This window comes from Pinus tabuliformis, chromosome 4_1 (genome assembly GCF_031772625.1).
Source record: "Pinus tabuliformis cultivar Carrire ecotype Pingquan chromosome 4_1, CPIR1, whole genome shotgun sequence".
NCBI classification, from domain to species: domain Eukaryota; kingdom Viridiplantae; phylum Streptophyta; class Pinopsida; order Pinales; family Pinaceae; genus Pinus; species Pinus tabuliformis.
This window is the reverse complement of record NC_142303.1, coordinates 832,415,670-832,559,848: the sequence shown is the minus strand read 5'-3', so window position 1 is coordinate 832,559,848 and position 144,179 is coordinate 832,415,670. Positions and strand designations below refer to the sequence as shown.

Genomic DNA, 144,179 nt, shown 5'->3' with positions numbered 1-144,179 from the left:
CTCATGTCTGGTTTAATTATCTATGACTTCTAGAGTTTGAGGATGTTGCAGCTGGGGTATTTTCATTTACCTCTTAAGTGCAGCAATATCATCATTTTTCTTCTTAATAAGCTGCTCTGTAGCTTTTATAGCCATGTGATCGTGTCCCAATTCAATCACTAAGTCCTCTAAGGACTTCATCCTTGTGTCCTTGGCCTGTTAGGAGGCCTTCTCTAACTAGGATTGTGCTGAGATGTTGTTCAGAGAGTTCTGTAGCTGATGAGTAGCTATGGCTTTACCTATCATGGTGGAGTATATCATCTTTCTAGCCTGTTTGTGTAGTTCAATTTGGTCTATGGGATGAATATCCCTTTCCAACACTTCAAAATCCACCTTCTTAAAATTTGATGTTGTCTTGGGCTGCTGAGCTGTGGGTTTAACAAAAGTCATTTGCAGCTTTCCCTATTTAATGTCAAAGGCTGAAATTAGCCTTGTTTGATTGGTGGGAGTCAACTTCAAGTACTGAGCATATTTTTGGGCCTTAAGCCTCTCATTTATAGCTTTGATCTTTGTATCTTTCCTTGATATTTTTTCAGCAGGCATTCTAAAGGAAGACACTTCAACACTATGCTGCCTTTCCAACATCTGAGTTTGTAATGTAGAAGGCTCTTGCATGCCTCTAGATGGAGTGGTAGGCCTACTTCTTTCTGCTTCTATATTTGTGACCTTAGCTGAGTCTTCAGTATATTCCTGCTTAGAGGCTAGATTTAGCCTTTGCCTCTTGTTTGATTCCTGTTGCAAATCGGAGGTGGCCATTCCTAAAGTGGAAGCCCCTTCTCTGTTTCTTTTTGGGATCTTCTCCTCATTCTGAGGAGTCTGCATAACTGGAGGGGTACTCATGGTTCTTTCTAGTTCTTCTGGTACCTGCAGAAAAGAGTTGTCATCAAGCTGCTTTTCTAAATCAATTAGAGCATTCTCTACGTCCACTCTGGTGATGTCTTGATCTACTAGGGTACCTTCTACCCATTCTATTTGATTTTCATATGCTTCTATTTCAGGTATGGGATGGTGAATGAAAGGTCCTAGCTTGACCTTTTGTCTCTTCTTTGTGATGAATTCGAAAGGATCATATCTCCAAACAAAACTTCTTTGGAACATCATATTCTATAATATCAAATCTGCCTCTTTGCCAGCCTCTCTAGAGTTGCATATGAAGGGGCCTAGTTGGTCTTTTATCTTGAAATAAGCCTTCTTCTTGGCGTTGATGAAGTTGAGTTCATCTGCATTGATGATTTTTCTATAATATTCTATGGTAAACAAATTCATAGGGAGGTATCTTGGCAACTTATATGGTGCAAACATGCAACCATATATCCTGATTTTTGTATGGTTCTAGTAAAGGTACCAGTCACCCACTTTGGTCTGTTTAGACAATTGAAGGGATCTCTTTATTTCTGGATTGATTCTAGGAGGAGGGCTTCCAGTCAACATTGCCATGACTGGATGTACAAATAAATCAATGAAATCAGAGTAAGAGTATGGAAATTGGTCTTGGTGGATCAGTGGGGTCCAAAACGTCACTGATCTGGGCTAACCTTTGGTGTCCAGCTTCTGAAGGGTGAATGGGAACTTATCAGGTTGATAATACAAGAACATATGATATAAGATTCAGGAATACTTGAAAACTCTTTCATTTCTCATTCTAAGGAATTTTTCATGCATCTTATCAACTATAAATTGGGCATAGTCATAAATGAAAATAGGAGGATGTCATGGAGTATAGATGGACATGAAGGCTAGGATTAACTCATCAATGTATTCACTAGTGGTGTATCCCAAAACATAGGATATCATGGCCACAATATTCTAGCCCCATGGAGAGAAAATGACTGATACACATTGAGGGGAGTCCTTAGGGATGTGTTTCTCTTCTCTGATGAAGGTTTGGAGTAGTTGGGCCAATTTTACAGAGCTAAGTTTTGGATACAGGTCCAACAAGTCTCCAATTGAGAGGGGAGTTAGGTTTGGCCCTGGTTGGAGCTGCACCATTTCATTTATGGACTCAGGAGTGATGGTGAAAAGTATGGTTCGGTTTGGGGACATGACTTCTCTCTACTGGGGATGTAATTGGCATGACAATAGTGGACAATCTCTAGGAAAATGTGGACTTGGGGGAACTGGTATTTAGGTAAATTTGACTCCCAAAAGCCAATCTCATCAGAATGGTTTAGGAACCTATCCCTACTTTGGCAATGTACTTTGAGCAGGGGTTCTAGGGTAGTGGTATCTTTTATTTGGAAATCTTTATCCGCTAAAGGAAGGTGGTCCAGGTCTAAATGAGGTGTAGTGATGGGCCTTACATCCATTGCAATTGGGGCAGCCATACTCAGTTCTTGTGGATTTGAGTGTGTGTGGGGGGGGGGGGGGGGGGGTGATTCAGAGTTTTTAGGGCAGTGGAGGTTTTTGCAGTTGTTTATGCCTCACAGTGTTAAAATTTAAGTAAATTTGATCTTTTTTTACTTAACTAACAGTGTCAAGAGGGTGAATTGACTTGGAATTTGACAATGGAGTTGGAATTCCATGGTTAAATACCTGGAATTTGGGCAAAATTGATTGTAAATGGGTGGTTGATGGTGGCTGCAGCAGTTCGTACAATACTGGTACAGACTAATGAACGAGCTGGACTATTTGCAGTGTCTTTGGAGCAATGGTGAATGTTTGTGAGAAATTTGGCTGTTTGCAAGGGTCGCAACAACTTTCTAAGTTCTCAAAGGAAAATGCGCAAAAAGAGTGAAAAGAGGGGTAATTAGGCTTTTACAACAAAAACGGTTAATTTTTTGGTGGGTTCACTAATTGATGAACAGTGACAGTTTTCAGTTGAAAGGGGGAAGTGGTTTGGGAGGCCCATTGCATCGCTTTTGTGGTGCGAGCGGTATTCGAGAGGGGTCGCTGGATCCCATTCATTATTTGACACGTAGCATCGGGGGCCAAGAGTAAAACCACCTTATCGAGTGGGTAAATGGTCGACATCGGGTCAGCCCGATATGGATGTGACTCATTGGATGAGGGGGAGGGAGATCGTACGGTGATCGGGAGGTGAAGTTGCACTGCAATTTATACAAAAAGTTTTTTGGGGGACCCATGGGTCTAATCACTGGCGGTATATGATAAACTTAATACTTAATGTTGTCGAGGGCGCTTTAATGTGGGATTAAGGACTGTGCATAGGGTTTTTAATATATTTGTGGGATACGGGGTAGTAATATAGTTTATAAACAAACTAAGGGATGGGGTTAATTTATATAAAGGACTTAAATATATATGGGACAATGGTTTTTTTGGAAATTTAAATAATAAAGTTAAAAAGTTAATATGTGGTGAAATGAGCGGAAGGGGTATTGCACTTAGGTATATGAAATGTGGTATGCTTTCCATATACTTAGTATTTAGGATACATATGTTTGGTGGGTTTTTGCATAAAACATGTTTATAAAGGGGTTTTCCTGGGCAAAAGCACTTAACCTTAGGAAAAGGAGTTTTGTGAGGGGGATGGATGAATTATAAGGGAATTTAACACCCTTCCCTTTTAAGTCATCAAGCCGAGGGTCCAGTCCCACCAGAAGTCAAAGAAATGCTCTAAGCCTTTTTGACTAAAAGAACTAGAGGTATTAATATTTTTGTTATGAAAGGGAAATTAGTGAGTGTTATAGGGGTTAAAATGAATGAGGGGATGTTAAATAAATCACATTGTGAACCATTGCCTTTGCTTTGTTCTCTACTTATGAGTTTTTGAAAATTTCTTTTAAGATGATGACATAAATGCATTTGTATAATTACATGACATTTCTGGAACCTTTCTACTATTTACCCACTTACTCATCCTACAATTTTTTCTTCACTTTATTTGGGTGCATTTAGGCTAGAAAACCCTTATCAATGTTTTTCTTTTCTTTACAAAATAAATTATCTAATTCTAACCTGATATCATCCAAGGGCTTAGATTAAGTTGATGAGCTCCTCTTATTCACTCTACCCATTTAATGATCTGCCAAGATTATACTGTTTGGTCAGATTTATTCACTACCTATGAACATAAAATTAAAAACATGAAATAGCCAAGTTTAAACAATTTGACTCTCATGGATTGTGGCATAAGTAACAAGCTGCACACAATCATTTATTATGCATAAAAAGTAAATAGTAGTGGCATTTTGACTTGCACACTTTCATGGTCTCTTTTTGTCTTTTGGGGTTCATATATTTTCATTTTTTTCTTTTGACCTTTTCATTCTTTTTGTCCTTTGATTATTCTTTTGGGACATACCCTCTTTACATTTTTTAATGTTTTTAATATGGAAAACATTTGTAGAAAGGAAAGGTATGTACAATATTACAAGGCTTAACCTTAGTCATTCAAAATTATGACTCATATTGGTATAGGAACCTAACAGAAGGGATGAGAGGATAGTATGCATCTTAACTCATTCCTCATCCATTTTCAAGCTCATAGGAGTTGATAAGTGAGGGAACCTTCTAGATGACTCCAAAAGATAAGAATATTCCCCAAATCCTATGTGAATTTTTCTCAATCTCGCCGAGCTTAGGTGAAAGGAAGCCTAAGTGCTCTGCAGAGCACCCTAGCATGGACTTAACTACTCTATAGTGCACCCTTACATGGGCCTACCTATGCTGGTCCCTCTAGAGGCTATTTCGGGATGTCTTCAAGTCCTGAAACTATTTGTGAAGGAGGCATTCAAAGCGGTGACTTGTTTAGGGCATGTAGCAACTGAAATTAGGGTTTGATGAGCCCTAAAACACTGATCTTAATGATGGTATTCATGTGCCCAAATGTATCTGTAACACAGAGGAATATATTCAACCCCACCATAGATACACCTGTGTCATAGGTCACTTTAGCTTCTGCTCAAGGGGCCAAACCTTTTGTTCATCGAGTGGCTGACCATAATATTCCATCTCATCATTGTACCACTACACCCATCTCTCTAGGTGAGGGTGTTGACTTGTTTGGATCTTTACGTAGTCCTTTACTAAGTTCTTTATGGATAACACTAATATTTCTATGATGAGCCCTAATGTTTCCACACCAATAATGACTAATAGCTTTACACCTACCACGGGTCCTGTTGACCCAACATGCACTGAGAACCTGTTCTCATTCTCGTAGAATATTCAAGGATTTTCTTTCCCTCCATTTAGTACATCCACCATGGGTACCTCCAAATCAGTGAGCACACAATCTTCATTCATATTTAGCTAAGGTTTTAGCTAAGCCATGCATAGCATGTAGATAAATAACTTGGATTCTCCACAGTGATGTTTGAACATTGTCAATGTTATGAATCCAAAAGAGGATCCATCTCTAGGACAATGGTTGAAGGGAAGAGGAGTAAAAGAGGATGAATATGTATATGTAAATTTAAATGAATAGATATGAGTAAAAGGAAGGTCGACAAGTCAATAGATAAAAACTAAACCTAATTTTTTTAATATTACAGGATAATAATATATTAATATTAATATCAAAAAACTAAAAAGTACATTATTAATAATAATATTAAATAATATTCCTAGTATGAATACGAATAATATTATAATTTGTATTATTATTATTATTATTATTATGTATTATTATTATGCAAAATATGATTTTGTAATATTATTATAATTATCATATATTATATGAAAATTATCACTAATAATAGTAATATTAATGTACCTATTATTATTAGTAATAATCATGTTATTATGATATTGCGATCTGTGATTGGGTTTTCTCCCTCATTTACAACTTCCTTTATAATATTCCTATTTCAGGTATAAACATAAATGGTGCTAGAAGCCGATAGAGCTTGAAGCACTCATTTGACTCTTGAAGTGAGGTGAACGCCCAATCAACTTTTGGAAGCAAAAGTATAAGAAAGATGAATGAACCATCAATAACTCATAAAACCTGTAACATAAATTTGATCTTCTTCTCCGCATACACAGACTCATTTTTTCTTGAATTATGAGCTCAAAAGTCATCACATCTAGGGAAAATTTTAAGAACCCCCCCAAATTTATATGTATAATAAATGGGCGAATATCCATGGTATATAGGAAAAATGGAAGGCGATTTTATCAATAATATAATATGTATATATAATTTTTTGGCGAATCTCTCACCAGGCATGGCGAATATTTTAATCAATTATAAAATCTTGTAAGATCTTTGTGAGTCTTTCACTAAATAATAAAACTTTGTAAGGTCCTAGTGAATCTTAGCATTGTGAACTCTTAGAGAATTTTTTGAAAAAGTATAAAACCATATATGACAAGAGCCACATGGTGGCAATATCACTGTTTTTTTCACATTTCCACGAAATGGAACTTGTTTATAAAATTATAAAAAAGAAAACCAAGTCCCTTATAATATGCAGGTAAGCTTATAACAGAGTCTGATACATCTACAATGCTTGTCTTCATTCAAGTGTCATAGCTGCTATACTTAACACTGTGAATCAAAACTCTCTTAGAACTCAACTCTGTAGTGTAATTAAAACCTTTGGAAATTGAATCTGACAACTCTATAAAAAGGATTAGTGAAATAGAAGCTTTTGTGAATGAGCCCACTAATTATCACTACTAAACAACCAATCCAGACTATGAAGTCTTCCATCTTGATCACAATCGTGCTCATGATCAAGGGAGTGCGACCACCTAGCCTGACATAATGGCCATCATAGCTTCCAATAATCAACAACCACCTTGCAAGGACATCCTAGCTCATCTCTCATGAATTTTATTCATCAATCTTAACTAATATAAATCTTATAAAGATAATATTAGAATCCTCTCCTGATTCACTGTTAATACAAGGGTAAAGGAAATTTTCTAGCTCAAGGCACTAGCCAATACCAACTTTGGTATTTGTGACCCCTTTGTGGGGATGCACCTACCCTGCCCCATTAGGTTTCTGCCTTGTAACATAGTTCAAGGATCACAAGACTTTCCAATCTTCCTACTCCATTAGACACACTTTATATGCTATACATAGTGAATGGAAAAGAAGCATTATAGAACACACAATTTCACAGAAGGAAGAAAAATCTTGGCTAGTTCAATATCAAAATCTTAACCACTAATTAATAAAGAATAACAAGTAGTGTAATGAATTGTTCCAAGTTATTTATTTATAAGCTTTAAAGAATGTAGTGGAATGGAAAATATTACTTAGGAAACCCTTCAATATTTTCTACTAATATGTCTGTGCATGTACATATGAAATTAAGAGCATTGTTGAATACAAAGTTTCCTTTTCTCTTGCCTCCATTTTGACAAATCAGTGTGAAATCAGTGTCACTTTGAATCTCCTTTCCTGTGTGCATGTTTTGACAAATCAATGTGAAATCAAAGTCACTTTGAATTTCCTTTCCTGCGAGGGATTACATCCACAGTTGATTAGTAAAATATAATCTACTATATATTATGTTCAAGAAACTGACTGCAATCTACAGTGGAAACGAGACCTCAGTTCTTATTTTGAATTTGAATATCTCAGGACAACATAAGAGATAAAAATGCACATGGCCTTAGTAGCTAGAAAACAATCACTCCATCATTACAAGACCACCTAGATTTCGGCACTTAATCTAAATAATGACACAAGTTGTAGTGCTTATTTGCATTAACACCATGGAAAAGCAACAACAATGTTTCAAAGTACACTTACTAGAAAAGTTGTAACGTTCTGAGAATATTTAATGATAGCATCTGAACCTCATAGATATGGTGGGGAAACTAGGGAACCCAAATATTGGAAGATATCTCATACCAAATCTGAGAAAAAAATAAAACAGGAAAAAATCAAAATCTATAAATGAAGCAATGAATTGTTTACAAATCAAATACAATTCCTTTAACTAACAGTTAAATTGTGGTGATATATTTAAATATTTAGTAAGAGGGTAGCTTCAAACCATGGAATATTACCTTTGTCATTACTTTCATCCCTCAGTGACCGAGATTACAAATCAATACTTATGGAAAGATTGTAAGAAATTCTGTGAAATAGTAATGCGTAACCTCTATTTTCAAGCAACAAAATCAAGACATTGTTACATCAAGAGCCATAATTGATACATAATCAATGAATCAAGTCCTTGTATGGCACAAGCTTGTTTCACAACCTCTATTTTCTCAATAACAAAATCAAGACATTGTATGTGGTTATTGCCAAAAGGAAACTGTGTTCTAATTTGGAATAGGATCTTATCAAAAGGCATGGATTTATTCAAAGCTACAAAGCCTAATGGGTTACTAAAAAATAAGTTGGAATATGGGATCATGATACTTAAATTGAAAAAATGTGCTTTCCTTTTAGAAACATTACAGTTATACAATGTTTTTTGAAAGCATTAGAATTTGAAATTAGGCCTTTCTATCAAGACAAATTTTCATTAACAGAATGTACTTTCCTACCTGAAATGTTGTAGATATCCAAGAAAAACTTGAAAAGCATAAGAGAACTTAGCATAATGTACTTTCTTTCCTTCCTTAACATTCTTAAAGAGTTAATGTTCCCCAAGTCATCAGGTAAATTTTGAAGGAAATGACAGTTAGTAATAGTCCAATTCACAACTGAAGATGTGTCACAAATACGAGGGGGCATCTCCTCCAAATCACAAAAGTGCTCCAAGTTAAAATCTAGCATTATTGGAAGCTTAATGCTCGACTGGTTGTTATTGAACCCAGACATTTTTCCATTCTTCACTAAAAGCTTAAAGATAGCTTCTCTAAGTTCTACATGACTTTACTATGCTCTTGAAGTGGGGGCACATGCAGGCTCTCCAAGTGAATAGTCTTAAACTAAGTGAAGATAAGGCTGATAGATCATTCAGTGTGGATCTCTTTAACCCATAATTGAATGCTATGTCTCTCTTGAACCCATAATTGAATACTATTAGGACTTTCAAAATTTTCATGGAACTCAAAAATGTTGGAAGAAAGTATTTGCTTCCAAAAAGAGTAAAACTAAAGCCTCTGCTTGAGGACAATTGATGTCACACCACTAACACTTCTCCATGGAATCTATATAGGTAAACCACAAATGCAGAATTCCATTAGAATATTGTGTTTATTGAATACACAAATGAAATCATTGCATTTCTTTAAAATATCGTTTGAAATCAAAATTAATGAAATTACATATCGATAACCTAGTGGGTGTAGGATAAAATTCACCCGTGTCATTCACAGAAAGCAGGAGAAAAAACCTAATACTATATATAAAACCAAGAAAAATTCAAATTCGTCAAATTCAAATTCATCACTTCTAAGGACCTCGTAACCACCTTGCCAATACAAAAGTATCTTCCTGTTTGCAGTTAGAAAAATTACCGAAATTACAATCTATTTACTCCAGCATATGTTGGAAAGTTATAGAAGGATGACTAGTGCAATCAATCCATTCCTTTTAGCCTTGGATTTGTTTCAGTTTAAAACAGAAGTATACAAATATACTTGTCCAATGTCTATGCTTTAACCATTCACCCTAAGATGTTTTTACAATATAATTTCCTAAGTCTATTTAATATCTTCATTATCATAAAAACCAACCTATATCCATCTTAACTCAACATCTACCACTCTTAGGGGGATTAAATCTATTTATCCCTCTGAGCACTTGGTAGACCCAGAATTAAGATGGATCTCAGATGATAGAATTTCCCCTTTAAATAGTCTATGCTCACATGAATACCATGGTATTACCATGGGCCATCATTACTATTAGTAATTTATAAAAATTAATAAAATTAATAGTTGAATTTTATTTTATTTTTTATTTTAACCAAGCTAAAATGTTTAACATACATTAAATTACAACATCCATTTTTACTCTTGATCCACAAAGCCCCGAGAGGGATCAAATATTTTTTCACTCTATGCTAGTTTGCATATATACCTCTCGGGGGTTAGTAGATCTAGAGTAAAGATGGATCTATGTTGGTTTAATTCCCCCATTTAAATAGGCCACATTCCAGGTGAATACCATGTGCCATTTTGGTGAATACCATGGGTCAATACCATGTGCCATTTTTATTTTTATTAATACTAATATTAGGGTTAATAATGCTTTTTTGCATGGTATTAATAACAATCTAGTCCATGGTATTTGTCCCATAGTATTTTGCCCATAGGTTTCACCTAAATATAACGCATTTTTTGAGTGTTCGTAAATATAAGGTGACTTATGGAGTAAATATAAAAAAATGTTTTATTTGTTTACCATACCTCTCGTTTATTTATATTTTTATTAATTTACCATACCTCTTTTACAAATATGGTATTTGGCCCATAGGATTCACTTAAATAAAACCTCTTTCTTGAGCCTTCATAAATAGATGAGGATTATGGACTAAATATAAAAAGAGGTTTTATTTATTTACCATATGTCTAGTTTATTTATATTTTTATTTATTTACCATACCTTTTGAGTAAGTATAAAAAGTTATTTTATTTATTTACCATACCTCTACTTTACTTATATTTTTGTTTGTTTACACCCTTGCATGTATATAAGGTGACTTATGGAGTAAATATAAAAAATGTTTTATTTATTTACCATACCTCTTTTATAAATATGGTATTTGGCCCATAGGATTCACTTAAATAAAACCTATTCTTGAAAATGGGCGAATGGATTCACTTAAATAAAACCTATTCTTGAAAAATGGTTGAATGGAAGGTTGTAACTCCTAGTTTCAAGGGCTAAATTTACCTTTTTTACCTTCTCCCTTAAAATAAGGTGGGCTATTTGAGGTGATTTGTAAAAATGTGCTATGATACAAAATATTCACCCACTAAAAATTTAAAACCCCTTAATTTCGCCAAAGGGCGAACATTCGCCCCTAAAATGTTCTATGATCACATCCTCTAGTGGTTCATACTCAAACCCTCATTGAAGCATTGTCAAAAAATTCTCCTAGTCATGTGGTTGCGCCCAAAACCCTCAAATTTCCAATGTACTCTAGACTAGTGGGTAGATCACCCATGCCATCGCACGTGATCAGGAAATAGTACCCACATAATACACATGGTGGCATATACAAATAGGCCACAACCCATCTATTGGATCTAAAACACCAGATAGATACACCTAAAATTACCTTTTGGTAAGTCTGTCAAGGAGTGTCAAAGCCTTTATTTATGAATGGCTAGGAAATCAATTGCAAGTGTCCTAGGACTACCACCATTTCCACTTGATTCCCCACTCAACATCTAGTGACTCTCCTAAATCCCACTCTTATTTAGAAGACTCTCCTCCTCAAAATTCTACACATCACTAGTGAAATCTTATCAACCTAAACATGGCCAATAGAACATGGCTAACACTAGATGTTGTTTCAGTTCTCAAAGATTTCCGTACTTTACCTAAGCACTAGAATAAATTTCTCTTGAAGTTTGATCCCAATAAAAATGATGCACCTAATGATCATATAATGAAATTGATGTTGATTGTGTGACTCATGAAAATAGAACATCGAGTTGTTGTTTGTCAGTGATTCCCATATACATTTGAGGGAAATATTCCTCATGGTACCCCTACTTATCTCTTAGGTTGATTGCAAATTCGGGTACTTTTGAAAACATGTTCCTTGAAAAATTTGGGGAGGAAGGAACTCCTAAAGTCTCCTTTAGGAGTTTTGTTAGATAAAAATGAACCCTAAGTAAAAAGGAATATTTTATTCAAAGATTTATGCTTCATATAAATAATATTCCTCAAGCTTCTTGGCCTATGGATGAGGTGGAAATTGAATTTTACACCTCTGGCTTCCCATTGTCCATGGCCATGTTTTGTGAAACATGTCGAGAAAGTCACCTTACAAGGAAAATTTCAAGAGGCCATTAAAGTAGAGAAATATGTGTGAAGTGTTGATTGGAAAATGAGTGTATACAAGGACATACCATCAATTTTTCTAAGAAGAAAGGAAGTCAATCAAGAAATAACACCAATTTGAAGGAATCATCTTTTCACAATCTATCAGACATGTCCAAACTTATAAAAAATTAACCAATGAGGTCATTAATCTAGAAATGGCACAAGGAGAAGGTCAATATAGGTACAATAATAAATCCTCTTTTGAGAAATATAACCAATAAACAAGTAAAACTAGTGCTTCTCATAATATACTTGACACTTTGAAATCCCTTTAGATTAGATTGAGCTCCGGAAAGAAAAGTGATGAAGGGGATGAATCAGGGGAAGAGGAAAAAGAGGAGGACCATCAAGGATAGTAGCACCATCCAACAATAAATGGATTGTGGGACATTAGGTTTGCTTCAAGCAAAATAACTAAAGAGGATCACGCATGTAATACTTGAATTAAGGGCATGATCCCAGTAGATAAATATCCATTTTCTAGTGCTGCAACTCCAAATTTTTCATGTTCCCTCTCGAAGAAAAATACAACTATCCCTTTAAGTACTCCATCATCTAGAAATAATTTTATTTATGACCTTAAAAAGTCTAAAGCTAATATATCTTTGTATGATTTACATGCTTTAAACCAACCTAAATTATTAAAAGTGTTTGAAAACACTCTTAAGAGCTTTGAACCAAATGATTTGTATAATAGAGTCTCCCAGGGTGCCAATCCTCTTGTTCATGAGTTAATCATTGATGATGTTGCTATAATTGGACAAAGGTTAGCTAGTAAAACATTCTCTTAACCTTTGAAATTTTCATTAAAAGTGTGCAAAACTGTATGCTTGATTAAGTAGCTTCTACTAATGTTATGCCCTTGGAAATTTCAAAAAAGATCAATGTTTAGCCTTGAAAGTGTGATACTAAGATTGTTTAGTTAGACATATATATTGTTATAGCTCTAGGAAGCCTCTCAAATGTTCTCGTTAGGCTAGCCTCTATTCTTGAGGTCTTCCAAACCATTGATATATTCATTGTGGATATCTCCAATTGTTTTGCTAAAATTAAATGGATATTTTTCTACTGCTTGGTCTCATATATGGTTGCCTTCTAAATGGAAATAGAAAAAAATATAGGTAAAATATGTTGTGTCCAATTTGGAAGCCTCCTACGAGCCTACACTATTTAATGATACCATACTTGGAAAATTTTTGTGGACATTTTTTCCAAAGAATTTTACGCTGATTTATCCCCGTATGCAGATTCAACAAGGCAGTACAAAATAACCAATTATACTTGGATACTAGGCTCATACTATCTGCCACTCGATTCAAATGTTTTTGATATAAAATCATATGTTTATTTCTATTCCTTATTTTTTCATGACTCTAAAATCTAAGGAGGTTGCAGGTGCTAGTTGCATTCTTAAATATAACAAAGGTAATAAGACTCTTATAACTTGTATATTGGAGCATTAGTGCATGAACACAATTGATGAATATGAGACCTGTTAGGTGTGGAGCCTGATTATCTTCCTAATTTTTAAAGGTTTTTTGGTTTAGTCACATTGGATCCTTGTTCCTCATGGGCCAGAAATGCATCCGTTTAATTGCCATCAGGGGGGTCCAGGGGGGGTGACGATGATTTTATGAGCCTCCCCCCAGCACGGGTTTGAGGGAAGCACCCCTGAAGCTAAAAATAGATGAAAATTTTACTTGTAAAATACTGTAATTTCGTAGTCAATCCCAGTCGTTCATTAGATGGATGATCTAACGGTAGAAGTTATGTTAATTTAGGGATTTTTTCCCTAGAAGGAAACCCTCACTTTATATGATGGAATTGTATTGCAACTATGTATTATTATTCTGAGTGACAGAGAGAGAGGAGGTTGTGTGAGAGCGAAGAGGAAATTACAGTGGATCTGTTGTAGGTTGTATCTCTTCATTTTGTTGGATAATATAAAAGTAAGGACTAGTTGTTTCTCGTGGACGTAACCCAAATTGAGTGAACCACATATATCTGTGTTTCTCTTGTTTTATGCATTTTAGTATTTGTGTTTCCGTAATATTTTGTGTATTTCATTTCTTTGTTAATTAATTTCTAACAATGGGTATAATATTCGAAGGGATATTTGGTTAAACTCGCAAGAATGAAGGGCTCCTAATTCGAGTGGGAGCAATGAAAGGAGGTGGTAGGTTTAGGGTCGCAAAATTTAATGACCAAAATTACTAGCTATGGAAGATGTATATGGAATATTATATGTATTAGAAATATCTGTACCTACCATTAAGCAAAAAAATAAATAAGTCGATGAGTATGATAGATGCATAATGTGAGATTCTCGATAGAAAGGCCTTAGGAGCAATACGACTGTGTTTGGCAACATCAGTGGCATTTAACATTTTGAAGGAAACAACAACATAAGGTTTACTAATGACATTGGAAAAATTATATGAAAACCCTCGGCCTCAAATAAGGTATTTCTTATGAAGCGTCTATTTAATATGAAGATGTCTGAAGGTGGATTTGTTACTGATCATTTAAATGAATTTAACACGGTTACCAATCAATTAAGTTCTGTAGTGGTAAATTTTGATGATGAAGTTAGGCCTCTGTTGTTTCTATTCTTATTACTATACATTTGGAATGGCTTAGTTATGGCTATCAGTAACTCTGTCTCAAGATCTTGTACTTTAAAGTTTGATGATGTTGTTGGTGCTATCCTTAGCGACGAAATGCAATAAAAGCTCAGGTGAGACATTAGGTAATTCTTTGACTGTAGAGACTATGGGAGAAAAAATGGAAATTGGGAGGAACATAGTAAATCAAAATAATTCAAAGAAAGGCAGATCTAAATCTAGATTAGGGATAATGTGCTGGAAATGCGAGAAGAAAGGACACCTGAAGAAAGACTGCAAATCTCAAAAAGGGCAAGAAGGATATGGACACCAAGAGAATAATCATGAAGCGAATGTGGCATGTGATGTGTTGCAAGATGCTTTCATTATTTCATTAGAGAATATCATTGATGCCTGGGTGGTAGATTTAGGGGCCTCATTCCATGCCACACATGATAGGAAACATTTTCATGACTACGTTCAAGGAGATTTTGGACACGTTCATTTGGGTGATAATAAACCCTATAAAATTGTTGGAATGGGTAAGGTTTTTATAAAGTAACAAAATGGAACCAATGGCTATTAAAGGTGGTAAGGCATGCTCCATATCTAAAGAAAAATCTAATTTCAACAAGGCGGTTAGGTGGTGAATGTTGTGTAACTACATTCACAGAAAACACCTGGAAGGTCACTAAAGGAGCCCTAGTAATAACAAAAGGAGAAAAGGTTGGTATGTTTTATTTATGAAATGGTATTTCTAATTTTGTTAATTCTTTAACCTCCACAAGAGTAGATATGGATTTGTGGCATCATAGGCTTAGTCACATGATTGAGAAAGGAATGCAAATTCTTCATTCAAGAAATTTGTTTCCAAGTTTGAAACATGTTGATTTTGATTTCTGTGAGAATTGCGTTTACCAAAAACATAAGAGAGTCAGATTTATTAGAGTTGGGAAGGAAAATAAGAATGAAAATTAGATCTTTTGCATACAGATGTATGGGGACCAACTCAGGTATCATCTTTTGAATTTATTGTATTTAGAATAAATATGATGTAATTGATACTTTAAAGAAATGAAAAGATTTGGTTGAGAATGAGATAGGAAATAATTTGAAGTGTCTCAAATCAAACAATGGAGGTGAATACTACAATAAAGAGTTTGATAACTACTATTTACAACATGGAATTCATAGAGTGAAGATAGTCCCAGGAATGCCACAAGAAAATGGTGTATTAGAAAGGATGAACAAGACCATCATGCAGTGTGCAAGGTGCATTAGATTGCATGCATGATTTCCCTTACAATTTTATGCATATGTTGTAGATACTGTTGTTTATCTAATAAACAGAGGGACTTTAATTTCCTTGCATGGTGGTATTCCAGAGGAGGCATGGAAAGGTAAAAATGCAAACTACTCATTTTTAAAGACTTTTAGTTGTGAAGCCTTTGTCCACATTAATAAAGAAAATAAAACAAAGCTTGAGGAAAAATCAAAGAAATGTACCTTTATTGGATATGATGTTGATGATTTTGGTTATCGCTTATATGATTATGAAATCACAAAATAATTAGGAGTAGAGATGTCATATTCAATGAAAATGTCTTGTATAAGGATCAAATGCAGGAAAAGAAACAGGAAAAGAAAAACAAAGAATATGCAGTGCTTGATGAGATCACAGAAAAAGTAAAGGTGCTTGAAAATCATAATGATCAACAACCACAACAACAAAAAGAACCTAAAACACCTGAAAGTGGTGTTATAAGGTCTACCAAGATAAGTAGAACCCTTGAACAATAATATCTTTCATTATATTATGTATTATTGACTGATTTTAGTGAACTAAAAATATACGAAGAAGAAATGTAGATAGAAACCAAGAATAATTGGGAGCAATCCATGGAAGAAGAGATGGACTCCTTTGATCTAAATGGAAATTGGCATCCCCCCATGGTATTCATTGGCGCATGGTATTTATCCAGTCATGGAATATACCCATGGTATTGTAAGTGGAATCCACCTATGATATTCATCCACCCAAGGTATTTATCCACCCATGGTATTCATCAACCCATGGTATTTATCCACTAATGCTCAGAATGGAAATTGGCATGCCCCCATGGTATTCATTGGCCCATGGTATTTATCCACTCATGGAATATACCCATGGTATTGTAAGTGGTATCCACCTATGGTATTCATCCACCCAAGGTATTTATCCACCCATGGTATTCATTCACACATGGTATTTACCCATGGTATTGTAAGTGAGATCCACCCATGGTATTCAATCACCCATGGTATCTACCCACCCATGGAATTTCTTGTGGCATTATAACTAAAAAAAAGACTATAAGTAACAAGTCACATTTTGTAAAAGGATATATTTTCCACCACAATGTAGATTTTACAGTGATTCTCTATTTTAGTAAAATAATTCTTGGTGGTTTTTGCTAATGTGTGTTCTCCAATTTTCTTCTAGTATTTTTTTTCTTTAGATATTGGGGGTCTTTCCCCACAAGATCCATTTCAATTTTTTAGATCTTGGGGGGCCTACCCCCAAGATCCAGATCAGTGGTATCATATTCAAATTATGGCTCCATGGGAATGCGGTTTTTATGCATATTTCAATTTCAAATTTTTGCAAGAATATTCAACAAAATTCATTCACATGATATGACCTCCACAAAGCACTTTCTCGAGCAAAGCGGGAAGATTTTTTTCTTCATTTTTTTGGGTAGCGAGTTTACAAATTAGATATCAAAATTTTGGTACAAAATTTGCAAAAAAAAAATAACATATTTGGATTCCTTGCGAAAAAATACCCAAATTCAAAAAAAATTGGTTGAATTGGAGTCTAGATGAGGGATATATCGTTGTTTTAAAATCAATTGTGTTGCAGAAATTTTTCTGATGACAATTCATGGACAATGACTCTCCTCTTCACTTTCACACAATAGATCATGGAGTTAGAACAAGACATATTCCTTGCCATATTTCACCAGCAAGTGCAAAAGGAATGCGAGAAAGCATGGCATGATCAGCATATTAAGCTGCGCATGTTCAAGGTAGATGATTTGGTGCCATTATATGATAGAAAATTCATGAAGTTTCTAGGAAAGTTTCAAATGCACTAGTTGGGGCTGTATGTTATTAAGGATATCACAGATGGTGGTGCAGTTAAGCTTGCAAAGATGAATGGAGAACCATTCCCTAGAAAAGTGAACGTAAGTAGGCCGAAGCTGTACACAGGGAATCCTTCCCCTACCCAATGACTATATGGACTTAGGATAGTCTTAGTAATCAAAGCGGTTGCAAGGGATTGCAAGACTATAAACTACAATGCCCGACTAGGTGAAGAACGGGGTAGAAAGGCTACGTGATAGATGATAGGGGTACGACAAGTGAAGCTACGTTGGATGAGTTGTGCCATGCAGGATGGTGTCGTGCAGATGGGTACAAAAGTAGCCGTTGAGGTTACTATTCATGATTTGATGGCCAAAAATTAGTTAAGAGGAGCGGGTAGGTACTATTTATGGAAAAAATATTTGGAGATATGCCACCAAAGATGCATTTATTATCAGAATTTGGGGGGAACAATCAAATTTGAATTAAAAAATTCCTATATATTACACGTGTTGGTCCAACGAAGAACACTTTGCCTTTTGAGTGTTGGTTGGGCACTTTGTTATTCGACACTTAAGAATTGTAAGGTTTGGGAGGACTTGATTGTCAGTCCAGTATTTGCAATGTTGCCTAAAATTGATCAAAGACTTGTTCTCCAACAAATGGCTGCTACAAACCCCACCAAAGTCGTAAGTTCAGAAGTTGTTGCGTCTGACGTGTGAGGCCCTGAGAGTTCAAGTATGGAAGCTAAAACCCTTGTGCCTACCATGTCGAGGTCATCACGGCAAAAGAAATCTGCCACAAAAGAGAGGCAACCAGCCACAAAGGAGAAGCAGAAGAAGCTGATGTCGGTGAGAATGTCACCAAGAAAGAATCTGGAGGTGTGAAAAAAGGAGAAAAAAGACAAACAACTAGAGAAAGTGGTTGATTTGGAGGGGAGGAATACAAGTGCATAGAGGAATTGGATGCTGAAGAGGTAGAGCCTATCTCACAAATCCCCGAGTATATCCCTCCACAGAAGGGAAAGACCAAGGTTACTAAATAACCCGATTCTGGGAAATTCTCAGTTTCAACTCCCCTATTACCTGAACAAGTGGAATTTAAAGGCACACCATTAACATGAATTCTGGTGCTAAGAATGGAGGATTAGGACCTCGCAGAACATGAGAGGTTCCTACAATTGGCGACCAGCAAGTATATGACCAAAATATACTATGAGGAGGCTTGGGTTACGCGATTAGAGCCCATGAAGTGAGTTAGAGTTGTTGAGTAGCCTGGGCTGCTCAACATGCTCTGTGTGCTGCATTATCATCGATCAACTATCAACATAGTGTGTGTTCGCCAACTCCTTGCGTTGGTGCATGATGGGTGTCTATGGCTTGGGTAGCCCATCCCAATTATCGACATGTTAATCCATCGGATAAAAAAGCTACCTTACATAGGAGTTGACCCTGCCAAGGAGTTTGAAGGGAAAAGTGGGCAAAAAGAATTAGCATATAAGATGAAGACTGAGTATGGGCTTGTTAAGAAGTCACATGGATACTCTATCTGCTCTATTAAGGACCAGGAAATGCAGTTCACTGCCTAGATTCTTGTAGGAAAAATCTTGAGGAAGTTTTGTGTGGATGAGGTTCCAGCGCCGGTAGTGTCACTAGTAGCTAAGTGCATGAAAGGGGTGCAATAAAATTGGGCAAAATATCTATGTAAAGAGTTCCTCGCGAACTGTCGGGAAGCTCAGGAGGAGAGCAAGCCATTCCATTACGCATGGCTTTTATTATCTATTGTTTTAGTAGCTTGGAGGTTACCGGAGGACAACTAGTTCCCCCAACACAAGCAAGTTTTACCCAAGGTAGTATGGTCCACCTTGCTGTGGTCTACAAAGGATTCGAAAAGAATCAAGTAGTCGAAAATTTTATGGATCCTGGTGGAGATGGACCTTCGAAAGGTTATCAATTAGAGGCCAAGGTTGTCCCCAACCTTGTTCAAGCAATTAACTACCTACATGGAGTTTAAGGCTGATTTCCATAATGTGTCAATTAGAGTGCGGAAGGACCTAAAGCACACATGGCACAAGTTGCCCTATTTGGTATCCGAGACATATGTGTAGGATATCATGGGGTACTGGCTAGAAAAGTGGCATGAACCCATGGGGTTGATGTGGGAACAAGAAAAGGTGCAGAGAGCTTTGCTACGCAGAAGTGTAAGGAAGCTGCTCAAAAGGTTGAGCAAGCTCTCGTTGGGTAGAAAAAGAAGGAAGTTGTTGCAAAGGAAGTTGCAAAGAAAGAAAGAGTAGAGAAAGAGTGTGCTACCAAATAACAATCTGAGAAAGAACAACATGATACAGAAGAAGGCGGAAAATCAGCTTCGCAACACACTAACGAGCAAGAGGTATTAGAACCAAAAGGAGGTGATGCTAAGGAGAAAAGCACTCCTTTCACCTTGAAGAAGTGCAAATAGGAGCATATGGGTGGACAACGGAAAAAGCATAAGTCCGATAAGTAGATGCACCTTGACCCAATGGTGTTGACAGAAGGTGATCTCGATGAGATCGGTGATAAGGTAAGAGACACAACGACCGAGGTGTTGCAGCAGTTTGAGCAACAGTACATGCAGACGCTAGGAAGCATCCAAAAGTATCTGCATGAGCTGTATATCTAGGCTAATAGGATTCAGGCAGGCGTCAGGCAAGTGAGTAGGATGCAAGCGATCCCGTCACATGGAAGTGGAACAATGGCAGAGCTGGAATAGACTCTGGACCTCATAATCATACCCTTGCCAAAGGTGTCCATTCTTGTAGAGTCAGATGAGGATCATGCTGTGATCAACACAGTGAAAGAAATGGGACTGAATTTGGTCATCCTGCTACTCCAGACCCTGCATGTGCTACATTAGGGGGTTTCAGATGAGTTTAGGATCAAAGAGAAATGCACCCTCACTGTCATAAGTGAGTTTAAGGTCAACAATGAATAGTTGTTCATGGAGAAAACACATGCACTAAAGGAAAACAAGGAGTTGCAACCATGATGTCAAAGCCTTGAGACAATGATAGAATAAGCCTACAAAATAGTACCCGAACTGAACATTCCAGAGGATGCCACAGCATGCACAAAAGTAAGGAAATTGGCTGCTACAGTACGTGCATCAAAGGAGGAAGTTGGCAAGGTGACTTTTAACTTCCAAATGAAGATATTAGAGTTGAAATTGAAGTTGCATCCGACAACTCCACTAGAGGTTCGAGAGAAACACGGAGAAGCAATCAAGGATGGTATGAACACATTAGATATTGTAGTCACAGATGGTGTAATGTTGTTCAACACAACTATGGAATTATGGACAAATCTGTAGGAGGATCTGAACCTACAGAAGTTAAACACTAATGTCCGAGAGACATAGTGGGAGCATGATGAGGTTTGAGGGACTGTGCGCACTTTGGTGCCAATGCAATGCCTCGTGAAGCTACAGGAGGGAAAGCAACTTCAAGCACATTTGGAAGAATTGGAGAGGAAGGAAGCCTTGCTCAAGGCTAGATTACAACTGTGGCTAGAGGAAGCTTGTCAGCTTACTCTATCACTTCAGGAAAAGCTAAAGGTGCTACAACATACACAGAGGACAATGTGCCTAGAAGTGGAGGGCCCAACAACAGAGAAATTGGTTGAAGAAGTGCAGCAGGTTGCGACACAGAGCGCTGTTGAAGTTGCAGTGTTATAGGTTGAGCTTAGTGGTCTGCGCAGCAAGATCGAGGTGCCAGCTGAGTGACTTGAGGATGAGTCACGATCTTTGTGTTGGGGGCCTATTGGGATAGGGTCCCTAGGGTCTGTTTTGGGGTTAGTTAACCCAAGTTTTGTATAAATTTTTGTAAAAGATGTAAATTCTTCGCGAAATGTGGATGTAGAGCATGCAGGTAGATAGGAGTCAAAGGGGTCTTAGCCCCTTGTTTGGATAAGTAAATAGGTCGGTTTTGAGACTTACCCATGGTCCGTAGATCATGGTATTGTATTGAGAATGCTATAAATATTTGAGTCATAGTGAGTCTATAGGGAGGAACTAAGTAGGCTAAGGACAGATAGAGACTATTTTGGGTGAGTTCTAAGGTAGGAAGGCTATTCTTCTTGTACTTAAGAAAGAAGGGGAAGGATCTTGCAATTGAGTGTATAGGAGGCCTTGCAAAGTCCACATCTGGGTGCGCGGACCCTTGCAGCTAAGTGCCCAGGGTAGAAGAGTCTGTAATTTGAACATTGAAGATCAATAAAGATTGATTTTGAAGAATTAATGTGCATTTTTGTTGATTCTGTTTATGTTATATTCTATCGCTTAATGATAATTTTTCAAGAAATAATGTATGAATATTCCACAAAACTACTAAATCTATCTTATTTCTGCATGCTTTAAGTAATTATCTATTTTCGCGAAGTTAAGTGTTGATTCTGCTATGTTTTTTAATGAATTGGATAGATCTGTGTGAAATCAAATCTAAGATTATTTATTGTTGCACGAAAGTAGGTAATTTTCCTGTTTAAGGTCCGCAAAGACTAATGGCAGACCTTCGCAAAGGTCTTGAAGCCAATTTGAGTGAGTTATAGTAAAGAGCCCTATAAGGATATTGGTCTACGCAAAGGTAGATCTGAGCTATAGGAGCCTAAGAACCACTATGACATGTCCCTGAATGTACAAACCTAGTTCTAGCATCCCCCAATACTTCTTCGGTTGAGACTGCAGCCTGTGCTATGTAGGTTGTTACTGAAAGGGCCAGCAGTTAGGGTTTTGTTGGTTGGCACAAACAACTCTGAACCTGGGTCAGGCTTGTTGGAAATAATACTGAGAGGGGGGGGGGGGTGAATCAGTATTATTAAGTCAAATGTTTCTTTTTCAAAAATCAAATGATATACACTACTTCAGTTAATTGAACCCGCATATATACGCAACTATGCAGAAGAAAACCCGTGTATATAATGCAAACTTTTTAATTTACTTTATCTTTCTGATGTTTATTGTTAATATGTGATTCATAAGCATATAAACAGTAACCAGAACCAGTAAAATAGAGCAAAAAGACAATCGCACACAAGAACACAAGATATAAGGTGGAAACCCAATGTGGGTGAAAACCACCTGCTGCAATTCGTCTCTATCTTTTCTTTAATTAGAAACTTCTTTTTACAATTGTACTGGTGCAGTCCTTTACCAGTACGCAGGCTGCAACCCGTAGAGAGCTACAACCCTCTCTCGTTTTCCAGCTTCTCCTGGAAGGGAGCTCCAACCCCCTTAGTTCTTGTACTAGCTTGAGATACTAGTACGCAGGCTTCTACCTGCAGAAGGCTGCAACCTTCTCTTTGCTTTCAGAGACCTCGTTTCATTAATTTTCAGAATGGATCCATAGATAGCATAAATCAAACATCAAGAATTTCTACATCAACCAAACTTCTTTTCACCAATCAAAACTGAATCAAATAAACACTTCTCTGACCGTTGTACCCAGAACACAGTAACTGTAATCAAACACCAATTCTGAACCCAGAACACTGCAGCAATAAAACAGAAGTAGCTATAACATAAATCAAGATATGTACGCTACTTCACTATTCAGTAACCTGCGTGTATACGCTTCTGTACCACAACCAACCTACGTATACGCTTCTTTCATTCATAGAAAAGGTGTGTATACGCACCTGCACTTCACTGAACCTGCGTACAGATCTATAAAGGATAATTTATTCTTTTAAAACATTCAGTCATCAGTTAACCCAGATTATCAAATTTATAGATCAAGAGAGCGCCACATATAACATATCAAAATCATACAGAGATACCAATGTTCAAGCCTTGAGATTTTGATCCATCAATAGTCCTTATCCTTCTTGCGCTCAGGTTCCTCCTTCATTCAAATCTAGATCTGCACCATAACCCAATCACCAGTATTCCAGATCTAGAACAATATCAGATATTCAATAAATCAAATGGTGTCTTGCCACATGATCTCCTTCCTCTTTTATAGTTTTATGCCTTCCACAATACCACGGTCCAAAACCATAATAAATAATACCAAGGGCCCAATACCTGGGGTTAACACTTCTGACGAGATACCATGGTCTAAAACCATAGGTTCAAATTCCAAGGACTAATGACCACGGACCAAAAAATAAGTTTCCCACCATGTACGTGCTTTTATGTGCGTGAAAGTGCGTGTATACGCATACGCGACTTTTGAACGTCTAACCCGCGTGTATACACGTCTTCGGCAAGGTAAACCTGCGTATACAAGATTTCCTTCATCCTGAGAGCCTGAACTGAGATCTATCACCAAAGTGAGTTGCCATCAAGGACAACACCTGTACCATAGCGCCACACCTGTGCCATAATGCCAACAATCTCTCCCTTTGGACTTGATGGCAACCCAAGATCCTCATTCTCCCCCTTTGTCATCAAGGGCAAAGGGTTGTGCTCCCCCTGAGTACATGCTGATATCTCTGCTCTATTGTGCTGAACATGCTCCCCCTGACTGCAAAAGATGTTCTGTAAAAAGAATCATGACTTACATACCATAAATGACCTTCCTATCACCAAAGGACTCGATAAATACATCCATCACCCAACCAAGTGGGGATCATAAGAAATTTACATATGATAACCAATTACATTGCATCAATCATCCCAGGCATAGTGGGGAAACCAAAATAGGCCGTTACATGACCTTGATAAAGAGAAGATATACATGACATAGAGATGAAATATCAAGACTATGCAAATCATGAATAACTACTATCAGCAGCATCTGACAATAGCAACAACCATGTTCTCCTTCTGTTCTCCTTTCTGCAGCTGATCCACCTGAACCAAACAGCTTGAGTATTTGAACCAAGAGCTTCTAAGGTAATGCCGACAATGCATTATTAGAAGATTATCTTCTCCCCCTGAACCTGTGCCAGATCAACTCTGACAGACCCATATTAGACTCTCTGCAACCAGAGTCTGTCCCTGCTGATTTCCTTCATAAACTTCATATACGCGACTACACCTGCATAAATCGGCGTATGTACACGGATACCCCTCATCCAACTAGTGTACACCAATTTTTCTTTGAAACATACAAGCTTCAACAATAGGATGAAGCATCAACTACTCCTAGCTTCTGTCTGAGGTATTCAAAAGTTTCCCTAGGCAGTGGTTTGGTGAGTATATCAACAACTTTTTCCTTAGAAGGAACATACTCCAACTTGACTTTTTGCTCAAGCACTTGTTCCCGAAGAAAGTGATATTTGATAGGTATGTGCTTGGTCTATGAATGCATGACAGGATTCTTTGAAATTCTTATTGCACTCGTATTATCACATAAGATAGAGACATGTGGAGTACAAGTGATTTGAAAATCCTGCAAGGTTTGCATCATCCAAAGAAGTTGAGTGCAACAAGATGCAGCAGCCACATATTCCGTTTCAGCTGTAGATAAAGCAATCGAACTTTGTTTCTTGCTGAACTAAGATACTAATATGGAACCCATAAAGAATGCACCACCACTTGTGCTCCTCCTGTCATCCACGCTTCCCGCCCAATCTGCATCTGTGTAAGCATGAAGTGTGAGATCTATATCTCTAGGATACCATAAGCCATAGTTTTGAGTTCCTTGAAGGTACTTGAAGATTCTCTTGACTGCCTAAAGATGAGTTTCCTTTGGATTTGCCTCAAATCTTCCAACTATTCCCACTGCATGCATGATGTCTCGTCGGATACCTGTCAAATAAAGTAGACTTCCAATCATAGATCTATAGGTTGGTTGATGTATTGCTGTTGATTCATCATTTGCACTGAGACTGCATCCTGTAACGATAGGGGTACATACTGGTTTCGAATCTTCCATGCCGTACTTCTTCAGAATCTGCTTGAGATACTTGGTTTGAGACAAGAAAATACCGCCCTCATTTTGTTGGATTTGCAATCCAAGAAAGTATGTCAGTTCTCCAAGCAAAGACATTTCAAATTCTTTTTGCATCGCCAAGGCAAAGCTTTGGCTCATAGCTTCTTCATTGTTGCCAAAGATAATATCATCTACATACACAACAAGTATTAGCAATTTGTCATTTTCAATTTTTATATAAAGATTGCTATCTGCTGATCCTTTTGAAAAACCTTGTTGATGAAGGTATTTGTCCAAGTGGTAGTACCAAGCCCTTGGAGCCTGTTTAAGACCATAGAGAGCCTTTTTCAGTCTGCATACAAGATCTCGATCATTCCCAAGAATGAAACCATCTGGTTGTTCAATGTATACTTCTTCTTCCAAATCTCCATTCAGAAAGGCTAATTTTACATCCATTTGAAATACTTTGAACTTCTGAAAGCTTGAGAGAGCAAGGAACATTTGGATGGCCTCAAGTCTTGCAACAGGAGAAAAAGTTTCTTCAAAGTCTATTCCCTCTTGTTGAGCATACCCTTTACAAACAAGTCTGGCCTTGTTTCTAATTACTTCCCCATTTTCATTCAACTTATTTTTGAACACCCATTTTGTCCCTATGACATTCTTATCTTTTGGTCTAGGGACCAACTCCCAAGTGTTATTCTTTTCGATCTGCTCAAGTTATTCATCCATTGCCTTGACCCAACATTCATCTTTGCATGCCTCTCTTACATTTTGTGGCTCAGTGGAGGAGAGTAATGCCAAATAGTTTGAGGCTTCTGCAATTGTTCTTCTTGTTTGTATGCCAGCCTATTTTTGCCCCAAGATTTGAGATTCTAGATGATTCTTCTGAACATACCTGGATGGAGTCTTTTATTCTATCCTTATCTACTCCTCTGGTGCCTCTTGAGGTTCTTCTTCATCATCAGTCTGATTTGGAGAGTAGTCTTCATCCTCTTCGATATCTTCATGATTTACTTGCCTAGGAATGTATCCTTTATCATCAACCACTACATCAATGTTGTCAACAATTCTTCCAAGTCTTTTATTGTAACACTTATATGCTTTGCTATGGGGAGAATAACCAAGGAGAATGCCTTCATCTGCTCTAGGTTCAAGTTTGCCAAGCTGCTCATCAGTATTCTTAATATAGCATTTTCTCCCAAAAATTTCGAAATGCTTTACCGAAGGAGTCTCACCATACCAGAGCTCATGAGGAGTTTGAGTGTTGTTCACTCGGACATTTGTTTTGTTGAGAATAAAAACCACAACATATGAAGCTTCACCCCAGAAGGTTGCGGGAGTTCCAGATTCATCAAGCATAGCACGAGCCATTTGTTGGACGGTTCTGTTCATCCTTTCCGCCACTCCATTTTGTTGAGGAGTCCTAGCTGTAGAGAATTCCCTTCTTATTCCATGTTCTTCACAGAAATCAAAAAATTCATTTGAGGTAAATTCCCCACCTCTGTCAGACTTGAGGCACTTAATTTTGTAATCTGATTCATTTTCAGCCAAGGCTTTGAAGAATTTGAATTTTTCGAATGCTTCGTCTTTGTGCTTCATAAGTTCTAACCAAACAAACCTGGAGAAGTCGTCAATGAATAATATAAGGTATTCTTCTCCTCGAGGTGACCTTGTCCTAAATGGACCACATACATCTGTATGGACTAGCTCAAGAGGCCTGCTAGCTGATCCTTCCTTCTCAGGAAAGTTAGTTCTGGTTTGCTTACCAAACTGACATGATTTGCATATGGTGTTGTCTGGAATTTTGATATCTGGAAGACCACGAACTGCCTGGTATTTGCATGCTTTCCTTATTTGTGAAAATCTTAGATGCCCCAACCTCCGGTGCCATAACCAGTGTTCATCATCCTTGCTCAAATAGCATTGTTGTTGTCCTTCTTCAAATATGTATAGATTATTAGGAGTTCTTCTGCCTTTGATCACTGTTTTTCCCTTATCAAGATCACTAACACTACATCCATTTGATCGAAATATTACCTCGATTCCTTGATCACACATCTGACTAACACTCAGTAGATTATGCTTCAAGCCATCAACATACAAAACATTTCCAGCCTTGACCTTTTCTTTCAACTGAGCAGTGCCTTTTCCTTTTATGGTTGCAGGGGTATCGTTTCCAAAAGAAACCTTCTTTCCATTTTCTAATGCAGTATATGATTCAAGTTTTTCTTTATCACCTGTCATATGCTTCGAACATCCACTGTCGATATACCATAGATTTTCCTGTCCTTCTGTGTAAAAGGCTATCCTGCATCTTTCTGGTTGTGGTTCCTTCATTCTCCATGTTCTGGCACTTGAGGTTTGTTACTTTTGAGTTGTCTTCCAAAACCTTCTCCTACATTCAGAATCTTCATGACCAAAGTTATTACAAATAGAACATTCAACTTCATTTTCAAGGGCTGAAAAGTTGTTATAATTCCTTTTCGTGATCCCAGTCATATTCCTTAGTTTTTGAGCTTCTCTAGTCATGATTGTCTTATAGGCAACACATTGGGCTGCTTTGTGACCAAAGTTATGGGAAGAGAAGCATTGGCCATTGAAGAAACTCCTGCGATTATCAAATCTATCATCCAACCGATTGTAGTTTCTACTGACATCCATTCTTGAGGCAAATTGGGAAGATTTTACCTGTGGCTGATTGTAGCTTCTATTTGTCCTTAAGGTAGCTTGCCCCCGATTTTCTTGATAGTCTTTGTTCATTCTTGAGGTAAATTGTCCCTGATATACCTGATGATTTCTATTAGGCCTTTGCTCGCTCATCCTTGCTGCATCAAGATAACTTTTGGAGGTGGACGCTTGAGATGTTTCTTCATTATATCCCAGACCTGTCTTGATTAGTGGAGAACGCTACAAATTGATAATCTCATCCAGAGTTTCAGATCCTTTAACAAATTTAAGATTAATAGCTTTTGTTTTCTCAATCTCCTTTCTAAGACCAACAATTTCACATTCCAATTTTTCAAGATGTTTTTCCCTTTCAGCCAGTTGACATTGCAGAGAATCAATAATCACATTTTTCTCTTCTAAGCAAATTTTGAGATTAGATATCTCTTTATAAAAACCTTCTACATCTATAGCATCCATGTAGTCATCATCTTCAAAAGCGATTAAAAGTTTATACTCATTACCTCGTTCATCTTCGTCACTATTTGAAAGTCCATCACTATCTTCATGAGTGTAATAGCTTTTCTTATTTGCATTCTGTTTCTTGTTCCATCTAACAGGTTCCTTCCCTTTATCAATCTTATCCTTGTGAGGACATTTGGCAACATAGTGACCGACTCTTCCACAAGCAAACCATTTGAAAGGTAACTTACCTTAGAACCGTCCAGTACCCCGTTGAAGATTTCTGACAAAATTTGATTCTTCTTCTTCTTCTGACACGTGTCCTGACTCGTAGTACTCACCTTTGCCTAAAGCCTTGAAGGCAACTTCTCTCCTGTCTGATGGACCTCCTTTCCTCATTTCATAAGCAGATATAATTTCGTGCAGCTGTGACATTTTAAGGCTTTGTAGATTCTCTTTTTCTTCTATTGCAGAAACTTTAGATTCAAACCTAGGGGACAAAGATCTTAGAACTTTTTCAACCACAATAGCCTCTTTTATTCCTTCAACCAAATTTTTTCATACAATTAACAATCTCATCTACACGAAGAAAATAGTTAGCCACACTTTCATCATTATACATCCTGAGATTTTCATACTGAATCCTGAGGGTTTGAAGTTTTGCTCATTTTACCTGATCATCTCCTTCATAGCTTAGAATAATCTTGTCCCAGATCTCTTTTGTAGATTTAAACTGCATTACCTTGACAAATTGTGATTGAGATAGGCATCCTAATAGAGTATTGACCGCCTTTGCATTTGTTTCATATTTCTTCTTCTCAGCCAGATCTGTAGGAGTTGTGAATGGAAAAGTATACCCTGTATCTATGATATCCCAGGCTTCTGTACCAAGAGATTGAAGATAGGCAGTAACTCTTACCTTCCAATAAACGAAGTTTGTCCCATCAAAAATTGGTGGCCTGATTGATGCTTCCCTCTCGTAGTTGCTCATGATGAGCAATCTTCCTTCAGGCGATCAAGCTTCTCCTGAAGGACCTGCTCTGATACCAATTGTTGGAAATAATACTGAGATGGGGGGGGGGGGGGTGAATCAATATTATTAAGTCAAATGTTCCTTTTTCAAAAATCAAATGATATACGCTACTTCAGTTAATTGAACCCGCGTATATACGCAACTATGCAGAAGAAAACCCGCGTATATAATGCAAACTTTTTAATTTACTTTATCTTTCTGATGTTTATTGTTAATCTGTGATTCATAAGCAAATAACCAGTAACTAGAACCAATAAAACAGAGCAAAAAGACAATCGCACGCAAGAACACAAGATATAAGGTGGAAACCCAATGTGGGTGAAAACCACCTGCTGTAATTCGTCTCTATCTTTTCTTTAATTAGAAACTTCTTTTTACAATTGTACTGGTGCAGTCCTTTACCAGTACGCAGGCTGCAACCTGCAGAGAGCTACAACCCTCTCTCGCTTTCCAGCTTCTCCTGGAAGGGAGCTCCAACCCCCTTAGTTCTTGTACTGGCTTAAGATACTAGTACGCAGGCTTCTACCTACAGAAGGCTGCAACCTTCTCTTTGCTTTCAGGGACCTCATTTCATTAATTTTCAGACTGGATCCACAGATAGCATCAATCAAACACCAAGAATTTCTGCATCAACCAAACTTCTTTTCACCAATCAAAATTGAATCAAATAAACACTTCTCTGATCATTGTACCCAGAACACAGTAACTATAATCAAACACCAATTCTGAACCCAGAACACTGCAACAATAAAACAGAAGCAGCTAGAACATAAATCAAGATATGTACGCTACTTCACTATTCAGCAACCTGCGTGTATATGCTTTTGTACCACAACCAACCTGCGTATACGCTTCTTTCATTCACAGAAAAGGTGTGTATACGCACCTGCACTTCACTGAACCTACGTACAGATCTATAAAGAATAATTTATTATTTTAAAACATTCAGTCATCAGTTAACCTAGATTATCAGATTTATAGATCAAGAGAGCGCCACATATAACAGATCAAAATCATACAGAGATACCAATGTTCAAGCCTTGAAATTTTGATCCATCAATAATCCTTATCCTTCTTGCACTCAGGTTCCTCCTTCATTCAGATCTAGATCTGCACCATAACCCAATCACCAATATTCCAGATCTAGAACAATATCAGATATTCAATAAATCAGATGGTGTCTTGCCACATGATCTCCTTCCTCTTTTATAGTTTTAGGCCTTCCACAATACCACGGTCCAAAACCATAATAAACAATACCAAGGGCCCAATACCTAGGGTCAACACTTCTGAAGAGATACCATGGTCCAAAACCATAGGTTCAAATTCCAAGGACTAACGACCACGGACCAAAAGATAATTTTCCCACCATGTACGCGCTTTTATGTGCGTGAAAGTGCGTGTATACGCATACGCGACTTTTGAACGTCTAACCCGCGTGTATACACGTCTTGGGCAAGGTAAACCTGCGTATACAAGATTTCCTTCATCCTGAGAGCCTGAACTGAGATCTGTCACCAAATTGAGTTGCCATCAAGGACAACACCTATACCATAGCGCCACACCTGTGCCATAATGCCAACAAGGCTCCCTCAAGACAACATGTACAAGTTGAAGAGATCTATTATTTGGATTAGATATCAGTTGTGGAGGTAACTATGTTGGTCGAGGAGGGTTGAATGATTGTTGCATCTGATGTGAATATGGATTAGTGTTTTGATGTAGGGACAAGGGTTGTGGTTGTTGTAATGGGGGTGGTAATGGTAATGCAGATTTTTGGGGGTAAGGTGGGTTATGCCCTTTCTAGAATTGAGGCATATTAGATGCATAAGGCATGTAGGGTGGATATTGTGATTCATACTAAGGGTACGAAGGTGCCTAAGTTTAGGGCTAAAAGGTATTTTAATAAGTATTCCCCTCCACCCATGGTTCCATGGTGAAATTTGAGGTGGTTGTGTGGGCCATAGAGACTAAGATGGCTAAGAGTTCCATGGTTAATATTGAGGAGAACCCTTCATGTTAGGATCTTGATAAGTATTATTATTTGGAATCATCCATGATGGTTTCCTAGATGATTCCTGAAGCTCACTTTTTTAAGGACCCCCTTATAAATAGCTTCCAATCCCATAAGGGAATGGAATTGGTCAGTGGGGTGCTTGTGGTTGCAGATTCCACAAAAATCTACCACATAAAATAACCAAAGCATCCTTCTCTTCCTCTTGTTTTTTTCTTAATTTTCAGAATGGTCCATCTGATAACTAATGATATTTAGGATGCTTGTTTTAAAATTTTCCAAGAGGTTCCCTATTTTAGTTCGAGTGACACCACCTTTCACTAGTTTAGAATTCCTAGACATGTAATCCCTTGGATTGTCCCGAATCCTCTTTCCTACCTTAGCTTGATTTCCAAAGTAAGTTCTACATAGTTCAACTATTTCAGCAAAAGGATTCCTTTAGATATCACTGGAACTCAAGAGATTTATTGTTTCAATTCACTCTTCCCTTAATATTTTTAGAAAAGAGGTCCTAAGGGTTTTGTCATCCAGATTACCTATTCGAGATTTATAATAGTTATAAATAAACCTTTCAAGATATTCTTACAAACTCTCATATTCCATCTACTGCATTATAAAAATATCATTAACATCTCTTCTTTTACAGTAATCATGATATTTCTTAAGAAAAACATACTTCATATCATCTCATGAGTAAATAGTATGCTCTCCCAAACTCATGAACCATCTTAGGAATGAATCTTTTAAGGTAGAAGGAAATAGTTTAAGTTTATGTGCATCATCATAATAATTATAACTTCTCCAAAGAATATCAAATTCAAATAGAAAATAATCATGGTCTTCAGAGGATGTATCGGGGAAAATTGGAAGAGATGCCAAGGGTGTATTTTTCATAGTAATGTTTCTCATGATATTTAGAATTGGAAATATGTTCAGGTAGTCTCTGAATCCTCCTCATTCTCCTTAGGTCCCGCTCTTGGCCCATCTCTCATATAATTTTTTCCACCGAATAAAGGATAGAATCTATCATTATCCCCAACGTTGGCCCCACCATTATTTCTGTCATTGTTTCAGTCATCATTTTTGTTCTCCTCACCTCCTCCTCTGTTAGCCATCTTTGTTACAAGTTCAGAAGTAAACCTAGGTATAGTATTTCAGCTAGAAGAAGATTCAACTGGATTGGGCCTAAAGTACGTTGGTCCCAAATCCCTTTGAGATATTCCTACGGCTGACTTTACCTATGAGAATAGCACAAGTTCCATGCATACAACATCTGCTAAGATAGTTTGTTCTTGCTATGATATCTCTTGAAGTTATACTGCCTCCTCTTGATGTAATATTTCTGTTTCAGAGGCCACATTTGTAGTAGAGATTCTCCCTCCTCTCTGATAACTGCGTAACAATTAGTAGGGTTAGTTGGGGGTGTTTTTGTAGGATCAAATAATTCTGAAAGTTATTTCGTACTTTGAATAAATCTCCCCTTAATATCTCTAGGTCTATGTCTACTTTTGTGGATAAGAAAGAGAAAAAACACTACAAAAATTTACTAAAGACAACTGGACTTTGGAGCAAACCCACCATAATGGATGCATGACTCTTCACTCACATCTTCCCTTTCACTATCTATCCTCTGATTTCCTTGCAAAACCCTTATCACACACATAAATCTTAGAAAGATACTACCTAGACCGTTTGCAACTCCCCAACAACAATGCTAAAAATGTTATGGTTTTTATCTGTCGTTGGATTCCCCAAATTTAAAATTGTCAATTGGTGTTCGTAAGCTTTAAGTTACAAGGTATTACAGTTGAGATATAGATTTATCCTATGCTAACTTAGTACGAATTTAAGTGCAGATTGTCTAAAATCTATTCCTAATTTAAAACAGTGTCACCAAAATTTGCTCACGTGAAGAAACATATTACACTTTTGTATTTCATACAATCCAAATTGCTAATTTATCCTCAATTATTGTGCAGCTAGCTAAATATTATTCCAGAAATAAAATTAACAATCATCACAAACCATGTTCTCAATCCAATTTAACAATTCGTTCTATTCATAAATCACTATACGAAACTAACCCCAGGGTGCTAGAAATTGAAAGTAAACTCAACAATGTTCTAAAAAATCATTCACACTACTTCCTATTTAACAAATCCATTCAAAATAACTAAGAAATTGAGAAAATAACACATGGCTTTCTAATTCGAAATTAACTTAGTAATTAAATAACACATAGTTTTCTAATTATCTAAGCAAGTAAGAAAATGACTCACAGGTTCTAAATCGATAAATCTAACTCAAAATTAACTATGAAATCAAATGGATGACACACTACTTCATCAAATAATTAACACATTGTAAATGTTGTGTTCTTCTCCAAATGTTTAACACACATTGTTCCTGGTAAAATTAATGGCACATTGTTCCTAATCAATCCTCACAAGAATTCAAACATTACTGAACACCAACTACAAGGGTTTCTTGCCAAAAATATACAGATCCACATATGATCAAGTTATTTCATTCAAAACAGAGGATTCAACTTAAAACTGTAAGAACTCGTTCCTTAGAAATTCGTCCTAAACTGAAGCCTACTTCTTCAAACTTACAGAATCTTGATATCAACCAAAGAAATCAATAGATGCAGAAAATACCTATGAAGATGATTTACAGACTCACAAAAAATCAATAAACATCTAACCAACTGTCATAACTTTTAGATCTACAAGAGCTTTCAAATGAAATTCAAATACAATTCTAAGTAAAAAAAATTCTGGAAATTACCAATGAAAGGAAATAAATGTTTAAGTACAATTATGCTAAATGAATTCAAAACACACCTTCTACTTAACCAAAATTGTTACAAAACTTGGCCAACGTCTATGGTGGGTCCTTACCACGACCTCAAACAAGTTTAACTTAACTTAATAACTTACAGATCAAGAAGACATAAATCCACGAATATATATAGAATCTGAAATGATTATATTAAAACCTTCAATAGAACATGAATCCAAGAGTTTCAAACTTAAAACAAAATAGAGTCAAATGGTGTTTAGTCACAATCTCCTCATCACTAGTTCATTTTGCACATGTAACCTCTCATACAAACACTTGGCCTTTTTAAAGAATTCAGGCTTGAAAAATGGTTACAACAAAATGACCGAGAAAATTAAATACATATGTGAATTGGACTAATTTGAGCTAAGCTAAATCACTAGGATCACTTCATCCACATCGTATTTGAATTGTTCCATTTGTGGCACTATCTTTGGACTAAGAAAACTAACACCATGCTAACGAACAATAGAAGATATATTCGAGATGTTGACAGTTGATTGATTGACTGGTATCAAACCCGGAGTAAAGTAACGAATAAAGTACCTATCTAAGTACAAAATCGTTGCTTGATGCATTCATTTAATTAGGTGTTGCATCTCTGATGACCTGTCCATGTACTCAAGTTCCATCCCTATATTTAAGAATCCCATTTATAAATCAATGAATTAATAAGTCAAGAAATATAAATTCATTTAACACCTACTTAAATTAATCAAATATATGTGAAAACGACCTTTATTAGTGATTCTTACCTCCACTATACAATAAGATAGTTTAGCTAATGCGGAGAGGTTTTAAGGTGTCAAAAAGGGTGAAGTAGGATAGGTTATGGTACAAATAGTAAGATAGGATGCAAAAAATGGGTAACAATAGTAGGGCCCAATAGAGAACATGAAGAGGAAGAACAACAAGAACAAGAGGAAGAGGAAAAACCTCAACATCCAAAGTCTTTGCTCAAGGTATGTTCAGAAGGTTCATCCAAAAAATAAAATCCTTGGTGATAAGGAGTCTGAGCTTCAGACTAGAAGGAAATTGATAAGCACACTAGGGCATGCCAACAATTTCTTATTTTCCAAAATAGAACCCAATAAATTTATAAAATATTATGAAGATAAGCATTGATTTAATGCTATGAAGGAAGAGATAGAATAGATTAAGAAAAGTCATACATGGGAATGCTTTCCTAGACCTAAAGATAAGAATCTAATTGGTACTAAATGGGTCTTCATCAACAAACTAAATGAGGATGTATAGGTAGTGAGGAATAAAGATAGATTAGTTTGCAAAGGATATGAACAGGTGGAATGTGCTCAATTTGAAGAAACCTTGCTTCTGTAGACAACCATTAGAATGTTTTTGGCATTTTCTTGTTTCATAAAGTTCAAAGTATGTCAAAGGGATGATAAATCAACCTTTGTGAATGGTGATATAGAGGAATAAGTATATGTTGAACTACCGAAAGGATTTCAATTTTCTGGAAATGAGAATTATGTGTGAATATTGAAGAGAGAATTGTATGGTCTAAAACAAGCTCCTAGGGCTTGGTACTCACGACTTGAAAAGTATCTATAACAACAAGGATTCAAAAGAGGAACAATAAAAAACAATCCTTATATCAAAACAAATGATGAAATTTGTTGATTATTGTGGTAGATGGTATTATTTTTGGAAGTGATACTGATCTAATGAGTCAAAAGTTTGAAAAAAAAATGAAAAAGGAGTTTGAGATGTACATGATGGGAGAGCTATCATTCTTCCTAGGATTGCAAGTGACACAATCAGGTAAAGGTATATTCACTTCCTATGCAAAGTATCTAAATTAAATGTTAAATAAATTTGGTAAGGAAAATTGTGTACCTATTAGCACTCCTATGGCCATAGGATGCAAGTTGAGCAAAGATGATAAATCCAATAATGCAAATAAAACTATGTAGATGTTAATGGTTGGAATCTTAATCTATTTTACAACATCAAGACCAGATATTATCTAAGCAGTAGGATTCATTGCAAGATTCCAATCTGTACCAAAGGAGACACATGTGCAAGAAGTTCCGAGAATATTCAAATATTTAAAGAGCATTATATACTTTGGCCTATGATACTCAAGAAGAACATGCTTTAACAACATATACAAATGTAGATTGGACAAGAAGTGTAGATGACAAGAAACGTACAAGTGGAGGAGCATTCCTTATCGGAAATTATCTAGTGCCATTGTTGAGCAAGAAACACACCTCAATCTCCCTATCTAAATGTGAAGAGGAGTACATTGTAGTAGCAATATGTTGTATTTAAGTTCTATGGATGAAGTATACTCTGAAGGATATCATGATAAAATATGAGTAGCTGATACCAATCATTTATGATAATAGAATTGAAATCAACATTTCAAAGAACCTTGTGATGCATTCAAATAAAAAATGAATTCTCATAAAGTATCACTTTCTAAGACAAAATGTGTATGAACAATGTGTTAAACTAGAATAAATTTCTACCAAGGAATAGGTCTGTTATCACAAAACCAGACCTTGATAGGCTGCTGATCAGGAAGACCTTGAGTAACTATTTCAAACCAACTTTTGGCTGAGGCTTAGCCTCCCCAACCTGAGAGGGCTCTCTCACTAGGTTAAAGATTTTAGTTAAAGATTAGATGGCTAACTCTATGAAACAAGTACAAAAGTATGAATGGTTGAAAACAAGCAATAAACATCCATTGGGCTTATGGAGTCAGAAAATGTTTCAATATGAGAACAATATTAGCTTAACATGGAATTTAGGGCATCAAGAGTTCAATATATCAGTAACACATAAGAACATGTAGGAAACACAGTCTACAAATGCATGAAGGAAGTTAGAGCATTGCCAATGAGTTCTAAGTAACATACATTCATACCATTGCAAATGAGGAAATGAGGACAACCATAAGACAATCAAGCATTGAACTCTCTTTTGAATCCTGAGTAGTAAAGCCAAACTCTGTATTACATAAAAACATAGTCTTCCACAATGACACAATATGAGTGTTTTTTCTCAAAAATTTCCAACCTTTGGTGCATTACATCTCTTGCCATATATAGAGTTTCATTACAAGCTTGGATTCCTTCCTCCATCAAGAGGGAAATTCGAACTTCTCTAGACTTGACACCTACTGATCTTTAAACAAACTACTAATTACAACTGACTGTAAACTAACAGTCCTAGAGACCTAATTTGACTAGGAGTGTAACTCCTTATTTATGCTAGCAACAACCTTAACTATGAAAATAAAGTCGTTCTTTGACATCTGTCCCTCTTCATCTTTGGCTTAAGTGATGACTTTAAACTTCATGCTGGCCTTTGATTTCTTGTTCTTTTACTGTCCCTGGATACTAGGAAAGTTGCCCCTGTATTTTCTGTTTTGGTCTCCAAAGTGGTTCCTCGAATTCTGCTAACCATATTATCCACTTTAATAACATGTGATGCCTTGAATTTATCCAAAGGTCTTGCACATATACTCGTGCTAAGACAAACCCCTTAGATGTTGCCTGAAGCATGACAATCTGTTTGAGCTACGAAATGACTGTTGTTTTTGTAGCGCAGAGTTTGGAGTTATTATATGCTTCTCATCCTTTGAATTTTCCTTTTCTTTATATTCAAAACTTTTGAGGTGACCCTTTTGTGTCTTCTGCAGTAGCATTCTTTCATAATGGTTCCCCTTTTCATTTCAAAATTGATTCAAAAATCAAGAACACAGTTTTTTGTCATTTTTTGGGATTTTTTGATGGCTTCTCCACATGCTAATGAGCCAAACAAACTGACATTGTTTATCGAAAAGGATCTTCAATCTTAAAAAAGTAAATTTCACATCAAATTTGTCTCAAAATTTCTTCACTTACTGTCAGGTTCATTTATGTTGGGGCTGTTCTTCCGATTCGTTCAGTTGAATCTTCAAATCTTCAATCTGTCTTTTCATCATTCAGATTCTAGTTCTTAATTTTTCATTAACCCTTCTAACATATCTTGATTCTTTTATTGCAAGGATGGTCCAAGTGAAATATTGAGCATGACTTCCCACTAGTTCATATCTTGAAACTTTACCATCTTCCCAACTGGCTTTTACTCTTTTGAAATTTTCTTTTTCAACTACATGTTTCCTTGCCCTTTCCTTGAGTTGGGCAATCTCAAGATTGGCAGACACCAATTTATTTTTGACCTCCTCAAAGCTACATTCTTCCTCATGAGTGATAATTGTCTTGCCTCTGTCATCTTTGTGCACTAGTGATGATTGTACTAATGGAACCACAGGATTTTCAAGGAATTCTGCTACCTCCCCTATCTCACTCGTTTCTAGCTCTACCTCTTGTAACCTTCTTAAATGTCTAGTCACAAGTCTTCTTGGCTTGAACAAAAACTCTGAGACCTGGTCATCAAATTGAAGTTTTTTATAAGATTTAACTCTTTTTGTTTTGTTCTTACCTGCTTCAAGTAGATCTTCTTGGACCAGAGGAGTCTCTTCTATGTCGATAGCCTGGAGGAGATCATTCAAATTTCCCTTTGAAGCTGGGCTTTCATCAACAATCATAGTCTTCCCCTTTTCCTTGGCTAATTGACTTCTTGTTACTCTTCTTTGGACAATTTTATCAACAGACTGCTCTTGTACCACCTCATTGATCTGAACCTTCTTCCTCTGTGACTGTTGAGGAGTGTCTTGAACTACTAGTGGTGTCATAGGCTCCTTCACCTACTTTCTAGCTTTCAATTTCACAAATCTACTTGATCTTGTTTCCTCCTGATGACTTACTGCTGGTGAAGAAATCTCCTTAGCCTTAGGACTAAGTCCTATTTCAGTTTTAAAGCCTGTCATAAACAAGAAAGCAGACCATTCTCTTCCAATCTTCTGAAGCTCATGTAAAATAATCAACTTGATCAACCCATGATGGAACAGGGAGGTCTCACAAGCTTCTTTCTTCAATTGAACCTTATCAAACATTTTGCCTAAGCTACGAAACAGATAAAAAGGTAAATCAAGAGATATTTTTCCAGTGAAATGTAAGAGTAAATCAAGAGATATTTTTCCAGTGAAATGTAAGAGTAAATCAAGAGATATGTTTTAGACTCCTTAAACAAAAACAATCTAAATGACTTGACCAAGACTGACTTACAACTTTGAAACCATACAAGTTGTCCAATTTTTTTTTATTTTTTTTTATTTATATTTTTTAATAGTGATAACAAGGTCATATATATCTTTACTAAACATCTTCCTAGAGAATCATTTGAATATCTAAGACAAAATCTAGGAGTGATATCTCTCCCATCCCATTAGTAACATGTACGTATATGAGACTGCAACCTTGAGATGCATTAAGAAGATGGAAAATTTTGAGTGTGAGTTGTAAGAGAAGGATGATGAAATGAAAGTTTGTTGGATATGAAGTAGTAGCTGAAACTATAGTAAAAGGTGAAATTCAATTGGATAGAAAAGGAAAATGGGGAGAGTTTCAAATTAGAAGTATCACTTTAGGGGGAGTATCCATTTGATGTAAAATAATCCTTATGTTTTAGATAAAAGGAAGCATAAGCCCAGGGAAAGCAGCTCCAACAAGAAGAGAAAAGGAGTTCAAGCACAAGGGAAGTAGTCTCAAGAGTAGTTGTAATTATTGAGAGAAGTTGTAGATAAAGGAAGAGTTGAAGTCACTAAGAGAAGTTGCAAATAGAGGAAGACTTATAGAGATTAAGAAAAGTTATAGAGAGAAGAAGAATCATAAATAAGTAGAGACATAGGTTTGGGAGGAGGATCAATTTTTCATTCATCTCAAAAGAGAGAATTTGAAAGCACAAGGAGAATTGTAGATAGGGGACTTCTACAATATTATTATGGAATTGGTTAACGGTTTCCATCAATGACATTGGGGGAGATTTTTGGAAATATTTTTTTCATTGATTTCAAATATAGGGAGAGACTACTTATGCCCAAGATAAATATTGGAAAATGAATATTGTTGGAAGTATTGTTTTTGGACTTTTGATGCCCCATTTCGATACCCTACCTTTGAAGGAATTTTTACTGCAATTATGTATATTAAATGAGAGAATATGATATATGGTTGGAAATCTTATTCCAATACCTTTCCAATGGTTTATGTCACTCCCTTTAATTCCATAAGAATGAGGAGATATGAAATAATTCATTGGGATGACCCAACCAAAGTACAACCAGGCTGACCCAACTAGTCTTACAAGTCAACCCCATAAGTGTATATACAACAACTATAAATAAATGGAATAGGCATAATTTGAAAAATTCAAGCAAGAATACATATAAGCTCGAAAGAGGATATGAGAAATAACTTTCAAGTTATTCTCGGAGTATAAATGTGGAAGTAAAGATGTGATTTATTGGGTGTGAGCCATTTGATATTTTTTGTTATTACTTATGTTCTATGATGTTTCAAAATGTGAAACTTGGACTATACAAATATACTATCTTAATGCACCTATGGTTAAAATTTCAGAACTATATTCATTATAATTTTGGAGATATGGCCTAAGGAGGTTAGGCTTCTTGAATGCTCTTGAAATCTTCTTCAAACATGTCAACTTGGTATCATCCCTATAAATTTTGTTCTAAGATGATTTGGAATATGAAATTTGGTGGATAGATACAAAATATCATCATGTACTTATGGTTCAAACTTTAGAACTTGGTGCACTATAAGTTTGGAGATATGAGATAAGGAAGTTAGGTTTCCTGAATGCTCAAGAAATATTCTTCAAACAAGTTAGCTAGGAAATTTCGTTATATATTTTGTTCTAGGATGTTTCATGATGGGTTATTTAATTGCATATTAAATTAATTACATTAAAATGTCAATCCAGGTTCATAGACTTATGAAGTACACTATACTATATGTGTGTAGAAATTATTGTGTAGATTTGAAACTGCTAATGAAATTTACTATATCACAAGACTCAAAACTACTCTACTGATCTACAGAAGTTAATTCACCATCTAGAACAAAAATCATAGAAATAAAAAGGAAACATCACTCATGCTCAAATATTTATCTAGGGGAAAGAAACTACTCAAAACCCCTTCCTATCTGAATTACATTCATTAAAGAATAGAGATGAAATACATATGCTTGTTCAAGCCTGAGCAAAACCTTCAAGTGTATAGTCTATCCCTCTACGTGACTCATTGACTCTAGCCAACACTTAGCCAATTTTGAAGCCCTCCAAGCTCCTATTTCCTTGTGTTGTTCCTTGAGGAATTAGGCCCCTATTAATTAGGAAATTTCCTCATCTGGATTGTGCAATTCCTTTAGGTCCTTCCTTTGATTGCATGCACCACCTGTGCACATTGGAATCATCTACAACAGACGTACACTACCTTGGAATGTCCATCTCAACTCGATAACTCGAATTCTCTACATGCATGAGCTAATTTAATTCAATTGATAAGTGATATGGATGATGACTGAGTATGGTTGAAGTCACACTTCCACAACTTGACCTTCCACTAGTTCCTCTAATAGTTAGAACGTGTCTAAGTGACCATAAATCAATTTAACTGGATTAAATTGCTACAAATGAAATTAACTCAACCGAGGCTCCTAAAATTTAGGAATATTGCACACAACTAAACTTCATGCCCCTAACTTGAATTAAGTCAGCTAGACTCCTATTGTTTAGGAATCAACTCAAGTAAACTCAACTTCAACTCATTAACTCGAATTCAGTGTTCTTAATCGAGTGACAAGAGCCATGTCACCTCAGTTAACTCTTACAAATTGTGTGTTGATGTGGAATTTAAAGTTTCTTCAATTTGATTAAGGAAAAATAAAAATTGAGACTTTCTTGCTGCATTTTCAACAATGTGTTAGGAAATCAACGTTCAAGTTCTTAAAGAAAAATAATTATAATCTATGAAGAACTAGAGTCTTAGTCTAGAAAGAAATTAAATTTGAGAGTCTAAGGATGCAATGGTATTTTATTCATGAGATGAAATATAGATAGTGCACACACAATTGTTTCCAAAGAAAGTGTGAAAATGACTATTTTGTGAAAGCATGAAAGAAAAGACAACTATATAAATTCTAACCTTCTGAAATTAAAGATAGTTACTCTATGAAAGCAATGAATTCTTAATCTAGATTATTATACTAATTAATGTAATGAAATAAACCATAACAATCTATATTCTATATTCATGGAGAAATAAATTTATTTTAAGTTAGCATTCAAATTTTGATCTAAAAAAGTAAGATAATTTTATTCCATGGAAAGAAATGATAACTATATATGAAAGTAATACATTTATCTATGAAATCAATCCAATTATCTAAAAAAAATATTTTTGAATCTGTGAAACAATCATAAAAAGAGAAACCATGAAACTTGAATATAAAATCCTTAAAAGCAAGTGTTTCAGGTTTACAATTCATTCATAAATTAAAACTATGATATTCGTATGAATTCTATTTAAATATTCTTATGAATGTTTTGTAAATATGCCTATGAATGTTGTGTAAATGTTCTTATGAATGCGAGTCTTAAAATTAATGCGAGAATATAAATTGAATATATGAAAGACTAATAGATGTTTTTGGATTTTTGAGTTTAATTCAAGCACTTGAAAAACTTGTAAAATAAAATAACACAGTAAACAAAAGCAAGCGAAGTACATAAGAAAATAGAGTATGAGAAAGAAAGAGTAAATACAAGGTAAAGTTAAGAGATTGTACTACAATGTTGTATGCCACAGTGGGGCTCCAATTCGTGCACAACATTAAAGAAAACACTCAGGAAACTTTAGAGTCATAGATGAAACCTTCTCAACAAAGTGTAATGATAATAAGAGAATATTTAAATTAAAAAATTGTGTGCATCATAATATTGTTTGGCATTTACAAAAGTACAAAAGATGCATCTCACCTCTCAGTTAGTCATGTTTATAATGTTTTAAAGAATAACTATCTGAGAGAATCATTGCTATACATATGAACAAATAAACGATGACTAAGTTTCCTATTTCATTTGAATATCTAATTCCTACAATTCACTTCTTTGATATTTAACTTTGAGGATGATTATTCATGCTCACCAAATAGTAATTCTGATACATTCTTCCCCTATTCCATTTGCCACACAATGGTTCAATGAGTGTTTGACCAAGCTCTTATGGTCAATTGGTGAGATTTTCCTTGCACCAAATAGATGGAACACCATGTTGGAGCTATTGCACCAAATAGATGGAACACCATGTTGGAGCTATTTGGCACATACATATGTGCTTGACTTGACCTCTTCACTTAAAAAACAATTTTAACCTTAGATGTAGCTATATAATGTCATAAGAGCTACAAAATATGTTAGTTTCCATAATCTTTGCAAATTCACTCAATTTTATAAAGTAAAACATATAGAACTAGAAAGATATTGGACTTTTACCTCTTTATGTCTTTTGTATCTTAGATGACTTATTATTCATGGAAAGGTAGTATGATGGTGCAAAAATGAGTGGGTTATGAGGGTTTATATGAAAGATAGGTGGAAAAATAAAGTAGCAAGCTACAAAAAAGATACTATTTCTTCATTCAAACATTCCCCAACATTTCCCAACGGTTAGGGTGTTGCATGTCTACATGAATGTTGGTTTTTTTTTTTTGATAATAAAATAACTTAGAGGATAGTTTCAAAGACTTGATCAAAATATCCAAGTTTATTTTGACTCCTTTCTTCTTCATGGAAACAAACCTTCTGGGATTCCTCATTAAAAATTAACCCCTTGGTTTTCTGGTGAAATACCTTGTTGATTTTCTTAAGCTTTGAGTTTTTCCCTTTTCACATGCTTTGCTAGGCCTTCTGATTCAACTATTTCCTCCTTTAATTCACTGATAATATCTTGCTCCATAGTGAAAGGGAACATCATCATTATGTGTAGCACTATGAATAGTATGTATTGGACTATAACTATTGAAACTATGCTAAAAAATTAGGAGAAGGTTCCTTTACTTTTTCTTTGTGTGCCTCTTTATCCAAAGTATTGAAATAATCATAAGCTTGTTGTTGAATCTTATCAATCTATGATATTCTTTGTTCAAATTATGATAGTGATCATTCTGATTCCTTGATCTCAACAATCTTCAAATTCTTAGATGAAACAAATTTATTCCCTTTTTCATGCTTCTGGTGATTCTCCTACATTTATTTTTTTCTTCTAGTTGCTTTTTCTCTTGAGAAGTATTCCTTTTAATTCTCTTTTTCTTAGGTTAAGTTATAATAATAAGACTCTACTTCTTGTCCTTTATATTCTTCCTAAATTATTTTGTCACTTTTCTTTTTGGTACAACTTTCTTCTGGCATTCATTTTCCTTTTCATTTTTCTTCCTCTTATATTTTCTTTTTGAGGGCTATCCTTTGTCACCTGGTGATGAACATAGGGATTCTTCATTTTCATATATTTGTGGATTCTCTGGTGCTAAAAAATCCTCTGTATCTAGTGTCTTCTTCTTCTTGTACTAGAATTTCTTCTTCTTTTGTATTCTATTCATGAGGTTTAGGGTTTGATTAAAATCAAACTATTTTCCCTTTTCTTTTTGGACCAATACCTTCCTCCTCTGAGAACTTAATGAAATTATTTATGAATAAGAAAATTGTCAAATTATCATTTCTTTATATCAATTATGCTTCAACAAGAATTTTGATTAGCCCAAACTAGCAGATGGATCTATCAATATTTCTAGAATTCCTCTGGATATTGAAGGTCGTATTTATAAGACTATAGAGTAAACAATAATGCAAATTGACATCCTTTCCTTTCAGAAAATGCATCAAAAGTCGAATGTGATAGAATAGAACGATGCCATACCTTCCTTCGTAGGTGATAAAATTTTGAAGAATGAACAACAAATTCCTCCATTTCCTTCTAAATGCTGATAAAAAGTTACCTTTATTCCATGCTATATTTTCCATGTCAGGATTTTTTAGTAGATATCTCTATGATTCATCTCTGAGATTTTGGCATTTGAACCAGCTTTCTTTAGTTCTTGTAAGTCTTGTTTCTTCAGTAAAAAATAACTTGGTTATTTTCAACTTGATATCTCCTATCTCAAATTCCATTTTGTCAAATGCTCTTATTAATTCCTTGATAACCTCAACATCATGCTCTTCAAAATTTTCAAATAAATTTAACCATCCTACCTTTTACTGCTTCCTGCATCAAGGATAGGCTGCAATTTTTTTTTCCTTTAGGCTCATGGCAGATGACAATATCCATTGCAAATTTTTGAAGTTTCAGATCTCAAAATGCACCTCAAGGAAATTGATATCGGGAAGTTTATGACTAGTAGTGGAATATTAAAAATGGATTTGGGGGGAATTCTTGAAAAGGGTGGATAATAATAGGATTGTATGGTGGCGACGGATAAAAATAGGATTTTCTGTGCGATAATTACATCATAAGGTGTTCCCCTCTGAAATCAACTCCCCTCCTTGCCTACGAGTCATCTTTGTGCACCATACGATTAGATGTTAGAAAATTGGAAAAATTTCAACCGTTAGATCAAAATAGTTACAAATTAGTTACAAGTTAGTTGGGGGGTGGTATGCATTGGTTATTACCTGTAATGGTCTGCGACTAACACTTTATGACTACCATTCTTTGAAAGAGAAGCTTCCGGGTGTAACAGTTCATGACTAATGCTTTGCAACTACCATTCTTTGAAAGAGAAGCTTCCGGATGTTACACTGCAGGCGTTGTGGTTACATTTTTCCTAGTTCTCCTTATTTGTGTTGGTGTTCATTGAAAGGAAAAGTATGATATTAGCTCTTTCTGTTGCAAACATCAAATGGGGAGATGTTCCAGGGTACCACGAAGAGTTAGACTTTGAATTCCTGGGCAATACTGTTAAGTTTCTTTTTATATTTTTTGTAGTCCTCTGGTCTGTTGGGGTAACAAATTTTGATTGAATTTGATTCTGAAATTTTTGTATTTTGCAGGCTCTGGATTGCTGTCACAAGACATGTATATGTATGGCTTGTTCATTGCTTCTATGAAGCTTCTGGATGATTACACTGTGATGACGTTGGAAATCTTGGGAAATGGGCTTAAAGATATTCAACTACCAAGGAGCCACTACGTAATGTGGAAGGGTTCTCCTTCCCTTGCACATGCATTACAATAAAGTAGTATGCATTGAGGAAACATAGAGGAGACAAAAGAAGATTAGCCATATAATATATGGCTTCCACTATATCTATGAAGAAAATAATGGTCAGAAGAACACAAAACAGGGTCCTTTTGTTAAACAAACCACCTCTGCGTTGCAGATCAAATAACTGGCTTCAACTCAATATTGCTTACGCTTATTTTATCAAAAGATCCTCTTCACTTGTTTGTCCACTCGTTGGGTTGTCGTTCTTCAAGCTTGATTCTTGCCATGTAGCGAAAGCCCAGAGCTTTATATCTAGAATGCTTCAATGCAGCTGGTCTAATTCCATAATTTCAATTGTTTTTCCATTATATTAATAATATTATCCGAGATTATTTCCATGTTTGTTATTATTAACCCTAACAAAAACAATTTCCATGTTTGCTATTATTAAATAGCCGAATATATCTAAAACTGGATGAAGATTTAGTTATGAATCTAAATATTGAGCCCTTTTCATCAAATGACTCGGTGAAAACGGGAATCATCCTAACATATTTTCAATTTGCAGATGTGTTTTGTTTGACAGTCTCGATATATTTTTAATTTAATGTGTTATGTGTATGTTTTTTTTTTTTTCTATGTAAAGACTACTGCTATATTAAAGAAAAGAAAATATTTACAAAGGTTTACATCCCGCGAGTAGACCGAAGCCATTCCTCAAGCTGAAGAAGCTTTGACCAAATCAAAAAACACAGTCCATTATAGATCCTGGACGTCATATAGTCTGGACTCAGGCTGACAAAAACTTCATATCTACTGGCAGGACAGAGCCAGTCTACATCATGAACCATTAACCAAAAATGACAAACTGCTGAGTCCTGAGACTTGCAGCAGTGGCCTAACCGATCCCTAGGACTGAGTTGGACGCAAAAAGGGACCCAAAGACACAAGACGATTTTCATAACCATGACAGAAAGAAAAAACACAAAACAGAGCACCCGAGACTAGACTGGTTGGTCGAAGGAGGCCTCCTGCTTTCCTTTGTCTGGGCTTGGCGAGTCGAGCCAAATCACCATCTCATCCTCGTTCTGAATCGGCTCTCCTTGTTCTGGCGGATCACGTGCACTGAAGACCTCCACCTCCATGTTTGTAGTGGGTGGCGGCGCGGGACCTCTTACACCGAGGCAGCGTAACCAGAGTTGCCCTGTATCGGAGCATAGGAGCTGAAGGCTGCCATCTCCACGTTGGGGTTAAGCGGCATCAGGACTTCTTGTAAAACTTGCTGGGCCGGATCAAGTTGAAATGGAGCAACCGCGTGTCACCGAGTTCGATAGACAACACCTTCCATATCACCCAGGAGGATATCGCTGCCTTGGACAATTTCAGCTGCAGGGGAGCTGGAATTTGACCGGCCAGGCTCTTCTTCAGAGATGAAGACGGTGAAAGTGACTACCACTTCAGGTCTAACAAGGCGGCTTGGAAATCTGAATCTGAAAGTCTGGTAGGTGCCCTGAGGCAGGAGACATTCCTGCTCCGAACTGGAAGATGAAGGTGGCTCTACAGCAATTGGCTCAATTGGGTATAGATCTTCCAGAACCACGCGGGTACCGGACCTTCCACCACGCCTAGGAACCCCTCTACTGCGCGGCATGGCGTGTAACATTAATGCTACCAAACACTCAGTAAACTCTTGAAAATTTGCAGACAGTGAGCCTTCTCTCCGTGCTCTTAAAGCAGCCAAGGGTTGGTTCTGCAACATAACTAGCATTTCAAAGACAATATAACACATAACCTGCAATCTCAACACGGGGGAACGGCCTTGGGCCTTCCTCCCCTTTCGCATCAAAGCCTGAGCAGCCATGCTCGGCTTCAATGCAGCGTCCCTCCTCCTTTGTCGCAGCCCAAGAACAATAACTTGATGCATTAACTGTCTAATCGTTGTGCAGGCCTCCTTGTACATACGTCGGCGCTTCATCCTGCCTCCAGGTGTCATGGCGCATGCCATGTTTAAGGGCTAGTAAAGACACCCGCATCCGGGTAATGTGTATGTGTATGTTGTATATTATTTTTTTTCATATAGTTTTCTTAGCAATGATTAGTTTTATTTAACAACTTTAATGCATTTTTAACCATTACCATGTATGTGCAAATAGCACCATGTCTACCAATTGTAGTGAAATTTTGGAGCGTAAATTAGACAATTTTTTTTTAATGAAATTCATAGTGATATATATAAACTTATGCATTATGATTTATATGGCTAAAACATAATATTGATATATGTTATATTTTTAATTTATAAATTAATAATTTGTAAATATGTGAGATATATTTTTTAAGTTAAATAAAAAGAATTTGATTTTTTTAGTTAATTATTAATTAACAATTTATATTTTCAAAAACTATTTAACTTTATTTTAAATATAAAATGTATGATAATGTGAAATTTTTATATTTTTGTAGCATAAAAATTATATAGAAATTTAATTTCTATTGAATATTATATTATATAATTTGCAACAGTTTTAATGGTTAGCTTAATTGTCTCCTTTGTTAAAGGATATATTTAAATAGTTGTAATTTTCATTATTGAATTTTATTTAGTCGGTAACTATGAATTAAAGTATTAAAATATGAATTTTGTCTCTATACAATATATCTATTTGTATTTCATTTAAATTTAAATCAATATTAAATTTAAGTTTATTTATACTTACAATTACATTAATAATATTAGCTAAAAAAAAAACAGACTTTTACAGAAAAAGAAAGAACTATTATTATGACTCTAGCAGTAAATGAAAGAATATGCAACAGTGTCTGCATAGCTAAGAAAACGAGACCATTACAGAAAATGAAAGACCATTTGTTTTAGAACCTCAATTGAATGTAAAATGCAGAGGTAACAATAGTTTAATGAATTTCTTTTACATTGTAAGGTTCCTGAGTTATAAACAATAGAGAGTTTAGTATTGTAGTAAACAGAGAAACAAGAAAGAGATGACGGGAAAGAATGAACTACCGTAGCTATAGAAAGCCCATTCTTTAAAGACAATGTCTATCTCAAAACTGTAGGGTGTCCACAAACTGGGTACAAGCAAGAACTAGATGTCACATATGTAGCTACATTGTAAGAGTATTACAAGATTATACTGTTGTAGAGTAATGCAAATTTGGAAAAATAATTACCTTAGAGGATTAAGGGTAACCCATAATTTGTAACTTAAAATCTTATGACCAACAAACTTTGAACAAAGATGCTTTTCCTAGAAGGAATTTTCTAGGAAATGATGGAAATCCATCAAGTGGAGGGGGCTGTTCCCACCGATAGTTAACCTGAGAAAAGCTCTGAGATAAAAAAAAAAAAAGAAACAAAGAGACACCGGAACCCAAACCGTAGGTCGAGTCGACCTGTGCGAAAGGAAATCATATTAATGAAGGAATTCGAAACCCTGAATAAATCCCCATAAACCCTACACAGGCAAGAAATCTTCAACGCTGGAAGATTCAAGTAACCCTCGAAGGAGGGAATAACTAAAACAATTCCAGAACAACAGCGGCAAGAAAAAAAGGAGATAGCTCGCATCTAAGATAGCAAAGGCCGACAACAATAGCAGTTTGGTAACATAAACATTCTACGTAAACAATAATTTCAAATGGAAATTCAGATGGAGATACCCTGGTAATATGTTCCAATGCCCTTGAACAAAATAACAATGGTAAATATAGTGAATAAATGCACAAAGCAGAGCACAAGAATAACATTAATATAATTCAGAAGGAGCACAAAAAAAACCATAAATACATATGAATAATTTCATGAACATACTCATAAAACCCTGAAAGCTTAGATTAGGAACCATGTGATTATATTACAGAAGGTGACCATTAAAACCTTGATATCCAGCAAAAGCCCATAACCAATACAACATCCAGAGCATATAAATTATTAACCAATGGAACAATAAGCTTAGTCTCATTGATAAGAGAAGCAAAACATAATATTTATCTTGAGGAGGTTCTCAGCAAATACAAGATAATGTGAAAGAAAACAAGACTAAAACAAGGGGTCTCGACATGGGAGAACCCTTCAAAGAACTAGGCTAACTCGGACTTACAACTGAAGCCAAAAATCAAACCCTTGGATAACTTGGACTTTACAACTGAAGCCAAAAATCAAACCCTCATTTTGACAGAGGGCAAGATGAAAATTTCTCAGCGCTTGGCTATCAACTATACAACTTTCTATTGAACTTAATTACAAAGGATTCGAGAAGTATAGACAACAAATCCGTGGAGAGGACGAACATCTCAGCCAAGTAACCAGAGGAACGATGGTAAACTCTTACCTAGAACTTCTTGAGCATTGGAACCTAGTAGGGTGACCACTTTACTGCTTGACGGGTAGCTCCTGGATCCTCTGAGATAGAATCTACAGGCAGAGGTTTCACAAATTGCATTAGTATCTGAATTGAATTAATCAGGAAAACATAAATCACTGAAACCATAAACCGCAGAGAAGAGATAATACAGAAGCAAATAAACAATGATTTCTTACCTTGGAACCGCCATTCAGAGTTGAAACCATTTGCTGCGCCAAAAAATCTCCCAAGATGGTCACGGTCGAGATGAAAGAAGGAACCAGTTTGTGGAGACAGAGAGGAAAGTAGAGCTAGCGCTCTGGACCAAAAGAGGAAAATGCAGCCTAGTTCCTGAGAGCTAGCTTGAATAAACCCGGAATCAATCATAGTTGTAGGATACAATGACTTGGATCCCCACCATCGATGCAGTGAAGTGATCGAGGAAGGGAACTACAGTGGGATGGGCCTGCTCGTGCCACGTACCAAGCAGAGCAGGAAATTAATACAAATAAGCAATAAAAACAACAGGAAGGATAAGGTAATCAGGTGAACGCAGAATTGAAATGACAGTTGTATTTCTTTAGAACGCCACTAATTAACAACAGATGAAGTATAGGGAATCCCTATGTGAAGATATTTATTGTGAACATAAAATTTGGTAACAACACCATAAATGTCGTTTCAGAAAATTAAACATAAACTCCAGAACCTTAAGCTTTGGATGATAATTTAGAATTTAGGTCCACGAAGTGAACATATAATTTTTTTGAAAAAATTCTATGTTTCACTCAATATCGAATCCAATTATTATGAAAATGGGTCAATAATCCTTCATTAATGCTTGTAATTTTTTCTTAGAAAGTAATGTTTGATAAAGCTAAAGGGAAAATTTCTCTTAGTTTTAAGAGTGTATCATCAAGCCATTTATCTTAAGTTTCCCAAAGCTAATATCTTCAGTATATCAATAAAGTTACATGTTGATTCTAGGTTTATGATTAAGCATGTGAGCTTATGATGTATATATATAACAGAGAGCAAGATAATTATTAGGTTAATTAAGTTAAAATAAAAATACTTATTAGGTCAATTAAATTAAAAGAGACCAAATTAGGTGCTTTAAACACTATTGTCTTTTTTTCTTTTCTGTTATTTAAACTTTATTATGTTGTATCTTATTGGTGATTGTTGAACAATATTGAGGTATGAACCTCATTATGATTTCACTGCAAATATAAAAAATCACAGTTCCTTAATATTCTCCTTTAATATTGACATAGCACCATTTTCCATTGTGAGTTTGGGAGGGGATGTTCACCTTGAATTTTTATACTTGTAAGCATGAAAATCCTTTAGTGAAGAGAAATGTACGATTTGCATTAATTATTTTCAAATAACTTCAATGTCTATAAAGTAAGAAAACCATAGCCAATCTTCTCTTGTTTCTCCTAAGTGGTTGAGAATTTGAACTTTAGAGAAAATATTATGGTTGATTTACCAACACTAACTTCCTATATTTCATGACTCCCTTATATATCTACCAACTCAAGTGTCATAATCATTGTCCATAGACATATGTAGATGTACTTTATCTTTTTATTTTAGTAAAATTTTAAATTAATTTACATTATTTTACTATGAAGAATGAAAGTGGTGTTGTTTAGTGTTTATGGGAATTAAAATTTTATTTTTTAATAATAATAATAATAATACTAATAATAATTATATAATAACATATTATTTTTATATTTAAATGTAATGAAAAAAAAAACTAAATTGTTATGATTTTTGTAATCGATCAGAGTTTAAAAGTAATTAAAGAAAATATGTAAATTTATAATTGTATAATGTATATTTTAAGTAATTAAAAAGTTTAAAGAGTTAATTAAGTAATGAAAATATTGAAATTTATAAGTGAATGATGTATGTTAGCTTATATTGTAATGTTTTTAACTACTTGTTAGGTGATTTTACCACAATTATTTAGCTTAAAAATATCTAATTCGAATGCGGAGTTCATTATTATAGTAACAAGTGCTCATTTCTTGGTCATAATGTTTGAGTTTGCACTAATATATTGAACTGTGATTTGAACTTTTAAAGGCTTGCTAGGGTAGATGAGGAGACCCAGCTTTCATTTTTGTAGAGTTGGATAAAAAGCCACCTTGAAGATGGAAGTAGGACATTGAAAAAACCAATTCCATTTGTAGATTTTGGGAAATCTTACAAAGACCCATGATTTCACATGAGAGAGACAATTTACTTGATGTGGTTTATAAACATATATATGCATCTCCTAAATGGGGAGGAGCAGGTGGAGGGGCCATGTTTTGGCAGATGATGGCAGAATGAATGAGTTCATATGGAGATGGTATGAGATTGTTTTGAAGGAATGAGTTCATTTGGAGATGGGTATGAGATTGTTTTGTCTGAGAATCCATCCACAACATCTCTGGTTTCTGGTCAGTCTCATAAGTTGGTCATTTATTTATGAGGATGTATGAGTATAAGAATAGGAGGTACATCCATGCACATCGCCCATGAAATCTATCAGAGGTTGATATTGATGGCCAAATTGTGTAAATATTTGTTTGAATGGCATTTTGTTTACTAATTTTTATATTCAACGATTTTCTATATGTCACGATTCTTCTATAATTTATGCCTTACGACATTTCCTTTGCAACATTTGGTGCAAATGCTAGTTATATAACCACCTGATAAAATCTTATCGATTTTATAAAGGATTTCGATTGATTCTTTCGAGTTTATGTTTTTGAGTGGGATGGAAACATTAGGATCCAACAAGTAGCGTGATGGGGGTGTCAACATATTATGTCATGATTAATTTAATATGAGGCTTATTTAGAGTATTCATATTTATTGAGATTTATTGAAAATAATAGGTGAGTACCTATATCCTAGATCTATAGTTTTAACTTTAACAAAATTGGCTAACATGCATTACTTATGTTACCTGTCAATTTTCCCCAGAACTTCTCCCTTCTTGAATTCTTTATTGCTTATTTGAATGAAGACAAGGTCATGCCTGCTTAATGAAACTAATCAACTACTGAATATTTTTGTGGCTACAGAATGTTATCAGTAAGGAAATATTGAAAGAACTACTCCAAGTATTCTAAAAAAATTTGATGATGTTGTTGTTGGAAATGAATTTATTAAAAGAGAAACAAAGTCTTCAAGCTAATTAGTTTGAATAAAAATATTTAAAATATAAGGAAAGGGGAGAAATCCGAGTTTCCAAGAATCTTAGTTTTCAATTAGTATTTCTTGTATAGTTATGCCAACAATGTTGGTTTTTATAACTATATATTTATTATTATTTTTTTTATTTAGTAGAAAAGAAATTAAATGGAATTGGATGGTGAAGGTGAATGGTCTCCTTTTTCCATCAACCTCAACTCAATATTTTTTTGTAATTTTTGAACAAATTCCTTTCTTGTTAAGGGGTTTTCATAGAGTTTTAATATCTGTTCATTAATAAGAAACATGATTATTTCCTTATCAATAGTCTTGATCCTTACTACTTGATTGTAAAAAATAAATTCTATATCATAATGGCCTAACCAATATGTTTGGAATTTCCTTTGAAAATATTTAAATTTTAAATCAAATTGAAGGGATCAATTACGTAGTTTGAACTTTCTGACCATGATAAAATTTTCATGCCATCTTGTCCTTTTCTATTGGATTATGTTTGTCCTTTATATGTCATCCTATCTTATTTCATCTAGCTCATTGAGTTGTGTCAATATTTTCTTTTGGGCTCAAGATAGATCTAGCCCTAATTATTTTGTTGTCTTGTATGCCTCCACCTAGAACTCAATAGAAACTAGATCTAGATTTCCATAGAGAAGTTCATAAGGATTATGTCTAGTGGTATTTCTCCATATGGTTTGATATGCCCAAAGTGCTTATGGAAGTATTTCTATCCAATATTTTCAATTTAGATGCATGATCCTAGTTAGTATGGATTCAAGAACTTTATCTGTAAATTCCACATTTCCATTGGCTTGTGGATGATATGGAGTGGATTTGTGATGTCTGATTTTGTATTACTCCATGATATTTTGAACAAGTTTGGATGTGAATTGTGCACTCTGATCTATTAAAATTTCTCTTGGGACACTAAAACAAGTCAAAATATCCTAAATCATAAATGTAACAACATTTTTAGTAGTAAAATTTAATGGCTTAGCCTCTAACCATTTAGTAACATAATTAATTTAAATAAGAATGTACCTCTTTTTCTTGGATGGAGGATGAATTCGACCAACAAAATATATAGCCCATTTCTCAAAAGGCTCTATTAGTAGTTTTGATTGCACAAACATTTCATCATATTGAACAACATTCCCCATCCTTTGACATCTATCACATTTCTTGAAATATTCTTTGGCATCATTAAAAATAAAAGGTCAAAAGTATCCCAAAAGAAGGACTTTGTATGTAGTTTGTCTATCAGTTCATCAAGACATTCTTTAAGTATCTCAGGTACCTCATCTTCTCAAACACATATTCTGATGATTAATCTACTCCTATTCAATATAATTCTCCTTCTATCCAAGAGTAAGCTTAATTAAATATGATAACTCTTTGTCTTTCTTAGATTGATAGTAGAGGAAGAAATTTTTCTATAGCTAAATAATTAGTGATATCTACAAACCAAGGTGATTTAGTAGATATTGCAAAAATATGTTCATCGGGGAAATAATCTCCTGCAAGGGTTGTAGTATTATCATCTTTCATCCTAGAAAGGAAATTAAAAACTATGTTTCACTTTGTTGTCTTATCCAAAATGGTAATATTAAATTTCCGTAATAATAAAATCCATTGATTGATTATACCATTAGGTATTGATTTATTCATAAGATATATAACAATAGAATTATCAATGTAAAATAAAAGTCTCATATCTAGTAATATAGTGTCTAAACTTATTGATAACATGAATAACCTACTAAGAATTCCTTTCCAATAACTATGTAATTCAACTTTGCAAGAGTTGAATTTTTTCTTGTGTAATAAATTGCATAAGGAGTTAGATTTTTCTATCCAAGTACAACCCCTAAAGCTATGTCTGAAGCATCTATGGAAATATGAAATGGGAGGGACCAATTTGGCCCTCTTATGATGGTTATTTAGAAATTCTTTGTTTTAATAAATAAAAAGCTTCATGACATGTAGAATCCCAATGAAATTAACAATCTTTGACAAGTAGTTTAAAAATTGGCCAGGCAAGTTTTGTGATGTTTTCTATAAATATTTTATAAGAACCTACAAATTGGAGAAAAATTCTTACTTCATTTGACATTTATGTACCAAAATTTTGGAGATGACTTCAACTTTTTCAGATTCCACCTTGATTCCAAGACTTGAAATATGATGTCCCAAAAAAATACCTTCATTAAACATCATGAAGCATTTTTCATTACTCAATGAAAAGTTAGTTTCTTGATATCTACTAAGGTCATTTTCTAATATTTCTAAATCAAGCTCTCTACATACCCTAAGAACACATGAATGTCTTCTTATCATGATATTTTAGTGCTTTCTGTATTTGGTTATAACCAATGAAGCCATTAAGAAAATAGATTTTCTTCTTGCTAGTGTATCTAAAACTTGATCAATGGAAGGTAATGGAAAATGATCTTTCAAATTTTCTTTATTCAATTCCCTATAATCTATATAAAATCTATACTTTCCATTTTTATTTGGGACAATAAACAATGGGGAAACCTACTAGCTATCTAAACTTGGATAGCTAAAGTTTACATTGACCAATTTTTGTAAGTCTTCTTTAACAATCTCCCTCAAATTAGGATTCACCCTTCTTTCGGATTGTCTTATAGATTTGAAATTATCTTATATATAGATATATGATGCATGTAAGTATATGGATTGATTCCTTTCATGTATTTGTATTCCCATGCAAATTCAGATGAATGTTTTTGCAACATCTTAATTAATTGTTATTTTTGAAATTCTTCCAAGTAATTATTGATATTTAATGTTTTTCCTGGAATAATTTCTACAATAGTGTGAAATGTCTCCATTAAAATTAGTGATAGCTTAAATTATTGTGATGAAAAATATTCAATACTATAAATTTCTTGAAATTTTTGTTCTAACTGTTGGCATTATGATGCATGTGTTGTACTTGATGGCAACCCACTCATAGAAGAACATCTCACTTAGTTATAACTAGATGAATCTTCAGAAGAGATATCAAATGTGACTGAATGCATGGGATGCAGGATAGCTCAAAGGAATCAGATGAGAGTTCTAAATGTGACAAGTTAGCTTTTCCATCAAGTCCAAAGGGGGAGATTGTTGGCATTATGAGAGAAGTGTTGTCCTTGATGGCAAATCACACAAATGACAGATCATAGTGCAGCAGGTCAGCAGCAAGGATTTGATGATCAGATTACAAGAATGAAGAGAAAATATATACGCAGGTTCATCGTGACCGAGCCGCGTATACACGCGGGTTATACGTTACAAAGGCGCGTATGCGTATACATGCACTTTCATGCAAAGAAAAGCGCGTATATGTTGGAGAACTTACTTTTGGTCTGTGGTAGTTAGTCCTTGGTACTTGAACCTATGATTTTGGACCATAGTATCTCGTCAGATGTGTTGATCCGAAGTATTGGGTCCATGGTATTGGTTTGTTATGGTTTTGGACCATGGTATTGAGTAAGGCCTAAGACTATAAAAGGAGAAGAAGATCATTAGGCAAGTGCATCAAAAAAGTCTTGAATATCTGATGAAGGATGAGATCCAGTATGTAGGTTATGGGTTGATGATGCAGTGTTTGATCTGATCTAAGGATGGATCTCACCGGTTGATGGAGAACAAGATCTAAGGATAGATCAGGATCAAATGGTTTGAAATGAACTATCTCTATATGATTGATTATGTTTATTCTAGATCTGTATACTGATGCATGTAATGATCTGAACTGGGTTTGAAATCGCTACAAGTCATGATTGAATATTTATAGATATGTGCGTGGGTTGGCTTTGGTGTAAGCACATATGTATGCGGGTTTGGTTCATTGTAGTAGCGTATACCATTTGAGCTATAGTTACAGGTGGTTCTGGTTGTTGATGAGTTCTAATGACAGTTTAATGGTGTTAGTATTCTGCATATCCTGGTTGGTTGATTGTGTTTAGGTTCAGTATTGATGGATGAGAACTAATATTGGATCATGATCATAATGACTCATATTTATGTGATCTGATGGACTAGATCTGGGTTCTAACACACATATTATCCTTGTATATGTAATAATCTGGATATGTTTGAAGTCAGGAAGTGCATCAAGTTATAAGTAAGTAATTGATGACATATACGCTGGCTCACCTTGGTGAAGTTGCGTATACACGCTGGTTCAGCACTTCCAAGTAGCGTATGCACTCTGATGCATGATTTTGATGATACAGTTGGTTCTGAATATTGTTACAGAGTTCAGTGTTCTGCTCTGTGTTTTGGTGACTGTGTTGTTGACAAGGTTTTCAGTGTTTCAGTGATTCAGAAATTAATGATGCTAGTATTGATTGTTTTGTGCTTCAATGATATTTATGGGTCTAGTATGAAAATTTGATGAAACGTGGACTTCAGATTATAGTGTTGTGCTTCAGGAGTATCCAGTCTGAAAATGTATCAAATGTGGTCCCTAGAGGTTGAAAGAAGATTGTAGGCCGGCACCTACGTACTAGTACAACAGCTAATACAAGAGTTAAGGGGGTAGAAGCTCCCTTCTAGTAGCAGCTGGAGAACGAGTGAAGATTGGAGCATTCAGTAGGCAGGCACCTACATACTAGTAAATGGATCAGCTATTACAAGAGCCAAGGGGGTTGTAGCTCCCATCCAGGAGAGTCTGGAAAACGAGAGAGGGTTGTAGCCCTCTGCAGGTTGCAGCCTGCGTACTGGTACAGGACTACACTAGTACAAAATATTGTAAAATGAAGTATCTTATTGAAAGAAGATAGAGACGACTTGCAGTAGGTGGTTTTCACCCACATTGGGTTTCCACCTTATATCATGGTGTTCATGTGTGCTTCTTGTGTGTCATGATATGTTCTGTTTTACTGCACCTGCTTGCTATACATATGGTTATTGAAGTTCTGATGCACTAACTAAAGATCAACATTTAATATATTAGCTGAATCATAAGTATTCTGGATATACGCTAGTTTCATTAGACACAGTTGCATATACACGTGGGTTCCATTAACTGAAGTAGCTTATATGTATCTAAGTATGGAAATGAAAAAGTTTTATTGACTTGATAATACTGATTCACCCCCCCCCCCTATCAGTATTATTTCCAAAAATTGGTATCAGAGCAGGTCCTTTGGTAGAAGCTTGATCGCTTGAAGGAGATCCATGGAACTATGGGAAAGAAGCTTAAGAAGAAATCACCTAAGAAGAAGAAGACATCTCAGAAGATCTATGACAATGGGTGTATTGATTGGGGAATATGTGGAAGGAGCACATCAGATTTAGAATCACTTCAGAATGAAGATGAACAAGATCTATCAGGTATGAATTTGTTATCCTCTGGTGATACATCTATTTTTCCTCTTAAAGATGATGAATGTGATAGCGAAACAACTGAAATTGCACTTATGGGTGAGTAAGAAAGATATCAAATAGAGGCAGAATTTAAAAGGCTTACAGACAAAATTAGAAATCAATAAGATCTATTGAACACAAAGGAATGTGCCTTCAAAGAAGAAGCTACCAAACTAAAAGCTCAACTAGAGGAAGGAAACAAGGTAAGGAAGTTATTCAAGAACAAGGAAGATCAATGTCAAAAGTTGCAGGATGAAGTGACATCATTAAGAAATGAAGTCAATGAAAGGAGCACAATCATCAAGAAACTCAGAGATAGATCCAGTTATTATGAAAGACTTGAAGCTATGATCCACTCGCTAAAGGAAGATCTTGAAGAATCAAAGAAGCAGAATAAAGATCTACTCCAAGCTCTTGAAAAACAAGAAAACGAAGTTCTTGAATTAAGGCATCAGTTGGAAGAAGGAACGAAAGCTGAAGAAGACATGAAGAAGCACTATCGTGAAAAGGAAGAGCATCTTCAGGTTGAGGTAAATATTCGAAATGATAAATTAGAAGAAAAGGATAAGCTCTTACGATTTCAAGATAGTACTAAGATATTAGATATATTCTTAGTAGTCAAAGGTATCATGCTATCAAAACTGGTCTTGGTTTTTATGAATTCACTGAAAGTGAATCTAGCTCACAAGGAGAGGCAAGAAACTCTAATGAGAAATCTGAAATGCACAACGAAGAGATGAGAAGAAAACCCCATCAACAGCCAAGGAAAGAAATTCTTCAAAGGAAATTTTTTACTCATCCAATGCATAATGTTGAATGTTATGTATGTCATAATCTTGGACATGTTGAAGCTAGATGTAGAAGAAGAATGGTTCAACATCATCACACAGAAAGATCATCACATTCCAGGTACTTTCAGGGATATTGTTTTTCTTGCAATATGTTTGGTCACAAAGTTGTTGATTGCTACAGAAGGAATATGAAACATGTAAGATGCTATGCATGTAACAAGCTTGGACATAGAGCAAAGGAATGTAGGAACAAAGTAAAGGGACCATACAAAAAGGAGAAAACATCATCACGCTTGAAGATATGGAAGAAGAAGGAAGTACAGTCAGAAAAATGTGGCACAGCACAATATACTCAGACATAGCACAGAACAGACATAACAGACTCAGGGGGAGCTGAAAGTGTAAAACTTCAGTGTCCTAAATCTCATACGCAAGTTTCATAAAGGTAAGTCGCGTATATACGTGAGTTAGACACTACACAGTCGCGTATATGTCAGTCTGAGGAATAGCAGCGGGGATAGGCTCAGAAAAAGGGTCTGATATGATTCAGTCCATTATTTTCTCTATTGGTTAATAGTTACAGTCTGCTGAGGATGTGTGGAAATGTCTTGATACTTATAAGATGTTTAGAAGTGTTTTTATCCTAACTTGATGATGATGATGTCTTGATGCTTATTGCTGATATATGCATGATCAGAGCTAACAATAAATAGATTGCACAAGTTGAGGGGGAGCATATGCCTTTAATCATGCATCGTTGGCATTATGGTTAATAGTCCTTGGTGTTGATGCTTATATGGACAAATGATATATCTTGCTATGATGTGGTTATGAGTTGTCCATCTCATATGATTCTTGGGGTTACATAGTTGATGTTCAGATCATAATTGTGGATTGATTCATAGATGGTGCATATATGATTCTTACATGGTGATCTTCATAAGGATAGGGAGAAGTACAAAGCTTGAATACACAACTTCATCACTTGATGATGAGTCACTCATATGCTGCTGTTGTCTTATGCATAAAGATCATATAATACAGTTATGATGCAGGATTTCTATAGTTCTTGGTGCTCATGTGGATGAGGATTGTTGATGTTGATGATATAAAGAAGCCTTGACAAAAGATCTTGAGCTCAAGATACATAGCGCTGGATACATTACTCAAATTTGCATTGTTGGAGACATGATGATGATGAGTTCTTACCTATATGTTGACATGTTGATACTTACATATGTTGATTGATGCAGATATTCCCAAGTGATGATACATGGATGATCTTTTTGATAAGATGGCGATGGTGTTTTACACATGTGATATAATGTGAATGATTTTATGATGATGAGTTGATATCTATATGAAGGCATACCTTGTCATAGGACATTTACAGGTTGCTAATCTGGAAATTGTTGTATGCGAGTTTCATAAGAAGTATCCACGTATATACGCTTGTTTCTATGGATACAGGCGCGTATATGTTAATTTGAAGGAAATCAGTGGGCCAAACTTAGAATGAGAAGAGTCTGATATGGGCCTGACAGAAACCATCTAGCACAGATGGAACAGGCACAAAGGGAGAACATGATTGATGGTCTAGACGTTATTGACAGATGCTTATGGAGAAAATCATACATTGTGTATGACAGTTGCTGATGACTATCATGGTCTTATTTAGATGTTTGGTCTCATGTAAAGGTCATATCAAGACTCATGATGTAATAGTGTGTCTCTATCTATTGTAGTCATTTGATGAAATCTCTTTTGGTCATATGATGTAATTTGTACCCCCACCATGCATAAGAAGGATGATGAAATATTTCAGTCATGTATTTCTTTTATCAAGGTCATGTAACGGCCTATGTTGGTTTCCCCACTATGCCTGGGATGAATGTTGTAATGTACTTATTTGTCATATGTAAACTTCTGGTGTATCCCCACTTGGTTGGGTAGATGAGTCAATTCTAGTATATCCCCACTTGGTTGGGAGATGGATGTATGAGTCTTTGGTGCTAGGAAGGTCACTTATGATGTATAGAGTCATGTTCTTTCTTGTAGAACATCTGTTTGCAGACCTTGCTTACAGTCAGGGGGAGCAAGAATGGCACACTTCAGCAAGAGCAGAGCTTTCAGCATGTACTCAGAGGGAGCATGGACAGATTGGTACACCTTGGCATATACAAAGGGGGAGCACATTCAGAGATTTCAGCAGGTACTCAGGGGGAGTATGGACAGCGGAATGTTTATCAAGGAAAGAGAATATCTTGGTCCACCCTTTGCCCTTGATGTCAAAGGGGGAGAGTGATTTGGTGTTGTTTCCATCAAGTCCAAAGGGGGAGATTGTTGGCATTATGATGCATGTGTTGTACTTGATGGCAACCCACTCATAGAAGAACATCTCACTTAGTTATAACTAGATGAATCTTCAGAAGAGATATCAGATGTGACTGAATGCATGGGATGCAGGACAGCTCAAAGGAATCAGATGATAGTTCTAAATGTGACAAGTTAGCTTTGCCATCAAGTCCAAAGGGGGAGATTGTTGGCATTATGAGACAAGTGTTGTTCTTGATGGCAAATCACACAAATGACAGATCATAGTGCAGCAGGTCAGCAACAAGGATTTGATGATCAGATTACAAGAATGAAGAGAAAATATATATACGCAAGTTCATCATGACCGAGTGGCCTATACACGCGGGTTATATGTTACAAAGGCGTGTATGCGTATACACGCACTTTCATGCAAAGAAAAGCGCGTATATGTTGGAGCTTACTTTTGGTCTGTGGTGGTTAGTCCTTGGTATTTGAACCTATGATTTTGGACCATAGTATCTCGTCAGATGTGTTGATCCCAAGTATTGGGTTCATGGTATTGGTTTGTTATGCTTTTGGACCATGGTATTGAGCAAGGCCTAAGACTATAAAAGGAGAAGAAGATCATTAGGCAAGTGCATTGAAAAAGTCTTGAATATCTAATGAAGGATGAGATCCAGTATGTAGGTTATGGGTTGATGATGCAGTGCTTGATCTGAGCTAAGGAGGGATCTCACCGGTTGATGGAGAACAAGATCTAAGGATAGATCGGGATCAAATGGTTTGAAATGAACTATCTCTATATGATTGATTATGTTTATTCTAGATCTGTATACAGATGCATGTAATGATCTGAACTGGGTTTGAAATCGCTGCAAGTCATGATTGAATATTTATAGATATGTATGCGGGTTGGCTTTGGTGTAAGCGCGTATCTACGCGGGTTTGGTTCATTGTAGTAGCGTATACCATTTGACCTATAGTTACAGGTGGTTCTGGTTGTTGATGAGTTCTGATGACAGTTTAATGGTGTTAGTATTCTGCATATCCTGGTTGGTTGATTGTGTTTAGCTTCAGTATTGATGGATGAGAACTAATATTGGATCAGGATCATAATGACTCATATTTATGTGATCTAATGGACTAGATCTGGGTGCTAACACACATATTATCCTTGTATATGTAATAATCTGGATATGTCTGATGTCAGGAAGTGCATCAAGTTATAAGTAAGTAATTGATGACATATATGCTAGTTCAGCTTGGTGAAGTTGTGTATACACGCTGGTTCAGCACTTCCAAGTAGCGTATGCACTCTGATGCATGATTTTGATGATACAGTTGGTTCTGAATATTGTTACAGAGTTCAGTGTTCTGCTCTGTGTTCTGGTGACTGTGTTGTTGACAGAGTTTTAGTGTTTCAGTGATTCAGAAATTGATGATGCTAGTATTGATTTTTTTGTGCTTCAATGATATTTATGGGTCCAGTATGAAAATTTGATGAAACGTGGCCTTCAGATTATAGTGTTGTGCTTCAGGAGTATCCAGTCTGAAAATGTATGAAATGTGGTCCCTGGAGGTTGAAAGAAGATTGTAGGCCGACGCCTACGTACTAGTACAACAGCTAGTACAAGAGTTAAGGGGGTAGAAGCTCCCTTCCAGTAGCAGCTGGAGAACGAGTGAAGATTGGAGCATTCAGTAGGCAGGCACCTACATACTAGTAAATGGATCAACTAGTACAAGAGCCAAGGGGGTTGTAGCTCCCATCCAGGAGAGTTTGGAAAACGAGAGAGGGTTGTAGCCCTCTGCAGGTTGCAGCCTGCGTACTGGTAAAGGACTGCACCAGTACAAAATATTGTAAAATGAAGTATCTTATTGAAAGAAGATAGAGACGACTTGCAGCAGGTGGTTTTCACCCACATTGGGTTTCCACCTTATATCATGGTGTTCATGTGTGCTTCTTGTGTGTGATGATCTGTTCTATTTTACTTACTATACATATGGTTAATGAAGTTCTGATGCACTAACTAAAGATCAACATTTAATGGATTAACTGAATCATAAGTATTTTTGATATATGCTAGTTGCATTAGACACAGTTGCGTATACACGCGGGTTCCATTAACTGAAGTAGCGTATATGTATCTAAGTATGGAAATGAAAAAGTTTTATTGACTTGATAATACTGATTCACCCCCCCCCCCCCCCCTCAGTATTATTTCCAACACTAACATATGAACACAATAATTTTGTTTAAAATATTGGGACAAAACACAAATATTCATAAGATTCATTAATTGTCTTTTGTCATCAAATTTTTTAATTATCATTGTTCTGGGATAATCAACTCTAGTTAAATGTCTTAGTGTTCTTCTTCTTCATCATCATCCATCCATTCTTCATTTCCATATTCATTTATTATGCTTGTTGGAGGATATAATGTAAGATTTTCATTGAATTTCCATTAGAAATGATTATGTCACCAAATCTATAGCTGATAAATGCATCATTTGTGGCTAACCGTGTCCTACCTAATATTAATGGATGACCTCCTAGATTGGTTTTTGGTGTTAAGATCATTAAATCAACCAAATATTCTATGAATCTAGAGATACAAATAAAACTTCTAATATACCCTCTAATTTGATAGTAGACCTATCGACTAACAATAATATACTAGGACGACATTGAAGATTAGCCAATTGTAATTTGTCCATAGTACTTTTTGTCATGATGTTTATTGTTGCACCTAAATCGATTAATTATTTTAGGATTTCAATGTTATTGATGTGGATTTTCATGATGGGACTCCATGGATCTAAATATTTTTCAATTATATTTTTTGCCATCATGAGTTCTACAAAATTTTTAATGAGTTGAACTTCATGTATTTCTTTTATACTTCGTGTATTTCTTTTATTTTTCTACTAGGTTTTCTAATACAGAACTCTTTTATTATTTTTGCAAAAAATTGAATATACTTTATTGCTTTAAGTAAAGGAATTTTAATGCAAATATTCTTTAGCTCATCTAGCATGTCATAATTTTGGAAAATTAACTATTTCTCTACACTTTCATCTATTGGTAATCTCTCTAGGAAAGGAGGATTTTGTAAGGATATAGAGGGTTGCTATACTAAAGGAGTAGTAGAAGCCGGTGTTATTTCATTGTCACTTATCTTGTTAGGAAATTCTTTCTCTTGAGGAGACTCTTCCTTTTCAAGAGTTTCATCCTCTTTATGTTCTTTAATGACGACACGAGGATTCATTTTTTACATAACTCTCTGTGATCTAAGGTTAATATCATTTAAATCTAGGGGAGCTATAATGTGAGTTTAGAAATGTTGTACTTCAACATTATAAGTGGGTTGTAAGGTATTTTATTATTAGGGTTTCAAAGTAGTTGTGCAAGTAGTTGAGTAGTTGGTAATGGGATAGGTTGACTAGTAGTCAACTGATGATGAAATTGAGGTTGTCAAGGTTTTGGTGGTGGGGAATAATATTGAGAATAGTATTAAGGATACTAAGGGGAAGATTGAGGATATTATGGATTACTACCATAAGATTCTTGCCAACCTTCTGGCCAAGATGAGTTTTGAGGATATAATGGCTAGGGTTGCCAAGGAAAGGGTATGTTATAGCTAATATGAGATTGTTTTGCATAATATTGAGATTTTGAATTATGATCTTACATCATACCTGGTTAACGATGCTCCCAAGGTCTCTTAGGAACAACAAAGAAAAATTGTTTTGGTGTTTGATTCACCACATTATCCTCTTGGTAAACAAATTTCAACCCATATAGTGATGGGAAATATTTCGTTGCATTTGATTTTTCACAAATGACATTAATTTTAGTTTTTGAAGTGGACATTCTCTTAATGAATTTTTCTTTCTACATCTAAGGATAAATATCGAAAAAGCAACATTCTGTTTTTCATTCTTAACATATCAATATGTTCACTAATATTACCAAGAATTTATGTTTTAAAATTATTAAGAAAATAATTCCAAGCACAACTCGACTTTCCAATCCTGATGTTGATTTACTTAATCTTGCAATGGTTGGATCTCTAGGACTTATTCCAGACTTTATTTTTCGTCTTGATATATGATTTGATAACCCACAAATCTATTGAAATCATAGTTGAGAAGCATATCCTTTACCCATTAGGTTAAGGAGATCAATCCACTCATCTATGATTACTTTAAGTAAGAGGGTTTTTAGTCTACCAAATCCTAGATTATGTAATCTTTCCCTCTTAACATTATATGAAAATCTCTCTACAATATCCTCAAGGCTCCCATCTTCTTTTCAAGTCATTTTAAATATTTTCTCTTTAAGATCATGATGTATACAACAGTGTTAAGGAGTGCAACTAGGGGCTAATTCCCCTTCCTAGAATCATTTTATCAATAACACACACACACATATATATATATCTATATATATATATATATATATATATATATATATATATATATATATATATATATATATATATATATATATATATATATATAGATATAGATATATATATATATATATATAATGAATAATTAACTAATACTTAGTGTTGGAGAGTCATGTCTCTAAGGAAATGACCATTCATTGAAAATAGCTTATACTCCTGTAAATAACATATTTACCATAATTTACTACTCACCATAATTTAAGCAAGTATTTGCGTAAAAAATGGGATAAGGAAAAATATGTAAATCAATGTACTTACCAAGAGATACTGCCCACCATTATTTATGGGTTCTTCAACACCTTAACAAATATGGGTAAAAATGTAAATGTGCAAACTTAGTAGAACTTAATTTACAAAGATACATGATCCAATTTATAAAGAGACATGTCTCTTGGGCACCTTGAGTATAAAATTCACTTGATACTTTTCGCTTTAAATAATTCACTTCTCATCTCATATATTATTGTACTTATTGTTAATGTTATATCTACAATTATTGTCAATGATGATCTAAAGTGAATGCTACTAAAGTTTTAATGTGAATCTAAAGTAATTTTTTTATTGGGCTAATAAAACATTGAAGTAATTATTGCAAGCATAGACCATACCATAAAATTTAGCAAATTGACTTTATATTTTTCTAAGAATCACCTTCTCATACCATCCCATTATCTTATAGAGTTAGTACCTAGACCCATAAACCATTTAAGAGCTCCATCATTCAATGTGGCTAGAAATAATTTCAACTTTTGAGCATCAAGTAAGTAATCTTAATATATATAGATATGACACTTTAAATTTAAAGAGAAAAATTTCTAGGTCTTTTGTTCTCATACCATGGAAGTTAGGAAGTACATATGGATGTATATTCTTCATATTAAAATTATGGTAAATATATTGAATCATAAATCCATAAGGATCTTCCTCATTATCACCATCTTTGTCATCACCTCTTACTCTACCTGCTCTACTACCTCTTCCACCACTACGAGGTCTTCTTCCTCCTTTGGCACCTCCAAGTAGTGGCATTTATCCTCCTCATCCTCCTCTTATTATTATTTCATGTCCATTGGGTGGAGGAAATACTTCTCCTTCACCTTCTACCGTTGATCCTTCGAAGCTAAGGTAACAAGATTCTTCAACTCAATTTTATCCGTTTGGTTCTTCTATTAATGGTCCTCTAGATAAAGTTCCTTTTTATTCTTATTATTCTCCCTTGGTAGGTACTTCTAATTCTTGTCCAACAAGTTGTTCTGTTATTGAAGAAATAAATATGACTTCCTCGGTTGAAGATGTAGGTTCATCTACTACTACTCTTTTGGAAGAAGTTAGCTCTTCTTCAGTTGTAATTTCCGACCTTTGTACCATAAGGAGTCATATTCTACTCGCAAACATTGGAATTTGTGACATGGATGGTGATGCAGGTCTTATTGCACCATATGGTCTAGTGGGGGTGGTTGCTGATGATGAAATTGAAGTTTGTCCTCTAAGAAATCTACCTCTAGAGTCTCTTTCCCTATGCATACATTCTACAATGAATGCATTCTAAATTTTATGCATCTAAGAATGAATGTGACTAAGAATGGGATGTAATTCAACATCCTTAGTTAGGATAAACCTCACAATCATGATGTGTAGGTTCTTACCTCTCATTTTACCGCTCTTAATATCAAGATTCGTGTAAACTAAACATAAATTATAAATTGAAAGATAAATTCATATGTATACTTCCTCAACAAAAACACAAAAAATGATGGGTAATTTAATTCCGTGTTAAATTAATTACATTAAAATGTCAATCCAGGTTGGTAGACTTATGCTAGGAAATCAACTTTCAAGTTCTTAAATAAAAATAATTCTAATATCTCAAGAACTAAAGTCTTAGTCTAGAAAGTAATTAAATATGAGAGTCTAATGATGCAATAGAATTCTTATTATGAGATGAAATATAGATAGAGAACACACACTTGTTTTCAATGCAAGTGATAAAATGACTATTGTAACAACGCATGAAAGTAAAGATGACTATCTGAATTCCAACCTTGTGAAACCAAGCAAAGTTATTCTATGAAGGCAATGAACTCTTAATGTAGTTTCTTATACTAGTTAAAACAATAATTCTAGTCTAATGAAATAAAAAATAACAATCTATACTAATGGAGAAATAAACTTATTTTAAGAGAGAATTCAAATCCTGATCTAAGAAAAGTAAAGACAATTTTATTTAATGAAAATAAATGAAAACTAGATAGAGATGAAAGAGATGACAACTATCTATGAAAGCAATACAACTATATATGAAACTTACTTTTGAAGCTTTGAAATAACCTTAAAAGAGAAACTATCAAACTTGAATAGAAAATGCTCAAAAACATGTGTTTCAGGTTTAGAATTGATTAATAAATTAAAACTATGATATGTGTATGAATGTTGTGTGAATGTGCTTATGAATGTTGAGTAAATATACATATGGATGTTGTGTAAATGTATTAAATAATGTGAGAATGGAAATAAATGTGAGAATAAAAACTAAATATATGAATGAATGGTAGATTATTTTTGGTTTTTGAATTTAATTCAAGTGCTTGACAAAATTGTAAAATAAAATACCATAGTAAGCGAAAGTGAGAGCTAACTATGAAAGAATACAAAGCATGATAAAAAAAGAGTAAAGCCAAGGTGAAGTTAAAATATTATTCTACAGTCCCATGCGAGGTCCTCCTGTTAGTGCACGATATTAAAGAAAACACTTAGGAAACTTCACGGTCACAAATGAAACCTTCTCATCAAAGCACAATGATAACAAGACACAATATTTGAATCAAAAGAGTCTATGCATCATAATATTATTTTGAAGTAACAAAAGATAAAATATGATTCTTTCCTCTCAACGAGTCATATTTATATATATTTTTATGATAACTAACTAACAGAACCATTTCTATAACTCTGAATAGATAAACGAAGACTATGTGTCCTGTTCCATCTGAAGATCTAATCCTATAATTCGTTGATGAGTTAACAAATCATATGATTTCTCAGGCACATCATCATTTTCTTTGTTGATATTTAGCTTTGAGGATGATTATTCATGCTCACCTGGAGTCGATATACTACCAAATAGTAGTCTTGATATATTATTCGTCTGTTCCATATGCCTTGTGATGGCTGACTGAATGTTTGACTGAGTTATTATGGTCAACTAATGAGCTTTTTGTTGCACCAAATACATGGAATATGATGTTGGAGCTATTTGACACCTACCTATGTGGTTGAGATGATCTGTTCACTTTGGAAACCATTTTAACCTTGGATGTAATTATAGAATGTCATTAGAGCTACGAAATATGTTATTTTTTCGTAATCTTTGCAAATTCACCCAATTTTATAAAGTAAAACATATAGAACTAGAGAGATATTGGACTTTTACCTCTTTATGTATTTATTTTTTTATCTTAGATGACTTATGATTGATGGAAAGGTAGTAGGATGATGCAAAAATGAGTGGGTTATGAGTGTTTCTATGAAATATAGGTTTCTTCAAACACGTCAACTTGGTATTTTAGCTATATCTTTCTTTCCATGATGTTTCAAAATATAAAATTTGAAGGATATAGAGGAAATATCACAGGATATTTATGGTATAAATTTTAAACCCTATTTCGCTACAATTTTGGAGATATGATTTGAGGAATTTAGTGTTCTTAAATGTTCATGAAATATGCTTCAAGCAAGTTATCGTGTCATTTTTTATATAACTTTCTTTTTAAGATTTTATAGACTATGAAATTTGGATGAGACAAATCAATGATCTCTAGGAACTTGTGGTATAAATTCTAGAACCACTTGTAAAACGAGATATGTGGCATGCTATGAAAATTTTTCCTTGGGAAGAAAACAAAAGCAAAAAGTTTTAGGAGAAGTAGAATCGGTAAAGGATGAAGCAACAAGTGGACCTATTGAAGGAAAAAGAAACTGAAAAACTTGGTTAAGATAGAAGTGACAAGAAAAAATGGTTAAAGTAGAAGCAACTAATAGACATTGTGAAGAATTAAGTAGGTTAGTACTTATGGATTTTTTTCCCAGTAGGGATTTGTGTCTCCTATAGGTTGGTTCCTACAAAAACCAAAGGGGATTGTTGTCACTTATACGTTGGTTCCTACAAAGTAGCAAAGGGGATTAGTTCCTATTGTAGGTTGGTGCCTACAAAGAAACATAGGTATTGATGTATCATGCAGGTTGTTGCCTACAAAGAACATTTAAAGCTATGTTAAGTCCCTATATTGTTAGTGTAGCCCCATTATTGTTATTGTTGTGCCCATGTAGTCCACATATTGTTATTACTTTGCCCCATAGAAGCCCACTATTGTTATTGTGTTTCCCTTATATTATTATTGTTATGTAGGCTTTAATTTTATTGTGACCCCTTAGAATCCTATATATAGAAAGGAGGTATTATCATTTGTATCATCCAAGAATTGTTCATTTATGTAATGTAAAGGAGGTTTCCTCCTTGAATAAGATAACTTTTAAGTCATTGATCTATCTATTTGTGAGCTGGTTGCATAACATTTGGTATCAGAGCTTTGGATTCTAGGGTTTCACTGCTTCGAATAGGTCATCATGGAATTTTCACTATAAATTGTTTTCTATGAAGTGTAAAAAGCTGAAAATGTAATCACGTAGAGCATAAATATTGGTGAACTTTGTGTACGAATTTTAGATCTTGTCTCACTATATTTTTAGAGATATGATCGAAGGAAGTTAGGGTTTTTGATGACTCCAGAATTCCATCTCAAAACGGTGACCTAGGGAAAATCGTCGTAAATTTGTCTTTGAGTATCAAATTTTAATTTTGTAAGAATCGATGAAAATAAGATGAGCACTAGTTGTTTGGGTATCATTTTCAGAGCTGAAGGTTGAAACAATGACATGTGGCACTTCGCACAAGTTCACTCTACTGAACCAGTCTATAATCAGATCATCGTGGGAGATTATGCATAAATATTTCTTGAAGAATCCAATCTTTGTTTGAGTTTTTGGGTTGGAAAGAAAACGCTGAGGGGTACTACAAGACATAATTTCTGATCTTGGAGATTCAAAATTACAGAGATACAGCATCTACAATATATAGCTCTTAAAAAGAAAGAAAAAGGTGTGTATTTTTTAAATTTTGCAAAACTTTTGTTTGAAAAATCAGTTTGAAGTGATTCAAAGGGAATAGGGAAGCATAGATATCATTGTTTGATTTGAAAATTCCTCAAAACATAAAAATGGACATGCCTAGTAAGAAACTATAAATCTCTTCTATAACACATGAAGAAGAGGAGGAAATGCAACATGATATATCAAATTTACGAGACCAAGTCCAACAAATTTCGCTCTCACAAAGAGTAACCAAAAATGAAATAGAAGCTAAAATTGATGGTTTGATGAATGGTTTAAAATTATACATGGGAGGTTTAAAAGCATACATAGTAGGTTTAAAGGATGTTTTAAAAGAAGACATGGAAGGTTTGAAAGAAGGTTTGACAAAGTTTCTACAAGAGATGCTTCCTAATGGAAAAAAGATATTAGATAAAACTCATGATGAGAATAAAAGAAATGTTAATCATGATTTCATAGACTCTAACGTTATGTTAAAGACCCACCATATTCCAAATATTGATATGAGGAAGTTTTATGGCAAGGATCTGGTAACATGGATATTACAGATGGAGCAATATTTTGCTCTCCATAATGTGGAACATACACAAAAGGTACGCATTTCAACTTTATATTTAGAACCCAATCAGTTTGTATGGTATTGATGGCTTTGTTCTCACACACCACTTATCACTTGGTCAATTTTTACAAAGTAAATGATAGAACATTACAGGGATACAAAGAGAAACACCTTCTTTAGCCAATTGATAAATCTCAAACAAAAGGGTTCAATGGTGGAGCACATTGATGACTTCCAAAAATTGAATATAACGGTAAATGATATTCCAGAGGAACATAGGATTGATGTCTTCATAGGGACTTTAAAGGATAACATCCAACATGAGGTTCAGCTTTGGGAACCTGATTAATTGGAGAAGGCATTTAGGGTTGCAAGAAATGTTAAAAGCAAAATTATGGCAACAAGGAAGTCTACCACTCACAACTATAAAGATGGAAGTGTTGTTGCTCCTAGCCTTCAAAAACCTAGAAGGTTGACACCACAAAAATTGGAAGAAAGAAGAGAAAAAGGGATTTGTTACCATTGTGATAGAAAATACACTAAAGGTCATAAGTGTGCTGAGAAGAAATTATTTTACATAGATTGTGAAGAGGAGGAAGAAAAGGAACAAGAAACATAAAAGAAAGAGGATATACACGAGGAGCCAACCAATAAAGAAATAATAAATGAATCCCACGATATCTTGTAATGAATTGGCATTAATTACCACTCCTCCAACTATCAAGATAGAAGGATATATCAAGAAGAAAAATGTAATAGTGATTATCGATTCAGGTAGTGCCCATAATTTTATTCATTGTAAGAGCCAAGGAATCAAATTGCTTCCTATATCCAACACCAGAGTGTCAAGTGATGCTTGCAAATGGAGGAACTATAAATTTCTCTGGAAAGTGCCATAATATCAAGCTAACCATGGGGGAATATGCATTGAATATTCCAATGCTTTCCATTCCATTGGGTGGTGCTAGTGTTGTACTAGGAGTACTACGATAGCTTTTAATTTTCAAGAACTTTTCTTGAATTTTTTTTGGGAAGGAAAGGAAGTTGAATTAAGGTGTATCACAGGGAAATTAGGAAAGATAATAAGCTCTAATGGCATGGCATAGCTTCTAAATATTCACACATAGAAATCATCTATTTCTCCAGATCTCCAAAAAGCCTTGGACAATCATTCCAACATATTTGAGACTCCCAAAGGCCTCCCACCTATTTGTGATCATGATCATGCTATTCATTTGATTCCAGGAAGTGTTCCTCCAAACATCAGGCCTTACATATATCCCTATGCCCAAAAGAGTGAAATTGAACATATGGTTTCAAAAATGTTAGAGGCCGGTATAATTCAACCTAGTCAAAGTTATTTCTCTACTCTAGTAGTATTGGTGCATAAGAAGGATGGTTCATGGTGCATGTGTCTGGATTATAGGGAGCTCAACAAGATCACTATTAAAGATAAATTTACCATTCATATCATTGATGAATTTTTGGATGAATTACATGGATCAATTTACTTCACCAAGTTGGATCTTCATTCAGGATATCATCAAATTAGAATGAAGATTGAAGACATTCTGAAAACAACATTTAGAACTCATGAGGGTGATTATGAATTTTTGGTCATGCCTTCTGGCCCTACCAATGCACTGTCTACATTTCAAGGTTTGATGGATTCCATTTTAAAACCCTTCCTTAGAAAATTTGTGTTAGTATTTTTTGATGATATACTAATCTACAACAAGTCTTGGAAGATCATTTACAACATGTTGACATGGTGCTCAAACTATTGGAGGAGAAACAATTATATGCAAAAACATCCAAATGCTTCTTATGAGTACAAGAAGTGGAATATATGGGTCATATTGTATCTCATGATGGTGTTAAGGTAGACCCTAACAAAATTAAATCCATTAAGGAATGTAAAATCCCAACAACCATAAAGCATCTTCAAGGATTTCTCAGGTTGACAGGGTGTTATCGCAATTTTGTTAAGAATTATGGGATAATATCAGCACCTCTAATAACATTACTGAAGAAATATGCATTTTCTTAGACTCAAGAAGGAATTAAGGCCTTTGAACATCTTAAAGAGAAAATGTGCCAAGCACTAGTCTTAGCTATGCCAAACTTCACAAAGGCCAGGAAATGGAATTGGTGTTGTTTTAATGCAAGAAGGAAGGCACATTTCTTTTGAAAGCCATCCAATGAAAGGAAAGTATTTACACAAACCTAATTATGAGAAGGAAATGTTGGAAATACTACATGCACTAAAGCAATGGTGACCTTACCTAATGGGAAGACACTTCAAAGGTAAAAACAAATCATGGTAGTCTTAAATACTTTTTGGAACAAATATTATCTTTAGAAGAGAAAAAAATTGCTCTCAAAGGTTTTGGGTTATGACTTTAAAATCATCTACAAAAAAGGGAAGAAAAATGTTGTTGTAAATGCACTCTCAAGAAAGGATGAGGATGTGGATGGATTGCTTTGTTCAATTTCTATTATCCAATAAGATTGGATAACCGAGGCAAGGGATGAATGGAAGAATGACGAAGAAGTGTGGAGACTCATTCAAAATTTGCAGCAAGATCCCAGTGTATCTCATACAATTAGCTGGAAAATGATTCATTACGGTACAAAGATTGCTTATTTATTTGTAAGAATTCCCAACTCAAATAAAAGATCCTTTTGGAATTTCAAATCCCTCCCTTAAGAGGGCACTCAATATTTTTAAAAACTTACTAGAGGGTCAAGAAGGAATTTTTTTGGGAGGTCCTTAAATATGATATTCAAAATTTTATGGTGGAATGTTTGGTTTGCCAACAAAATAAAGTTGAGACAATTAAAAAATCGGGTTTGTTACAACCTTTAGCCATTACAAGTCAACATTGGGAGGAAATTTCAATGGATTTTATCATAGGTTTACCAAAGTCTGAAGGAAAGAGTGTCATCATAGTGGTAGTTGATAGGATTACCAAGTATGCACATTTTTGTGCCTTATCTCATTCATTTAAAACCAGTACAATTGCTATTGCATTTATGGAAAAAATTCAAAAGATACATGGAAACCAAAAGGTTATTTTAAGTGACAGAGATCCCATTTTCACCGAAAGTTTGTGGATGAAATTATTTTCTTATCTGGGTACTCAATTAGCTCATATCTCATATTATCATCCTCAATCTAATGGACAAACTGAGATAGTGAACAAATGTTTGGAAGGATATCTTCTTTGCTTTGTATCTATTAAACAAACACAATGGGTCAAGTGGTTATCTCTGGTTGAATGGTGTATAACACTTCCTTCCATACTCAGTGAAAATGACCCCATTTATGACACTTTATGGATATCATCCACCATCCATTACATCATATTTAAGAGAAAATTCTAAGTTTCAAGTAGTGGAATATCACATCGAGCATCAACAGTAAGTTCTCCAACTCTTAAAGGATAACCTCATTTTGGTGCAGAATCGAATGAAACAATAGGCAGATCATCATCACAGTGAAGGAAGTTTTAATATAGGCAACTAGGTATTTACAGCTACAACCATACAAACAAGTGTGCCTCAATCAAGCTAATAATGATAATAAATTATCACTAAAGTACTATGGTACTTATGAGGTGTTGCAAAAGATTGGTACTATGGCATAGAAATTGGAGTTACCTACATCTTCCTTAGTGCACCCTGTTTTCCATGTTTCATGCTTAAATAAGGTTATAGGTGACAAGCTCCTAGTTCAAAAAATAATAACATAACTTGACGAAGAAGGAAAAATCATATTGGAGCCTGAAGAACTCACATAAAAAGAACCTAACAACTATGAAATCAATCAATTTTAGAGTATCTCATCACAACGAAGGACATTTTAATGTAGGCAACTAGGTATTTTTACAGCTACAACCATATGAACAAATGTCCCTCAATCAAGCTAATAAGGATAATAAATTATCACTAAAGTACTATGGTCCTTACAAGGTGTTGCAAAACATTGGTACTATGGCATACAAATTAGAGCTTCCTGCATCTTCTCGAGTGCACCCTGTTTTCCATGTTTCATGCTTAAATAAGGTTATAGTTGACAAGATCCCAGTTTAAACAATATTGACAGAACTTGACAAGGAAGGAAAAATCATATTGGAACCTAAATCACTCACATAAAAAGAACCTAACAACTACGAAATGGATCAATTTCAGAGTATCTCATCAAGTGGAAGAACTTACCCGCTGAAGATTCCACATGGGAGGATGATAATTTTATACAGAAGCATCCATAACTACTCAAGCATTAATGTCAACACTTTTTGAAGGAGAGGGGCATGTTAGGTCCCTATATTGTTAGTGTAGCCCCCTTATTGTTATTGTTATTCTGATGTAGTCCCCATATTGTTATTATCGTGCCCCATAGAAGCCCATTATTGTTATTGTTGTTCCCATACATTATTATTGTTATGGAGGCTATAATTATGTTGTGACCCCTTAGAATACTATATATAGAAAGGAGGGATTATCATTTTTATCATCCAAGAATTGTTCATTTATGTAATGTAAAGGAGGTTTCCCCATCGAAGAGGATAATTTTCAAGTCATTGATCTATCAATTTGTGAACTGGTTGCATAACAAGACGGGATCAGTGTCTCCTATAGGTTCATTCCTACAAAGCAATAGAGGGGATTGGTGTCTCTTGTAGGCTAGTGCGTAAAAAGTAACATAGGATATTGGTGTCTCCTAAAGGTTGGTGCCTACAATATTGTTGTTGGGAAAAGTATCTATTCAGAATGCCCCTATCCCACTCTAAGGTGTGATAGTGCCTTAGCAACAAACAAGGAAACTTACTTGAGTATTCTTTATGAAATGTAAATGAGGAGAAATGATCTAACTAACCTGTGTCTTTCGCTAGTTTGTTGATCCAATCGCTCCTCTCTTCAGTAGCTCCCAGCTCCCAGCTCCCTTACCGGCCCAGCTTCACCAAATTCCTGCAAGATCACAAGAGAGAGAAACTACACGAAGATATAGATATACATTCATAAAAAGCTCAGGATCAGATTAAGCTAAACATGCAAATATAACAAAACATCAATGATATACAGCATGTAGGAGAAACTCAAATAGTTTATTGATAGAATAAGAAAGTCCAAGAGGAGATACAACCAAGTGAGTCCCGATCCAGCATCTACCTCCCAGCAAAGGAATCCCTTCCTCTCCTCCAACAAAGCATAAATCACCCAATGTACTAATCTCAATCTCAAACCAACAACAATTCTCTACAAAGTACAAAATTCCAGCCTCTGGATCTCTGGGATGAGAGATCAATATATAGATGTAAGAAGAGAGGATGAGTCAGCTTATGTTTTGACTTGTGGCTTCTCTCTGTCAGTTCTTGCTTCCACTTGGAGGCTGAGAGCCTCTTCCTCATCACTTGGTCGAATTCAGTGAGGCAAGTGTCATTGGAGAAGATTCTGGAAGCTTCCATGGTCTTTCCACCTCGTTGGATGACTCTGCCACTTGTCATTTCCCGCTCAATGCACCTAGGTAGTGCATTCAAGTGCGTTGCAACGCACCTAGACAGTGTACTGGGGTGCTTTGCAACGCAAGCAGCTAGTGGAGCACTTGAATTGATCCTGAATTGACTGTTTCTGAGTGGTTTTTGGTGGAGAACTTCTGGGAGAAGCTGTCATTGGTTGACCTTGTTCCTTTAGAAGCTGTAACAACATCTTTAGGGACTTTGGATCCCTTGGATTATGGACATTTCATGCTCAAAGCTGTAAAGCACAAAAATGTCTATAACAATTGCCCCCTAAAGTATGAGGCCGTTTATCGGGTGAAATGCTTTATTAGGAGGATCCGAAGTTCATTCAATGCTGGGAGGAGACCTGTAATAAGATACAATACAATACATTATTTTTCATACTGTTTTCATGATCTAGCTGAGGCGAGCATTCCCATGCTCATCTTTATAAATTCATTTTTATGTACATAGGACAGACAATCGTCTGATGGTAGACTGATGATCCTGCTTAAATCATCATCCTTTTGGTAGGATGATTATCTGTTCTGCAATGCTGTACATGTCAATGTCTTTATTTTTCCTGAATATATATCGCAACCCAGATGGATGAAACTAGATCCGGGGTCTTCAATCCCGTCCGATCTTCACTCTAAGTACAAGTTGATCCATGTGAGAAATGTTTTGTAGTCGAACATGGAAAGACATCACTTGATTACCAGTCAATGATGTAAACTGTTAACAAGCACGAGAGGAATCACCGATAATGATAATGACCCTCAAGGTACTGCAGTACAATTCACGTGGTGTGAATAAAGGACTTGGCGTCGAACACCACGCAAAATCTTTCGGTCGAAGGTCATTGATGTATACCTGTCGCCGGAAGTGAGAAACTTGCCATTGAGGCATGCAAGCTTCAAAGTACTGAAGGGGGTGTTCCTAGATCAACTTCTTGGATAATGAGCTGATGTCGACAAGAAGCGATCCGTCAAAGGAGGGCCTTGATGTATCCCACATCAATGACACGGAATGGAGCAAATGATTTTGATGGAGGTGAAAACGATCTGATGATATATGGTTCAGGGTGGCGGTCATGAAAGAATGAAGTATAATGTATGGTAGTGGATGGGACATGGTTGACTTCTCTGGATGACTTCTCTTGAACATATCGGCGACACTTATGTGATGGATCGGTAGCATTTACCCCAAAGGTGGATGGTATGGCGAGACCATGGCGATGTGACCGGTGAATGAAACAACCCAACCCGACTCAGGCACGGAGTGGAAGTGTCATGTTCAAGAGCGACTTGCTACCAATAAAGGTTATTTGAGTTTCTTCCCAATTTTTCCCCAGTCATTGCTGACCAGTACCTCTTTATTTTTGTCAAGCTTAAGGAGGATAACATATGCTTGTTCTATAATTTTCCCTTTGGGCAAACCCATCGCTATGTTTTAACAAGCCTAGCGATAGTGAAACTCGTTCTCGTCTAAAGACAAGTTTGTCGCTATTTAATGTTTTTAATGAGTCTAACGACAAAGATAACTCGGTCCTTTTCATTTTTAGAGAGTCTGAAAAGGTACGTAAAGTTAACTCCGAAAGTCCTTTTTCGTCATCTAATCCCTTAAGTCCGAAAAAGTATAAAACTATACAGAAGGGATGAATTTTCGATAGTTTTAACGAGCCGAACAAAACAAGCGCTCGATCTTTTTGTGCAATAATCCCTTAGGTCCAAAAAGATTAAAATCTAGAGGAGGGATAGCTCTTCCGGTTGCTTTAACGAGTTGGAAGGCCAAAACTTGGCAATCTTTTCATGTTTTACGAGTCAAATGAAAAAAGCTTAAAGAAGACTCGTCTTTTGAGGAACGAGTGATAAAATGGGTAGCAGTTGATTCCAGGTAAGGGTTGGAATTTTCCAAGCACAACAGTGTCACAAGGATGGCTAGTGAAATCACTCTTCACAACTGTTCCTCAAAATGGGTAAACAATCATATGGAGGTGAATGATCGGCCAATGAAAAAGTGGAGGTGACGGTGCAAACACGACCAAGGCTTTAATGGCTGATAATGTTACATTCACGGTGGTTATTTACCAGAGGATAGTTCATTTTTTAACGAGCTTAAATGCGGGTTGAAACACTTGCTCGATCTTATGTTTATTTTTTAACGAGCATGAACTATGTGCTAAAATTGCTCGATAATCCAGTCATATGATAAGAAAGTCCCATGTAAGATTCCATTTTTTATGGAGCTTGCGCCTTACAAAGCTATGCCCCGCATCCTTTCTTTATGCAAGTTCGGAAACGACTAATCCTATGATTTTAAAGGGTTAGAGGTCCTAAAAATTTAAAAAATAAATAGCCGCCCCTTGCTTGCACTCCAAAAGGTTTGCATGCCCCCAGGTATAAAATAGAGTTTCGAGGTCTCCCTCTATTCAAGCTGAAAAAACATTTGTTTTATCAGGAAGGGTCACCCTTTATTTGAGCTGACAAAACATTCGTTTTATCAGGAAGGGTACTACCTCTTACAGGTTACCCAAAGATTGTTCTATTAGCAGAGCCAACAAAACACTTCTTCGGCGATGTCTACCGAGATAAACAAAGGTGAGCGACGATGCCCGCCAACTCACATAACTTTGACAAAAGAATCTTATTCTAGAACAAACCCTCTTCCAATCACGGACGGGGTCTGGACTAGTCATATTCTCCCGTGGAAACCTACCTTATACCCAAAGTTTTCCTGTCGATGCAGACCAGGACGCATGCTCCCTGGGTTCCAGTCATATCCTTCTGAATCACTCGCGCTCATCGGGAGGACGGACCGTGGGTTGAGACATTTCTTGCGAGAAGAGACCATTTAGGGATGGTATATGACTATTTGCGATGCGTGATCTGGGAAATGAAAGCTGGTCCACGAGCTTGACCACTCTTCCTTCGTGCGGAAAACACATTACTCTAAAGAGTGAGGAGATGATGGCTCCCATGCAATATATATAGTCTCATCCAAGGAGTAGGTTATAATCCAAGGGTCCTTGAACGACCATCACGTTCATTTAAATGGTCTTCCCTTTCAATGTTATGGGCACATTGGGGAGGATCCCTAAAGGTCGACTGGTTCCTTTATTGAAGCCTGTCAGATTTCTCATTTCAGGAAAAAGCGATGGCGAACCAAGCACTTTCCAAGCAGTAGAGGAAAGGATACTCACAGATGTCCCCTCATCAATGATGGTGCCAGCCATGACCATTCTGTATATTTGGATGATAATTCTGAATGGTATGCTTGCTGGTAAACAGGGTCTGCCTAGTTGGTTCCAGTCGAACGAGACAACTAGGTTGCTTGGAGGTGGGACCTAGTAGACGACCGGGTACGGTTCTGACGAACTTCCTTCCTGCGATAAAGGAATGGGTAGTTTGCCCCCATGTTCGTCGGAGTCTGTGTTGATGAAGAGAATTTGGACGGTGTCATCCTTGTTCTCTTCAGTGACAGTGTCATTCGAAGATAAAACCTCTGAAGGCAAGACCGGGTCAACTGCCGCTTCGAACTTTTGACTTTCCTTGGGTATGGATTCAGCTGGTTCATCTTCAATGACCGGCGCTTCAGCTGACCACTTGAGCGGGCCAGCTGGATTCTCAACTAACGAAGGACTCGGCAAGAGTTTTTTATATCCAGGAGGGAGTCGTAACGGTGAAACCGGACGATCATCCAAAACTCTTTTAGCTTCGTCTAAGAAGGGACAACGGTGGATGGCGTGATTTCCTTCGCACAGTTTACAGGGAGATCTAGCTCTCCCTTTTTGTCCTAGGACTTCACTTTCGCTAGTTGATGGTGTGCATTCAACATGGCTATCAGAGGTTGACGCCACCGAATTGTGCAAACGGGGAGACCAGTCCCTTAGTATCCGAGGGATGCAGGGACAATCTCTGTGAAAGTGGTCCCCCTTGCAAATGACACATGGCGATTTAGGCCTGGTCAGTGCAGTGTGTGGATTTTCATTAGACGACACTCGTTTGCCCCCAGCCGCTTTTGGCTCCTTCTTCTTCTTCTCTTTCTTCTTCTTTTCCTTCTTCTCCTTAGGAACTTGGCTTTTGGTTTTGCCAGCCCCTTCAAGCGAAGAGGAAGGAGGAGAGGAAGAATTAGAGGAGGTAGAAGGTTGGTGGGTAACTCTGGATTGGTCTAACTGTTGATTCGACTGTTCAGGAATATTAGTGTTCTGAACGACATTGGTTGAGAAGAGCCATATCGGCAAGCCAATTGTCAGTCCTGGAAGCGACAATGTGGCCATATGGGGCGCACCAACATCTCCCCAAGAGGAGAAGGGACTATGATTTCCACCAAGGGGAATTCCTTGGTTGGTAGGCTCCATTTTCTCAACCTAAAGATCAACGCAGGAAAAAGGGTATGAATATTCCGTTTAAAATAAATTTTAACGACGCTTGGACAAAACTTGCTTTTTCAATTTTAAAGAGTCGAGAAAAAGAAAAAGATGACTCTAGTCTCCTTCGATGTTTTAACGAGCCCGAAGTGACAAATGCTCGGATGGACTTTTTCCGTTATAGAGTCTGAAAAAGGCCAAAAGGAACTGCTCTGGAGTTCTAGGTAGAGGGTGTGCCAAACTTTTCGCAAAACCGCAGAATACGTTTTAAGGTACGGGCGGTCAATCTTCCTGAATGCTGTGTTCAGTGCATTGCGATCAGTAGGGCGGTCGACACGGCTTCCTATGGATAAAGGTTTTATGCCTATAGGGGTCTCCCAATATATACTCGACGGTACGTGGGAGCACAATCCGTACTGGTGCTTATCGTCTCTCAGGAGGAATCACCCAACCATCAGCGAGATCGACAGTCACCAGGTTTTACGACGCCGGAACACGTCTCTAGCCTAGACCTCTATGTTGTGCGTTAAATTCCAATGCGTTGTTAAGTTCATTCAATTTATTTTAGGTTGATCTTTCTTAGAAGTTTTCCTTTTTGGATCACCACGAGATGTAGATACAAATCCTAAATGCAGTCTAAAGATGATAAGCAAGCATTTATCTCTTTTCAACAATGAAAATCCTAGCTACAAGGGGAAAAGAAAGACACAATCTTTTCTCAAAGAGCATAGAGCACACTGTAAATGCACTTTTTCCTAAATCAAACCATACAAATGATCAATATGCAAATGCAAAAATGCATGTATTTGTTTTCACTTTCTTAATATTGATGCCTAAAAATAAAGCTGTTGTACAAAATTGAATTCGATTTCAAGTGAAAACACAAACAAGTTTCTTTTTGAAATCAAAAAGACGATTATGACACTTATGATTTTGAAGTAAACACTTGTTTCGACACTTAGAAATTCACAAATTCAAACCAAAAGACAAAAGTAAAAGCGCAATCAACTGTCAACAGCAAATATACTTACTCCTAAGATCAAAACGACACTTACGACAGGTCTAGATCTAAAGGCGACAGTATGACTAGTTTACTTTTGTAATGGGAAACTGCAGATGATGTAACAAATACACAAAAACAAATACAGTTTCTTTATACAACTGAGGTGGAATTAAGGCAGAGAAAAGGGGTTTTCAGATAGGTACACACACTGATAACAGGCTACAAAAAACAGAGATAAAACTGAACACAAGGATGCAAAGAACCATAGCTGCACAGGGCAAAGGCTGATCAGCGCACCGGAAGAACAAAGAAACTGAATTGCAGCCCAGGTAGCCCTCTCGGGACCTGCGTTGAAATGCAGAGTCTCTTCACAGAGCCTGCACTGAAGCAGAAACGAGAATGGTCTCTGGGTTCTGGGTCACGGTTTTCAGTTTGATCTAAGGTTTTTGGCCGAATAAAAGCTATCAATAAGGTACAATTAGAAGGATGATTTAAAGGAGGACTAAAGAGCTATCACAAAGGGCTGTTAGAGCATTTGTGGATCAGCTGTTCAGATCATAAACAGGCCCAGTGATTGGACTAGAGTAGCAGATCTCTACTTTGCACTTGTAAATGGCAAATGCAGTTCGATTCAGCACTCCTGAGTTTATGAGAAGAACAACAATAGAAACACAAATAAACTAACTAGATACGATCCCCAGTGGAGTCGCCAATTTGTTGTTGGGAAAAGTATCTATTCAGAATGCCCCTATCCCACTCTAAGGTGTGATAGTTCCTTAGCAAACAAGGAAACTTACTTGAGTATTCTTTATGAAATGTAAATGAGGAGAAATGATCTAACTAACCTGTGTCTTTCGCTAGTTTGTTGATCCAATCGCTCCTCTCTTCAGTAGCTCCCAGCTCCCAGCTCCCTTACTGGCCTAGCTTCACCGAATTCCTGCAAGATCACAAGAGATAGAAACTACACGAAGATATAGATATACATTCATAAAAAGCTCAGGAGCAGATTAAGCTAAACATGCAAATATAACAAAACATCATTGATATACAGCATGTAGGAGAAACTCAAATAGTTTATTGATAGAATAAGAAAGTCCAAGAGGAGATACAACCAAGTGAGTCCTGATCCAGCATCTACCTCCCAGCAAAGGAATCCCTTCCTCTCCTCCAACAAAGCATAAATCACCCAATGTACTAATCTCAATCTCAAACCAACAGCAATTCTCTACAAAGTACAAAATTCCAGCCTCTGGATCTCTGGGATGAGGGATCCATATATAGATGTAAGCAGAGAGGATGAGTCAGCTTATGTTTTGACTTGTGGCTTCTCTCTGTCAGTTCTTGCTTCCACTTGGAGGCTGAGAGCCTCTTACTCATCACTTGGTCGAATTCAGTGAGGCAAGTGTCATTGGAGAAGATTCTGGAAGCTTCCATGGTCTTTCCACCTCGTTGGATGACTCTGCCACTTGTCATTTCCCGCTCAACGCACCTAGGTAGTGCATTCAAGTGCGTTGAAACGCACCTAGACTGTGTACTCGGGTGCTTTGCAACGCAGGCAGCTAGTGGAGCACTTGAATTGATCCTGAATTGACTGTTTCTGAGTGGTTTTTGGTGGAGAACTTCTGGGAGAAGCTGTCATTGGTTGACCTTCTTCCTTTAGAAGCTGTAACAACATCTTTAGGGACTTTGGATCCCTTGGATTATGGACATTTCATGCTCAAAGCTGTAAGGTACAAAAATGTCTATAACAAATATATTTCATATAATGAAGTTTTTTTATTTTCACCTATAAGGTTTTCTGTGTATATCTTGAAATGTTTTATGATGTTTGAATGACATTAAATAAGTAAAAATTTTCATTATACTAATTCACCATCCATATTAGTATAATTGTGAATTCTAACATTTCCAACCAAGAAATATTTCCCTAATATTGGTAGGATGATCCTCACGTCAGAGGGATTGAGTAGTAGGGTCATTAAAATATACCTATACTATGTGTTTGATGCCATGAAAAGTAAAGGACATGGCCTATTGGAAGGCGGTGCCAATATCTTTAAGACTAAAATAAACTTAGTTTCAAGTATTATATTATCATTAAAATCTCCCTCATTCTTCTCTCCCTCCATTCCTTAAATATACAAGCCCTTCTTGGTACCATAAAATATCTATCACTCTATATTTCTTCCCCATCCATCACAACTCTTTGCTATGTTCCACAACAAGTCATATTATCCCCTAGGACCCTCCCCCTGGTGCAAGAGTTTTAAGCTACCATGTTAGTCAGAGGGAAGGGTAGAAATCTTTACTCAACCATGGAAAATTTTAGGGTCTAATATTTATAGGCGGGTTAATTTTCCATGTTTTTTTTCCAAAAAATTGATTCGCCAATTGCCATTTTTCCCTAAAAATAATTTGCGAAAATTTTACAATACAAAATTATCTTACCTTAACAATTGCCAAAATTTTATATAGACTAATATAAAATCATTGGAAATATAAATATTTCTACAAAATATCACCAAACATTTTATAGTTTGGATATTATAGACTAGTAAGATTCGCCAAGGTTTCTAAACCTTAAGATAAACTTCCATCCTTCCCTGTACTCCACCAATAGGATCTTGATCCACAAAGGGATTTCCTTCAACAATCTTCCTCTCAACCCAATATTGAAAAACACTTCTTATTTTGAGAAATATTGATGGTTTTCTGCAACAAATTCAATAATATACCATTTTAATGTAGTTTTTACCCAAAAATCAATAACCCTAGTAAGTTTGTGATCTAGACAGTGTAACACAACCAAATTTGATGAAGTCTAGTTCTGATATATCTGACTATAACCTTAATCTCTTAAATAATCTTGTAACCATCGCAACCAATGGAATATATTTTCAGGGAATTTGGCCCAAAATATTTTTTACTGATGAGTAACAGTTTTAGGGTAAAAGATCTTTTCATGAAGCTAGTCAAGTTTCTTCTTCCATAACTTTGTTTTCTTATGAATTTAAGTGTCACACTTTTCCTCCTAACACATTTGAATACCACTCTATAAGATCCTAGTCACCATTATTAGAAAAAACCAGTTAAATTTTAGGGTTCCTGCAACAAAATGATTTGTTGGTAAAAAATAATGCAAAGATCAATGATCTACTTCAGGGGCCAACAAAGAGGTTTTGTTGCAATCTATCTTGCATTGGAATTTTCAATATTTTGTAAGGGAATAATGCCTCAACCAAATCACTACTAGACCTTTAATTTGATGGATTTTTTGAATGAGAGCAGGTTCATTTACCATTAAAATAAGTTCTCAACCATTACAAGACAATTATCCATTACTCATTAACATACTAGAAACTGAGAAAGAAAATTTTAAATAGAGAGTAGATCATATAAATTACACCATAGATACCCTTGCAAACAATCTCATTTCATTGATATTAGGCTAAAACATTGATTACATCTTCATTCCCACAAATCTACAGAGTTCACAATCAATCTCAATGCCTCAAATATTATCCAATCCACACTAAAAAATACATAGGAGCATGATCATAATATGAATAGAATTTTTGACTCCATGTCAGTTCTCTCCTCTGACTTTTCTCTTTCTCTAGACATTCATATATATATTAGTGTCTCACAAATTTCCTTGCAACTACTTTTATGTATTTGTCCTATTGAGATTGTTAATCAATCTTCTCATCTAATATCATCAAAATTAATTGTCCCTTTTAACATAATCAATCTAATTGTTCTTTAACAAAATCAACTTAAGGTTCACTTACGTGATGCTTCCGACCTTTCTTACACACTCAATTGATAATTTTCAACGACTTGATCCAACTATCCTTTTTATACTCTCATTTTATTTTTTTCTGCCACCAATTTCCAATAAAAAATGATAAAAAAAAATGGACTTAATAGGACTTGACCACAAATTATTGGCTCGTCCTTGAGTTAATATTTTTCTTCCACATATGGTCTTGCATCTAATGATGAACCCAACTTAGGAACAATTTGGGTTACTAATTGGAAGAAAGTGATATGCATCCAACTGGTCTTTCCACTTCCATAGCGAAGTGTTGGCTTGGTTTCATCTCGAGATTTTGGTTGAGCTACAAGTAAGCCATTCCATTCAGTGTTCCTGGTCAAATAAATCTAATTAAAATGGAGTTATTGGTCCTAAATAACGGGATTAAGATCTTGAATAGTTCATTTAACATGGTGGGACTCATCCTCTAGTGCAGTAATTTTAGCATCCTTTTATTTAATCTACTCAAATATTTCTAATCCTTGAAGGGATTAGTTAGAGCATCAACATCCTCCATTAATTTCTTGATTTGTTCCCACAACCCATAAATTTATAGGTTGTGGTTTTCTAAGATGCCTAAACAATATTCCACCTACCGTAAAATGTGCCGAGATTCCTGTGTCTAACGCTAGAGAGTAGAATAAAGAGTGGAACCTTGCTTGAATACAAGGCTCATCTACTAAAGTAGCTCTTGCCTTTGATCAGGTACCTTCTTCCGTAAATCAAAAACAATATCTTGGAGAGTTTTATTGTTTGAAGCCAAGGGTGTCCATGAATATTCAAGTAAATCTAGGCATTGAAGTTTTTCAGAATACATGATGTCCTCAAGTAGATTGATAGTTTTTTCGCCAAAGTAGGCCATATCTGAATAAGCTTCAGGTTCACATAAAATAATTATTGTTCAAATTTATCCTTTTGTTGATATTGCTAGATATTTCTTTAATAGTAGGGGGTGTCCCCCGTGTGAAGTCCCAATTAGACCTCACACTGTTTGGGATATGATATCCATCCAGTTTGTGGGCCTAACTACCATCATGTGTATATTTCTCTTGGATTTCAAATGCAGAGAAATGAATGTGATACCGAGTGTAAAATGCCTAAATAATAAGGATGAAATCAACCCTCCATTGATAGGTTATATAACATAATAAAATAAAGTAGCAACAAAATAATGAGGAATAATATGCCTTAGGAGAGAATCATAGAGATGAGACTAAATAAGACCCACATAAACAAGAAAGTGTTAGAAACCAATTGCAATTCAGTTCATAAATTAATTATTAACATTGCATGAAATGAAAAGTAGAGATTAAAATAAAACATATGAGCTTCATGCAACCAATTAGTTCATTAACACATAACCAATATGTAAATGCATGTGCATAAACATTAAAATCATGGATAGCTATTACAAGTCCCATTAACATGCATGACAATCAATGCAATAAGTGGAAAACTTCTCATTAATTGCTGATAAATCCAAGCATATGTACTACAAGCCTCTCCAAACCCAATAGTGGATGAGAGAAATCCATATCATCTTCAAAACATAAACCCTAGCCCCATAATCAATTTTCCTATCAACTATCAAGAGAAAATACACTCAAAGCCTAGAATTCTATAATTATGGTAAAGCATTAAAGTGCCTAAAGGCCCCCATGTACGAATGAGGCATGAGGGATGTTTATGAAAATGGACATGTCATTTTTGACTTCCCTCATGACCTTCCAAATCCCCTCATTACCTATTCAACACACATGAATCTTTACATTCCAAGTAACACTTGGATGACCCTTATTATTTATTATTTCCATAAAATATTACAACGTAATAAAGGAAATGAAATAGGCTTTGAAACTTCAACATGTAAATCACTATGACCAACAATCACCCTAGTAGCTTTGCCTTCTAAATGTTACCAGGTTCATCTTGCTATGGATTTGTAACATAATTGAGCTTGTTAGTAGGGACTGCAATATATCAACTCAAGACATACCCATAGGATACTTGCAATACTCCTGCCATTAAAAGAGTTCATTAGTTTTTTTCATAAATTAAGACCAAGCTTCATTTAATAATGTATGTCTACATTTTAATGCTCATAATACTACTACACAAATAAAGAAACCCTAATTTGATATTCTAAAAGAAAAAAATAGGACATGAAAATGATAATTATCACATGCTAAGGTGTAGACTTCAACAGTGTCTGAATATCCTTTTCAAAGAAGGAATCATATTTTTAAGACCTCTAGATTTTCTTAATACACTCTTATGCCTATTCCTTTTAGGATTAATGTAATTTCATGCTCAAATCAATCATTAAAGAACAATGATATTTATGAAAGGGAAACTAAATCACAATGGGCTCAATTCCATGAATTCATGTAATGGGGTAGTCCAGAAATCAACTCCATCTAGCTTCATTCCTACATAGCAATTAAAAGGTATTATTAACTTCCTCACCAATAACCTTCTCAATAATTTCTAATTTCACATTTAAATACCCTACAACGTTTTTGTACAAATAGGTAAGCCTTGGTTATTGAAATCATAAAAGAAAATTAATGGAGGGTTATAATTGTAGTAAGCTAAGCCACAGTTTCCAATAAATGCCTCATTATTTTCCAATAATTTTCATAGGAACAATAATCTTGTGAAACTTTCATATTTTATATGTATATGTCCCTATTACTATAATCTCTCATATTGATAACATTCACATGAAGAGACCAACCTTTAGAAATAAAGAACATTTCTAATGGAATAATTAAAATAAAATGAATTCATTGCCATTGGATGTATGATGTGGTAGTCATCCCTCAACTCCATTCCTCCCAACATGAAACTAACCATTAGGGTACCATGTGAAACATTTAAAATGTTATATTCACTTCATTTAGATTCAATAATATATAAAAGTAATACGAAGGGGTCAAAGGAATTCACGACCTTGAAATATCAACTATGTTTTGTGGCCGAAGTTGATCTTTTGATTGTGCCTTAGTAACTTCAATCTTTCATCAATTGGTATCAAGAGCTACGACAATGAGTGGTCACCTTTACCTTATAATGGCATTATTGAACCATTTACCTCTAGAAGAAATTTTATTTTTTAAAGTTATTGTGTCCAACAAAAGAAGATGCATTTCTCTTCTTTTCCCTAGCTTTACCTAGGAAGATATCTGTGAAAATAACACTTTTAAACTCATCACTAATTTAAAATTCCTTTTCTCTACATATGAATAACCAATTATTAGGGCATTGGATAATTTTTTTCAACATAATAAATATAAACAATAGTCATCATTCCCCCTTTATCATGAATACAATAGTAGTTGGTGTTGTTTATGTAAAAAATCATCCATTTTGCCTTCGGACTTGCAACTAGAGATTTGTTATAATGTAATTCTAAGAGTGAAACTTTAAACACATATCATACAATAAAGCCCTAATTACATTTTTTAAGCTTTCATTAAACAATAATTGGTAATGTTATTCTTCCTTCCATTAAAACTTTCTTTGGATTGATGAATTACATTGGATATGCAGAAGGAAAATTAGAGGGGGAAGAGAAGAATTGAGCTATGGAGTGTTACACATAGACATGCATGATTATCCAAAACCCTAATCTTGGTTATAATTTTCTCCATGTCAAATAGGGAAGAAGCTTTTCAATGTTTTGTCATTGGTGAAAACCTAACAACTCTTGTTGTAAGCTTTTCCACATGGTCTCATTGCAAGCTTTCAAAATGATATTATTATATGTAAATATTCTTATGATATAATTTAAATTGATTGTAATCAATGTGCACACTTGCACTTTTCATATAATATTATTTCTGCATTTATATGGTTTTCCACTTAACACTACATGGCCTTCTAACATGGTTATTATATGGTTTCTTTAATGTATCCTTTGTATGGGTTTCAATCAAAAGGTAATGTCTCTTCAACACATGTGTATTCATTTCCTTTGAAACCCATTTTAATATTTCTCCTATGCATTGCAATATCCCTCTCTTCAAATGAATTTCAACACAAGCTTATATTGTTTTGAATTCTACCTCATATTGCTTTCAATGTAGCTTGGGCATTCTCTCCCTCAACGTAGGTTGTAACATCACCTCCAACCAATGCAATGTATAAATTATTGTTTCAATTATTATTATATTTTCATCCAAAACATTGAATTATTTATTCTTTCAATCAACACATCTTTTGTTGTATTATTCCAATGCCATTTAATATATTTTATGCATTATCCTCCAATGCAGTGCTTGTCCATCAACACACTGTAATACTTCCTACATTAAAACATCACTTCACATTGTGAAACTTAAATGGTTTATCAATCAAGGTGGTTATCTATTCAACACAATTTTTATTTAGGGTTTTTAATAGATTTGAACACACCTTTGAATGAATCTTTTATTGCTTCTTTAAACGACTATCAATGCACTTGTAATCCATTCAACACATTTGATATGACTTCCAAAAAATGCATTTGTTATATGTTATGTCCTACACGTTATTTTGAATGATTATCAGTGCATTATTTAATTGCTTCTCAGTGTTGCATTAGAATCATCTTCAACCCTATTTTATTTTATTATTTGTTGGAATTATGGCTCAGTTGTTGGTTGTCATTGATGTCAAGCTAGTAACGTTGGTTTGTTGATGGTTGGAATTGATGTCAACCTAATGGAATGAATTTTTAATATCATTGTTGGGCCTAAGAATTATCCTTCAAATGCATCCACTTTCACTCCATTCACACATTTTCTCACCTCTATTCCACCACCATGTCACCACATAAACCTCACTTTCATCATTAAATGGGTTACCATTGTGTTTTCCAAAACATTATTAATTCTTAGTATTTTTAAGTGAATTTGGGGTTAAACTTTAGAAAATAATATCCATATACTTATACCTCACAATTAGAATGAGTTTTTTGACATGTGTAGGTACAAAGGAAGCTTCCAAGGTATCTGTTGTTGGAAATAATACTAAGAGTGGGGTGAATTAGTATTATCAAGTCAATTATTTTTCATTTCATAATCAGATTTGCATACGCTACTTCAGTTAGTGGAAACGGCGTATATACGCAACTGCAGTTAAGGAAACTCGCGTATAACTTGCAGACTTATAATTTAATTTATTCTTCAAATGTTGATCATTAATTTGTGTGTTAGAACCATATAAACAGTAACCAGGAACAGTAAAACAAAACAGACAGTCTCACACAAGAACACAAGATATAAGGTGGAAACCCAATGTGGGTGAAAACCACTTACTGCAATTCGTCCCTATCTTCTTTCAATTAGAAACTTCTTTCTACAATGGATCTGTACTGGTGCAGTCTTATACCAGTATGTAGGCTTCTATCTGTAGAAGGCTACAACCTTCTCTCGTTTTCCAACTTCTCCTGGAAGGGAGCTACAACCCCCTTAGCTCTTGTACTCGTTGATGTACTAGTATGTAGGTGCTGACCTACAGAAGGCTACAACCTTCTCTTTTCTTCCAGGGACCATGTTTCATAAATTTTCAGACTGGATCCATCAATTACAATAATCAAACATCAAATACATCTGCATCAACCATTCTCCTTTGCTTCAATCAAACTTGAATCAAACAATTACTTCTCTGAATGCTATAACCAGAATACATTGACAGTAACCAAAAACCAATCTTGAACCTAGAACACTGTAGTAATAAACAGAAGTGGCTAAAACATATTTCATGAGACGTATGCTACTTCAATATGTAGAACCTATGTGCATACGCTTCTATATTAAGGCCATCTAGCGTATACGCTACTTTTGACTTACTGAACTAGCATGTATACGTGCCTCTTCTATGTTGAACCTGCATACAGATCTATAAAAGATAATTTACCCTTTTCACTTATTCAGACATCAGTTATACCCAAATTATCAGATCTATAGATCAAGTCATGCACCAAATGTAACAAATCAAAATCACACAAAGATACTACTATTCAAGCCTTAAGATCTTGACCCATCAATAGAACTTATCCGTCTTCTAGCGCCCAGGTTCCTCCTTGTTTCAGATCCAGCTATGCACCATAACCCAATTTTAGAGCTTTCTCTTCATAAGATATTCAAAGCTTGAGTGAATGCATTTGCTTCAATATCTCCTTACCCTTTTATAGTCTTAGCCCTTACTCAATACCATGGTCCAAAACCATAGAGAATCAATACCATGGACGCAATACCTGGGTTCAACACTTCAGACGAGATACCATGGTCCAAAACCATAGGTACAAATACCAAGGACTAAATACCATGGACCAAAAAATAAGTTTTCCCACATGTACGCACTTTTCATTGAATGAAAGTGCGTGCATACGTATACATACCTTTTGATCGTCGATCTTGCATGTATACGCTACTTGGCTAAGAGGAAACTATGTATATCTCTTTTTCTTTCATTCTGAGAGCCTGAACTCTAATCTTCCATCTGAGTGAGTTGCCATCAAAGACAACACCTATGTTATAATGCTAACAATCTCCCCCTTTGGACTTGATGGCAAACCCAAGTCACTCAAAGTCATTCTCCCCCTCTGTCATCAAAGGCAAAGGGTTATGCTCCCCCTGAGTACATGCTGAAATCTCCGCTCTGTTGTGCTATCCATGCTCCCCCTGACTGTAGGCAAGGTCTACAAGAAGATGTTCTACAAGAAGAAACATGACTTTATACATCATAAATGACCTTCCTATCACCAAAGACTCATGCATACATCCATCTCCAAACCAAGTGGGGGTATACCAATATTGACTCATCCACCCAACCAAGTGGGGATACACCAAAATTTTACACATGATAAAACAAGAATATTACATCATCCATCCCAAGCATAGTGGGGAAACTAAGATAGGCCGTCACATGACCTTGATAATAAAGGAAATACATGACATAGAGACTAAATATCTGAGACAAGACTACAATAGTCAACAACAACTAACATCAGCAGCATCTGTCAATCATCATCAATACCAGCAACCATGATCTCCCTTTGCACCTATTCCACCTTAAAGAAAATCAACCAAAATCTTCTAAGATAATGCCAAAAATGCATTATCAGAAGTATATGCTCCCCCTAAACCTGTGCTAGATGGTCTCTATCAGACCCATATCAGACTCTTTTCATCCTAAGTTTTGCTCCACTATTTCTGTTCAAACCATAATATATGCGACTGTGTCCACAGACAAATGCGTATGTACGTAGATACACTTCATGAAACTTGCGTACAAACATTGTTCTCTGAAACAGATAATTTCAATAGCAAGATGATGCATCAACTACTCCTAGCTTCTGTCTGAGATATTCAAATGTCTCCCTGGGTAGTGGTTTGGTGAATATATCAGCAACCTGTTCCTTGGAGGGAACATACTCTGATTTGACCTTTTGTTCAAGCACTTTTTCCCAGAGAAATGATATTTGATAGGTATGTGCTTGGTCTTTGAATGCATGACTGGATTCTTTGAAATACTGGTTGCACTTTTATTATCACAAAAAATGGAGATAGGTGGAGTACAAGTGATTTGAATATCTTGCAATGTTTGCATCATCCAAAGGAGTTGTGTGCAGCAAGATGCAACAGCCACATATTCTGCTTCAGCTATAGATAATGCAATTGAAATTTGTTTCTTGTTGAACCAAGATACTAATCTAGAACCCATAAAGAATGCACCACCACTAGTGCTTTTTCTATCATCCACTCTTCCTGCCCAATCCGCATCTGTATATGCATGAAGTGTGAGATCTGTATCTCTAGGATACCATAAGCCATAATTTTGCATTCCTTGAAGATATTTGAAGATCCTCTTAACTACTTGAAGGTGTGCTTCCTTTGGATTTGCTTGGAATCTTCCAACTATTCCCACTGCATGCATGATGTCTGGTCGTGTACTTGTCAGATAGAGTAGACTTCCAATCATTGATCTATAGGTTGGTTGATGCACTGCTGCTGATTCATCATTTGCATTGAGGCTGCATCTTGTTGCCATAGGGGTACATACCGGTTTCAAATCCTCCATCCCATATTTCTTCAAGATCTGCTTGAGGTACTTGGTTTGTGATATAAATATATTGTCTTTGTTTTGTTGGACTTGTAAACCAAGAAAATATGTGAGCTCACCAAGTAAGGACATTTCAAATTCTTTCTGCATCACCAAAGTGAAGTTTTGACTCATGGCTTCTTCATTGCTACCAAAGATGATATCATCAACATACACAACAAGTATTAGCAATTTATCATTATCAATTTTTATATATAGATTTCTATCTGTTGATCCTTTTGAAAAACCTTGTTGATGGAGGTACTTATCCAAACGATAATACCAAGCCCTTGGAGCCTGTTTAAGGCCATAGAGAGCCTTTTTGAGTCTGCATACAAGTTTTGGATCATTCCCAAGGATGAATCCATCTGGTTGCTCAATGTACACTTCTTCTTCTAAGTCTCCATTTAGAAAGGCAAATTTCACATCCATTTGATATACTTTGAACTCCTGAAAGCTAGAAAGAGCAAGGAACATTCTTATGGAATCAAGTCTAGAAACTAGTGCAAAAGTTTCTTCAAAGTCTACCCTTTGCAAACAAGTAGGGCCTTGTTTCTAATAACATCTCCATTCTCATTCAACTTGTTTTTGAATATCCATTTTGTCCCTATGACATTCTTATCATTTGGTCTAGGAATTAACTCCCAAGTGTTATTCTTTTCAATCTGCTCAAGTTCTTCATTCATGGCCTTGACCCAGCATTCATCTTTGCATGCTTCACTTACATTTCGTGGTTCAGTGGAGGAGAGCAATGCTAGATAGATTGAAGCTTCTGAAATAGTTCTTCTTGTTTGTACACCTGCCTCTTTCTGCTAGAAAATTTGAGTTTCTAGATGATTATTCTGGACATACCTGGATGGAGTCTTTTCTTCTAGCCTTATCTGTTCTTCTGGTGCCTCATAGGTTTCTTCTTCATCATTAGTATGATTTGATGTTGAATGATAGTCCTCATCATCTTCGAAATCTTCAGATTTTACCTACCTTGGAATGTTTCCTTCTTCGTCAACCACTACATCAATTCTTTCAACAATTTTTTTAAGTCTTTTATTGTAACACTTATATCCTTTGCTTTGGGGAGAGTAACCAAGGAGAATGCCTTCATCTGCTTTATGTTCAAACTTGCCAAGGTTTTCATCAGTCCTTTTGATGTAACATTTGCTTCCAAAAATTTTGAAGTATTTTACTGTAGGAGTCTTACCATACCAAAGTTCATAAGGAGTTTGAGTGTTGTTCACCTGGATGTTTGTCTTGTTGAGAATAGTAATGGTAGAAAATGTAGCTTCACCCTAGAAGGTAGCGGGAGTTCCAGATTTGTCAAGCATAGCATGAGCCATTTGTTGAACTATTATGTTCATCCTTTCCACTACTCCATTTTTCTGAGGAGTCCTTACAGTAGAGAATTCCCTTCTTATTCCATGTTCTTCACAAAAATCAAAAAATTCATTCAAGGTAAATTCCCCTCCTCAATCAGACCTGAGGCATTTGATTCTGCGATCTGATTCGTTTTCAACCAAGGCTTTGAATGATTTGAACTTTTCGAAAGCTTCATCTTTATGCTTTAGAATTCCTATCCAACACATCCTGGAAAAGTTGTCAATGAACAATATGAAGTATTATTCTCCTCGAGGTGACCTTTTCCTGGATGGACCACATAGATCAGCATGGACAAGTTCAAGTGGCTTACTAGCTGATCCTTCCTTCTCAGGGAAATTAGTTTTGGTTTGCTTACGAAACTGACATGTTTTGCATATTGTATTGTTTGGAATTCTGATGTCAGGGAGATCACGAATTTCCTGATATTTGCATGGTTTCCTTATCTGAGAGAAGCTTAGATGCCCCAATCTTCTGTGCCATAGCCAGTGTTCATCATTCTTGCTTAGATAGCATTGTTGTTGTCCTCCCTTGAGTATGTATAAATTATTTGGAGTTCTTATGCCTTTGATCATTGTTTCTCCTATATCAAGCTCACGAACAATACATCCATTTGATCGAAATATTACCTCATTTCCTTGATCACACATTGGACTGACACTCAATAGATTATGTTTTAAGTCATCAACATACATAACATTTCCAGCTTTGACTTTTTCTTTCAAAATAACAAAACATTTACCTTTTATGAATGAAGGGGTGTCATTTCCAAATGAGACCTTCCTTTCCTTTTCTAAGGCACTATATGACTTAAGGTTTTCTTTATCACCTGTCATATGTTTCAAGCATCCACTGTCGATGTACCACTGATTTTCCTATCCTTCCACATATAAGGCTATACCAAATCTTTTTGGTTGCAATTCTTTCTTTCTCCACATTTTGGGACTCAATGAAGCTTGCTCCTTCTGAGTTGTTTGTCGAAACCTACTCCTGCATTAAGAATCTTCATGACCGAAGTTGTTACAAATAGAACATTCTATTTCATTTTCAAGAGCATAAAAGTTATTGTAGGTTCTTTTCATGATTCCAGTCACATTCCTTCGATTTCGTGCTTCTCTGGTCATGATGGTCTTGTAGGCAACACATTGAGCTACTTTGTGTCCAAAGTTATGACAAGAAAAACATTGGCCATTGAAGAAATTCTTGCAATTATCAAACCTTCCATCTAGGTGATTGTAGTTTCCATAGACATTCATTCTTGAGGCAAATTGAGAATGATTTACCTGCGGTTGGTTGTAGCTTCTGTTCATCCTTGAAGTAGATTGTCCCCTAATTTACTTGGTGATCTCTATTCATCCTTGAGGTAGATTGACCCTGATTTACCTGGTGATCTTCTTTATGCCTTTGTTGTTGATTGTCAACCTGTTCACTTCTCCTTGCTGCATCAAGATAACTTTTGGAGGTGGATGGCTTCTGTGCTTGAGATGCTTCTTCAGTATATCCAAGACCTATCTTGATTAGTGGAGAACGCTACACTTTGATAATGTCATCTAAAGTTTCAGATCCTTTAGAAAATCTAAGATTAAGAGCTTTTGTTTTCTCAATATCTTTTCTAAGTCCCACAATTTCACATTCTAACTTTTCATTGTGTTTTTCCCTTTCAGCAAGTTGGAATGTCAAAGTATCTATGATCATACTCTTTTCTTCTAAACAGATTTTAAGTTTAGAAATTTCTTCATAGAGACCATTTTCATCTATAGCATCCAAGAAATCATCATCTTCAAAAGCCATCAAAAGTCTATAATCATTACATTGTTCATATTCATCACTAATTAAAAATCCATCACTATCTTCATGTGTATAATATCACTTCTTACTTACATTGTGTTTTCTGTTCCAACTAACTGGTTCCTTACCTTTATCAAGCTTATCTTTATGAGGACACTTGGCTGCATAGTGACTGACTCTTCCACAAGCAAAGCATTTGAAAGGTAGCTTACCTCTGAATCTTCTAGAACCCTGTTGAAGGTTCTTAACAAAGTTTGATTCTTCCTCTCCTTCTGACATATGTCCTGACTCATTGTAATCTCCTTTTCCTAAAGCTTTGAATGTGGCTTCTCTCCTGTTTGATGGTCCCCCTTTTCTCATTTCGAAAGCAGTTAGGATTTCGTGCAGCTGTGACATGGTAATACTCTGTAGATCCTGTTTTTCTTCTATGGTAGAGACTTTTGATTCAAATTGAGAAGAAAAAGATCTTAGAGCCTTTTCAACCAATGTAACTTCTTTTATCTCTTCACCCAAGTTTTTCATACAATTAACAATCTCATCTATACATAAGAAATAATTAGCCACACTTTCATCATTGTACATTCTAAGATTTTCATATTGAATTCTTAGAGTTTGTAGTTTTGCACGTTTTACTTGATCATCTCCTTCATAGCTCAGAACGATCTTGTACCATATTTCTTTTACGGTTTTGAGCTGCATAACCTTGACAAATTCTAATTGAGATAAACTCCCTAATAGATTATTGACAGCCTTTGCATTTGTTTCATATTGCTTCTTACCATTCGTATCTGTAAGAGTTGCTGATGGAAATGTGTATCTTACTTCCACGATATCCCAAACTTCTGTACCAAGAGATTGAAGATAGGCTATGATTCTTACCTTCCAATAGACAAAGTTGCTCCCATCAAATATTGGTGGCCTGATCGATGCCTCTTTTTTGTAGTTGCTCATGATGATAGATCTTCCTTCAAGTGATCAAGCTTCTTCTAAAGGACCTTCTTTGATACCAATTGTTGGAAATAATATTGAGAGGGGGGGTGAATCAGTATTATCAAGTCAATTATTTTTCATTTCATAATCAGATTTTCATACGCTACTTCAATTAGTGGAAATGGTGTATATACGCAACTGCAGTTAAGGGAACTTGCGTATAACTTGCAAACTTATAATTTAATTTATTCTTCAAATGTTGATCATTAATATGTCTGTCAGAACCATATAAACAGTAACCAGGAATTATCCTTCAAATGCATCCACTTTCACTCCATTCACACATTTTCTCACCTCTATTCCACCACCATGTCACCACATCAGCTTCACTTTCATCATTAAATGGGCTACCATTGTGTTTTCCAAAACATTATTAATTCTTAGTATTTTTAAGTGAATTTGTGGTTAAACTTTAGAAAATAGTATCCATATACTTATACCTAACAATTAGAATGAGTTTTTTGACATGTGTAGGTACAAAGGAAGCTTCCAAGGTATCTGTTGTTGGAAATAATACTAAGAGCAGGGTGAATTAGTATTATCAAGTCAATTATTTTTCATTTCATAATCATATTTGCATACGCTACTTCAGTTAGTGGAACGACGTATATACGCAACTGCAGTTAAGGAAACTCGCGTATAACTTGCATACTTATAATTTAATTTATTCTTCAAATGTTGATCATTAATCTGTGTGTTAGAACCATATAAATAGTAACCAGGAACAGTAAAACAAAACAGACAGTCGCACACAAGAACACAAGATATAAGGTGGAAACCCAATGTGGGTGAAAACCACCTGCTGCAATTCGTCCCTATCTTCTTTCAATTAGAAACTTCTTTATACAATGGATCTGTACTGGTGCAGTCTTATACCGGTACATAGGCTTCTATCTGTAGAAGGCTACAACCTTCTCTCATTTTCCAACTTCTCCTGGAAGGGAGCTACAACCCCCTTAGCTTTTGTACTGGCTGATGTACTTGTACGTATGTGTTGACCTACAGAAGGCTACAACCTTCTCTTTTCTTCCAGGGACCACGTTTCATAAATTTTCAGACTGGATCCATCAATTACAATAATCAAACATCAAATACATCTGCATCAACCAATCTCCTTTGCTTCAATCAAAACTGAATCAAACAATTACTTCTCTGAATGCTATAACCAGAATACATTGACAGTAACCAGAAACCAATCCTGAACCCAGAACACTGCAGCAATAAACAAAAGTGGCTAAAACATATTTCATGAGATGTACGCTACTTCAATATGTAGAACCTGCATGCATATGCTTCTGTATTAAGGCCATCCAGTGTATACACTACTTTTGACTTACTGAACCAGCGTGTATATGCGCCTCTGCTGTGCTGAACCTGCGTACAGATCTATAAAATATAATTTACCCTTTTCACTTATTCAAACATCAATGATACCTAGATTATCAGATTTATAGATCAAGTCATGCACCAAATGTAATGGATCAAAATCACATAAAGATACTATTATTCAAGCCTTAAGATCTTGACCCATCAATAGAACTTATCCGTCTTCTAGCGCTTAGGTTCCTCCTTGGTTCAGATCCAGCTATACACCATAACCCAATTCTAGATCTTGCTCTTCATAAGATATTCAATGCTTGAGTGAATGCATTTGCCTCAAGATCTCCTTCCCCTTTTATAGTCTTAGCCCTTACTCAATACCATGGTCCAAAACCATAGAGAATTAATACAATGGACCCAATACCTGGGTTCAACACTTTGGACAAGATACCATGGTCGAAAACCATAGGTCCAAATACCAAGGACTAAATACCATGGACCAAAAAATATTTTTTCCCACATGTATGTGCTTTTCCTTGCATGAAAGTGTGTGCATACATATACTTGCCTTTTGATCGTCGATCCCATGTGTATACACAACTTGGCTAAGAGGAAACTGCGTATATCTCTTTTTCTTTCATTCTGAGAGCCTAAACTTTGATCTTCCATCTGAGTGAGTTGCCATCAAGGACAACACCTATGCCATAGTGCCAAACCTGTGTTATAATGCCAACATCTATATGTGGCACTCTATGTTCAAATTTGAATTTGAGGAGATCGTGGACCTGATGGAGAAGATCATGGACCTCATGGAGGAGATCATGGAGGATAGGGTTATGTGTCACCATTGGTTGAGAAACATGTGGATCAAAGGAGGGAATAGTGGGTCTACGTTTATGAGTTTTTTATCAGAGATTTTGTATAAATAGGAGTGTTATCTCCTCCATTTGTAATTTTAATTCGTAATCTTAGAACCTAGTAGAATTTAGAATAGTTTTGGTTTGGGTCATATGAACTTATAGCCATTGTACTTTGAAAATTAGGATGAGTAAAATGGAGCTTCTTTGATCCTCTACATTTGAATTCTCTTTTTGTGTGCTTGTGAATCCTTGGAAGGATCCTCATTGCTTAGCAAGTACACTTTTGTTTTGGTAAGCTTTTATTTTATGTTTGTGAATTTCATTAGATTAAGTTATTAGGTTCATATGTTTGAAATATTAATGAATGACCTTTTGTAAGAAAGTATTAATGTGTCCTTCAATGAATCTGATTTGTTATTTAATGTTTGATTTCATTAGTTTAAGTTTCTGATTTATATGCTTGAGATATAAACGAATAGTCTCTTGTAAAAGAGCTTTAATATTTCATGCAATCAATCAGAATTATGTTTAGGAGCTTTAATTTAATTATTTTAAATAGTTGATTAGAAATATTAATGAATAGTCTCCTGTAAGGGAGCTTTAATATTTCTTCACCTATCTTAGTTTAGTTTGTCTCTAAGTCCATATATATTGGATGATCCTCGAAGTTCACTTACCTAGGTTGACAGTAAATGAAACTCTAATTTGCATCCGCATTTTAGACCCAACATTTTGGCGTTGTTGCAGGGGAAGGATGATTTGGAGATAGACTTAGGAAGTTATTTTTATTTCAATTTCTTTTTTATGGACTAACTTGTGAAACTTGGTGACAACAGGATCTTCATAAAGGAGTTCAAGTTTGAGATTTTTGATTCGTTCGTACTTAGTTTCAAATTCAATTTTTAAACCCCCCATTTCTTACTAATCCATCTACGGATGAGAAAATTGAAAATGTTGAACAGGTACTTCTTGGGGAGCAAGAACAATATTGAAGATTGGTTTCAAAAGAACCTTGCACCAACTCCGAGAATAAGACAAGTTACTCACATACTTGCAAATTATCAGGTAAAAAATTTAAATATAGATGTGAGCATTTTTGAATTTTTAGTCTGTAGATGGCTTCACTCGAACCATTCTTTTACCTAGGAAATAAAAAAAATCTTTCAAGTTAAAGGTAGAATAGATTAAAAAATAAATAAAATGAGATCTCATAAAGTTTTCCTTTAGTTTTTTTTTCAAAATAAAAAATAAAAAATCATGCACATTTCTCATGAATAAATTTAGGTAAGAGTCACTTCATCCACACTAACCTATAAAACTAAAATAAATAAAAACAAATCAATAGGTTAGTAAGCTCTCTTCATGCACTTCAAGCGATCAGGGATCAGAAAATTTCTTGATTTATATTCAAAATCAAATAAAAATCTCTTACTAGGAATTTGCACAAATCAACATTATAAGAAATTGAAATCATTTTTTTTTAAAGAAATTCTTTATTTTCAATTTCAAATTAAAAATTAAATCTGTAAACCAAGATTGGTGTTAGGGAGATCAATTAAAATCAAGACAAATGGATCTCTCACAATCGGATTATGATGATAAGCTTGTGGGGTATTCGCTTGGCCACGCCAGCCTTGTGTTGGACAGAGAGAAGTCAAGAGAAGAATTTAATTTTGATTAAAAAAATATCAGACATCCATGGCATCGAATCATATGGAGTGCTGAATGGATCTGGATCCAATTGACGAAAAACTCATTTTAATTTTAACGAGGATTTCAAGCCCCATTCGATGAACTCAGAACCTTCGAGCTCGTAACCATCCCAACCTGTTCCAGCTCGACTCTTTCACATCGTTCTTTCCTCGATGCACTCTCTCCATCATGCCATCCCAGCTTGCACAATCACTCTTACATGAATCAATCTAACCTACAACACTCTATTTGAGTGATTTGACCAATTTGAGCATGTAGATTTTTGGACATGATTTGAGCGATTTGCATTGAACAAGCGGGACAAGTTAGATTTGCATCGAGCTAGTGGGACTAGGCTTTATCTTCTTGAAGCCTCAAAGGCCACATGTTGCACCAATACCTATCTATAAGGGAAGGCGTTAGAGCATAACTCATTGTGATATATTCTATGCCGAAAAGAAAAAAATGTTTAGATTTCATAATTCAGAGAATGACCATCATGCGGCACCATGTTCTGTAACCAGGCTATGTGTTTACGTTCAAGGACTGAGAGTTAAAAGGAAAAGTGGTGAACTCTGAAGAAAATGCCATCAAATGCCCCGTACAAGGTAATCCATGTATTCATTCAATAGTCCCACTAAAATATTGATTATTGTAATGGATTTCCCTAAATATGCAGCGCTTTTAGTTAGGTTTCTGTGTTTAACCAATGATAATGCAATGCCCTTTAGGTTTCTTTGGTTATTTGTTTTCCATTCGGTTTTGTTACTTTCTACTTTTGTCCATTTGGTTATGGTGCATTTTACTAGCTATGAGAATTTTTAGTTGGCTTCTGCGACAATGACCATTTGGTTTCTATATGTTTTGGTTTGCTGATATGCCCATTTGGTTATTTTGTTATTTTGTCTATGTTATTCAAAGAAGTTCTTGTTTGCACCCGCAACAATGGCTGTTTCGTTTCTCTTTGTTTTAGTTTGCTGGTATGCCCATTTGGTTAATCTTTCACATGTAACTAAGAAGTTTTGGTTTGCATCGTGCAGCAACTCGTATCTGGTTTCAATGTTTTTACGTTAACTGATATGCTCATTTGGTTATTTTTCCCCATATATTTGTGAAAAGATTTAGTTTGCATTTGTAGCAACCAATACTTCTTCCTTGACTAATTTTATGGTTATTCCTACCCTCCCAAAACTTCTACCAAGTGAAGAAGTAGACAAGGATTTGGCGAGAAATCCTGTGTCTCTCGTGGCTATAAGGAGGCCTGATTCTGGAGGAAAAGAAGGGGCTCTGATCCAGCTTCTTGCTAATCATTTCCTTGTTCAATTCGAGCCTTCACAGCAGATCTTCCACTATGACGTGGATATTTCTCCACAGCCATCCAAAGAGGTGGCTAGGCATCTGAAACACAAATTAGTTGAAGAGAATTTTGTTCTTCTATCCAATGCTCTCCCTGCTTTTGATGGTCGAAAGAGCTTATACAGTGTTGCTGAATTTTGGAAGAAGAAAATGGAATTTATTGTTTCTTTGCCTATAAAATCTGCCAAAAGCATTTTGGCCCTTAATGCTGGAGCGCATCAATTACCTGGTTCTGATTGTCAAGGAAGAGCTAATAGCAGAGATGAGAAATTGTTCAAGGTAAGCCTTAAGATTGCTTCAAAGCTTGATGGGAAGGACTTAGAAGAGTTTCTGAAGAAAAAAAAGGATCATGTAGCTCTTCCTCAGGACTTTATACAAGCATTAGATGTCCTTCCTAGATAAAACCCAACAGAGAAGTGCTTTCTTGTAAGTAGATATTTATATTCTAGCTCAATGGGAAGTGAAGTTATAGGAGGAGGAGCAGTTAGATTAAGGGGATTTTTTTTAAAGCCTTAGGGCTACTCAGCAAGGGTTGGCCTTGAACGTAGACTTCTCTATTACTGCATTTCATGAAAGCTTTGGTATAATTTCATACCTCCAGAAGCGATGTGAATTTCTACATGATCTTAAATTTAGGAAGTCAAGGGTGTTGTCTGTAGAAGAGAAGAAGGAAGTAGAAAAAACTTTGAAGAACATGAAGGTTTTTGTTTGCCATAGAGCCATTAATCAGAGGTACAGAGTCCAAAGCTTGACCAATGAAGTTACATATGCTCTTACGTTCGAGGACAGGGATGGAAAGGATGTCAAATTCATCGACTACTTTAAGGAGCATTATAGTCATAACATTGAATACATAAACTTTCCCTGCTTACAACTTGGCAGAAGAAAACCTTGCTACCTTTCAATGGAGCTCTACGTAGTTTTTGAAGGTCAAAAATTTCTTGGAAAGCTCTTAGATGATCAAATTGCTAACATTTTAAGAATGGGTTGCCAAAAGCCTCGTGAAAGGAGAGCTATGATCAAGGGAGTTTTGGGAGGATCAGTTGGACCTAGAAGGTAGATCCCAAGCTACCTGAGCATAAGAAACTTCCATTTATCTATTGCTTAATGAGTTTATTATATTTTTTGTTTAGTTAAGTCAGCGTTTCAATTTGATTGTGTCAACAGAAAGTGGTATTATCAAGTTTCTTCTATCATTTTTCTCTTCAAATGACACCGTCGTCACCTCTTCCTGTTCCATTAATGAACCACTAACAGGCTTTACATAGACAGTAGAGTGCTTGGAAGAATCCACTACTTTGTCCATGGATTTGTCAAATCTAATGACATAGATCGATGAAGAGGTGTCATTGTCTTCCTAGCTGGTTTTTATTGCAGATTTTGGGGATTTTTGGAATTACATAGATAAGAAATGAAGTAAAATGATTATTTGAACTTGCATTATCCGTAATATTTCGAAACATTCCCAAAATATATTATAAAAAAAAAACAAATAGCAATAAAAATGAGATGAAAAATAAAGAAACAAGTACTGCGAGTTGTTGAAACATTGCAGGAAGAAGAACACAACTTCTATATGCTCAGCCTTGTCAACTCCCCATTTGCAGCAGTATATTTCCAGTCACTATACAGGCCTGATAATGGTAAGGATGGTTTTTGATTTTTTTTTTTAAATGGTTTCATTTCATTCACCCAAATGTGTGTCTATAATAATATTTATAGTCACTCTTATTGATGGATCGAATCAAGTAAATTTTTTTCTCAATGTAAGGTAGCTACATAAGTATATGATCATGTTAATTAATGTGAAATTGCAACACATATGAGGTATGCACTCTTAGTTGTCTTGGGCAGCATAAGATGTCATTTGCACATGCTAATTAATTTGGCAGATTTCAATGACCATTATGTTATTTGTGACGAATAATACAGGTTGTATCTGCAGCTGGTGCTGTTAAGCATGAGGACATAGTGGAGTTGTCTAAGAAATTGTTTACAAACCTTTCAATAGATATTGTAACTACATCTCAGCTTATAGAGAAAGAGCCAGCTATCTTCACTGGATCCGAGGTCCGTATGATTCATGATGATATTCCATTGGCACAATTTGCCGTAGATTTCAATGGTGCTTCATAAACACATCCAGATTCAGTTGCATTGATGGTGATGCAAAGAATGTTGGGGTCTTGTGTCAACAAGCCGGTTCATATTGAGGGAAAACTGGAACCAAAGACTCACAATCATAGGCACTGGTATGTCAGTTTTACTCTTAAGTGATGGATTTCATAATCATATAATTGCACCACCTATGCAAGACTCAGAGAAAGCGAAGACCAACAATGAGCAACGAGTTTATATCTAAATCGAAATCAAGCATAAGGGTTGAAACATTTCCACATTTACACTAGGATTTAATTACTTGGCTGCTATATGTAACATACTAATCTGCAGGACACAAAAAAAATCTATAATGCCAAGATTTTACATGCACATGAGTCATCAGACATAAACAGGGAGTTGATTTACATTTCATGGTTATTTTTATTAAAAATAGATTGTTATTAACATCATGAACTGGACTAAAATTATGCTTTTGATATTCCTTAATCTGTTTCATTTTGGAATATAATTTTTGCGTAAGAATCAGGAAGGGAATGGCCATATCTTCTTGAACAAACTTATGTTCTTTATGCCAAGTTTTTTTAGAAGGTTTTGAATGATCAACTGATCATTAACGAGATTAAATTGTGACGACAATTGGTCTTCAAAAGACTATTTTCATGAAAATTCTAAAGAACAAGACCATGATCATAAGAACGACATTTCCAGAAAATGACATGTTCTTGTAACTTCCTGTAAGGGTTTAATGGTTTTATATGTTGCATGATAGATTAGCAAATTTGAAGACTTGGGAGATGTTCCTAAATGTACAAGTATGGTGAAATACCTATCCACACTTGAATTCAACTTCTACATGTGGCTCGTCAACGCTGGTCAAACTCAGGTATTTTAGCAGAAAGTCCAGAATTAAGGAGCAAATTTTCTATTTTTGATATTTTTCATGCCATAATTCACTTTTTCCTAGCAAGAGTCATTATCCATTTCTCATTATCCACATACACTTAATAACATTTTCTTTAATCATAACCCACCAATAAAAGCAACGAAGCTCATTTACAAGCTTTTTGTTCCACATTAAATATTCATTGCTAGTTTCCTTTTTCCTACCCTTGCAAATAAAACCTTGCTTCCATACTCCATTGAGTCCATAGTCCTTGAGTCTAAATATTTTTCTAAAAACACCTTGAAGCTTGCATGCCTTAAGGGCAAGCTATCATGCCGATAAACAAAGGGAATACATCAATGTCCCTTGTTCATTGGATCTTCTAAGTATTCGACAACAACAAATTCATTCATACTTAGAAAGATGTGTTAGGGGCATCTTGACTCTCATCCACACCAAAGATGGGAGCTCTCATGTTGACTAGTGGCATCCATTAATGGCCACTAAGTTAACAATTTCTTGTTATGTTCGACACCGAAACATTTATTCACATGACAAGAATTGTGCCAACAAGGGTTGAAGACTTGAAGATCCATCATTTTGTAGCAGAGGAAGCAGATTAACTTTCATTACTTTTCAGTTTTTGATGTAAATGACTTGAGGACAAGTCAACAAATAAGGTTGGGGGGAAAGTGTAAATTCTAAATTTTGTATACCTTCCAAGCCTTATACATTTTCAGCCACATTCAGCAACAGATTTTGAACATTCAATAGAAGATCCAGTAGCAGATTTAGTAGCAGATGCAGAAACAATAAATGATTCACTTTTTTGACTTCATCCACCATTTTCACAGCCAAGTGAAGAAGACAATGATCAGAATTTTGCAGCCACACATGCACAACTCTCATACATTTTTGAAAGGGTAAGTTGAGGTATGATATTTTCTAACTTTTAACCATTTAATTCCTTGAAAGCTAGAATGATAATTTTTGGAAAAACTTCCTATCCTAATCTCATAAAATTGCCAAAACCATCAGTTTGGGGGGATACATTTACATTCATACTTTGTCACATTCATATTTTTCCATATTCATATATCACATTCTAAAACCCACATACCTTCAAAATATGTTCACTATTACATGAGCATATAAATGGCTTTGTAAAAAGTATGTAAAAGCTAATTGGTTGCAACACAATCATGGTTGTTACACAAGAACAAATCATGATGAATTCCAACAAAAATACTTTGCACTAAAAATAAAATTATCATTATGAAAAGTTCATACATTAAAATTGAAGGCAACCAACAAAATATGGTTGAAACACAAGAACCAACCAAGTTGCAATTCATCAAAAACACTTTACAAAAGTTAAGTAAATGATATCATGCAAAGTTTAAGCCAAAGCTCAAGTATCAAAAAGTAATGTAATAGATTGCATGAGGACATGCAATACCTTCAGTTTGGGGATATGTTGGGCCTAATAATTATCCTTAAAATACATCCACTTTCACTCCATTCACACATTTTCTCACCTCTATTCCACCACCATGTCACCACATCAACTTCACTTTCATCATTAAATGGGTTACCATTGTGTTTTCAAAAACATTATTAATTCTTAGTATTTTTAAGTGAATTTGTGGTTAAACTTTAGAAAATAATATCCATATACTTATACCTAACAATTAGAATGATTTTTTTGACATGTGTAGGTACAAAGGAAGCTTCCAAGGCATCTATATGTGGCACTGTATGTTCAAATTCGAATTTGAGGAGATCATGGACCTCATGGAGGAGATCATGGAGGATAGGGTTATGTGTCACAATTGGTTGAGAAATATGTGGATCAAAGGAGGGAATAGTGGGTCTACATTTATGAGTTTGTTAACATAGCTTTTGTATAAATAGGAGTGTTATCTCCTTCATTTGCAATCTTCAATTTTTGTAATCTTAATTTGTAATCTTAGAACCTAGTAGAATTTAGAATAGTTTTGGTTTGGATCATATGAGATAACAGCCATTGTACTTTAAAAATTATGATGAATAAAATGGAGCTTCTGTGATCCTCTACATTTGACATCTCTTTTGGTGTGCTTGTGAATCCTTGGAAGGATCCCCATTGCCTAGCAAGTACACTTTTGTTTTGTAAGCTTTTATTTTATGTTTTTGAATTTCATTAGATTAAGTTATTAGATTCATATGTTTGAAATATTAATGAATGACCTTTCGTAAAAAAGTATTAATGTTTCCTTCAATGAATCTGATTTGTTATTTAATGTTTGATTTCATTAGTTTAAGTTTCTAATTTATATGCTTGAGATATAAATGAATAGTCTCTTGTAAGAGAGCTTTAATATTTCATGCAATCAATCAGAATTATGTTTAAGAGCTTTAATTTTATTAGTTTAAATAGTTGATTAGAAGTATTAATGAACAATCGCATGTAAGGGAGCTTTAATATTTCTTCACCTAGCTTAGTTTAGTTCATCTCTAAGTCCATATATATTGGATGATACTCGAAGTTTACTTACCTGGGTTGACGGTAAATGAAACTCTAATTTGCATCCGCATTTTAGACCCAATAATCATGTGATGCAGTGGTACCTGGTTTGTGTATTGGATGCATAGCTTAGTTCAGTGGTTGCAGATGTTAGTGCACATATTTGTATTGTATGTAGATGCCTTGGTAGGTTGTGGAGCTACTACACCTAGTTGACATTGCTGGAGATTGTTAAGTCATGTTTATGGTCCCTTGTGTGTGTGGATGAGTTTTAGCTTGTATTATTAGTTGCAGGGTCTATCATTGATGGTGTTAAGGTCTTATAGAAGGTTGTTTAGCAGTGGAGCAAGACTTAGTAGCTTCTGAGTGGAGGAAAGATGAGTTTGACCATCCTCTACCCTAGTCACTTAGATGGAGGCTCATGAGAGCGACTAAAAATTTACAGTCACTAGTAATAACGCCTATGGGAGTGATTGAGGAGCTCCAGAAAAGTTTTTGTAGGCTTGTGCATGCAACCGAGACATAGAGCTAAATTATCTCTGCATTCTTCGTTCGCATCTGGAGCTTATTTGTTTTTCTGGCTTGTCTTGTTTAGGAAGCATCATGTAAATGTTGAAAAAAGGTTTTTGAACTTCTAGAATATGGTTAAAAGAGAATATTTATTAGTAAGTGAAGCCAGTTGCTAGATTGAGTCAAGAAGTAACGAACCAAACCACTTCTAGCGTATGAATAGAGCTCCACCACAAAATTGTAATTATTAATTTAACCATTAGAGAAGATTAAAAATATATGGAGATCATGATTCTATTTGGTTGGTTCACTTCATAATAAAATGTGATGGTTTTGTGAGCTTGGAGATTGTATGTGAGAGAAGAGTGGTGTGTGCAATCTGTGTAAGGAATTATGCAGAAAATATTCAACAATTCACAGTGGTACAAGATGGTAGAAAAACTATGTTTCAACCAAGGTCTTATGCATTAGTATGGTAACAAAGTAGGAATGATTGTAGATCATTTCTTTATGCTTGTTCATCATGTTTTCGTCTGATTATATTTTATGTATGCAACATGTATTATTTATAGGATTGTTACAGTGATTGAGTGAGTTGTGCATATTTGTTTCATTGAGATTGTTATATTATTTTGAGCCTATATTGTTAGAGGTTCTTGTGTTATTCTAGTTGAGTGGTTAAGATTGAATCTAGTTTGAAATATTTTGAAACGAGGCTTAGATAGAAGAGTGGAGTGGGGGTTCTGGAAAATTCAATATAGAGAACAAATTTCTTCATAAGTCCAATGGGTGTTGGGTAAGGCTCATTGGTTGGGGTGACTTCCAACGGATCAGATGGGTATCTCTAGACTCATGAGATGAGGATCATAGTTTTCACTGGTAGTAGACATTTGTATATATAATGTAACTCAATTTCTTGATGATTGATATAATTATTTGAGTAGTGAAGCAACAACTAGGGTGGTTTTTGACCCGGAGGGGATTTTCGACCAGAAAAATATTGTTTCCTCTTATGTATGTTTCTTTGGTTATATCTTATGGTTCCCATGTGTTTTTGATATATTATTTAATCTCCATATGGGTTAATGAATGTTGTGTTTCAGTAACTGGGAAAATATTTAAAAGTTAATAAACATTGTCATTATTGGTTCACCCCCCTAGTAGGGAGCACATTTCCAACATTTGGTATCAGAGCAGATTACTCTCGATGAAGCTTGATCACATAACAGTAGATCATGGGATTATTTCCAAGAACAAGAGGAATAAATCACATAAGAATAAGAGTTGCAAGCAAGCCAAGAATGATACAAAACCTAGAGAACCTATTCTACTGGTAGAACGTATGGTAAAAAGTATTTTTAGTCATGGACATTTTCCTTTCCAATCTAGTGATGATGAGTTTTGGGTTATTGAAGAAGATGATGATCAAAGTTTTGAAGTAGATTCTTCAAGAAGTGAGGAATGTGTATTTCCATTTCAGGAATATGAAGGTGAAGAAGTTAAAATGATACTGACCTTTGAAGCCAAAAACAAATCTCCAGCAAGGTTAATAAAGCAAGTCAAGATGGAGAAAAAATACCTAAAGAAACTTCTTCAGATTCTTGGCCACAGAGAGAGCATACTTTCAAAGAAGAGAATTATGAGATGAAAAATAAGCTGGAGAAATAAAGGTGAATTGAAGAGGATATTTGTAGCCACCTCAAAATTCAAATCAAACATTGTGGGAAACTATAATAAGAATTAGAAGAAAACATTAAGAGATAAAATGAGTTAGCAAATGAAGAGTCCAAAGTAAAAAGTTCGAGCAACAATAAAATAAATCATCATCAAAATCAAGTGCCAAGTAAAGAGCCCAAAATTGTTCCAAGGAAAGATATGTGAAATGTTAAGTGTTTTAGTTGTCGAAAGGTTGGGCACATTTCAATGAATTACAGGAACAAAAGGATGAATCATTTCAAGAAAAATAAGCAGCCAAATAAGGAGCATCCTCAAAGATCAACGCCTTCATTTTTCAGCTATAAAAATTTCTTTTATGGGTATTGTTTCTTCTGCAATGATTTTGGTCATAAAACTATTGATTGTAGGACCTATGGAGAAAGGAGTAGAAATTGGATCAACAAAAGATCTGAACATTTTTTGACATTTCTTGGGCACATTAGATGTTATGTTTGTGATAATGTGGTCCATAATGCCAGGGATTTCAAGCTTCCCATGTGTTTCAGGCAATGAAATCAAAAAAAGAAATTCATGCAAATCTAATTAGTTAAGAAGCCAAATAAGAATATGCATGCCAAGGATCAACCTCAAAAACATTGGAGAAGAAAGAAGTAGCAAATTACTCCCTCTAAAAATTGAGGCCTGCATGGTCTCAAGGGGAGCATTGGTTGCATTATGGATTGCATGCAGATCATTAAAGCTGCTACCATATTGGAGAGTTTGAATGTGAATTATTATTGGAAACTAGATCACTACAAGGGGGAGGTGAATCAATAGTGAAGTTACTTATAACATTTTCTCCAAATTATTATTTCTTTAGACATGCACAAGATGAAACACATAACATAGATCAAAGCATTAAATATAGTCATGTAACCAAAAAAACAATCAACACAAAGCACACAAGTATGTCTAGTGGAAAACCTTTCCCCGAGTAAAAACCACCCTGTTGTTGTTGTGCTGCTCAATTCTTTTATTAATTTATTGAAAAATTTATACATGGATAAGATTGCACCCATAAGCTAGAATACTTAGATTTCTCTACAGTATGTTGACATATATCAGTTCAAAAATTTGTTTCTCTCATGGATCTATGAACTACCATCCACTGAAAGCTCCCATGACCAACGATCCTCACCCAACTACCATTGGACTCTCCAACTCCTATTGGATGGAGAAAAATCTTCCTACTATTGAATCCGCTAAATCACTATCTATTCTGAAGCCTCTACGGCTTCATTTCCTGCATGAAAACCACGTTTCATATATTTTGAGACTGGGATCATAAACTTGCTCAACATGAGTACTGTAACAACATAGCATCAAAGCACAATCAAAATGATAATTTTGCAGCATAAGATGTAACCAAAACTCCACACAAAATGTCCAGACCAGCTACAAAAAAATCTTCTCAAACTCTACTCCAGTCCACACATCAACACCTCACTCACTGCATAATATAATGGCTGAAATAAACTTCAGTTATCTGCTACTACAACTTCAAATTGCTTCAAATGTTCTATACTAGAAAACACATGTAGCTTTCACACAATCCTCCACACTCACCCAACACAGAAAAGGCTCAACAATAATAGCATTGAGTTTCCTCCAACATGTAAATGAATTCAAGTTCTCAACTCAATAATTACTAAGAACTATTGGGTATCACAACTCTATTCATATGCTTGATTTGATCCAGATTCAACTCATTGGCTCGATCAACCACTAACTCTACTTGCCTTTTCGATATTTTCAACTTTAAATGGCTTTTGGAGGTCCCACTAAATTTTTTAACCATAAAAAAAAAAAAACATTTTGAAGAAGAATGTCACCACAATACCAAAATTAGTTGAACATGTTAGCCTCACTCTCTTAAAAATCAATAATAAATCCAATTATTAACTTCAATAAATAAAATCATGAGAATTACTCAAACCAAGGATTCTAGTTTGGATGAGAGATTCTCTCCAACCATCTCTCCTAAATTAGTGTGTAAGTTGAGAAATTGTCTCAACCAAGTGAGTCTAAGATAGACAAACTATCTTAAGACCACTTATTCATGTATTTAAATGTATTATTAAAGTATTTGAAAAAATGTGAATTAGATGAGCATGAGAGACAACATGATGGCTCTCTGCCTTTTCTGCAAGTTTAATTTGCTGTGAAAGGAATGCAAAGAAAAACTCATGAAAATGTTTAGTTTCATTCATGACAATGCCTCCATGTGACTGGAACATCATAGTCGCTTCTATAGGCTTGTATCCATGAGATTTGGTATTTTCGACTAGTTCCACAGGCTTGGCTCCATGTGACTGGGGCTAAGGATGTAAAAAACCAATGGATCTTCATTCCAAAACCTTTTCCAATTGATGGAACACCTTCTTTAGCATCTGATCACTCCTCCAAACCTCTATGTCAAGTCTGCAACTGATGAAATAGGTTAATAACAAGTCAATGACATGCAAGACCTATTCTGCCAACTATAGCACCAAGAGCAGCAACTCCAGCTCCTCAATAAGAAACCATAACATATGTAAACACCTCCAAGACCTATAGAAACATGTTTGAACCCTATAACAACATATCCAATTCCTATACAACAACATCATGTCATACAACTGCCTCCAACATAGATAGAGGCACCTCCAACACATACAACCTCCTCTCATCACATGTAGTAGAAATCCAATGTCTCCAAGACATGTATGTAGAGTACAAGGTTTGTTCGTATGAAGAGCCTTGTCTTTCTTGGGTTGCCTGCCCTATTTTTGGGTTGTGGGATTAGGCTGAGGACCCTGAGGTACATTTGGTGGTGGACCCTAGTTACCTTGATTACCTTGAGATTGTTGGTTCTAGTTACCTTTCCCTTTGTTACTTTTCCTAGGGTTAGGGGGATTGGGTGTGCTCTACTAAGAAAACACTTGACCTTGTGGAGGAGGTTGATGTTGTGGTAGAGGGGGAGCAAGCATGGGGGGTTGGGGCATTGGTGTCAAACGGGCTGGAGCTCTAGGTAGTGCATACATATAAAAAGGAGAAGGGGAAAGGAGAAGGGGAAACATTGGGATAAACAAGTGGTGAAATGGATGGCCCTGATATCTTTTGATGTGGATTGGGATATTCATGTGACATGTTGGGACCTAGATAAGAGTTTCCATGTGGAGGATTGGGGGAGTGATAAATGTAAGAGGAACTAGTCCCTCTCTAAGGTGGACCATAACTCATTATAGGTGGAGCATATGGTTGAGGGTGCGAAATTGTTCCAACTATGCCATCCACAAAATGTGATGCCCTCGGTGCATTAGCAGCACCAGGCCGAGGCAGATCGGGGATGACCGTGTAAACATAACCTAACTAGCATAGATCAGATCAAATTTTAAGGGTACTTTGAGTGCATATTCCTTAATCTAGGGGAACTGTGACATGACATATTTAGAAATGGTTTCCATAAGAGATCTAAGGAACCAATGCATATGTCCACAACCTTCGAATTTTGGATCTCTATAGATGCTCCTCCTTCTACCTCATTCCTAAACATGGTCAGATAGGTGAGTGGCAAAATTTTTATGAAAATAAGTCAATAGTTAAGTACCAGTGTCATAATGAATAGGTAACTGGAAATAAGCAAGAAATGATTTGGCGAGAGTCACAAAATTGGAATGAGTGGCTCTAGGTCAATCGATATACAACTTAGAAGAAACTCCAATAAGCATGATTTGGAACAAATGAAGGAGTTGGTATCTAATCATGGAAAACATTTCAAGAATGAAATATTTCAAGAGTTATCCCAACACTTGGTTTCTCTCACGAGTTTTCTTCCCCATACTACCCTCAGTTAAACGGAGAGGTAGAATTTGTCAACAAATTCCTCAAAACAATATTGCAGTGTATGCATAACAACCATAAAACCAATTAACACCACATTGCATTTTCAGCCCTGTGGGCATACTACACGACGGTCAAAGAATCTACAGGATTCACACCCTACCAGTTAGTCTATGGGGTCAAATTTCTCCTTCCCATTGAGTGCGAGATACCTACATTTCACTTGACCATCGAAATTCTCACCAACACTACACCTTTAGAGCAAAGGTTGGTGCATCTGGAACACATCAGTGAAATTTGGCGAGATTCTCTCGAGCATAATGAAGCACACAAAAAGTGTAATGAAGCCTCTTTTGACCGCAATGTTACCCCCGGGTCCTTTGCTGAGGGGGAGTTATTCATTTGTTACAATGTTTCCAAAGAATCATTAGGACCAGGGAGATTTTAGACATTATGGAAGGGCCCATACATTGTCAAACATTTTCTCTTCAAGGGCACATACATCTTAGCAGAGCCCCATGGGACTTGCCTCAAAGATTCCATCAATGGGATCTATCTTAAAAAATTCCATCAATAGCATTTCAGTTAGCCCTAGAATGTAAATGTATGCACCATGAATTATTTTTACGATGCCCACTTCATCATGGATAAACTCTAAAACCTCTCTCTCATCATGTGCCACAGATGGATCATCTGCCAGCCTATCATCACGGGTTTATTGATGGTGCTTCTTGATGGTTGCAAAACCTCCTTGTAGTAGCCTGGGCCATATACTCTACTAAACTCACACCATGCCTCACTAATGGACTATGTTTCATCTTAGCCACTAACAATCAAGTTGAATACGACATCATCATATGCCTCTTGGTTGATGCCTCCTATCTAGGTATCAATCACTTGCATGTGTTCCTTGATTCCTAGCTTGTTGTATTGCAGCTGAACAAAACATTCAAATTTCATGATCCATGCCTTTTTCGGAAATAGTTTCATGAACAAAGGTTAGCTCATGGTTTTGATCATATCACATTTACTCATATACTAAGAAACCAAAATCATATAGTAGACTGCATAGCTAATCAAATCCTAGACTGGCATGTATCACATATATATTTCCATTAAGAAACATAAAGCATAAAAATAATGTCCATCACATAAATGCATAAATACATCACATGTATAGAAACATGCACATGATGACACATCATAAGAGCCACACAAAAATCACATGTCATGTGTGTGTGTGTGTGTGTGTCAAAAAATATATGAGTACAAAAATATACATGTACTGACTTGAGGCCAGAAAAAATAAACCATCACGTAGGTGAGCATCCTCATAATGGGTGCTTTCCCTGGTATATACAAAATAAATATCTAGGGTTGTGTCCCTCCACCCCCTATGCCCCCCACCTGAGGTCTAACTACCTAATTTGGTGCTAGAATGGAATGCACAGAAGTTTCTACCATCATGAGGTGATGAAGAGTTGGATGCCATGCTCTATTACGTGCTAGAACCATCTCCATTCTCTCCTCCCCCAGTTGAGCCATCCCCTCTTAGGCATCCCCCATGCCAAGTTGACTGCTCAAGCCCATGCATCCTCTGAATCCCTCAGCTCCACCTCTGTAACCTCTACTTGATCCCCTTCCACTTTAGCACACTCCCGCAACCTATTCATCTCCACTAAGGTAGAAGAGCTACCTCCCTCTCCATAAGGACCACTCATCTCTTTTTGACAGTGTTGCGACAACCTCTCGATTTCTTCCTAAGTCCCAGCATCTCATTGTCGCTACAACACAGATATCGCATCAGCTACCTCCATCCATCAAGGATCGTTGCCTACGAGGTATGCCAACAATCTCCCATGCAGACCAACATCTACAAGAAAAAATACATGATATCATCATCATCATAAATATACATCATATATACATGTAAGAATGAAAAAATTCAGAAAACACAAGTCACATAGTTATCGGCCCCCAAGCATCGCCAAGACGAAGCCCCATGTCTCGATCACCCCTAAAGTCCAAACCATGGTAGGGGTACTCTAGTATCATTTGAGGGTTGGATTGAAACCAACCCTCCACCATGGTGTTCGAGCAACACCCCACCTTATTGCCACCATCCTATGGCATCACTGGAGCCCACCACCTGAGTCGTGGGTCTCTAGCAGGACATAGTGGCACTGCCAAAAAAGGATGTAGCCTCATTACCCTCTCATATAGGATGCTCACATAGAAAAAACTCTATGACTAGCCCTAACACACCCGTGTTAGCTATGAAACCATCCCTATGTACAAGAATCTAGCCAAGTCAAATGAAAGGCCAGCCTGCAGTCTCTCTAAAACAATAATTTGAGACCCCAACACTCGGTGAGGGGAATCTGACCCAGCAAGTCATACAATCATCGCCAGGGTAGCCCACTCAGCAAGATCTGTAATAGCCCCAACCCAGATGCTACCCTCATCAATTGCATTAGGCCCACAATGACCCCTCACCTATACATGAATATCTACCTACCCCGTCAGAAGGGGCACCTGCAAGACCTCACCACCAAGGACTAATCCAATAACAAAATATAAATCTATAACAGTCAAAATACGTAGATCTATATGTTTGATGTGAAACACCTCATGCTCCACATCCCAACATCGTATCAATAAATGTAGGAATGTATCCTACGACCTCAGAATGGGGCTCTGAGCAAACTTTAGGAACCCCCATCCCACTAATGTGGCACTAGTTGCAGCATCTCTAGCAATAGTTGTGTGAAGAGGCTCCGAGTTGTGTTCTTTTGATAGCATACACATCCTACTAATAAGAAGGTCAATAAAACCAAAATTAGCCTCCCAGGCTAAAAATAGATATATTTTTATTTGTTTCAAGCCCACATGCATGTTTTGATCACAAGCACGTGGTCATGCCTTTTTTGACCTAAAAAATGCACGGTTCACTATGTAATGGCACCCTTCAGATCTGCATACCATGCATTTATTAAGCATAAATCCACGAGGACCTTAACCCCATGGTCGAGCATCTGTTCTTAAAATGGGCATGCATATTGCACAATTGTCCCTTCAACGTTCGTACATATCGCATGCCTTTAATTCATATAGCTATGGGCTCACCAAATGAACGACCTCGTGACCTTTTTACCCTTAGCCACACCAGCTTTGTGTTTGTCAAGCCAGAAACTGTGGGTATCCTTGAGTATCCCACATGGAATACACGACTACATCTCAGTCACCCACGAGGTCATGTTTTTACCCCTAGAAAATAGACCGTACTAGTCACCCCATACAACCTGCCTAGCCTAAGCTACCAAAATCATAAAGTTTGGGTTATGTTCTCTAACCTGTCTCTCCTTGCATGCTTCCTGGGTGAACATGCTAACTCAAATGGTAAAAATTAGCTCCCAAAATAGCTCTAATCTCCCAAAATATCAAGTACAAATGAAGTAGCATATGGCCCACTTTGCCCTATACATCACCCTCTTTGTCATCTTCTAAAGCCCAGTATAGGATATCAAGACCTCCGTTTTCAAAACCGTCAGAGACACAAGGATTAGGACCACGTCATCTTCTTCATGGTACCCTCTGTTCCATTTCAATGCACAACTCATTTTTAGGCCCACCGAATGTTCAGAGTACCACTTCAAGTGCTCGTTCTCCTTTTTTTTTATTCATTCGGTTATGCCAATTTTAGCTTATATGTTTTTTCATCAAGATGTTTTCACTTCGGGTATTAGTCATTGAGGTTCCAGGTACATTGGAAACTTCCAGAAAAAATTAGTGCCCCGGTGGATTTCGATAGGGTAGGTATCATTCATCACTCAGCATGATATACTTCCTACAAAGCTTTTCATATCCTGAGATCATTTCTCTGAAATGAACCATAGGGTCCATCATCTCGACCACGTTTACCACCACCTTGCCTTGCATATGGTAAACCTCCATGTCGGTCGATAGAACCTCCCTACTCATGGATCACCTCATGTTATAGACCCCCGCATTCTCTTGGAATCCATGACCATCTACTCCAGCCTGGTAGCCATCTCACTTGCATGCCTTGATGATTAGCCTCATTCTTCTCTCCTTCACTTATTTCAGACCAACCCTACTCCCATTCCACCTCATTAATTTGTGACAAATTAAGACGAATGCACCCCTAAATTATAAATTAGGCCTATCATCCCTCCATACAACATAAAATCACTTGTGTCACTTCATCTACCTCACCAACCCAATACTGGGACCAACCAATGGGGCCCCCTCCCTCAACAAAAAACACTTTACCTCCATCATCATCCAACTAGTCACCATTTTCAGGGGGCACCCATCTCTATGTATGTACATCCCAAACCACCTTTACATTCTTTTGGCAAGTGTATAATTTTTTTTAGGAAAATGGTTCCCTCCCATATTTTAATGCATTGTACCTGGCGATAATCCTTAGTAACCCTTGGTCGAAGTCCACAGATAATCCATTTTCATTTACCCTCTTCATGTCAGTCAGAGCATACTCACACATACCCTGGATGTCGTATCGACTCCAAGGCCACTCCTCTCAAAATAATTCTTTTTATTTCCACCACTCTCATTTTAGCTTTGACCTTGGGTAAATTGTCCATATCCATTCATATCATCAACTTTCATTATCATGCCTTATTGACCCACCTTATTACAATTTGTTCCACTCCACATCTTGATTTCTCGAATTAGCATCTGGAGAAGTTGACACTTCTTTCTTGTTGACTTTAGCACCCATATTCCAGGATCAAGGTAGTACCTTGCGTGCTTCCCCCCGTTAAGGGAAATCTTCAGGTGGAACATTGGGAATCACTATTGTCTATTGATGTCATCAGTCCCCTTGAAATTTGGCACCAAAATAAGATTTCATCTCAAGGTAGTATCATACTTCATGACTATTGTAGTTCTCTCATTTAGTGAAATACCCATGCATCACCTAGCACCTCATTCAGTAGTATTTACACTTTTATGCGTGGGAGGTACCCTTAGTTGAAGATCCATGCATCCATGAGCACCTCACCCAGCAATACTTCACCTTTTCTTGATGCATGGGGACACCTAACTCTGTTTATGTTTCAAAAACACCCTTGAGGGCATAAGCAGTTATCATCGTCATCCTTCATCATGTTAGCCACTACAACATTGACTTGAGAGGACTACTTGATGTCTTATTGTAATAAATAGTCAATAGTTATCATAATGATCATGGGAAACGCCTACCTCATATAAACACTTTTTTTCATAGAAGTTATATTTTATCCTTAGTTAAGGTTTTTTCCTACTGGTCTCTGCAACAATTTATTCTCTCTATTAAGAAGTTCATCAATTTCTCAGTCAAAAAAGAAAATGTGATGTATTTCAGCTATATGTTTTCTCCTAACCTCATCCGTCAGGGGCAAACTATTAACACCATAAAATCACACACATATTTGTACAATCCAAAAGATTCCCTCATACAAGTGAATATTTTCCAACTAAAGACATTATGAATTTAAAAAAAATTAATTTCTCCTAAGGTATTATGTGTAAAATTGGACTACATGGCTTATCCTCAGTAATAAATTACAACTACATAACATTTTGTTCAAAAGTCACTTGGTCGAAGGAAAGGCATACTCAGTGAATTTGGGACCATTTCCCACACTTGGAGGATGATTCCTTAACATGTTCGAGTCATAGATAGTCGAATTCAAGTTTCCCTGAAGATATTCAGCCCTCAAAGGAATCCTCTTCTCCTACTCATAAGTCACTTTCATTCATGAACCAAGAGAGGGAAGAGGTATTCAAAAAATTCTATATAAGAAGGCCATAGAGAACCAAAGAGAAGATAATGTTATGTTGGAAAAATTTCTATCAGAGCAATCGTACATTTCATTGTTGAAGCAAAAGAAGTAGAGCATTACTATTTTGGACAAATTGATTCTTAGCAATCCTTCATTCTAGTGCAAGAAGAGTCCACCAATGGGAGAGTCTTTATACTTATTTGATAGAGAGAAAAATATTGCAAAGAAATCAGGGAAATGAACCTCCTTTATAAGGATTTTTTAGCACCATAGATCAACAAATTATCTTCAAGTGTTTAGAATGCATCTATTTTATTCATGTTCTACCACCAACAGTCAATAAAGGGAGCCATTTTCCATAATTTTGTTGACTTATTTGCTTCATTAAGCATTATTTCTATGTTTATCTCTTTGTTTTAGTTTATGTTTGTATATGCATTGTTTTCACCACATCTAATGCTTTGTTTCTTCATGCTTGTCCATAGAAAACAAACAAATTGTCTGTATTTCCTTGCAAGGAACAACCAACTACTAAGGAGGTGTCTTTTGGCACCCCATTTCTACAAAAACACTATTACAATGGTAATGCCAAAGAATTTGACAGCACTATGATGTATGTCAACGAGTAGGGAAACCTTCCAAGAGAGACGATATGCCCTTGGTTCCCCAACTCACCTTATAGCCATTTGATAAGTGGGAAGTCAAATTTGTGAGCCCCATTTTCCCACCCGCAAGGAGGACTAGTGTATGGTACATCATTATTTCTACCTATTATTTGACATGCTAGGCAGAAGCCACAAAATTTCTGCGTGGTATTAGCAATGGAGTATGTAATGTGCAGTGTTGGGGGCATCCTGATCAAAGAAAACCTACACATAGAGGTTAGGTAATTGTACCATAGTATTAGATATAAAACCTTATTTTAATCCATGGCACAATATTAGCATCCCACAGTAGAGTAGTCCAGTCATAAGCTTGAGTAGGAATCACACCGATGACAAATAGTGTGATGGGAGTCATGTATAGTGGAGGAAGAAGGATGATCATCTCCAGCATAGTAATGCCTATGGAAATGAAATAAAGTGGTGGATTATATCCCATATAATATTTTTTCAATAGATGAGAATATGCCAACTATCATTTCAATCCATTGGGTATGGGGACGACAATATTGAAGGGGGTTAGCGATGAGATGGGCCAAACATACTTGGAATGAATTAGCACTATCTCAAGAATCAACATGTGCATTTTATCCCTTCAAGCTAAAACTGTAGATATCTCACATGATTTAATATCACGGCTATGTAGTGATTCAAATTTGTATACATTGATAGAAGGGGTCAGTCACATGATGGTGCAAGGAAGGAGGCAAAAAGAATTATGGTTATAAAACTTCAACCAGGCAGGTAAGGGTGGTTTGAGCCAATAAAGTATGAGGGTATTCAAGAGTGTATATAATTGTAGGGACTAGAGAATATGAGAGGAAGAGTATCTTGAAATTGGAGCAAGGGAAATATGGAGCTATGCCAGTATGTGAGAGTGAAGATAAGAAGTTAAGGGTGACTAAGGGGACACAACGAAGAGGATTTTGCATCCCTTGTCGATATAGCTCCAAGAATCATTGGAAAGTTAGACAATGTCATGGAGAAGAGAGATAGAAAATAGTAGATGGAGCATTTTGTGTATGGAGGGAACCTCGGCCGCACTAGGTGGCTTCATGTAAAGGAAGCCCCATCCATTCAAAGAGATGTTTTAAAATGTTGATAATAATTGCACCAATTAAGTTAACCTAACACTTTTAATGAGAGGGCACTGTGAACATATCTGGCATACCAGTTTCAAGGAAGTCCTTGTAATGGGAGTTGCAAAATAAATTGGGGCTTGCTTCTCATGCATGTGAGGGTGGCATGTGAAATCCCAAGAGAGAACCCCTGCCTTCATAATTAGACAAAAATGGAATCCACTGAGACCACATAGAGGAGTGATATAACAAGTGGAGTGTGACCAGTTGGATATTAACATACACAACCTCTAAGTATCAATTGGCTACATATAAAGTTTAGGTCTCTTCCAATAAATTTGAGAGACTGCCAAAGCAAGAGAAAGAGGAGCAACATAAATAAAGTGAACGGGAGATACATATGTACATCTCCATTTGAGAGTAATAGTGGTAGATCATGCTCTTTGTCCCTCACAGGAGACAACATGAAGAGGATTGTGGCAACTCCTTCTATGTGGAAATGGATTCCAATAAAAACCGAAGCATATAATCACCCCTAAAAGCTACTCTAGTAGGAAGATAAGGTTAACCTCATCGAACATCAATATTCCTGAACCCATGGAGATAAGATAAGGATTGAGTGGCTCGAGACGAGCCACAATCTTGTTCTGGGGAATTGTTGGAGCCCAAATTTTTTGAATTTTTGTAGTAGCGTGAGAGGTCACATGCAGAGGAGAATGGAATGGAAGGAAAGAACCCAATGTGCAATAGAGAGGTTGGTGCAAGACAGGAACATGCAGTGAAAGAAGGCATTGTGCATAGGTTGTCACAGTGCCAAGTAAGCAAGGATGCATGCAAAGCAAATCTAGGAAGTTAGGATATGGAAATGTATGGGGAATGTGATGGGGGTCCCCATTATGAAATATTTATAATATATTTATAGGAGGAGATAGGTTGGAAAATTGGAGGAAGAACTGTTAGAAAATATTCCAAGCTAACACCAACTGTTAGTTGGAAAGTGTGGGACAGTTAGGAAAGGGCTATCAGAAACTATTTGGGCCATTATTTGATATGGAGAATAGTCTAACTTGATGAGGATCAAGACCACAATGACCAATGGACAACTAAGGACTGATAAGAAGACACAACTTCCCTAGTTTTGGGGTTAGTTAGTGATTTTAAGAGTCATCGATGCTATGTTTTTCTAGTATAGTTGTTGTTAGTTGATTGCTAGTTATTTATTTTATTTTATATGTTTGTGGCTATTATTCAACTTAATTATGGATAAATTCCTTAGGTAAAATATAGTCTTAGGTGGATAATATATTTAGATTCATTGATACTCTATGACGTAAAAGAACGTAATGCATTGTCTTTGATTATGTTAAGGCTGGTGAGTTAGGCTCGTGAGACTTTCCATTGTAGTGTGTTGTGCATATTTTTTTATCCCTAAGTAATGAAGAATGAATGGATTGCCCTTACCTTTATCCATGAATTTGTGTTTTTTTATTACTATTCTTAGCATGGAAATTATCAGAAGGTGTACCAAAATGATCCAAATCGGATCCACAAAAGACTGTCAAGAACCTTGACTGTATCGAGTTGAACAAATCCTTGAAAATTCCAAAACAGCGATCAAAAACACCTTGAACTAGTGGCAATGGCCACCAACATAGAATGACGAGGACCTCGATCAAAGCACGCTGAACGAGGCCCATGGAGACTGCGCAGGAGGACAAAGTAGCCCCTGGGAGCCTCGGATCGGGAAAAGGAGGTGATTTTGATGTGCGATTAGCTGGACAAATGGGGCCAAAATGGAAGAGCCTTAAGCACTCGGTCACGTTGGAAGCTGGAGAACCGCGGGCGGAGAAACAAAAAGCGCTAAAGGACAAAAGTGGGACCCGTGCTCTGGAAAACCGACGGTATTGATCGAGGCACCCTTGAATGGTAAGAGGTTTTGGAGGAGAGCGGAGCGATCCCACTCAGCGACCAACGCGTGGACTTTAAATATGTATATGCAACTTTGAGTCAAGGCAAAAGAGTAGAAGAATTGGACTATCATGTGAAGGACCGACTCTTATATCATTGTGGGAAACTCTGCATTCGACAAACTAAGAGAGTAAATATAATTAGGGAAGCACACACTTCTCTGATATCAGGTCACTTTGGGGTAAATAAAATAGTTGCACAGCTACAAAGGTTCTACTATTGGCCGAAAATGAATGAAACAGTTTCTAGATATGTGAAGGGATGTGCTATGTGTGCTAAAAGCAAGACCAGCAATAGAAAACTAGGCTTGTACACTCCATTGCCAGTTCCTTCTCACCCTTGGGAAATCATTTCCATGGATTTTGTTGGAGGACTGCCCAAATATAGGAAAAGTCATGATTATCTGTATGTTGTTGTGGATAGGTTCAGCAAAATGTGTATTTTGATACGCTGTAGTAAACATATTACAGTTGAACAAACTACAAAATTATTCTTTGAACATGTATGGGTTCATTTTGGATTACCCACTTCTATTGTATCTGATCGAGACACCCGATTTGTGAGGAAGTTTTGGTCAAGTCTGTGGGAACTAATGGACACCAAGTTAAAGAAAATCATAGCTTTTCATCCACAAACAAATGGCCAGACAGAAGTAGTTAACAGGACAGTGATCCAGTTATTTAGAGGATATTGCAGCAAACACCCTAATATTTGGGATGAACACTTGTGTTATGTGCAGCATGCTTACAATAGAGCCAAACACTCTTCTACCCAGAGATCTCCTTTTGAGACCTTCTTTGGTTTCATACCAAGGTCTCCCTTGGATTTTGTCTTTGGTAAAGATACCATGGTTGATAGACACAGTGATGTGGACAGGGCAACTAGGTTCATTGAACAAATCCAGGAGATCCACCGGGCAGTACAGGAACAGCTAGAAAAGAGCCAGGCCAAGTACAAGGCTAGGCATGATAAGCATCTGATGGAGCATAGTTTTCAAGTTGTAGACCAAGTCTAGATGTATATCAGCAAGGACAGGATGCAAGGTGAAGGTAAAAAGCTAAAACCTATCAGGTATGGACCCTTCAGGATACTTGAGAAGATTGGTGAAAATGATTTTCGCCTTGATCTGCCAGCTTACATGCACATCTACTCAGTCGTGAATGTAGATTGCTTGAGGTTGTTTGAACCTTGAATGATTGAGGACCCTAAAGAGCAGAGTCAGTTACCTTCTGTTGATGACCTGCTACCTAAATATCTTAATGAGTTACGGGAAGACACAGTGCTGGACAGGATGGTAAGGACGATGTGCAGTGGATAGGTGGAATACCTCAGGATTGGGTTTAAAGGTTCGAAGCTGAGCAGTGCGAAGTGGATTGAGATTTGGCATGTGAGACACCAATTTCCTCACTTAGCCGATGCTTGAAGAAAGAAAACTTTTGGTGGTCCAAAAGCTTTTTCAGTAGGGAGGCCGTGATCCGAATTGGATCCACAAAAGACTGTCAAGAACCTTGACTATATCGAGTTGAAAAAATCCTTGAAAATTCCAAAACAGCGATAAAAAACGCCATGACCCAGTGGCAATGGCCGTCAACGTAGAAAGACGAAGACCTCAGTCAAATCGCGCTGACCGAGGCCCATGGAGACTATGCAGGAGGTCAAAGTAGCCCCTGATAGCCCCGGATCGGGAAAAGGAGGTGATTTTGATGCACGATTAGTGCTTTAATAGGGCAAAAATCTAAGAGCCTTAAGCACTCGGTCGTGTTGGGAGCCAGAGAACCGAAGGCGGAGAAAAAAAAAGTGCTAAAGGATAAAAGCGGGACCTGCGCTCTGGAAAACTGGCAGTATTGATTGAAGCGCCCTTGAACAATAAGAGGTTTTGGAGGAGAGCGGAGCGATCCCACTCAGCAACCGACGCATGGCAGTGAAGGTGAGAGAAAAATCGCCATTGATCGTGCACTATAGGTCTAGCAAGTCAACCGCACTCGACATGCATATGACGTTGGATCTGGAGGAGCCCAGATCAGATGGCTGAGATTGCGCCCTATGGAGGAAGCGGAATTGATAGGGGATCAAGCCAAGTTCTAAAGAGATTTGGAGTTTGTTTGACTACCACGGTGGAGAAAGAACGCATACACGACGTAACGAAAGAAACGAACCGACAAAGCATGTTGGCACCAGTTAGATGGAGACACGTGGCCACTTCCTGAGCGATCGTGCTAACACCGAATAGGCAATTCCAAGTGCAGCCGCAGAAGGTGAATCGACGCAGGCAGGAAAGGAACTGAACAGGCATGGGGATCAAATGACTAAAGCCATGAACAGTGACAGTCGGAAAAGAGAGAGAGGGAGAAAGGATAAGGGAAAATTGGAAACCCGAATTGAGAGGAGTCCAAGCAACTAAGAGAGAAAGTGAACACAGAGAGTAGTAAAGCCAAGCAGAGGAGACAGAGGGCCGAGCTGACCATAGCCAGCATCGAGCACTAGAGAACTTGAAGATTCAAGCCTTCCCATAGAGGAATCTATCCGGATTGAGCATCACATTTGGCTCTTTCCACTGTAGACCAAGGGTCACAGAGCTGGTAGGAAGACAAAGAGTCTATGAACTCTGAGTGGCTTGGGGAATCCAAGAACCACCCTGCCAAGCAAAATTTGCTTCGGGAGAACTCATATTGAGTCCCTGTATTGTAATTTCTCTGCTGTAAGAAACAATAAAACAAGGCCACCACTGAAGTTGGACCAGAGACGTAGCCCTGGAGAATAGGGTGAACTCCTTATTAAAAATTGTTTGTGTCTTTATGTTGCTTACTGTATTTCTCTGCTATCTTTCCACTTATTTTCTGTGTATTGGCAATCTGATCAATCGGTTGTTTCAATAACACAGAACACACACACCAGCACATGGGTTTGTAATACCTTTTTGTTTAATAAATCTTCAAGTAAGGTCACTCATAGGGTGATTATTAGATCACAAAAACACTTCACTTAAGTCACTACGTGACAAGTGACCCTAACAACAAGCTGATAGCTGCTATCGTCTTAGATCTGAAACACAAATAGAAAACCTGCAGTAAAAGAAGATATAATCCAAAAAAGAAAGAAGCAATATAAAGTATCCAGTATAATAATCCAATTGGAAAGACTATTTAAAATGAATAAATAATTTATTGATAACACTTGGTGAAGGAGATCTACAGATTGGTCTGTAAGTCCCCCTCCATCAGATGGGTCCTTTGATATCCTTGATGCTTCAGAAAATTGATCTTATCTCTCAATGTGAAAAACTCAAACAAAAGTGAAGAACTCAAAATCGGAGCTCAAGAAAAATGACGATAATGTTGATGATGATAATGATCGTGGTGAAGAATATATGAAAAAACCTTCTTTATATAGCAAACTATGGAGTAAATCTCGAAAATGGAGAATAATAAAATATTATAAACCAAATTCAGATTTAACTACTTGGAATATTTTATTATATTTATTGGAGAGCGAAAATGAATTTAAAATGGTTAAATACCTTTATTTAGAAATAATTAACAAATAAAATGATTTATTAATTATTTCGTGACAAAAAAGATAGGGGTGAAATCAAAATAATTATTAAATAGTAATTTAATAATTATTCTAATAATAGAAATAAGGAAATTCAAATAAATAATGATTTATTTAAATATTCCTAAGGGATTTAGTCAAATGTGACAAGGCATGATTATTAAATAATGATTTAATAATCATTCCTAGAAAAAATTAAATAAATAATGATTTATCTAAATATTCTCATGGGGTTTTTTTAATTTAAATTAGAAAATAATTTAATAAAAGTGGTTTATTAAATTATTTTCCATAGTGAAAGTGATTTTACTATTGTAAAAATTAAATCTACATGGTGTATTTCTATCCACCTCATTAGAAATGGCTAGGTGATCAATTTTTGGTGATAACAAATTGCCCCCACACGTATGAGTGTTAGGAGAAAAATGTATGACCCAAATATGTTGTAGATTACACTTCCACGAGATGCAAAAAGGGGAGTCAGAGAGAGAAAGAGAGATCTGAAGTAGGTCAAGGATGGAAAAATAATGGAGGGGGCAAGACCTATAATACTGATAGAAGTCTCCTTTTATGTGGTAGTGCATGATCTCAAATGAGGTGGGTGAGGCATAAACATACCTGCCGAAATAACTGAGTACAAAGAATAATGGTGAGCCCAGCAATGTGGGACTAAGCTACAAAGTACATGATATATGATACATGTTACATTAGTATCAATGGGCCAGAAAATAATACAATGGATCCCATATACATAATGCGCCAAGAAAAAACATAGGTCAGGACTGAATACAATAGTATTTGAGTACACAAGATATAATGCCCCTCAAACAAACATGGGGAGGGGTGATTACAAACAAGGAAGCCCTGTTGAACAAGAAAGGGATATGAAAATATGAATGGATCATCTGGAGGAGACATGCATGTTGTGGGTGCTGCAAGCAGTGGAAATTGAATGCATAGAACCTACGGAACTGCATCAGAGATTGGATCAGCATTTGTGGTTATCCAGGCATGTGGGGGGATACCTGAAGAGGCTCCTCATGATATTTGAAACATCTCACACACACCAGGGAATCACTAAGACAATCATTTGGATCACCGAACCGTCAAGTGTACGATTCTCAATCATGTGATAGGGAACTGATGTCAAGCACGTGAGAAACAACCAAGTCAAAGGGAAATAATGAGTCCCTTTTCTTGATTTGAGGAACTGAACAAATATGGAATCTGGAACCAAGGTACATAGCCCTCTACACTATGCCATTGGAATAAATGTGTTAAGGTCGATAGAAGAGATCCCACCAGAGTTAAGGCAATGAGGAATCCTCAACAAAGGCACGAGGGAATATAGTAGAGTGACTAATGGATTGACACCAGGGATAATGATGGAAGGAAACAAAATGGATTGCGGACTAAAAAATTCCCTTATTAGATCAACATAAAAGTGGTTCACCTTGTAGTGACTGAATCAATTCTGGAGGGGATGGTCGATGACTCAAATGGGGGTTTAACAAAGACAGAGTAGAAGGATTGGCGGAAAAATATGAATAAAATGGATGAAATAAGGTATGACAACAAATGAAACACTATAATGGGATGAAATGGGGACTCATAACAAACTCCATAAGTACATGGGTGACACATCATGGATGCTCTAAACAAGGGTGACTCGACGATGCTGCCACCTAGGGGAGGCTCAGTGGGGACCATGAAAACATGAGTAGATGATGGTTACTCATGATGAAAATCGACACGTGAGTCAGCCAGTGCAAAGGTAAAGTGGTACTAGAGTATAGGTGTCTCAAATGTAGAGATTCGGTATTAAGAGGTGGTAATGTGAGACCTCATGGAAAAAATGGTTTCTAAATGTAGTTTCAAATTACCAAAAACAAAGGGAGGCCCATTATAGAACTCGGACAGAGTTTTCTAGCGATGTTGATGGTTTTTCAAACAAAGCTAAGATTTGGGTGCTATGGGCGATGGAAAAAATGAGGGTTTTCCCTATAAAAGGGATTTTTTCCTCCAAATCCAATTCAGTTGCATAGTTAGCAATGGATAATTTGGAGAGGAGGAGAAGGCCCTAAATATTGTGGAAATCATAGCAAAAAAACTAACCATTGGAATTCAGATCTACGACTTTTAGGGAGGTGGACTTACTTGTCTAGAAATATACTTAATGCTTCGTGGAAGGATGGTTCCTGGTGAAGAATCAAGGTAAGAAAAAGTCACGAGAATAAAATACTAGAGGAGGTATAGAATCATCCCTGCCCACCAATTCAAACATGGGGACTATATGGTAAATGTGGCATCACATAAAGTAGAACATTGGAAAATATGGCATCAAATGCCTACGATATGCGATGTGTATATGGCTCGCCAGAAGGGCCGATAGGACAAAATATCGAAGGAATGAAAGGATAATCAACCATACCTAGATAGTTTCGGTCTAGGATGTGACTTATGTTAATCAAGTGAGAGGGTGGCTGGGGGGGGCATCATGTCCCCAAGCGTGGGATACTGACCCCAAGCATATGTGATGGAAGGGACTGATCTGGTATGCAAAGGTGGGAATGATGCCCCCTAGCAGGAGGAGTTTGTGGAGCACCATTGTGTTCCAAGTGCTCGAATAAGGGATTCAAGCATCTCAGCCCAACTGGCATGAGATCCTCCAAAGGATGATGAGGAGATGGAGGGGCATGTGTGCCCCCTGTTTTGTATGGATAGATGGAGTATGATATGGGCATACCAGATGTATTTAGAGTAATGGAATCCAAACACATTTTGATGATGTGGTTCGCCATTTGTTTATGGATGGCTTCTTATGGGAAGAATGGATATATACATTTAGAGAAAGGAAATGGTGGATTACCAATCTCATTTGGTACTGCATATATGAATCAAATGGACTAAATTTATGGGTTCACATACATGGTGTCACTATACCAAAGAGTGGCTTCAGAGATAATGAACTGATGCTCACCTAGAAAACATGGTGGTTGAACAACAACAATGTCTAAGGGACTGGGTTGTTGAGGTAAGATGGAGGAATGAGTAAGTGGATCATCCCAAGAGTGATCTGAAGTGATATGAGACTCTAGAGATTATTCTAAAAGGGGAAGATTGATGGTACTAGAGTCGACACTACCAAATACACTAGGAGGGTTGGGGAAAATTTCTTCTCCTGGACTCTCAAAAGTGGATGCCCCCTTACCCAAACATTGTGTGGAAATGTAATGGCCACAAGGTGGATGTGGTTCAAATTCATGGGTTCAAAGTAAATGGTTATTGAAGTAATTAACCTAATGGTGGATGAAGAGTTTGGACTCCACAACATATTATTCATGGGCCTATTGTGGAAGGAAGTACGTAAGATGGTTCATATCATCCCAAGTGTAATTAGGGGTAATCATAGATTCCATGATGTCTTCATCAGAATGGAAGATGGGTGGACTGGAGGAGGAAAGACCACATGATGGTGAAGAGCTAACTGAAGCCTCTTCATGAGTGACAAGGTTCACATACGCGTCATCAATGGTAGGAGACATATGACCAGTAGATGGAATATTCGCTGATGTTGAGACTAGTGCGTTCGTTGAAGAACATTCAACAGAATCACAAAAGGAGACATCAAGAGAGTTCCCAGGTATTGATCTCATGAATTATGATAGGTAGAGAATAGAAACAGAACTATCTGTCATCTCAACATCATGCGAAGGGATAACAATGGGTGTTGTAGAGACCTCTTGTTCCAATATAGTAGTGGGATGTGAACCTGCAAGTAAAGGAGAGGTGGACTCGTTATGAGCGGCCTCTAATTCGTGAAGCACTTGAAGTGTATCACGAAAACCTTCAAGATAAGTGTTGTCACTCACTGCATTGTGGGTTTCAGTTGGTCAAGGTTGCCCAAGATCAATGAAGTTGAAGCCATCTTCTAGGCCACATGAGTACTTAAACATAGATCAGAAATACTTCAATGCATAGTTCCTGGAACGAGCTTTCCAACGGTATATAGAAGTCCCAAAATGGACTTCTGGATGAGAAGATATGGCTTGTTGAAGATCAGGAGTTTTGTTTCCTTGAAGTGAAATAAAAGATCTTATTAGAGGGCCTCAGGCATAGCAATTCAAGCATATTGGGCATCCCATAGTCCTACCTGAGCCCCGCAGTACCTGATGGGCCATCCTTAAGGAATTAGGGGGGAAACATGCTGATAGTGTTAAAGCGCCGAGGAGGGAAGAGGTCGATTTACACTGAAAATCAATGAAAAGCCAAAGGCAGGCAGACCCCCTTTCTCTCTCCTTCTGGGGGCCACATGGAAAGCTACCTGTAGTCTTGCAACTTCATAGTAAATCCCACATATCAGCTATTAGTGGGTTTGGGTGAGCTATTTAATGTATATCGGAGGTCGACCACCCTAAGTATAGTGAATCTCACATATCAGCCTTGTCAAAGCCCTACATCCCGCAGTCCCGCATGGCCCCCGCAATACCTTATGGGCCATCCTTAAGGAATTTTCGGGGGGAATCGTCGATATAAGGTGAAATTGCTGGGGAGGGCTGAAAATTTTTAACAAAGGAATTCCATGAAAAATAAAGTTTGGGTCCTCCCATTTTCTCTCCTCCACGTGGCAAAATACATAAATTCCACATCCTGCAGTCCCACAATATCAAAAATCAAAAAAATAGAGGGGATTCCACTTTAAAAGCCCTGCGAACTACTGATTTTGCGATGCAATGTAAAAGTGTCAAGGGAGGCCAAAATCAAGTTACAAAGGAATTTCATGAAAAAACTAAGGTCAGGCAGACCCCTTCTCTCTCCTCAATGTGGAAGTACAGAAGGTGACATGGTTGTACGGGGGACACATGTCACTCGATGTCGTCGTTTTCAGGGGTCCTATGGGGCATTTCCAGGATTTTATGTCACCACTCACAGGGTGACATGCGTCAGTGATGATGTCACCCCCGTGGATTAGAAATTGATGATTGCACGAAGTAAAGTTTATACCTCCGCTGATTTTCCTTCCCTGCCTGTAATTGCAATGTGCAGGGGATCCTCTGAGATGTGATATGTTTTATTAGTTTTATCTCATGAGGATTTCACATTCGGTCAAGTCGGCTCGTGCTACGGAAAAAGGGTTAAGGGCATTTTTCCTCCAACAATGCGATGGCGATACCTCCGGTGGTCCTGACCCCACAAATTGGAAATCGCAGGGTTCAAAGGGGAAGATTAGTCGCAACCCTCAGAAAGTGTCGAGATGTGGGATTCCAAGTGACAAAGGAAAAAGGCCTCTGCATAGGTTTTAAAGGGCTCTAGCACCCTCAAGCTAAGCCCCTGGTCACAGCCTCTGGTCATATGAGGAAAACAACAACATAAGGGGCTAAACGCAAAGGGGTTTTTTGGAGAATTTAGTATCTACAGATAAATACTAATTCCCTAGATAAGTAGTTATATCTAGAACAACAGTTTAAAGTGTTTTAGACTTTTCCTATAAGCAATAGATAAGATGATAAGATAGAAGGCCTACTTGTAGTTCTGCTTTCCTCTCGTCTCCCTTGTATTGATTATGTCGCTCCTTGCCATACTTAATCTACTTGAGAAGTACCCCATAAACATAACAGAAGACAAAAACCAATCAAAGCATATGATCTATTGAATATAAGTGAAAGGAATCAGATATATAAAACAATACAAACATATGGGAAAAAGGTTCAAACATTTTATTAGATAGAAGAAGGAATTACAACCATTGGTGTCTAATTCAAAGCCATTCCTCCAGCTTGGATCCCATCCACATCACATTAAAAGCATGACAAACTTGTAGCATTACATACTTGCTTCAAAGCCAAATCTCATAGCAACATTATCTCCTTACAATTCAACATAATCCAACCCCTGATCACTTAGATGAGTGGTCAATTTCTAGGAAGATGAAGGAGGTTTTGTCATTAATGGTGGCATTGAATGGCCTTCCATACTTAGAATTATTTCCATGGAGGAAGAGATGAGAGGATAGGATGCACCTTAACTCATTCCTCATCCATTTTCGAGCTCATGGGATTTGATAAGTGAGGGAAACTTCTAGATGACTCCAAAAGATAAGAATATTCCCTAAACCCTATGTGAATTTCGCTCATTCTCACCTAGCACAGGTGAAAGGAAGCCTAAGTGCTCTACAGAGCACCCTCACAGTGGACTTAACTGCTCTGCAACGCACCTTCATAAGGGCTTACCTACACTGGTCCCTATAGAGGCTATTTCTGGCTGTCTTCAAGTCATGAAACTGTCTGGGAAGGAGGCATTCAAAGGGGTGACTTGTTTAGGGCATGAAGCAATTGAAATTAGCGTTTAATGAGCCCTAAAACACTGATTTGGATGTTGGGGTTTGATGTGCCCAAATGGATCTGTAACAGGGGGGTAAGGAACTTTGAAACTTGTTGTTTTGCAGCATATGCAAGAGTAAAGGCCCCAATTACAACAAGGCTCCGAGATCATGGTACATAGCAGTAAAAGCATGATTGGTCAGTAGCTATGGCTTTAAGAGAAGTAGGTGTTGCATTCAAAGCTGGGATGGCCTGATTCAGAAAGGCTCACTTTGACACAGAAATGACAGGGTTGGTGTCGAAAGTAGCCATAGATTTCATTAAGGGAGATGGAGCATTCAAAAATCGACATGGGCACACTCAGAAAGGCTCGTTGTGACACAAGTCTGGTGGTTGGTGCCGAATGAAATAAGGAGAGAAATGACAGAGGTTGGCTAAGTATCACATGAAGCCATACCTTGAGTAGACTAGCTCCTTAAGTAGAGACGATCACAGGATGGGCAAGGAGAGATTTCATTTATTTGCATCTGATTTTTTACTTATTTATTGTACTGTAACATGCGTAGTTTGAATGAGGCTTTTAATTCTATAATGGTTTGGGCCATAGAGCCATCTATGACTGAGACAGCTAGTCAACCCAATAGCTGAGACTAGGCCAGAGATATTTTGTTGTAGTGAATTTTCTTTCTCCCCTCTCTAGATAAATAGGAGAAAGAAAGACTTAACAAAGGTTCATAAATTCTAAAGAAACACTACATTTTATTTTCAGACTGTAGAGCTTTACAATTCAGATTTTCCAGAATATGAAGAGAAATGGTGGTGATTCCCCCTCCAAGTATTACAGTATGGTATCCTATGTTAAAACCCATTTTGTTCATGTTTCTTCTCTAAATTCAAGTAATTACTACTATTAAAAATATTTCAAGACTTCCTTACAGATTCATTGGTATGAATATGTTATGCATGTGCCTATAAGTTCCTCATAGATTCATTTGTATCGACATTTTTAATGCTAGTGACTGCATGGATTACTAAAATTATATCTTTAATAGTTTCTCTTCATAAATCATAGCACACAACCTCTATTCTTCCCATTATATCTACTTTTGACTCAGATACGTATAGGAATTCTTAACGCTGCAAGCTCTATGTGTTATGCATATAATTCTTGATTATGTAAGCTCCATATGATGAGTTACTCCTCATCCTCATCCTCTATCATTTCTTTGCAAAATTTTATTCAATTGTAAGTCCTTGGACTACTTGGCCTCCACTGTTTTATACATATTTCTGAGATTTGTATATGGTAAGAAGTACCAAAAAATCCATGTTTTACTCCTTTAGAGGAATAAACCAACCCATTATATATATATAGAAAGTATATGTGATATATCCATTACTAGAAAATCATATGAGACAAACAAAACCTAGATGTGCCCAAGAACTGGTCTTGTAAGCAATCTGAGGCTGTCTTTGGGAGATACAACATCTTTTGGCACCATTGTCGAGGAACGTATTGAAGGATTTTCCCCCTGGGATACGACAAATTGAGCACTCTTTGTGTAGGTGTGAAAAGTCTGTTTTGATAGAATTCACATCACCTTGGAGACTCCACAACCCCCCATTATCAATTATCACCCTGGATTTTAAAAGGCCTCATACTTGCTCAAATACATCTCAGCAACCCCATTTGTATCTAACCTAGAAAAGTTGATTTTCAAGAAAATATGGAAAGAGAAAACTCCCCCTGCTTATGTACCATCTCACCAGCCTTTGAAGCTTCCTCATCTAGCTCTCAGCTCAATGCTACTCATTACTTAGGATTTGTTCCTAAGGCCCTGGCATACCCTTCATTCAGTCTGGCCACTCCTAACATTTTGTTTTTGGGCCAATTTCCTCAGTCGAGTCTCAATCCCCCTCCATTAATCCATATGGCTCTTCCAGGTTTTACACTAAATAAATATAGACCTCTTAATTTACCTTAGCCTCTAAGTGCAATGCCCCGAGACTACCTAAAGCATCTTCCTAGGTTCAATCAGGAATATGATAACACGACACAAAGTCACATTGAAACCTTCAGTTATTTTACTGAGAACATAAACGTGGAACATTTGTATGTGGTCATGAGACTTTTTGTACAATCCCTCGATGGAGAGGCTAGAAAGTGGTTCAAATCCCTACCCAATGCCTCCATCACTACCTGGGAGGAACTTGAAAACTATTTCACACATATATGGGGTGAAAAGAGAAACCATGAGTACCTCCTCATAGAGTTTAATGCCATAAAGAAGAATTCAAAGGAGGATATCTCAGAATCTATACAAAGGTTCAACAAGCAATACAATAACCTTTCAGCTGAGATAAAGCCTCCTACAGTTGCTACCCGAGTAGCCTTTCTGAGAGCATTTGAGTCTGAATTTTTCTTTAATCTAAGGGAAAGGAAGTCTATCACTCTAGATCAACTCCAAATTGATGCATTTGAGGTGGAGGCAAATTATCAACTCCAAATCGATGCACTTGAGGTGGAGGGAAATTTCAATTCAGCATGAAATTCAAAGGAGAGAAAGAACCTACTACGAACAAAAGAGGGAAATAAGAGGCATCTTCCTATGGTTGAGATAGAGAATCACCAGAACTCAAGATTGATTAACTAGAAAAATGAATTAGGAGTTTATCACAGAAGGCTGGAAAACCTAAGATTGAGAACAAGAGCCTCTCCAAACAGAATGCTTAAGTCAACAACTGGGGTTACAACCCGTAGTATAGAAGACCTCCATTGTAAATACTTCCAAGGGAGATAAAGGAGCAGCTCAACCAAATCCCTCATCCTTTATACTTAGAAGATGGTCCCGACAAGCAACTGTTGGATACACAAGAGATGCAGGGAAATTTATATTCCACTTTCCCTGAACAAGAACAGGAGAATATGGTTTACCAGGAGGTTAGTCATAATGGAGAAGAAGCAAATGAGGAAGATATATATTATTATTGCAAACAATTTGCATATTTCATGCTAGCACAACCACAACATAAGTATAATCTAAGATCTTCAAAGAAGAGGCAAAGATAACTAGAGCAACATGAGGAAACTACTCCCCAATTTATTCCTCTAGTACTAGACAAAGGGAAAGGCAAGCTAAAACTTGACCCTTCCAAGATGAAATTCTCTACAAATAAGAAAATAAATAGTGTAGAGGCACACATTGACAAGGAGGCACCTACTCCGCTGAAAAATAATAGTGGTAATGAAGAAGGAACATAGCCCAAAGGTATAGAAAAAGTCCAACCTACATTCAGTCTCCAAAAGGAGATTGAAAAGTTAAAGATTCTTGTCCCTCTGATTGAGCTTCTAAAGCAGCCTACTTTTGTCCCTCTGATTGAGCTTCTAAAGCAACCTACTTATAAAGCTCAGGTCTCTCAGTTCATGTATCCCTCTACCTCAACACCAACCCATGATAGTTTAAACCTCCAAGAGGAGAGGCGAATGGTTGTTTTTGGGATGCATGTAGAAGAACCTAATCCTTCTAATGCACCTTTCTATGTGAGTTTTGTGATCCATCACCTTTTATTACACTACATGTTGGACTCTGGAGCCTCACAAAACCTCATGCCACTAGAGGTAATGGAATAGATGAGCTTGGAAATCACTGGAACATATAAGGATTTGTACTCCTTCGACTCCAAGAGATTCAAGTGCTTAGGGATGATAAAGGACCTGGTCATGAACCTTGCTCAAATATTGGTGAAGAGTGTGGTAATGGACATAGTGGTGGTCGTTATTCCTCCTCAGTTTGGAATGCTCTTATAAAGATCTTAGGGTTCTAAGGTGGGGTGATCTATCAAGCTAGATCTAACTTATGCCACAATTCCCACTTTTGGAGGCGAGCAAAGGAGGTTGTACAAAGAATCTTGGTTTGTGAAAATAGTGACCCCAACTAAAGGCTCATAAAATTCCCCAGCTCAGAAAAGAAAATGACCTCTCCTGCATATTCTTAGAAGATGATGAGAACCTCTTAGAAGAAGCATCATTACACTTGAAAAAGTAGTTATACCACCAGCATATAGATGAAAATCAGGTGTGTAAATTATACTTTGATGGATCATACAAGCCAGAGCTTGAGGAAACCAACAACATGGCAGAACATGAAGCAATACTCCTTGGGTTACAAACAATAAGGAATGTGAATGTTGAATGCTCAACTATGCTTGGAGGCTCTGAGTTGATTACTAAGCAGATCAGATGATTTATAGAAGAAGGTAAGGAGCTCAGTAACTCGATTAGAATGTTCATGGAGGAGATCAAAAGAGTTGAGCATCAACTACCAATTTGGAAACACATATTAAACTTTTTGTCTAAATATTTTATTAGGTACATGGTGGTTTAAATTGCTAAATTTCTAGAGAACAATGGAATGAGGTACAGTTCCCTGATGTGGAGATGGTATCATTGGAAGGTTGGTTTTCAAAATCAGTGGAATCTTGAGTTGCCACTCCCTTTCTTTTTCTACCTTCTCATAAGAGTTATGGCCAGAGATTAGTCAAGTAGCTAGTTGCTTAACTGGTTGCATTGGGGAGAAGAGATCACCTAGTAATTATATTTTTAGTAGGTATGGACAACTATCATTCAAATTTGAAGCCTGAGGAGATGGCCCTAAGACTTTGGTGATGTGCTATCTAAAATTTTTATTTTTATTAAAAGGTTTCTGTAAGACATTCATTTATTGAATCTTACAATCATTTAGTCATTTTGTAGTCGTTCAGTGAATTATTCAGTTTTTAGAAATGAGTCCATGCCAAATGGAAGGAAAGTTATGGGTTTGAAAGTTCTCAGCACCTCGCCAACAAGGCCCTATCCCCAGTTGGAGCCAATGTTGTCACTAACTGAATTACGGGTTTCATTTGGTCAAGGTTTCCCAAGGGTAGTGAAGTTTAAGCCATGTTCTAGGACACAAGAGCACTTAAATCCAGATCGGAACTCTTCCATTGCATAGTGCCCAGAACGAGCTTTCCAACGTTATATAGAAGTCCCAAAATGAACTTTTGGATCAGAAGATATGGCCTATTGAAGATCAAGAGTTCTGTTGCCTTGAAGTGAAGGAAAAAATCTTATTAGAGAGCTCCGGGCATAGCAAGTCAAGCATATTGGGCATCTAGCAGTCTTGCAACCCCATAGTCTTGCATGACCCCCATAGTACCTGATGGGCCATCCTTAAGGAATTGCGGGGGGGAACGCGCCAATAGTGTTAAAGCATCAAGGAGGGCAGAGGCTAATTTAAACTAAAAATCACTAAAAAACCAAGGGCAGGTAGACTCCCTTTCTCTCTCCTCTCGGGGGCCACATGGAAGACTACCTACAGTCCTACACCATACAGTCTCGTAGCTTCAAAGTAAATCCCGCATATTAGCTATCGGCGAGTCCGGGCAGAGCTGTTTATCGCATATCAAAGGTTGGGGGCCCTGGGCACAATGAATCTTGAATATCAACCTTGTCAAAGGCCCATACCTCGCAATACTACAATGGCCCCTGCAATACCTGATGGGCCATCGTTAAGGAATTGCAAGGGGGGGTGTTGGCTTGAGGGGGGCTGACCTAGGTTCAGCGTTATTTAGCCAAACAAATCTGTACACTATTGGACCTTTTGGCATCAGCCCGTGGAGCACGGACCGAAGTCTCACCCGAAGCAGTATGGGGGGATGTTGGAACCAAGTTTCCGTACCCTAAGATGGTTGTGATGTCACTTGATCTCTTCTATCCCTGCCTTCGCGCATGTGATCTCACTCTAGGGCTTGTAAGACTAACCCTATGTTATGGCTTTTAATACGTTAGTGAAAGTACATGATCAACCTTTGTGCAACTCTAACCTATAGCTCAAGTACTTTTGTGCTATTATATCAGCGTGTCGTGGAGATTCCTCAATTATCCTAAGCGATTTGCTTATCTTGTAAAATACTGAAAGTTAACACCGCGTAAGAAAATATTCATGATTGCATTCAATTATTCAATGTAATTGCATTTATTCACGCATCATATAAACATAATAAAGGAAATTCATACACAAAATATCCAAACCCATCAATAGAACAAATACACAAAAATTTCAGAATACTCCTTTTATTAATATCTTCCAAGTATTACAGCTCTGTTCACCCTGTGCACACAGTTGGAGGGGTCCGCGCACTCAGCTACGAACTTCTACCCTAGGCCTCTATGCACTCAGCTGCAGAGCCTCTACCTACACTACAACCCAAGACTTAGACTTCTTTCTCTAAAGCTATGACTCTCTTCCTCATGTTATTCTATTAACTACTTAGAGCTTAGCTTTTTTTATGCAATCCCATGGTCCGCGGACCATGGGTAGATCTCCTACAACCGACTTTACTTTACAAAACTAAGGGTGGACTACCCTTTGTGACATATAATACCTTCACGCTACATGACCACAAAATGCAGAGTCTTTACAATAATATTACAACACAAACATCGTGACTCGCCCTCGAGTCACTCGACAAGTGCGAAGATCCTTGCGCGAAGTTCGTCTAGCTCGACCCTGATGATTGCAACTTCGACTATGCACTGAGATACTGCCTGCTTCGCATCTTCAACTGTCTTCTCAGTTACTACCCCTGTGCTATCAACCTGAAGCTATTTTTGCATTGCTTGTAGAGTCGCAAGCTTGCCTTCAATATTTCCTATCACTTCATAAGCTTCCTCCAGTCAGGGCTTTAGTCGCGCCTTCAACACTGCTTTTTTGTGCAGTGTATGTCCACCTATTTCTTCAGTTGCTTGGCTTCCTGCAGCTTAGCTGACCTCTGTGTCAGCGTGACAGTTTGCGCTATGCCCTTAAATTTTTCATAGCGCTATTGGAGTTCGTGCGATTTCGTCTCGAGCCTCTGGATGTTTGGTTCCACCTGCAAGCCAGTCAGGACCTCAAATGATTATTCGAACAACTGTGTGTAGTCTGCCACTACACTCTCCACTGCTACGATGCTCATGTCACAACAGCCACCCGCTGTTCCTTTATCTCTAGTGGTGTCAAAGGCTGAGCCCTCAACTGGAGCTCTGTAATCTACAAGTTCAACTCCAACTGAAACCGCGCCATCTCTGTTCGAGTGTCACACACCCCTGTGACTAATTTATGGATGCAAACCTCGACTATCTCCTCCTCTAGAGTGGCCAATTCTGGGACCATTCTGTAGGCCCCCTCCATGACCTGTAAGATCTTTTGTCTCTGGCTGGTCACCTCGGCCTTGGCAGTGATGGCAACATCCCTCTATAAGGCCATCTGCTCATTGTTTATTCTCTATTCGCTGATCACTTGGAGGGCACGATGCTCATGAGACCTCAGCTTTACAATTACTCCATCCTACAAAGAGTGGAGTGCTTCACACGGGAGCACTACCAGGTTCAATCCTACTCCCTTCATGGCACTGACTATGGGCTTGTCAGCCTCATTTTCTTTTGTCAGTGCTCCATCCAGCAGCACTAGCGCATTGGAAGCCTTCATGCACAGCATTTCGGCAGACTCTGACCTTCCAATAGCCAAGCTGGTAGACGTTGTACCAACATGCGATGCGCGGGCCTACAACTCCTGCAGTCCAGTCTAGATGGCCCCTAAGACAATCTCTTGCTTCTTTTCAAATTGTTGCAGGGCCTCCGTAGTGACATCTTTGACTATGTCACCAATGTCATATATATCTCCCTCCATTAGTGTGATGGGGTCGAGTGAGGTCTTGGTCACCTTGGACTTCTTTCTGGACCCTCCCTTTTTTGGCTCTCTCATGCGCTTAATACGGCCAAACATCTCCTGAGGCTCCGCATCGTGCTTCTCTGTGTCCTCTTCTTCAGTTGCAGGTGAAGGTGACTGCATGCCTTTGTCAGAGCCCCTCTCTATGCCTCCCATTTGTTTTCCTGCCTCCTTTCCTGCCTACTCTTCTTTGGCCTTCTCATCGGCCTCCTTCCTCCTCTTCTCGACCAGTTGCACCATCTTCAGCTTGGCCTCATCCTTCTTTTTTTCATGGAAAACTTGCTTCCACCCACCGCCATGTCTATGGAGGTGCACCACTCTGCCAGCCATTTATCCAACACTGTATCAATGGCATCATCTGTGGCTAGGTACGATAAGTCGTACCACTTCTGTGCAAGGTCCTT

At 36.5% G+C, this 144,179-nt stretch overlaps 1 pseudogene; it reads left to right on the top strand.

The window, feature by feature from the left end:
* Positions 1-66,269: 66,269 nt before the first annotated feature.
* On the top strand, positions 66,270-107,217 carry LOC149178804 (protein argonaute 7-like; annotated as a pseudogene).
* The last annotated feature ends 36,962 nt before the right edge of the window (positions 107,218-144,179 follow it).